Below are 142,402 nucleotides of genomic sequence, written 5' to 3'. Positions count from 1 at the left end.
GTTTCTTACTTTGCCAGGCAGAGGAGGCTGCAGCCAAACAGTGCCCCCAGGACTGCAAGCACCCCCCCCCCCAGGGTAAAGGGCTGAGGAGTTTGAGAGGAAAATATAGGACCTGTATTTTCTGAGAGACATTTTACTCACTAGATTACCTCTATATTCTAAAAGGATAGAACTCGGGGCGCCTGGGTGGCTCAGTTAAGCATCCAACTTCCGGCCCGGGTCATGATCTCATGGTTCGTGGGTTCGAGCCCCTCCGTGCTGATAGCTCAGAGCCCGGAGCCTGCTTCAGATTCTGTGTCTCCCTCTCTCTGTGCCCCTGCCCTGCTCATGCTCTCTCTCTCTCTCTCAAAAATAAACAAACATTTAAAAAAAAAAAATAAAAGATACACTCAGGAGCAGCTGGACGGAAGCGATGCGTAGGGCAAGGTACGGGCACAGAGCTCCCATGCCTCTCCAAACGCCTCTCTCCGCAGATCTCTGTGTGCTCCCAACCTGCAAGATCTCCCGAACCCTGTTTTCACGGAGGCTTCTTTACGTAGGATAATTGACTAAATCATTAGCAATTAGTAACAATTCAATCTGCATCCCCTTTCCTCTCCTGGGAGTCTGGAGGGAAGTGGAAAGTTCCAACCACGTAATCGTAATCTTCGGGCAACCTGCCCAAAACCTCAGGTTACCTGGGGGGCTTCCTCATTAGCATAACAAAAGACACCTTGCCTGCTCTCCAGATTCCAGAAGGCGGGGCACCTGGGTGGCTCAGTCGGTAGAGCGGCTGACCGTTGCTTTTGGCTCAGGTCATGATCTCACGTTTCGTGGGTTCAAGCCCCGCGCCTGGCTCCGCGCTGACTGTGCAGAGCCTGCTTGGGATTCATTCTCTCGCTTCCTCTCTCTGTCAAAATGAATAAATAAACTTAAAAAAAAAAATTCCAGAAGGGTTTTAGGAGCTTGTGTCCAGAACAAGGACTAAGACCAACTATAGATTTATTATAAATCACCGCATTACAGGAAGGTAAAGAGAACCGGAGTGGTTCTGGGTAGGGGAGCCCTCGGATCATCAGGCGGTTCGGAGGTCATGTGTGGCAACCTGCTGTTGGGCATAAAGCAAAGCTGGAAGTGGGGGACCTTGATGTCTTCAGCCACTTCCAAATCACCCTGCTGTGCCTCTGCCCAGCACATGCTCTTTGTCAGACAGCCTCCAAGTGACATGTGTCACCAGGAAGCACCCAGAAGCAACACTGGAGCTCAGGCCTCCTGTGCCTTCCCTGGGTCCTCCTGGGCATGGCGGTGCCCTCAGCAGAAGATGGCCATGGGGCTGGGAGAGCCTCACAGGAGTTTTAGACTCAGGCAGCTGCTGTTTTGGAGTTTGTACCTACGATGTCTTCCTGCCCCCAACCCCCGCTCCTGACTCTGCAGGACTGACCAACTGAAATTAACTTTGTGACGCCATCCCCCCCCCCAAAATGTTTTGAAAACTGTATAGATCTTCCTGCAAATTAACTTTAAAATACAAATGATGTTCAGAATTAAAGGGGTCAAATGCCCTCCGCATCTTGGAAGGGATGTCTTTGAGAGATTCTGCGGTTTGGCCAAAAGCCTGAGAAAAACAATCTCAAACTCCCTCAACCGTTCATGGGAAACGTGGGAAAAAATCATAATATGTGGGATTTTTTTTTTTTTTTCCTCTTTAGGAGGCAAGGTTTTTGAACCAAACCACCCCCCCCCCGTGACCTTCATAGCCAAGGGGAAAGGAGGTATCCTCAGATTTTCTGGAAGGCTCAGGGCCAGAGCCCCCTAGGTTCGAGAGCCACAAAGGGCAGGGCCTGGAGGAGGAAGAAAGGGCAGAACAGAGATTTGGTTGCTGGACGCACTAGGCCCGATCTCCCCGGAGGGGGTGCCCAGCACCTTCCAGTCTGCACCATCTAGGACACAAATTAGGGTCAGAACTCAACACCTCCAGGGCTGGCTCTGCTGGTTTTTGTTTTTTTTGGTTTCTTTACAGGCGTTTCTCAGGTGATTTGCTTGCATAACCTGTAGACAAGGCTGTAAACAAGTGCGGCTGGTTCAAAGTTTACACAGAAATGAGAGCGAAAGTGCAGAGGGAACTAAGAACAAACCCTTCCTTTAATTCCAGAGCAAAGGCCTTCTGCCCAGACCTGCTTTCCTCATTCAAAATGGAGGGAAGTCATCTGGTTTTGTTTCCCTCCCTACGAGAGAGAGAGAGAGAGAGAGAGAGAGAGACGTTTGGAATCGCTGCAGAAGTAAAAAGGGGTGAGCTAACACCTTTTTGGGCTGCTTTGCAAGGGACTCACCTGCTGGAAAAAACACTGTCGGGGTTTATCTGACTCCGTTGTTGAAAGAGCCCGGAGTTGGGTATTCTTACCATGCCCACACTCGGAGCCAGGAATCAGGGGCACTCTCCGCTGTGAATGATGGGCTGTGTATTTTGAGATCTTGAGCATTAAGGAGAAAAAGAGCATGGAAGTTATTTACGAACTTCCTTCATTGCCGCTATTTTTCCATGCCAAAGCCAGTCTGAATTTCACTTTCGGCGCTTTCATTTCAGGAAGTCAGGGAGCCATGTCCCGTTCCCACAAGCCCGGGATTCCACGTGCTCCCCGGGATTCCACGTGCTCCCCGGGATCCCTCGTGCTCGCACAGGTTTCACGTGCTCCCCAGCACACTGCCTGCTCCACGGGTCTCAGCTCTGCGGCCCCACGGCGGCATCGGAGAGGAGGACCAGGACGCGGTCGACCAGCGATGAGGCGCTGTGCCGGCCAGGTTAACCCCATCCTTATGTTTGATTCTGGGGCCAGGAGGCCGTGAAACCGGGTCCCACGCTGTGCTCTTTCAGCCACTTGGAGCTGCCCCTCACTCGCGTTTCTCTCCGACTCCTTCACCGCGAGTGACCGCGAGGAAGAGGGAACTTCCACCGCAATCACATCCAGCTCGCGTTCCTGGTCCCAATAACGTGATCCAAGAAGGCAGTGAGAAACTGCAACACGAGACTTGAGGTATTCACCAGCCCGTCATACCACGGATGTCTGAGATGCTGAGATTGCTTGGATGCTGCTTTACCAAAGGCAGGGCACAGAGTGTAGAGGCTGCTTTTAGGCAACAGGCTTCAGCGATGCAAACTCCAGTGATGGAATCTTGAGCGAGGCCAAAGGGCCCCCAGCGACCAGAGAGCGGCACGCAAACAGGCTCACTAAGCGCACCCACCCCAGAATGGCCACAGGCCCTAACTGGCCAAAAAAGGGAAAATTACATAGGTCCCCATACTCGCTCACTCAGTCCTGTGACTATAGCCCCGCCTCCCCACCACTGCTTGCAGACCGACAGTCTCTCCTTTGCTGCCCTGCCGGCTGCTCCCATGAGGTGTGGGCAATGAACTCTTTTGTTCTGCTTCGGGTGAATTCTTTCACCACTAGCTGCAGCCGCCCCTACCCAACTGGGATGTCCCACATTTTGTGGCACCTCATCCAATCGCAGCGCCCCACACAGAGGGCAGGACGGGGCTGGGCCGGGGAAGGGGTCTGTGACCCCAAGTCAGTGTGGTTGCATTTACCATATTTGCCACACTTCCTTGGTGTGGTTTCTGCAGCCACAGTTACTGTTCCCTGGAGCCAGACCCCCATGGGGCCAGGGGCCAGGTGCCCAAGCCCAAGCCCCGAGGCTAGCAGGAAGCTGCCCAGCATAACGGAAAAAGCACTGGAATCAGACAACCCGGCTTCCAATCCTCTAGCCGTGTAACCTTGGACAAGTTCCACAACGCCTTGGAATTTCAGGCTTCGGTTTGGTTTCTTTTGTAAAGTAGAGGAAGTAATACCTGCTTCAGAGGCATATTTAGAAGATCAAATATGGAGTGTATTGAGAACTGAGCGTGCAGGATGTTGAGTGCAGGATGTTGAGCGTGCAGGAAGGAGTGCACCTCCTTCCCCAGGTGCCCCTAGCTGAAAGTCAGCCGGCTGTCTGTGACCCATGGACATGTGCCGGGAGGGAAAGAAAACCTAGGCGAGTTGGGGTGGGGATGAAAGAGGACAGGGGTCAGAGGACATCTAACCTCTGAGCCACCCAGGCACCCCAAGGCTGCCTTCATTTTGACCTCGAACGTTTTAGTTGAGCTCTTCTTCCCAGCTTGTCTCTCAACTCAAGCCAAAGACCCTGTGGGCGAAGCATCCCAGGACGAGACAATGACTGACTTAACCTTAACTGCCTACCTGCCCGTCTCCACCCACCTTCGCCTCACATTTTCCTTGTATAAACCTGGAACCATTTTTGGCATTTTGGAGATACCCTGGGAGGTCCTAGTCCACTCTTTTCCCCGCGGTGGCCTCCCTGAAATAAATTCCTTTCTCATTTCACCCCTACTTGCTTCTCCACCTCTGGATTTTGTCGATGGCAGGTGGCCCAACCTGGTCTGTTTGGATGCCCCCCTTTCCCAGCCAGGTGCTCTTGTACTCCAACCGGCTATGGGGGGGGGGGGTGAGGAGGGAACTGGTGGGAGACGGGGAGACACAGCTGCCTCCTCATCCACTGTTAGCGTTTTCCTCTCTTCCCCCTAAACTCATCCTTTATCCACTGGGAATGGCTTCCAGGTTCCTGATGGGAGCAGAGCCCCCTTTACTTCAAACAAACCCAGTTGGAGCTGCCCAAGAGCTGGGGTGGGAGCAGGGGCTCCAGAGCAGCTTATCTGAGGCAGGTGGCTCCGAGGTGGCAGGAAACGGTTTGTTTGTAGCTTTCTTTTTCCTGCCATTCCAGACGAGGAGGACTTTGCACTTTCACCCTGAACTCCGTCAAGTTTGCCCCGTGGCCTCATTTCCCAATATCCAGCCTGGTCTGATTTGTCACCTGGGGTTGCAGAGGAAGTCCCGTCAACTCCTCTGTGCACAGTGTTCAAAGGACGAACCGGCAGCTTGAAGACCCCTGGGAAAGCTCAGGGCTCTCAGGAGGGTGGCCGGGGGGGACACCGTCATGGCTCACGGCAAACACGCAGCGGACCTACCAACTCAGTAATAACAGTTATGAGGACCAGGACAGCAAATACGCACTTTCAGTAATCACCCGAGGTGGCTCTACACCCCAATGTGGTCACTCACTTATTCAGCAAATAAGCTTTGTGCACCTGCCATATGCTGGCACATGCTAGGTGGCCGGGCTGCTCCATGGGGAGGCAGCGGGAGGGGGCGGTTGTAGCTATGTGTCCTGGGTTCACGCTGCCCCAGTTGGAGGGTAGCGCGCGGGTCGGGTCGTTGTTAGGAGTGTGCGGAGAGCATAACGGAGTCCCTCTGATTAGGGAAAGGGTTAACATCAGGCGGGGAGAGAGAAGGGACTTTCAGGGAGGCAGACTGCAGCTGCAGGTGGGAGGCTGAAGAAGCAGATGGGGTTCTCCCCGTATAAAATCCTTTATGGGCACCCTCCCCCCATTATCCAGGGCATAAGCAGGGGGGATCTAAATAAGACAGGCAATCTAACCCTAAGGCGAGAGATGCGGGCTCTTGGCTGTCCCCTAACCACCTTACACCTGGGTTAGGGAGTGATGACCTGTGAGTCTGACCACAGATGCTCACCCCTTTAAACCGGGAGACGCTGTATGGCCGAAGGAGTGGAATGTCCAACCCCTAAGGCCCCTCTGGAGGGGCCTGTTCACCGTCTACCCCCACTGCCGTAGAGGTAGCCGAGGCGGGTCCCTGGATTCACTACAGCAGAGTGAAGCCGGCATCTCGAAACCGGGAGTGCGTTCCTGATCCCGCAACACCGTGCAAGCTCACCACACTGAGAAGCAGTCTGCGACCCCAGAGGCCCTGGACGCCGCAGCCCGGCTTTAGTCACTCCGGAAGCTGACTTACCTATGCCCGGCAGAAGCTTGAGGAATCGTGGTCCGGTGGAACAGACAGACTGTTCTTATTTCCTATATCTGGTCCCTTACTGTGATGCACTGTCACCCTTGTTTCTTGCTGTTACTGTGACTCTTGCTCTACTCTTCACCATAGACTCGGCAGAGGCCGCCTCCACCGGCTGGGAATATGGTGAGAGGTTTCTGTCAGCACTCACCCGCCTTTTGGGGATGGGATGCTTCGTTGGCATCAGCATGGGGGATCAGCGGCCATGGGAGGCTAGAGAATTAGATCCCCGTGAGCCTTATAATGGGACAGAATACCCCAGCCCTACTACCGGGGTTTGACTCCTCAAAGCTTCAATTATTGGGGAAAAAAAAAAAAACTGTCTTGCCCAGTGGGGAAGGAAGTTCACTGCTTCTGTTGGAAGCTGAAGATGCCTAGGCCAAAGATTTTATAACTCAACTTCCTGGGAAACCCAATGGTGGGGGGACCCCAGACCACCTTGAGCCACATCCCCACCCCTTGTCTAACTTCTCATCTCCAAAAGCCTGGGACAATGTCAATGGAGCCATCGAATGGCGGGCCCCAGGGGGACTAGACTGCGTATGTGGAAGCACAGCCTGTACCGTACTTCCCTCAGGGTGGTCAAGGTCATGTGTGCTGGGAACTATTTGTCCATCTTTCTTCCTGATCCCACTTGCCAGAGGGGGACATTTGGGAGTCCAAGTGTAGGGAGACAGGGAGACTCAAAGGAAATGACATGTCCTACAAACTGGCAGTTGGAAAGATGACGAATGGCCTCCCGAGTATGTAATTCAATATTTGGCCCTTCTGCCTGGGCAGAGGACGGGTCCTGGGGCTACCGCACTCCCATTTACGCGCCAAACTGCATAATCAGACAGCAAGTAGCTGTAGAAATTATAACCAATGAAACTGCCAGAGCTCTTAACTTACTAGCCAAGCAGAAAACCAAAATGCACAATGCCTTCTATCAAAATCGCTTAGCCTTCGATTTCCCACTTGCTTCCGAGGGAGGAGTTTGCAGAAAGTTTAACCTGAGCAACTGCTGCCTGCAGATGGTTGCTGATGGAAAAGTCAGAGAGGAGACCACAGATCGAATGAGAAAGGCTGCTTGAGTCCCAGTCCAGACCTGGAAAGGTTGGGACCCCAGGGAGTTATTCGGAGGATGGTTTTCAACCCTTGGGGGATTCAAATCCCTCCTGGAATTATCCTCTTGATTTGGAGAGCTTGCTTAATCCTACCTTGCCTAGCTCCCCTGGCTATATGGTCGGCCTCCAGCCTCACTGAGGCAAAGGTCGAAAGAAAAACAGCCGTGCATGTGATGATGTTATGAAAATATCAACCTCTAAATCAAGATGATGCTCTTTGACTCAAAACGGGGGTGGGGACCGAGCATCAAAGGGAGGGAATGTGGTAGGGTCCCCTCCCTAAGGAATGTGGTGAGCAAAGACCTCAAGATAAAGGAAGACAACCTGGCTAAGTGCATAGGTGACATCCCTCACGACCCTGTAACAGGAGACCACCCGATCAGACTGTACGTCTCATACGTTACCCATATATAGGAGACAGGGAAGCAGAAAGAGCGGAAAAGTTTACACCACGTGGTGTTCGGGGCTCGGTTTTTCGGATACAAACCCTCTGAGCCCGTGTCGGCACCAATAAAGCTGCTTCCCGGAAAGAGAAGTCTCGGTGTCACGACTCTCTGGGTGAGAATCCTGCTACAACTCACGTCAAGCACTGATGCAAACTGTAAAAGGTACCCAGCTACGAGATCTCACCAAGACCAGCACCAGCGGACAACACCCCAGAACTCGTAACAAGCAGAAGCAGAGGAGGTCCGCAGGGGCAGTGACTGATAAATCCCTCTAAAAAAGAAGGATTAAAGAAAAAAAATTTTTTTTAATGTTTATGTGTTTTTGAGAGAGGGAGAGACAGAGCGCAAGTGGGGGAGGGGCAGAGAGGGAGGGAAGCAGGCTCCAGGCTCTGAGCTGTCAGCACAGAGCCTGACTTGAGGCTCGAACCCACAAGCGGTAAGATCCTGACCTGAGCTGAGGTCGGACGCTCCACCGGCTGAGACCCCCAGGCGTCCCTAAAAAGGGAGGATTTTTGCAGCAAACTGTCAGCCTCCTCAGACACGACCCTCTCTGACCATTTCGGAAAGGCAGCTGCCGCCGAAGGCTCTGAACAGAACTGAGATCCTTCCCTGCTTGAACATAGCAAGCACGGGTGCCGAGAGCTGACCTGGACCGGACTGAGGCCTGATCTCAACTGCGAACCCACGGGCTGACTTCGAGTCTGGTTCCTTAACTTCCCACTCTCTGGGTTATCTCGTTGTGTGATTCTTATGTTCTGCTCTGTGCACCGTGTAAGAAGCCGAGTTAGTCACGTGGCGAAATGTCATTGAGTCTGGAATCCTGAACCTGCTTCTGATCACATCCACCTTGCTTTATGACTGAATACGGCGGACGCTGTGGAAAGACCCAATCTGTGTGCGCGCCTTCATAGCTTGCTCGTGACAGAGGTGCCGTGGGATCAACCCCCAAGAGAAGGAGGCAGGACTGGGCAGAAGGAGCTGAGGCCCAACACGGGCCTCAGCCCGCCCATAGGAACGCTGAAGCTAGAATGGCCTTACAGGGTTGACCTGACTTGCTCCACGATGGCCAGGCCTTAATGCCCCATGCTGGGCAGTCCCCGGATGGGGGCTACCCTCTGGCTCTCCAGAGCTGAGGCAATCTTAAAAGCACTCTTAGCTGAGAAGCTGGCTGCAGACCTTCCCAGGAGCGGGGGCAGAGTCCTTCCTCGAAGGCCGATCTGGGTAGCACATCTGGGCGTCGACCAAGCGGGCTTTGCAATCTGACTCCACAACTCACTCCCTGTGTGACCGCGGGCAAGGGGCTCAACCTCTCTGAGTCACGGTTTGCCCATCTGGCGAAAGGGGGTGATAACTGTACCCACTTTGTAGTTATCGGGAGGATATTAATTCTCACAACAGGGAAACCCACAGAAAGAGCTCTCAATGTCACCGTGATTGTTATTATTTCTGGAAATTAAAAAAAAAAGAAAAAGTAAGGTCTGGCCTTGAGGGAACTTTTATTTGATTATTTGGTTTCAATTATAGTCCAGCGTGAAGAGTGCCTTCCTGAGGAGATCAGAAATGGCCCCAGACCCTCTCTTGGGAAGGCTCCCCAAAAGGCAGGGATGTCAAAGCTGGGACCTGCGAGTCGAGCACGAGCTGTCCAGGCAGAGGGGGGAGAAGGGGTGGGGAGGAAAGAGGGTTTCGGGCAATGGGAGTAACATCTGCAAAAGCCCAAAGGGGAGAGAAAAGAGCATGACGGCGTGGCTGCAGAGGGGCATCCAGGGGGTGGCGGGGAGGGGACAGCAGCCCCTCCCTGAGTCATGAACACTGACCTTGGCAAAGGGAGGCCTTTACAGAGGAGATGCTTTCAGCCGTGAGCATGGCCTGTCCCAGTCTGGTTAGCTGGGGCTGGAACCAGGCAGCGAGGATGTTCCGGGCCTTGGAGGTGAAGGCTGCTGGGCAGAGACTTGCCTTGACCTCCAAGGCCGGGAGTGTGGGCCGGTGGCCCCTGCCTTGGAGCCCTGCTGAGGCCCTGGGCTGTGAGGTCCTTATGGGCACTTGGCAGGGAACGTCCTGCCCGGCTGGGGACTGGCAAGCATCCGCTGCTAACACAGAACTCTAGAGGGAGAAGGGGTCTAGGTGTTTCCTTCCACTGGCTTCCAGCCCGGGGAAGTAATCTGAGCACTGTACAAGGAGTTAGGAAACCCTTGAACCAGTCACTTTACCTCTCTGGGTCTGGGTATGGTTGAAGCGGATGGTGCATTATTAGCAACCTGTTGCCCTGGTATCCTGAGTCTGAGGGATTTTCTTGCAGCTTCTTCCCTCTTACAAAATCCCATCTTGTTTACTTTGATCCTTGCTTATCTTTTCTTTCTTCAAGGGGGCCATTTCCTATTCCTCCTTCCTCTTGACCTCTTAAGGAGCTCTCAAGGCCACTTCGACAATCAGCCGCCTCCTCTCCTCCGCCCCCTGAGAAGGAATCAGAAACAATAGGCATCATTTCCCCAGCAGCCTCTGTCCCATGTCAAGAAGAGCTATCAAGTTGTTTTCTGGCACCGTTGCTGTTTTCCCCAAGCTCACCACACCCTCTGCCCTGCTGTCCCTCGTGACCTGGCTTCCCCACGACGGGCCAGCAGAGGCCTAGCCCTGGCCTTTGCCCCAGCCCTTCTGTCAGCGGCCTCCCAGCCCTGACCTGGGAACTTTGCTCCTCTCGGGAGGCTCAGCTCAATGCCGCCTCCTCCATGAAACCTTCCCTGATCTCAGCTGCTGGAATGAATCAGTTCTTCCTGCATGTCCTGGGTCTAAGCCTTCCTTTTATTCTGCTCTATATTGGCATCAATTGATAATACCTGTGATTCTCCGTGCTGTCCCCGGCCTGAGGTTTGCATACAGCAGGTGCTGGATGAGTGATGGGGGGGGGGGGTGCAGAAAACCAAGGAAGAAAAGAAATGACGCAGATCTTTATAGAAAGTTTTGTGGTGCATCTAGAGAAAAACTGATCCCTACTTACGGCTTTATGTACAACATAAAACACAAAATCTGTGGAGTGTGCGTGAGCCCCAACAATTCCACGGGACAGCTCTGCTTAGGCACAAGGAAGTAGGCTATTAACAAGGTATCCCTGTGTGATCGCTGGCAGCACTAGAAAAGTCATCTGGGAGGAACCTGCTGCTGCACTCAGCTGCCCCTTGTCCTGAGTATGTGTGGGTGGCGGGGACACTGACCAGGCCGTTCACGGGTCTGGTCACGGGGGCTGCCCTAGGTATGATCGGGAAGTGAGTGGAGTTTGGCCTGACTGAGGCACAGCAGGACGGCCAGAGGGAGTGGAGGGTTCAGGGTAGCCTGGGAGGGGACGAGCTCGGGGAGCTGGGAACAGGCCATCGTGCAGGCCACGGGGGTCATGGTGGTGACAAGGCTCTTGTTCAGAGTGAGGCAAGGCGCCACTGCTTGTCTGCTTTGAGCAGACAAGGGCAGGGCCTGACTTCTGGGATAACGGCGCCTTATGGTGAGGGACTGTCGTCAGCCCATTTCACAGATGAGAAAGCTGAAGCAGAGGAAGCGAGTGGCCCGATCCCCGCCCACCCCACTGGGGGATGTGATTCTCCGTCCTAGCGCCCTGCTTCCCGGCATCCCACTGTGCGGTTACCGGTCCCTCTTATTGGTCGCTTGCTTGTCTGAGGCCTCACTCCCACCACTGGAATGTAGGCTCCGTGACAGCTGGGACAGTGTGGTTTACTGCTGCATCCTGGGTGCCTTGGACAATGCCTGTTACATAGCAGGAGCTCAGCGAGCGTTTGCTGATGTGTGGACAAAGACAGACAGCCCAGGGTGGTGGGGGGGGGGGGGGGCTGGTGTTCTGGGTGATGTTCTCTGGAGAGCTGAGCACTCGAGGTTCCCTGGGGAATTCCTGGGGCTCTGAGCCAGCCTGAGGCCACATATGCGGGTTTCCGCCTGGGACCTCTCCCTGCCCCACTATGGCGCCGTATCTTGGAGAGTCAGAGAAGGGTGCCTGGCTGTGTGACACCCTTCATTCATTCTTCCTTCTTTCTCGTGCTCAGTCACTCGCGGTTGTCCAACCAGTGTTCCTTGAGCACTCCTCTGTATACTGGACTGGAGTGGCTCACCAGTGACCAACACTGTGGCTGGTGCCTGCCCCCTTGGACTTTGGCAGCGAGGGTAAAGGAAGAGGAAGCTTTTATGGGTTCTTAGAATAGGGTGAGGGAAAGGTGATGGAGCCCACTCCATGGTGAAAAGCCACCCCTAGCTGCGGCGGGGACAGGGCGGGCCTAGGGTGGGCATCCGGAGGGGGGCAGGGGGGCGGAGGCTCTGGGTTGCTCGGGAGACGGAGTAGCCTGGGCGAGGAGAGGGTGAGGGCTCCCTGGAGCCCCGCTGGGGACACAGAAGGGACAGGATTTGCCAAGGTGGGTGTAGGGATGAAGGAAAGAGAGGAATCAAAGAACTCACTTGGATTCTGGCCTGAGCCACAGGGAAGGCACCGGCTGGGGGGTGGGGGGGGGGGAGAAGTACAAGAATGCCAAGAGTCTTTTGAGTTCAAGGCCAAGACTGCTGTTTATTTGTTTAATTTCTACAATGCCTCTTCTCTGGGCCAGAAAATACAATGTGCAAGGCCAGGCCCCAGGGTTTTCTGCTGCAGCCATGGTATTTCCTGTGCCCTTGTTGTTACTTTTACGCTGGAACCTGGGGGAGTCACGTGAGCAGCCCGGTCCCTGACCTTGGCCTCCTGCGGCAGAAAGGGGACTCAATGTACACACTCTCCCCGCTGGTGTCTCCTGGCACTGGGGTCTGCTGAAGGGCACATCCCAGGCCCTCTGGGCAGGAGGAAGGGAGATGCCTTAGGTACATGCGCTCGAGGCGGGGCTGGGCGGGGAGAAGTACACGCGTGCCTGGGTGGGATGCACGCCCTGCTAGGTGTTTAATGTCACATGGGATTTAATCCTCTTAACAACCCAACCACACAGGTATTATCCTCACTATTTAAACAGGAAAACCGAGGCGGAGAGGCCTCACCAAGTGCATCAAGCCTTACAGGAGATTGCTCAGGCCAGGCGGATCCCAAACCCCACTCCCGCAGTCATGCTTTTCCTTCTCCGGGAATGTGAGACACTTTTTCTGCTCTGGTCCCCCTCTCACCCCAAACCCCCAGCCCCACATATCCTATTCTGGTAGACTGTACTCCAGATGGCTCTCCAGTAGTACCTGTCTTCCCACTCGAGGGTCTGTGGGTCCTCCGTGTTGTTTTTGACCCAAACTCAACACAGAAGCTTCCAGAGTGACAAGTGGCTCTTTTGCCTGAACAAAGAGATCTCTGTGCTGTGGCTAACATCACCTGCTGTATCTGGATTAACATGTGCGGGGAAGCTGAAACTCATTTTTGCTTGATGTTAGGTCACTAAGCAAGCCACTTGGCTTAAAGGGGTGTGACTCTTTCTTGGGCACCGGGGTGGCTCAGTGAGTTAAAGCATCTGACTTCAGCTCAAGTCGTGACCTCACGGTTTGTGAGTTTGAGCCCCACATCGGGCTCTCTGCTGTCAGTGCAGGGCCCACTTTGGATCCTCTGTCCCCGTCTCTGTCTGCCACTCCCCTGCTCGTTCTCTCTCTCCCTCTCTTAAAAATAAATAAAACATTAATAAATATATATATTTTTAAAGGGTGCGACTCGGGGCACCCGAGTGGCTCAGTCGGTTGGACATTCAACTTCGGCTCGGGTCATGATCTCACAGTTGATGAGTTCAAGCCCCACATCAGGCTCTGTGCTGACAGCTCAGAGCCTGGATCCTGCTTCAGATTCTGTGTCTCCCTGTCTCTCTGTCCCTCTCCCGCTTGCTGGCACTCTGTCTCTGTCTCTCTCTCTCTCAAAAATAAATAAATAAACATGAAAAAAAAAGGTGTGACCCTTTCAATGGAGTCTTTGATTGGTGTGGGTCTTGGAGACCATGGCTCTGAATTCACTCCAACTATTGGGAATCACCTTGCTTATAGTTATCATCATAACCTCCCTGGTGCAGTGTATCCTCACAAAAGCTTTCAATGCCTATTTGCAGCCAGTAAGTACCAAGCGGATGATCTCCCTGAGCCTGGAAGAGAAGTGAAGGTAACGGCTGACTTGGGGTTTGCAAACCTGAAGTTGCAGCCTGTGAATATCACAAAGAATCGGCAAGAAACATCACGACCTGTGAATACCACGCAGATGATCCATACACGCTGTGGGAGCGGAGCCGAGAGTGGCTCCAGTGCCTCCAATTCTGATCACCTCTCTCGGTTAAGAGCATCTGATCAAAGGGGGCAAATTGCTAAAAAGAAAACCACAGGCCTCAAATGGCATCACTTGGGCCAAGTCACCAAACCGGGGCTTGGTACCTAATCTAATTGCAGCTTCAACCTTCCCCAGAAATTTAAGTCTTAACACTCAGTGGGGGATTTTCTGATCAGTGCCCCAGGGAATCTGTCACACGGGTCTTCTCCACCGCCCACCCCCCAAAGGAAGATGAGGTCATCTGCATGATAAGACCCCCTTCACTTTCCCCAGCAGAAAGTGATCTTGCCTGGGATAATCCTTTTCCTTTGCGAATATAACTCCTTGCGCCACCCTCTGGAATTCCTATAAAAACCTTCCATTTTGTACACCTGCTCCGAGCCCCCTTCTACTTGCTAGATGGTATGCTGTCCAATTCAAGAATCGGGCCAATTAGATGTTAACATTTACTTGGCTGAATTTTGTTTTTTGACAAAGGACAGCAGAGGACTTTCTCCCTCTTTTACTTGAACTGATAGGATCTTGTTTGTGAATTAAGGTTTAAGAAATCTACTAGGGGTTTACTCAAAATAAATAAATAAACTTAAAAAAAAGAGTAGGGGAATGTCTGGATGGCTCAGTCAGTTGAGCGTCTGACTCTTGATTTCAGCTCAGGTCGTGATCTCACAGTTCGTGGGATCGAGGCCCTAGCGGGGCTCTGTGCTGACAGCATGGGGCCTGCTTGGGATTCTCTCTCTCCCTCTCTCTCTGCCCTTCCCCACTCTCTCTCTCTCTCTCTCTCCCTCCCTCTCTCTCAAAATAAATAAATACACTTTAAAATCTACTATGAGTTTCATGAGATCTCAAAAAAGACAATGGTTGGTTGGAAAAGCATCCCACTCATAGAAATCACTTAGTGTTTGCAGCATACATTTTAAAATTTCTCTTCTATGATCTAATCACAGTATGTGCATAATAAGTTTGATGATTGATGAATGTATTCTTGTTTTTCTTAAACCCTTAGTAACTAATGTTGAGAAATAGATAAAGGGGAAGAGAGGTGGAGTAAATTTTGACACTTCTTTTGTGAGTCCTTATGGGTTTTTAGAGTTTTCTCGTGAATCGTCTTAATGAGGTGGAATTGTTCAGCACAAGAATTCAAGAAAGAATTCTTGGGGCGCCTGGGTGGCGCAGTCGGTTAAGCGTCCGACTTCAGCCAGGTCACGATCTCGCGGTCCGTGAGTTCGAGCCCCGCGTCAGGCTCTGGGCTGATGGCTCAGAGCCTGGAGCCTGCTTCCGATTCTGTGTCTCCCTCTCTCTCTGCCCCTCGCCCGTTCATGCTCTGTCCCAAAAATAAATAAACGTTGAAAAAAAAAAATTAAAAAAAAAAAAAAAAGAATTCTTGAGACGTTTTATGGTGCAAAAAGGGACCTTTGTCATAATACAGGGACAGGACCCATGGGCAGAAAGAGGTGCACTTGGGTTGTAAGGAGTGACTAATTTTATATGTATATATAAATATAAATATATTTTATTTTATAAATATATAAATATATTTTATAAATATAAATATATTTTAATTTTTTAATGTTTATTTTTGAGAGGAAGACACACAGAGAGAGAGAGAGAGAGAGAGAGAGAGATGGTAAGTGGGGGAGGGGCAGAGAGAAACAGAGACACAGAATCCAAAGCAGGCTCCAGACTCTGAGCTGTCAGCACAGAACCCGATGAGGGGCTCGAACTCAAGGACCATGAGATCATGACTTGAGCTCAAGTCAGATGCCCAACTGACTGAGCCACTCAGGCGCCCCAAAGAATCTTTCTTTTGGCTCAAGGCAAAAGTTATTTCTCTTCTTTGTATCTTTATATATCGCTAGACTCCCTTCCCACAGGACCTTACTTACTTTCTACCTTATATTTATTTACTTGTAGATTTATTTATACTGTAAAAAGAAAACAAAACAAACAAACAAGAAAAACCACATAGGCTCAAGATGGAGTCACTTATGCCAAGCCAAGTCACCAAACGGAGGCTTAGTGTTGCAGGATTTTTTACCTCAATACCTGGGGTTCGTTGTCTCACTCCTTCGAAGAATGAACAGGTGGATACAAAATGAGCAGCCAGGAAAAGTTTATTAGCGTATAAGATCAGAAAGAAAGAAAAGTAGGGGCGCCTGGGTGGCTCAGTTGGTTAAGCATCCGACTTCGGCTCAGCTCATGGTCTCGAGGTTCGTGAGTTCAAGCCCCGCGTCGGGCTCTGTGCTGACAGCTCAGAGCCTGGCATCTGCTTCAGGTTCTGTGACTCCCCCTCTCTCTGCCCTTCCTCTGCTCACAGTCTGTCTCTCTCTGTCTCTCAATAATAAATAAACGTTAAAAATAAAATAAAATAAAAGAATAATGTCATAAAAAAAAGAAAAGTATGACACCTCTCTTTACAGAGAGGAGACATTCAGAAGTGAATGTTTGCGACTCTGGGCAAGAATCTTTATTTTATAAGGTTCTGGTCAGTCCCCTCCCCCTTCCATTGCCCTTTGTCCCTTCTCAGGTCCTACCCTTACTGGCTGGGTACCTTTAGGTGCTGGGTGGTCCACTCCTGATTGGCTCGTCCACTGTGTGAGGAGTCAGACCAAGGTCATATTGTCCCTCGTGTGATAAAAGTTTTACGGTTTTTTTAGTTATGTATTTTGATTGTGAAATTCCTGAGAGGAACCGGAGGGGGAGTATGTAGGGTCTTTTACATCCTTAAGAGGCACTTTACACCTGAGGGGTTTGCTGTGGTCAGACCTTCCCAGCATGGTTCCAAAATATGTGTTTTTCCCCCACCCAGGGACCTCAGGTCCTAAACTGTCCCTCTCTGCCTATTTTGCCCTATCTTTTCCCTCTCATATTCTTACCGAACCTAATTGCAATTTTAACTTTTCCCAGAAATGTAGTCTTAATCAGTCCGTTAGGAATTTTCTGGTCAGCACCAATCCTTATTCCGTCCCGTGGGCTCTCTCCACTCCCCACAGGAAGATGAGGTAATCCACCTAATAACGCCCCCTGTTCTTCCCCTAAGGGAGGGTGACCTTGCCTGAAGCAATCCTTTCTTTGGCTAATTGTCCTGTCCCTTCTGCCTATAAAATCCTTCCATTTTGTACAACTGCTAGATAGAGATGCTGTCTTCCACCCCTTCTTTTTCTTTTATTTATTTATTAATGTTTATTTATTTTTGAGAGAGACAGAGACAATGAGAGTGAGTTAGGGGCAGAGGGAGAGGGAGACACAGAATCTGAAGCGGGCTCCAGGCTCCGAGCCATCAGCACAGAGCCCCATGTGGGGCTCGAACTCACGAGCTGTGAGATCATGACCTGAGCCGAAGTCAGACGCTCAACCGACTGAGCCACCCGGGCGCCCCTAGGAATCTCTTAATAAAACCAATTAGATCTTCGGGTAAATTTTGTTTTTAACAACACGTATATTTTACATACCGGTTTGTAAGTTTCTAGCGGGAAGAATGCCTCCAAATTTGTTTTGTAAACCTAGGGAGTCTTGCATATAATAAGTGCTCGGTCGTAATCCATACGTATCAATATTATGGTTCGTGGTAAGCAAACAACACCATGAGCAGTAAGTGCAGGCAAGGTAGTGAGGCGTAGGGTGGGGCGGGCATTACTAAGTCTACTTCCTCCCCATTCTGATTATTGAAGGGGAGACAGAGAAAGAAAAACATTTTTCACACTCTCAAAGGCCCCAGTGGTTTATCCAAAGCGAGAGAGTTTATTTGGTTTTCCGTTGGTGGTGAAAAACTTTAAATAGTAGCAATCGTGGAGTTTGGTTATAAAGAAGTGTTCTCCGCCCAAGAACATTCCTTCCCCGAAGCATCTTTGCCAGAAGTTGTAATCTAACATCAGCCAGGGTTCCTTGTGTTTGTGTCAAGGACTCGGTTAGCACATCATCCAGATGAATTTATTTCCTGTTGTGACGATCAAGGATAGTGCTTATAGGGGCGCCCGGGTGGCTCGGTCGGTTAAGCGGCCGACTTCAGCTCGGGTCATGATCTCGCGGTCCGTGAGTTAGAGCCCCGTGTCGGCTCTGTGCTGACAGCTCAGAGCCTGGAGCCTGCTTCTGTTTCTGTGTCTCCCTCTCTCTCTGTCCCTCCCCCATTCGCGCTCTGTCTCTGCCTTTCAAAAATGAATAAATGTTGGGGCGCCTGTGTGGCGCAGTCGGTTAAGCGTCCGACTTCAGCCAGGTCACGATCTCGCGGTCCGTGAGTTGGAGCCCCGCGTCAGGCTCTGGGCTCATGGCTCAGAGCCTGGAGCCTGTTTCCGATTCTGTGTCTCCCTCTCTCTCTGCCCCTCCCCCGTTCATGCTCTGTCTCTCTCTGTCCCAAAAATAAATAAACGTTGAAAAAAAAATTAAAAAAAAATGAATAAATGTTAAAAAAAAAAAAGGATAGTGCTTATAAAGATTTGAGTTCTGGGTTCCTACTCAGTATCCATGAAAACGTACAACTCTGGCCCCATTTCCATAGGCAAGCGGTGCTACATGTGAGTTCTCTGTTATGTTGATGGAATTTCTACAGCAGGATGCATTGAACCCAATTTTCTTATAAATTAGTTGATGATATCGGTGTTGTGTTTCATTGTGATATTTGGACAGACAGAAACATAAAAAAAGGGAAAGTTCTAGAGAAAGACCCCCCCCCCCCATAGTTCCTCATTCTATCTTTGCCCCCAGCTTCCTCTGACTTGATTAGCCTCGATCTTGGCCTATAAAGACTTTAACAAACACTAACCTAGTTTGCAACAGCTCAAAGCTACATCCCTGGGATGAACCCTGCTCCCTTTAGAGTGCCTGCGCGAGAAAGCTCAAAACTGCCCCAAGAATTAGCTGTTCCAGCCAACGTGTGAAGACGGGGCAGCATTTGTGGGACCGCAGGAGGCTTACTCAGACAAGCTCCAGGTAGGGAACTCAGTGGCTTTCACACGGACCCACCCCCTTTCCCACTTTGTCATTTTTCACTTCCCCCGACCAGCGCTCCATTGTTCTCCCCTTAAAAGGCCCAGTCACCTCCTTACAAATTGAAGCGGAGGCCGGTTTATGCTGGACTCTTTTCCTTATTGCAGGAGCTGTTGTTGGAAAAATGAATAAAGTTTTACGCCATAAGATGGCCCAGGGGACTGAGACAAGCTCTGGTCTCCGGCTTGGAGACCCCTCTTCCGGGTTCTTCCTGCCCTGTTTGCCACTGGAGGGAAAACCCGCCACAGATATGGAAGCTGACAACTCTTAATTCATTACCCTTCCCCCTTCATTCGGGGCTCAGATCTTTGGGGAAACGTCTCCTCTGAGCCTGCCGGTGTTAAATAAATCTCCGATCCACCAAGATCTCCGAGTACTGTTTGGTTTTTCCGCCAGCGTTCCAGCCTGTTTCCATAACATATTTTGTTCCCTGACCGAGAAACCCAACTGCGCTGGCCCATTGTTGCCACCGGTTGGGAGAAGGGCGAGGCAGCGGTGGAACTAGGGATCGCAAGGGAGAAGGCGCGCCCTGCCTGAATTTCGCAGTCTCCCGCTCGGCCGCCTTAGGCCAGCCCCGGTCCGTTGTTCCCGCCAGACTGGAGGAGACTTGGCAGGTGAGGACCTCGACCCGATGTCAGAACTGGTAAGGCTGGGGCCCAATCTAGTCGGGCCCACTGGCAAGAGTGGAAGGGGGACCTGATCCCTCCCCGGAGACCTCAGAGGTCTCACAGGTAGACATTCTGTGGGAGGGAATGTAATAACCTCTGGTGTGTATGTGAGTATGAATGTGCGACTCCGTCTAGCTTGCCTGCTGAGTTCGATTCTGTGGCTCCAGGGGCGGGCACCCTTAAGGCCCCCAAAAGCCCAGTCTGAGTGGGCCCGTCTGCGATTCCGGGGTGAATGGCACACAGCCTACGGTGGCATCAGAATAGTTTCTGATCCTAAGTCGCAAAGCGGAGACCGCTTCGGCTAAGCGTCACCTAAGTTCCTTCGGGACACAGCCAGATGGGCATCTGACTGGTCCCGTTAGAGGGGACACCCCTATCCCTCTGTCTTTGCGACTCTGCCTCACGGGAACCTTATGGGGTCGAGACAGAGCAAAGAAGGGGTTTTTGGGAGACTGTGGAATTAAGATAACCCCCGGCATGTTAAGGACCCTATGTGAGTTAGAATGGCCCACTTTTGGTGTAGGAGGGCCCTCTGAGGAAACCTTGGATGTCCCAATGGTCCGCTGCATCTGGCATGTTGTCTCCAGAGACCCAGGTCACCCTGATCAATTTCCGTACATCGACTCCTGGCTTGAAATTGCCCGAAATCCTCTGCCTTGGGTGTCATCCATCCATAGCAAGCAGAGCCAGGCAAAGGTTTCAGCCACTTTATCTGGAGACTCACCCAGGGAGCCAAAGAAGCAACCCACCGCTCCCCTAGTGTTTGCAGGAGACCGGGAGGAAGATCCCATCTTTCTGCCACCTTATGACCGGACTCCCCTCCCTGCTGCCCCTGAGCTTGAAACTCCTCCCCTGACTTTCTCTCCTCAGCCACCACCCCTCCCCTCCCGACCCGGAGAACCCTCCCCCACAAGGACAAGTGGCCAGATTGCGCCCTTAGCCAGGTGCAGACGCTCTCCAGATGCCGGTCCACATCTGCTGGTACCAAGAGGCTCTCCTCCGGGGGATCAGAGCAGGGGCTGAGAAGTGCATGAATATGCCCAGCAGCAAGGGGATTCCCCCAGAGATTATTATAAGAGACTATGGGAGGCTTATACCCTGTTTGCTCCAGAGGCACAAAAGAGCCACAACAACGGGAAAGGTCTAGCTGCCAAAAGGGGGAGGCCCAGAACCTTCTTAGCAAGGGGTCAATGAGCCTACTGCAAGCAAAAAGGACATTAAAAGAATAAATGTCCCAACCAGGGAAAGTCCCAGAAACCCAGCTGATATCAGGAGGAACCTCGAGAAGGGGACCTTATTGGTCTGGCCGAGATAGAATCAGACTGAAGGGGACTCTGATTCCCTATCCCTGTTCCTCTCCTTAATAGATGTGAGGGATTCTCCCTCATTTCCCAAGTTAACAGCTATAATTGGAGCCAACTGTAGCTAGTCTACCTCAGGATGGGAACTTTAAAGAATGTTCCCAAGCAGTTCTTGAAACTCCGTTTGTTTTGGGGAAATTCCCAGTCTTCTCTGGCATGATGTGGACTCCATATTTCCACTTTGATGAAAAAAAAAACCATGAAAAAAAAAAAAACATGGCGTCTGCTCCTCTGTCTGAGTTAAGGTTTTGAATTAGGTTTTCCTTCACCTTCTGCCGGCACCTTGCCTCTTCTGCCTTCCCCTCCCCCTGCTGTTTATGCACCAACTTGGGTGTGGTCTACATAACAGTTCCTTATACCTTCCTCGTTGCCTCAGGCACCATTGGCTCCTCCTCTCATCCTCAAGGTCAAGGAGTAAAATGCACCCCCTTCCTTGGACATCAAGGTCTTTTCCAAGTAGAATGAATTGCTACAGCTTTGATTACTGAACATAGGCTTGTGTTTTTAACTTATTGCAGAGAAATTAAGGCTATTTGGACCTACTGGAAAGCATGCTTTGTACTTAATTGGTTCATGAATTTACCATCTAAAAATTCTGGTGTAAACACCTCCCAGTTGGTTAATAAGTCCTCAATTGGAGACTAAGATTTCCTAAGAGTTAAAATTCTGCTAAGTGTGCTTAAGACTGATGGAAATGAGGAAAGCAACCCTGTATATAGGAAAGTAGGAGGTATGTAAGAAAGATACAAGGAATGGAAATACATTTTTGTTGAGGGTAGAAGAAAGTAATTTTGTCCTAAACGAGACTGGTTATTTGGAGAGAAATGGCTTTGGGACAAAGTTTGAAGACAAAAGAAAGTTGCAGAAAGTTCATGAAGGGAAATCTTTGGAAAGGAATTTTATGTATGCTCAGGATGGGCTAAGGTTGAGATGAATGGCATTGTAAAAGTTTACTGGTATAAGGTTGAAATTCTTCTTTTCTCTCTGCTCAAATGACAAAGTTTTCTTGGACTGTTGATCTGCTCTTGAATGCTGTAACTGTCCAAATATATATGCAATTTCTAAGGTTTTAATGTTTTGGGATAAGGTCATCACTTAATATTCTGATTACTTGAAGTGTTATGTGTCACAGAAATAACCGAATTTCTTTGTCAGTTGCATCATAATGTACTCTCGTCAGATCCTTAACAATGTCTATTTCTGAGATTTTGTCATTTATAATTGTTCTTATTCTCTCACAAAACGTGTTTCTTCTTCAAGAAGATTTATAAAAAGGGCTTTGGGGACAAATACAGGTATTCGACATCTTTAAGATTAGTACTAAAATGGGTAAGAATTTCCAGAACTAAAGAGTGCATTCAAATTGAACAAGAATTAGGAACATGGGATTAAATGAACTGAGGAAGATTATAGTTTTGTGATTCTTGCTGAAAATAATGCTGGTTCTTTAATGCTTGCTCTTCCAAATTAAGGAAACTTTCTCTTAAGATATCTATGATAAACAGAAATGTCATAAAGTATCCATTTGTAAACTGAAGCATTTAACTTTTCTCTCTGCATAACTCCCCCGAAATTCAAAAACTCTCAGTGAGTATTCTTTCTTTCATGGCAATTACAATTGTTTGCATAAGTTCAATAAGAATCTGCTCATCTTGTAACAGGTTACCGTTGGAAATACTGGTTATTTTACCAAGGCTTTGACTGGAATGTCATATTTGAGAGTGACATTCATAGACTCAGTTATGACCACACAGCTTTAAGGAACTAAGGTTGGCTTTATGAAACGTGGAGCCATAAAGCCCCTTGGAAATGTTGGCCTGGTGCCTTACTTAACAGAGTTCCCAGCAGCCTCCCCAGGTGAGTAAAGAAGGCCACTTCCTGGCAGGTGCAGGAACCTCAGGCTATCTCGGGGACCTCATGAAGAGGAATTCGCCCAATTCTACAGGTATTGCAGGCCTGTCTGATAACAAGTATCTGGCTTGACTTCTGGCCTGGAGAGGCTGCTAAAAGTTCAACTTTGGAGATTCCTTCTAAAAGGTTCCAGCAAAGCAAACTTTATTTATTTATTTTTTTTTTTCGAATTTAAATTTTATTTTATTATTTTTTTATATGAAGTTTATTGACAAATTGGTTTCCATACAACACCCAGTGCTCATCCCAAAAGGTGCCCTCCTCAATACCCATCACCCACCCGCCCCTCCCTCCCACCCCCCATCAACCCTCAGTTTGTTCTCAGTTTTTAACAGTCTCTTATAAAAATATGGAACGCTTCACGAATTTGCGTGTCATCCTTGCGCAGGGGCCATGCTAATCTTCTCTGTATCGTTCCAATTTTAGTATATGTGCTGCCGAAGCGAGCACCAGCAAAGCAAACTTTAAAAGATCCTCATGATCAATCGCTATTCCTGCTGAGCGTATGTAAATAATTAAGCCAGGTTTGTTAAGACTGGATTTGTTCTACAAATGCGTTGGTCTCAGTTTGGCTATCTCTGGAAAGGGGGGTTTTTAGAGAGAAAAACTGATTCAACAATGCACCATTATGGACGTTAAATTCTAGTTCTGATTGTCTTTAAATGTTTGTTGTTGACCTAAACTAGACAACTTGAGGTAAACTTCAGAAAAATTGTCACGGTATTTCACATATAGACAATCTTCTGGGCTTGTTATTCTGTGGGGATAATAATAAGACCCCACGGGCATAAGATTATTTAAACAACTGGAAAACAGGATGGACCTCTAAATATGCAAACCATATCTTCCCTAAACCTGATCTGACAGTTACCAGAAAATCACCCTTTTCGAAGACTTGGAGGTGAACTTTACAGACATACAACCAAACAGAGGATTCAGTTTCAGGTATCACCCCATGGCTCCATCACTCCAGAGCTAAGAAGGCCAACTCAGAGGAACCCTCAACCTGGCGCAGTGATCCAGATCTAGTCAACCCGCTTAAACTGACCCTCAACAAGACACTGGCCCCTGAGATCTCCAGCCCTGCTCCAGCCACACCCCGGAAGCCGGCTGGCCTGTGCATGGCAGAAGCTTGAGGAATCAACGTGTGGACCGAGCCCAAGGGGGTTCGGATGCAACTCAGCCAGCCCTTGCCCCTTACTGGTGTCATAGCCCGGATCTTGCTTCTTGCTGTTGGGCTAACAGAGACTGCACCAACAAGCTGGACATGGGACAGCTGGCAGAATCCCCGGTAATCTTACAAAGCCAGATAAACTCCCTGGCAGCAGTGACCCTCCAAAATAGGCCAGCCCTCGACCTCCTCACTTCAGAAAAAGGAGGGACTTGTATCTTTCTGGGGGAGGGATGTTGCTCTTTCATAAACCAGTCGGGAATAGTTAATACTAAGGTGAAGGAACTCAAGGAAAGAATTCAACGTAGACAACAGGAAAGTATCAATCAATGGAAAGGATGGGATCTCACAGACTGGGCATCCTGGCTCCCTGCCCTGGCAGGGCCCCTCCTTTCCATAATTTTACTTGTGACTGTCGGCCCCCGTATACTAAATGCCTTGGTACATTTTATTGAAAACACTGTTGCTCGCCAAACTGCAGCAGGCATCTTAGCTCTCTGAGGGTACCAACCCCTAGAGCTAAAAAGGGATGCCTAAAAAAAGATTTTTTAAAAAGGCATCAAAGGGGGGGAATGTTGGGAAAATGAATAAAGTTTTACACCATAAGATGGCCCAGGGGACTAAAACAAGCTCTGGTCTCCGGCTTGGAGACCCCTCTTCCGGGTTCTTCTTGCCCTGTTTGCCGCTCGAGGGAAAACCCGCCACAGATATGGAAGCTGACAACTCTTAATTACCCTTCCCCCTTCATTCGGAGCTCAGATCTTTGGAGAAATGTCTCCTCTGAGCCCGCCGGTGTTAAATAAATCTCCGATCCACCGAGATCTCTGAGTGCCGCTTGGTTTTTCCGCCAACATTCCGGCCTGGTTCCGTAACACTATTACTGATGGAAATCTGTCCTTACCACTTTCGTGTGTCTGATTTTGTGTTACATCTTTAACCATGTAAGTTCAGCTAAGCCCATCTAAACAATCCCTGATTGCTTGGGTTATGAACGCATAAAAGAGGGGCGTCTGGGTGGCTCAGTCAGTTGAGTGCCCGGCTTCGGCTCAGGTCGTGATCTCACAGTTTGTGGGTTCGAGCCCTGCATCGGGCTTTGTGCTAACAGCTTGGAGCCTGGAGCCTGCTTCTGATTCTGTGTCTCCCTCTCTCCCTGCTCCTCCCCTGCTCATGCTCTGTCTCTCTCCTTCAAAAATAAATAAAAACATTAAAAATTTTTTTTAAAGAATGCATGAAAGAGACATTGAATGATAAGGGATAAGAAAGAAAAGGGGTCAGAAGGTATAAACTTTCGGGCTTAGGGTAAATAAGTCGTGGGGATTGATGTGGGAAACAAAGGCAGAAGGAAATGGCAGATAAAATTGAATTTCCTTATAACCTGCAGCCCATCAACAACTACTTGAGGCCAGCAGAGTAAAACATTTCCCCAGGAACTCCCTACTGTCTTAATGCTAATGCTTTGCTGGAGGGAAAAACAACCTTAGCTTGACAATAGCTAGGCCTCCTGTATCCTGTGGTCTTCTTTAGCGTAAGAAAATCTCACTGGAAACTTCCCCTGGACTTTACTCCCCGCCCCCCCCAACCCCAACTCCATAGTATATAACCAGTCTCTCCTGGTCCCAGGGCAGCTCCTTCTGCCCACGGGTCCTGTCCCCGAGCTTTAATAAAGTCACCTTTTTGCACCAAAGATGTCTTCAAGAATTCTTTCTTGGCGGTCGGCTCCGGACCCCACAAACCCACCATCACCCCCAAAAACCTCATCAGGGATGTCACATACAGCATGCTGACTGTAGTTAACAAAACTGTATTGTATATTTGAAAGTTGCTGAGAGGGGCGCCTGGGTGGCGCAGTCGGTTAAGCGTCCGACTTCAGCCAGGTCACGATCTCGCGGTCCGTGAGTTCGAGCCCCGCGTCGGGCTCTGGGCTGATGGCTCAGAGCCTGGAGCCTGTTTCCGGTTCTGTGTCTCCCTCTCTCTCTGCCCCTCCCCCGTTCATGCTCTGTCTCTCTCTGTCCCAAAAATAAATAAACATTGAAAAAAAAATTTAATAAAAAAAAAAAAGAAAGTTGCTGAGAGAGTAGATCTTTAAAAAAAAAAAAGTTTATTTATTTTGAGGAGGGGAATGGCAGAGAGAGAATCCTAAGCAGTCTCTGAGTGAGTTTCCATCTCACCAACCATGAGATCATGACCTGAGCTGAAATCAACAGGTAAATGCTCAATCAACTGAGCCACCCAGGCGCCCCATTAAGAGAGCAGATCTTTTTTTTTTAAATGTTAATTCATTTTTGAGAGATAGAATGCAAGCAGGGGAGAGGGGCAGAGAGAGAGGGAGACACACAATCCGAAGCAGGGTCCAGGCTTCCGTCCAGAGCTGTCAGCACAGAGCCCAACGTGGAGCTGGAACCAAAGAACGTTGAGATCATGACCTGAGCCAAAGTCGGACGCTTAACCAACTGAGCCACCTGGCGTCCCAAGAGAATAGATCTTAAACGTGCTCATCACAAGAAAGAAAAAAATTGTAACTATGTGAGGTGATTTTTTCAACAGTGTTTTTTAGGGGGAAGGGGGCACCTGACTTCAGCTCAGGTCATGATCTCACAGTTGGTGAGTTCAAACCCCACTTTGGGCTCTGTGCTGTTGGTGCGGAGCCTGCTTCAGATTGTCTCCCTCTCTCTGTCCCTCCCCACTCGCTCTCTGTCTCCCTCAAAAAAAAAAAAAAACAAAACTATTTGTTAAAGTTTACTTATTTTGGGAGAGACAAAGACAGCGTGAGTGGGGGAGGGACAGAGAGAGAGTGAGAGAGACAGAGAATCCCAAGCAGATTCTACACCATCAGCTTGGAGCCCGATGCAGGGCTTGAACCCACGAAACCGAAACCGTGAGGTCATGACCTGAGCCAAAACACAAGAGCTCGAGAGTCAGATGCTTAAACGACTGAGCCACCCAGGCGCCCCTGAGGTGATTTTTTAAATGTGAGGTGACTGATGTTAATTGTGATCTTTTCACAATACATACATGTATCAAATCATTATATTGTATACCTTAAGTGAACACAACGTTATACATTAATTATTCCTTGATAAAACTGGGGGAAAATGGAAGGGAACTTCACACACAGCTGGTGAGAATGTAAAATGGGGCAACCACAGTGGAAAACCTTGGCATTTCCTCAAAAAGTTAAATGTCGAGTGACCATAGGACCCACCAATTCCAGTCCAGAATATATCCAAAAGAATCAAACACATATGTTCCCACAACATTTATACACAAATATTCACAACATCATTATTTATAATACCCCAGTGTGGAAACCGATGAATGGATAGACAAAATGTGGTATATCCATTCAATGAAATATTACTCCTCCACAGGAAGGAAGGAAGTGCTGACACATGGTACAACAGAGACGGACCCTGGAAACATTCTACTAAATGAAAAAACCAAACACAGAAGCCACATGTTGTAGGATTCCATTAACATGGGATGTCCAGAATAGCAAAATCCACAAAGACAGAGAGCCAGGTGGTTGCTGGAGAAAGGAGGTGGAGGAGAGGTACGGGGCTTCTTTTTCGTGGTGATGGAAATGTTCTGGAATGGGATAGAGGTAATGATACTAAAACCCCCTGGATTATACACTTTATTCAATTTTTTTTTTTTTTTTAAATTTTTTTTTTCAACGTTTATTTATCTTTGGGACAGAGAGAGACAGAGCATGAACGGGGGAGGGGCAGAGAGAGAGGGAGACACAGAATCGGAAACAGGCTCCAGGCTCCGAGCCATCAGCCCAGAGCCCGACGCGGGGCTCGAACTCACGGACCGCGAGATCGTGACCTGGCTGAAGTCGGACGCTTAACCGACTGCGCCACCCAGGCGCCCCTATTCAATTTTTTTAAATTAACTAATTTATTTTAGTTAACATACAATGCAATATTGGTTTCTAGATCGTACATTTTATCAATTTTTAAAACATTTTTAAAAATGTTTTTACTTATTTTTGAAGGAGAGAGAGACAGGGCATGAGAGGGGGAGGGCCAGAGAGAGAGGGAGATACAGAACCGGAAGCAGGCTCCAGGCTCCGAGCTGTCAGCAAAGAGCCCGATGCGGGGCTCAAACTCACAAACTGTGAGATCATGACCTGAGCTGAAGTCAGACACTTAACAGACTGAGCCACCCAGGCGCCCCTAGATTGTACACTTTAGAACAGTCAACTCTATGTTATATGAATTGCATCTCAAAATTGTTTTTTTTCATTTTGAAGTTTATTTATTTATTTATTTTGGGAGAGAGAGTGCACACATGTGCATGCATGCAAACAGGAGAGGGGCAGAGAGGGAGGGAGAGAGAAAATCCCAAGCAGGCTCTACGCTGTCAGCACAAAGCCCAACATGGGGCTCGATTTCACGAACTGAACCATGAGATCATGACCTGAGCCAAGATCAAGAGTTGGACTCATTACAGTCTGAGCCGCCCAGGCACCCTGGTGAATTGCATCTCAATTAAGAAAAAGAACACGACTGTGCTTGCAACCCAAGTGTCCTAGAGTAGATTGTACCTGTGTCATTAGTTTTTGGTCATAGTGACTGATAGGGGAAAGGAAAGCCAAAGATAAAATTTAAATTTCCTAACAACTTACAGCCCATTAACAAGTCCTTGAGACAGGCAGAGTGGCATTCCCCTAGGAGCTTAGCTGCCTTGGACACTTTGCTAAGGGCAAAAGGCCCCAGGATCCTATAAGTCTACTTGAACATATAAAAGTTCCTTTGGAAATGTCCTTTATCTCTACCCCCCAAATACGTTAGCAATTATCCTCTGAGTATATGGCCCACTGGTACACATCTGAAGGGTCTCATGACTAAGGTTTTACTGAGCAGTAATAAATGACCCTTTTTTAACGATAGCTACCCGCCCCCAACCTCCCTTCCCTCCCCCGGCCCTGGAAACCTTGTTTCCAAAATACCTTGGAGGTCTGTGCTGTGCCAAACTCCCTCCCAGCTTGAAAGTACAGAATATAATCAATCATCCGTCACCGGCCCATTGCGGCTCTTTCTGTCCACCGTCCTGTCCCCGTGCTTTAATAAAACCACCTTTTGGCTCCAAAGACATGTCAAGAATTCTTTCTTGCCTGTCAGCTCCAAGCCCCAATATTTCCACATCAATTACTAAAGACGTTCAAGACTTTTGCAGCTTAAATAAATAAATAGAGTGGAAGGGAGCCTGGGAAACAGAGGTTATTTTGAGGCTAACCTTGGGTGAGGAGGCACTCTGCCCGATGTTTTCTTGGGGAAGTGAGTGGAGAGAGAGAGGTTGGAAGGCCATTACTTTACAAGGGCCGTGGCTGTGTTTGGAAAGGAAGCCCCAAGCAGGGAGATTCTCTTCCCTTCCCAGATGACTGTATCCTGTTGTAGCCTTCGTCCTTCGCTCTGACCAGTGCACATGCTGCTCAGATGAAAAGCAAATCTTCCCGCAGCTGCCAAAGAAAACAGACACAGAGAAAAAGCAACTGAAAACGGAGAGGAAGTAGGATTCTGCATCCTGGCTGATAACATCCTCAAAATCCAAGCTGCAAGGACATTTGGCTGTGGCCACTGGGAAGCTTGGGGGACACCCAGGACCAGACTGGCCACATGTGAGGGGGGCCTCAGCGTCATTGGTGCAACCCCACAACTTTGCCTTTGACATCAAAGGGACATCAGTGTCCTTCCTGTATACAGGTAGAGGCCAACGAACCCCTTGCATCATCTCTCTATAAAATGTAAACTGATGGGTGCCTGGGTGGCTCAGTCGATTGAGCGTCCGACTTCGGCTGAGGTCATGATCTCGCAGTTTGCAAATTCAAGCCCCACGTTGGGCTAGCTGCTTTCACTGCAGAGCCTGCTTTGGATCTTCTGTCCCTTTTTCTGTCTCTCCTTTGCTCATGAGTGCACGCACGCTCTCTCTCTCTTAAAAAATCATATTTCAAATACAAATTGAGATTTCGTCGTGCCTGAGATACACAGGCTGACCTCCCAGCAGGTTGAAGGCAGTCTTACTTGGAGGATGTTTGCTGGGACAGACACATGTCCACTTCTTTCTCGTGGCCCATCCATTCCTTGCTCCCTTTTTCTAGCCACGTGTTCTTGACTCCCTATCCTCATTCGGGGCTTTGTCTCTCCCCCTCCTTCTCCCCACCAAGGGACATGTGAGGAAGCCACCACCGAGGGGACCTGCCTCTTCTTGCTGGGTGGGTACTCTTAGGAAGCGAGCCGAGGGTCCAAGGGTCTTGGCTAAAGCAAGTATAACACCTTTTGACCCAGGATTGCCGGAAGGACCAGACAACATTCTGTCTCTGACAAACGTTTATTGACTCCAAAGCATTATTCCAATGTCAGGGGTAATATAAAGTGTAGGTTTGTTTCTCCCCTTCTATTTCAAAATACTTGGCCTGCGACTGGTTTTTACTCCCTGACCCTTCACTGTGTTGGGCCACAGGAAGCTGTGCCTTAGGACTCACTCTCCAGGAAGGAAAGGAGGGCCTCCTTTCTCCCCTGTGGAACCGGCTCCGGGCACTTCCTCCCCGCCTTTCTCTCCAAAACGCTGATCACAGCGCCCCCTGGTGGAACCCCTCGCAGACCCAGGACAAACCCAAAGGCCGTAGGGTTGAACTTGGAGGTCAAGGTCATGTTGTCTGAAGGGACAGGTTCCAGTCAGGTCCCGCTGATTGCTGACACGCAGAACACAGACGTCGCATTATGTGGTATTAATTTTTCAAGACCAGCTAGAAACTTCCCGATTGAAAAACCAAAACCAAAACCAAAAACCAACTGTAAAAGCCAAAGAAAACAAGCGGTGGAGGAGAGTTTGGGCTGCAGACCAACAGGAAGCCTTGATTTTTGTGGAAGAGACCAAACATTGATAACAGTTAATTCCAACACATAAACAAAGAACATCTTGGTAATGGAAATCTTTTCAATGACATATAAAAATCACAACTATGAACATATTTGACAAGGAGAAAAAAAGAGCAATTACTTGCTTTGGAACTTTCCCATATTTGCTTGTTATACTGATTTTTTTTTAACCTCTTATATTAATCAACAGAAACTGGGAGGTTTCAGTAACAATTATGGGAAGAAAAATACAAAATACAAAAATTGTTTTCGTAAGTTATTTTTTCCCCTGCTATTTGGGAAAAATATAAATCTATCCTAAATTTGCTACATAGTCACCAGCTGCCAGAATACCACCATCCGTGGAGGTGTATTTGAACTTTCTAGGAGAGAAAGTCATCCACCTTTAGGAAAGAAATTCCTCCAACATGCGAAGCCTGCACAATTTGGCATCATCTTGCCTGATAGCCTCACCTCCTACTATCTCCAAAAGTATTTTCCTCCAAAAACATTTCAGTCCTTTTCGGGAAGTTCTAGTCCTCTTTGAGGTCGTCCTCTCTTTTCCAGTTCTTAATGCTCTTAAAGCTCTTAAAGTTCTTAAAGCATTCTTCAAAACCCAGTTTACGTGTGACCTTTCACCAAAATCCGGATTACGTGATACTTCCCCAAGCCTTCGGGCTAGTAAACTGCCCACCACCAACCTGTGCTTTCAAAGTTCTAAGCCCAAATCTCTAGTATAACGATCACTTTGCTTATGTTATAATGATTTGTTTATATATCTCTTGACATTGGCTGTACCCAATGGTAGGCTGTGTCTCTGATGAGATATATTGCTTTGAAAAACACCTCCTAGGTTGGAAGCTGGTGGGGTAGGTTTGCTGTCTGTTCTGCTCACCCAGAGCTTAGTACACAGCTAGGCTCATGTAAGTAGTATAATTAAAAAATATACTGTAAAAATACTTTTAAAAAACGTTTATTTAGGGGTGCCTGGGCGGCCCTGTTGGTTGGGTGTCCAACTTTGGCTCAAGTCATGATCTCACCGCTCGTGAGTTTGAGCCCCACGTCCGGCTCTGTGCTGACAGCTCGGAGTCTGGAGCCTGCTTTGGATTCTGTGTCTCCCTCTCTCTCTCTGCCCCTCCCCTGCTCACATTCTCTCAAAAATAAATAAACATTTAAAAAAGTGTTTTTTTTTAAATGTTTATTTAAAAATTGGAAACAAAATTTAAAAAAATTTTTAACGTTTTTATTTATTTTTGAGACAGAGAGAGACAGAGCATGAAGGGGGGAGGGTCAGAGAGAGAGGGAGACACAGAATCGGAAGCAGGCCCCGGGCTCTGAGCTGTCAGCACAGAGCCCGACGCGGGGCTCGAACTCACAGACTGTGAGATCATGACCCAGCCGAAGTCGGACGCTCAACCGACTGAGCCACCCCGACACCCCCAAAATACTTTATTTTGGAATTTGTGGAATTTTTTTGAATAAGTCATGATTTTCATGGCTCAAAATGCAAAAGGTATCCATGTGTACAAATGAAAAGTGTCCACCTGTCCCTTGTTTCCAGCCACTCCGTTTCTCTTATCAGTAACTAGTTACTCATTTTCACACATCCTCTGGATGAAGGTCATATTCTTTTACACACAGTGGAATTCTTCCTGCCACCTGGGTTTGTTTCTCTTCCCAGCCCACTCCCTCAACCCCGCCTTTGCCCCCTACTTTCCAGCCTGTACTAAATTTAGCTGCTCAAAACGTTCTCTGTCAGACTCTCCCGCGACCCTTGCATCAATTAGCAGTATGTTTCCCATGAGCCTGGCCTCAGTTTTTCTGTCGCAGTGGGGACCCGTTGTGCGTGAGGCTCCAGGAGCTCCCATTCCTCCCTTCCTCCAGTTCTCTTGATTGTCTGTTTACTGATGTGGATCCCAGGCAGGCTTCTGGCTCCTTGAGATCTGAAACTCTTTAGTCATTATTAAAGACCAAAGACCAAAGTCTAGCCCACGACAGGGGCAACAGTGAACGTTGCTGTCTCCGGACGATGATTGGCCATTGTACTTGTTCTAGAAACCTGAGTTCTCCGCCTCAGGGAGTTTTGACACTGACGTTTGGCAGCTAAGGCATGACCTCCGTGGTGTCCCCACCCAAACTCCCCCTGTAACAATCTGGACGCGTCTCCTCCTGGCAGCCTGCAGGGGGCGCCCGCTTAACACGCAAGGCGGTCGTTCTCCCTGTTCGATCCTCATTGGGAGGAAGAGGCATTATTGGTCACACTGATGTGCAAGCGTGAGGACATATTTCTTATTATGAATGAGTAAAATGGCGCGGATGTTTTCATCATCAGTCTCCTGTGAGTCTTTTCAGCAAGGGTTCGTGTCCCTGAGTCCACGTCAACCCCCGGATACTGAAAAGTTTGACTTTCTACTTTAAAAGGCTAAAAGGCAGATTCTGAACCGCGATGAATTTGCCTGGATTAATCCTCCCAGTGGGAACTTTCGAGATGGACACCCCACTGTCTCTAGTCTTTGCCGTGCCCCCAACCTTCCCAGGGCAACGTGCAAGCTTTCTCTCAGACTTCAGCCCCGACCTCTCTGCATGCCAAATTAGTCCATGAATTGTAAAGCAAGGTGTTTTGATGATACCATTACTATTATATGAATACAGATTCTCACACAAAATTTACGTATGGTAACTCTGGGGTGTCACGAAAGCCCAGCTATGTATATATTTTGTGCAAGGACCCTAAAGCCCTAAAAAAAGCTACTTTTTTTTTTTTGTTATTTTATTTCCTTAAGTTTCAAGTTCAAAAATCTCCTTCAAGCAAGGGAAATGCGGTATGATTTCACTAATATGTGGAATTTAAGAAACAAAACAGATGAACAGATGAACACTGAATTTTACTCCTGAAACCAATATTGCACTACCTGTTAACTAAATACAATTTTTGAAAAAACTCCTTCAACGTTTCTTCAAGATTTTTATTTTTAAGTAATCTCTATGCCCAATGTGGGGCAAAACTCACAACCCTGAGGTCAAGAGTCACATGCTCTACCTACTGAGCCAGCCAGGGAGGGGGCCCCCAAAATCTCCTTAAATTTTTCTTGGCCCTCCTTTTTCCTTAAGATGTTTTATTTATTTTTTTTTTCAACGTTTATTTATTTTTGGGACAGAGAGAGACAGAGCATGAACGGGGGAGGGGCAGAGAGAGAGGGAGACACAGAATCGGAAACAGGCTCCAGGCTCCGAGCCATCAGCCCAGAGCCTGACGCGGGGCTTGAACCCACAGACCGCGAGATCGTGACCTGGCTGAAGTCGGACGCTTAACCGACTGCGCCACCCAGGCGCCCCAGATGTTTTATTTTTATTTATTTTGAGGAGAGAGAGAGAGCACTCACATGCGCCCAAGGGTGGGGGGAGGGGCAGAGAGAGAGGGAGAGAGAGATTCCCAAGCAGGCTCCAGGCTGACGAACTGTGAGATCATGACCTAAGCTGAAAACAAGAGTTGTTTGTTTGACCCATTGAGCCACCCAGGTGCCCCCAAAATTTCCTTAAACTTTTTTTTTTGAAGTTTATGTATCTGTTTGAGAGAGACAGACACAGTGTGAGTGGAGGAGGGGCGGAGAGAGAGGGAGGGAGGACTGTGAGATCAGGACCCGAGCTGAAACCAAGAGTTGGATGCTTAAGGGACTGAGCCATGCAGGCTCCCCAATCTCCTTAAATTTTAAACTCACTTTACATAGCTTATTCTTCTTCTTTTATCATTCATTCTTTTTTTTTTTTTAACAATCACTTTTAAAGGGGCTTTTGATTCATGTTTGGCATTAAAGACTTTTGAATTGCATTTGTAAATTTAATGTTTTTCTTTCTAAGTACTTCAACTGTTTGACTAATAAACAGAGATTTCCAAGTATTTCAATAGTTCTTACAATCTAATAAATGAAACGTATCAATATTGGAATTCTTTAAAAAAATTTTTTTTAACTTTTAATTTTTTTAAGTTTAGTGAGAGAGTGAGAGAGAGAGAGAGAGAGAGAGAGAGAGAGAAAGAGAATGAGTGGAGGAGGGGCAGAGAGCGGGAGAGAGAATCCCAAGCAGGCTCAACACCGTTGGTGCAGATCCCCATGTGGGGCTTGATCCCACAGACTATGAGAGCGTGACCTGAGCTGAAATCTGGAGTCAGCCGTTCAACCAAGAGAGCCACCCAGATGCCCCTAGGACATTTTTTAGTTATGATATTTAGTCACCAAAAAAAATCTAAATCAAGCAAGCAAGTGCACAACTTAAATTGGAATCTCAAGGTTAATCCTTTAGATATTCTTTTTCTCCCCCCAAGTTTTTATCTGCCTTCCAGTTAGTTAACATACAATGTCATATTAGTTTCAGGTGTAGAATTTGGTGGTTCATCACTTCCATACAATGCTGGATGCTCATCACAGCAAGTGCCCTCCTCAGTACCCATGACCTATCTCACCCATCGCCCCAGCGCCCCACCCACTTCCCTAATCTTTTAGATATTCTAACATTCCTCACTCTTCTCTTGTATATTAAACTCACTTAAGTATTAAAATACTTGAGCTACCAAAGCTGCAAAGATTATTCCTATGTTTAACACTATTGTAATAACTTTTACTGCTGCATTATGTCTCAAGTAACTTCTAAATCTTCCTGTTATTTTATTAAGTTTGAATTTTGGACATCTTATTGCAGGTGAATGAGATTTTAAGTTGAGTAAATATTTTGGCTGAGACAGGGGACTCTAGAGCTATAGACACCCCAAAAGATTTTTCTGATCCCCAGGCTAGCAGGTGGAGCCCTTTTACCAGCTATTATGCCAATAAACAACTTCAAGCTCATGTCCTATTAACGGGGTAGCCGCTCTCCTATGCCGCTGATCCTCACTACTGATGATTTTGCAATGTCAGCCAGGTTGCCACAGCACTTGACTGAGCTCAATCAGCGTACTGCTACGTCCATTCCGTTTTGTATTCTTTTAAAATTCTTACTCATTAGCAAGGCCACACCTTTTGCAGATATTTAAATGCACCCGTCTTCATGTAATTTATATATGTGGCTCATGCTGTGGTTACAGTTTTAATGTCGTTACGTCATTCTATGAGGAGCAAGAGGCAAACTCCACACCAGTACCCTCCCTCCAAACTCAAATAGAAGATGTCATTGTTCTTTGGGAGCAGGTGTTACCTGAAGTCCGGAAACTCACTTGCGATTAACATGAAAACAGAGCCATTGGTGGGGGGCAAACATATGCCTTTCTCTAGAAGAAAACTGTACGAGCATTCGATAAATGAAATACTTATCAAATGAAATGAAATCAATTATACATCTGCAGACGGCCTGACCTAGAATGAAGCAAAGCATTCCTAAGCTTATTCTTATATGGAAAAGCAAAGGACTGTCCATAGGAACGTTGAAGTGGCAAAAAATACGTAGTGCCAGTTGTGGGCACCTATTTCTGCCAAACACCGTGGCCTGAGACCGAGCATCTGAGCATGGGAGACGATCGCCCACAATCCCACAGCGAGATCTCTCTCTCTCTGTCTCTCATTGGCTCAGTTGGAACCAATCTCATTGGAATCATTGGTTCAGTCGTGATCATGTGCCATTTGACATCACATACTACTCATATCACAAGACATCGCTTGTTTATCAAGTTAAAATTGGTTAGAAATGTGTCCTCATGTAGTGGACCACTCGCAGAACAAGCTACTCGCAATCCAAGGCTTTATTTTATTTTCTTATTTTTAGAAGATGCTCAAATACTTATAAATAAATATCATGATGTCTGCAACCCATTTTGAAATGTTTTAGGAAATATATATATATATATTTATATATATATAAATATATATATTTCTTTCCATATATATACATGGAAAGAAAGAGAGACAAAGAGAAATGCGGCAAGTTAACTACATATAATGTATACATTTGTTTTGTTTTATTTATTTTTCAGAGAAAGAGAGACAGAGGATGATGGGGGAGGGGCAGAGAGAGACTGGGGAACACAGAATCTGAAGCAGGCTCCAGGCTCCGAGCCGTCAGCACAGAGCTCAACGTGGGGGCTTGAACCTGTGAACCACGAGATCATGACCTGAGCCGCAGTCAGATGCTTAACTGTCTGAGCCACCCAGGCACCCCTAATCATGTATAATTTAGATGAAGGATTTATGTAATTTAGATGAAGAATTTCGATGAAGGTAGTTTTACCATACTTCTAATTTTTCTGTAGGTTTTTTTTTAAGGCATCTCTACACCCAAAGTGGGACTCGAACTCATGACCCAGAGATCAAGAGTTGCACCCTTCACTGACTGAGTCAGCCAGGCGCCCTTTTTCTGTAGGTTTGAAATATTTATAAATTGTAAGTTGGGATGAAAGAGAGACAGTGATCATCGGGGCAAAAAACAACTACCAGGTCCTATAAAAGCAGAACAGGGGAGAGAGGGACATGTACGTTGGCTTGGGAAGGAGCAGTTCAAGACGTTGTGAGGATGGAAGCCAGATTGTATGGAGTAGCAGGTGAGGGGTGAGAAAGACAGGGTCTGTAGACAATCCATTCAAAAGTGTGATTGTAAACAGGAGGGGAAGGGGATAGATCAGGGAGTGTTTGTAAATGATGGAAAATCCTTCTGTGTGTTTAAGTCAATGAGAGAAAGCTCCTGAAGGCTCAGGAGAGAAAGGTGATGCTGAGTCAGTAGATCCCAGGGCAGGCACAGGATCCCAGGCGCCAAGGCTGAGTGAGCCTCAGGCAGCAGAAAGCACATCAGACCCACCGAACAGGAGAAAGGGGAGAAGGGGCGCACAAAAGGGGTGAATGAGAATGTGTACATTTAGGGGCACGGAGGGGGGGAGGGAGGAAGCCTTTTCTGATGATGCCTTCTGTTGCTCCAAATCTGGAAGCAAGGTCGTCTACTTAGAGTGAGACAGGGAGGAAGACAGAAAAGGATTTGAGCAGAGTGGAGCATAGTGGGCCCAAGAAATCACTGCTCAGAAACATGGGGCTGCTGGAGATTTGTTCACTGACCCTCCTTTCCTGCGTGCACCTCCCATTTATAATTTCTTAGAGCTCTAATTGGGCCACTTTGTGCTATCCAATAAGGACTTTTCTTGCCACATAAGGTCTTGGATCAAATCACTTCATAGATGGTTGGTTGCCTTACTGTTACTTCTGGTTTCATGGTCCGCGTGGTAAAGATGGATTCCTTCAACACAGGAGGCCCATGTAATAGCACGTTTGTATAGAAATAATCCCGAGGGGGCTATTTTCCGAAAGAGGCTCTGGGCGCTGCACCAGCACGGGTAGAGAGTGCTCGTGTTATCAGTTCCAGATTCACCTCTTCTGGCTGGGAACAGATAGACTAGATTTCGTATCCCCTCCTCCCTCTCTTATCCAGCTATACGACATCTGCGTGAACAGCCCTGAACACCGTCGAGCCTCTCGGCCTCTCTACCGATGTGGCTGTGTGCTTGGATGGGGGTAAGCAGAAGAGTCGTGCACTACTTCTAGGACCACCCCGTATAAAACCTGTCTCGCAGGGGCGCCTGGGGGGCTCAGCTGGTTAAGTGTCTGACTTTGGCTCGGGTCACCATCTCACAGTTCGTGGGTTTGAGCCCTGCTTCAGATTCTGTGTCTCCTCTGCCCCTCCCCCACTTGTGCTCTGTCTCTGTCTCTCAAAAAAAAAAAAAAGTGTTAAAACCTCCGACTCCAGAGCCTTGTTTTCTTTCTCCTTTCACTGGCTGAATGCGGAGGTCGTCCAGGGTCTAGATGAAGGGAGAGCAACAACCCAGAAGGTGCTTGGGTCCTTGAATGGCTGCATTGACTAGGGCTCCAGTGCTGGCCTGAAGCGAACTGGGATCTAAGCGAGAAATAAATTTGTACTTTATTAGACTGTTGAGATTTTTTGAAGTTGCTACACTATTTTAGCTTGTCTCACCCATAAGACCTGTTATAGGAGTTGAAGGTTGATTATCACCACACTCGATCATCTGATTTGCACATCTCCCCAGGAGAGATGTACTACTGGGTGGCCCTAATTAAGATTTCTGTTGGTTGCTCTGTTGGCTGCCGGGAACCCATCTTCCCTTCGAGGGGCTGGCTGGACAAGGGGAATATTCACCTTTTAGACTCTTTTTTCCCCCTCTAAAACTGTGTTTTAGATATAGATATATCTATAGGTATAGATTTAGATATATATTTGGAGAGGGGGAAGTTCAGGTGGGGTTTGACTTTCACTTTCACAAGGAACAGTGAGAGGGAGCCTTTCTCCTCCAGCTCCCTTCCCTTCTCCAGCCTCTTCCCGCCGTGGAAGGTGGCCCTCTTCCCCGGAGGGTGACTGATGCAGATTTGGGAGGTGGTTCATGGTTGCCTTCTTAAATGTTCCCAGAACTGTGCCACAATTTAAGAACCTTTTTTTTAACCTTTTTTTTTTTTTTTTTTTTTGAGACAGAGACAGACAGAGCATGAACAGGGGAGGGTCAGAGAGTAAGGGAGACACAGAATCCGAAACAGGCTGCAGGCTCTGAGCTGTTGGCACAGAGCCTGACACGGGGCTCGAACTCATGGACCGAGAGATCATGACCTGAGCCAAAGTCGGACACTCAACGGACTGAGCCACCCAGGCGCCCCCCTCCCCCCGCCTTTTTTTTTTTTTTTTTTTTTTTTTATAATAAACAGCCTCAAACCTGAACTAGTCTAAGAAAATCCCCTGTTCACTAAATAGCCTGCATGAAGGGAGCTGGTCAAGATGAACTACAGCCAGACATTAAAGCAGGGAAAACAAATCTTATTCAGTAACTAGTGACAGGAGGGTAAAGAGCTGAGATCTAGTGCCATTTGGGCAGAGGCGACTGGGCAGGTTAAAGGGAGAAGGGGGGGTGTGTGGCGCTCAAGTGAAAAATGACAAAAGGCTGTGTCTGCCAGCTGGCAATTATTGAAGACAGGATTCCGTCCTCCCACAGAGACCGGAGACAAGCCCTGTCCTTCTCGACGACTCTCTTTCAAAAGAAAGGCTCTCAGGTCCCTGAGAAAGACATTTCTGAGTTGCAGAAGATACATGCGCATCTCAGAGGGACAGAGGAAGGATTCCCACCTGTGAGCCCTTCTGAGAGAATGTTCTAGGACCTGGAGGTCAGGGGTGTGTCCTCAGATGTGGGCCGGAACAAGCAGTGAAGCGTCCTTGCAGCAGGGAGCTCTGTCTCGGGCAGGCATTTTATTGGAGGTGGGGGGCCGGGGTCACCCCGGGGACCGGGCCTCACCCTGCCAGAGGCCACGCTGGCCTTGGGTCCGCTGTCGGTGCAGAGGTTTCCGGGGAGCGGGTGGGGGGGGGGGTCCAAGTCCCGCAGTCCCCGGAGGGATCCGCCAGAGCAAGTAGTTGCTAAACGTTTCACAACCTCGCGCTCCTCCGCCCGCGGTTTTGCTTCCCGGGTTCAGTTGGGAGCGCGCGACCTGGCCGCCGACGGGCGCGCGCGAAAAGGGGCGTGGAGAGCGCGGGGGCGGCCCGAGGGGTGGTCCTGCGCGGGGACCGTCGCGGCGCAGGCAGGGGGCGCGCGCAGCGCGGGGAGAGCTGCGGCCTGACGTCCGGTTACCGCGCGGCCGCCCGCCACCTGGGCGCGTGCTGCAGGGACTAGAGGGCCGGCGACCCGGCGACCGCGGCTCGTCCCGCGCGCCCCGAACCTCCAGCGCCCCGGCCCCCCCCCCCCCCCCGCCCGCTCCCGCTCCGCCATGGGCGCCGCCGGCTCGTCGGCCCTGGGCCGCCTCGGCCTCCCCGCGTCGCGCCTCCCCGCGCAGCCCCGGCCCGGCTGGCTCGCGGTGACCGCGCTGGGACTGGCCGCCGTGGCGCTGGGGACCGTCGCCTGGCGCCGCGCGCGGTCCAGGCGGCGCCGGCGGCTGCAGCAGGTGGGCACCGTGGCGCAGCTCTGGATCTACCCGGTCAAGTCCTGCAAGGGGGTGGCGGTGAGCGCGGCGGAGTGCACGGCCCTGGGGCTGCGCTGCGGCCACCTGCGGGACAGGTAAGGCCGAGCCGGGCCGAACCGGGCCGGGGCTGCGCGATACCTGCCGGGGATCGGGTGGGGGCCCGCTCGCGGGAGGGAGAGTAGAGGTTTGCCTCCGGCGTTTCCTGGGCTGCCTGTTGGACGCCTTGCCTTTGATCCTTTACCCGGGAAGGTTGGTTCCTGTCTTGTTCAGATTTGGAAAGGTAGGTAGGTAGGTAGGGGCAAACCCCTGCCCCTCTCTGGATGAGAGGTTCCTCCTTTGTAGAAGGACGGGGCTGACCTGGTCGTCTCCCAAGTCTCTTGCTAGTTCTGAACTTTCTGATTCTATCTTAGGTCTGTAGCACAGTGGTAGAAAATAAAATGCTATGAGCACTCGTGGGCGGACCGCAGCAACGCTGAAACCAAGTCTTGTTCAAGGACACTGGCTTTGGGCTTGCTGGAGTTTGTTCCTCACACGTCTCTAGTCCTGGGGAAGGTGCCTAGGAGACCCAGGAGGTGGGGAGACTTGACCCGCTTTCATAGGTAATGAGCAGAGTGAAGTTTTGTGTTGGGGAGATGGCGTATGGGGGGCTGCAAACGTAATATTTGCCATTAAGGGAAGAGTGTGTCCCCTCTCTCCAGAGGCAGAGTGGTCCTCAAGGAAGAACTTTGGGTAAAGTTTCCACCCACATAAGGTCTGGCGCATAGAAATTTCATTTCTCCTCTCTCAGAAAAGAAAAAGGTATCCTGTCATTTAACTCATCCCAAAGGTGAGGCTACAGAAACATACTCCTTGACACAGAATTATGCAGGCTATCTGGAAGGCTCGCTCGATATGGTGAAGGATGCTAAACTCTAGAAAGAGTGAACAAGGAAGAACAGAATCCCCGTCTTTTGTTCATTTCAGTTAAGATGCCTTCCTATCTGGGATGGTTTTGCTGTGGTCCTCTCTGTATAGGGAGGAGGAGGTTTGCGAGGTGATTGTTCAAGGAATCTTCTAGCAGCGGCCGTCTGCTGCCCTGAAGTCCCTCTACGACACGTGGATTCACTCTTCTCCGAAGACAGCTGTCTTTAACAAATGTGGACGCTCACAGCTTTGAAAAACTCCACACCCTGTCCTAGAGAAATATCGTGTATGCCGACCGTGTAACTCTTGGGGAGTTTCCGTCCACCTCCTTCCGGATTTCTAATCCTGGAGAGATTTTTAAAACTTTAATGTCCTGGGAGTCCCATCCCAGACCTATGGGATCAGAATCACCAAGAGTGAAGCCGTCTCAAGTCGTGTCTAGATCTCCCCTGGGGAATCTGATTCTGTGATGAGAGGGTGGTGTCTGGGGGCCAGTAAGGAGAAGAGCTTGGTCGCAGCTTGTTCAAGTGTGACCGATTAGAAGAGCCTTCTTACTGCTGGGAAGACCACTTCACTTTAGTGATACTGGACACACTCCAAAAACAGCGAGGAGCGAATTCTCATGATGCACATCCAGAGAAAGTGGCTGTGCTACTTCCTTCCCCGCTTGAAGGACCGAAGTGATTTCTCAAGAGGGATTTCCGGTTCCTATCCGTGTCTCTTTTGATCGTCTAATGACTGTTTTCCCACTTCTGGATGTCACTGCTTTGCTGTGATTATTGCACTTTCAAAACAGCCCCTTTCATCCGCAAATGAAAAAGAAACAACAACTTTGTTTTGAACAACAAATGCATGGGGTTGGGTGCGGTGGTGGGGTGTGGAGACTGGGATGAGACAGGGCAAGGCAGGGGAACATTGACTCAGTGCATCGGATGCCTCAGACCCCGAGCTGAATCCTGTCACGTAGATGATCTTATGCAAGCCTCATCACAGTCTTGTGGGCTAGATATTATCTCCACTCTGCAAAACAAACAAACAAGCAAACAAAAACAAAACACAGTATCAGAAAGGATGAGCATCTCACCCAAGATCACAAAACAGTTATGTGCTGGAGGGATTTGAACTCGGAGCTCTGTGGGTGCAGCAATCACGTGCTTTTTTCTGAAGGCAGTGTGATTTAAAAAAGCAAAGGTTGTACTGAGCCTCAGGAGACCCGGGCCCAGTCGTCTAACCTCCCTGCACCTCATTTTTGTTTTTCATTCACAAAAGAGAGGGGTTGGACTTGATGGTCTCAAAGAGACTATTTAATCTAGGTTTCATTTATTGAAGGATAATCGAAAGCAAGCTGGAAAGAACTCTGCTAAGTGACTGCTGTTCTCTCAACCTAAGACTTTCATAACGAAACTACTACTAGCCTTTAATGCAGGAAAAGACCTCTCGTATTTAATTCCATTTTGAACCTGTGTCTTTGGAACCCTTCTGAGAAGCTGGGTGGGTTCTTCCTCTCTAAAGGGCTCTGTGTCTCCGATTTCTAGAACTGTTTTGTTCAGAGCTCTGAACAGATCTGTGAATGTTTGGCTTGGGCAGCCTGAACTTTGAGCCGGTTTAGAGGCCGCCTAGCAGAATGCTGGCCTTGCCTGATTGGCACAGACAGGGGGAGGGTTGGCTGCCCTCCTTGACCTTGTAAATCCGGCTCTCTTTAGTGGGCATATATGACTCAGTCTTTTGTGCATCTGCCGTACCCCTGCTGAAGCCAGCCCTTTATGTTTTGTGCACAGACTGTGATCTCCTGGAGAAATGAGATTTCTAATTTATTATCCTGAGTGTCATTTCCTCCTGACTTTACCCTCCTGCTGTCACCGGGTCCCTGCTCCCCCCGCCCCCCCCCCCTTTTTCAGGCTCAGGCACTTCCACTTCCCAGGCCAATTTCTAAGTTTAGAAATAAGGTTTTCCAGCTGTCCTGGGCTCCGCTCTCCCACCTCTGTGGCTGTTCAGGGCACCGCTGGGTTTTTTTTTTTTTTGGAGAATATGAGCTGCAGCCTCTGATTGATTCTTACACCACACACCCATGCTTTATGCGTAAAGGAAGGTGTTCGTTTTGGGACAACTTGGTCATGAAGAATCCACAATCCAGACTTAACGTTCTTTCAGATCTGGCAGAACAGAGATGATTGTTCATTCACTGGGCATCGTTTGTGTGCAAGAGATGACAAATGGCATTACCCCAGTGGACAGGGTAATGAGGGTGGTCGCGGTATGTTACAGGCAGCAGCGTTTTATCTTGGGTCGGTGTCTCTGTCCCGTCCCGGTGTTAGACTTCCTGCAAGCTGCCACTTGCCTTTCGGGTTGCAGCAGGTGGCGTAAAACGTCCAGCGCCGCCCCGCCCCCTTCTCACTGTGAACACCCAGGGGTGACCTCCTGTGCTGCAATACCACCGGCTGGAGCGCAGGGCGGCGCCTGTGAGCCCGAGGGAAGGGCTAAAGTGGAGGTGGATGGGGAAGGGGGGGCGGGATGAGAAAACTCAGCCCAGCGAGGGACTCGCTGTCAGAAATAACCTGCAGACACCTGTTGGGACATGGGTCTGGCTTGTGTGCAGATCTCAGAGGGAGTCTTGTTTGGTGCTAAGACTTGTGGCCAGTTCGGAGTGCCTGCGGTGGTGGGGTTGACCAGAGCAGGGTCACCCAGAACTCTGCACCCACGGATGAGGCTGGAAATAGGAACAGGGCCCAGCCCAGAGGGGAATGGAGCTGTAACGGAGGAGCAGGGATTCCCTTGGCCACAGAACCCCATAGGTGAGTAGGCCAGACAACCCTGGGAACCTTCTTTACCTAGAAGGAAGGAGGCGGCTTCTCAGAGGGACAGAGCCTGCTACTGCCCAGCGTCACCAGCTCCGGGATGGGAACAGCCGAGACAGTTCCTAAGATGCCTTTGCACGGTCCTACCTCCCCTGCCATACCTGGACACCAACACGCATGCTGGTTAACAGGGCACAGGTGCCAGCGAGGGGGGAAGGGACACCACTAGGGTCCGGTGAGGGCAGGGACTGAGCTGTCTGCACTCTGAGATCAGACATCCTCATCAGGTTCTTGCAGGCGTTGCCACTTGGTTCCAGTCATATTTGGAAATGTCTCTCTTGGAGGAGCTGCCCCTCATTCTGGAAGGCGCTGTCCTTTTTGTCCTACTCACGTTTGGAAAGCCCCAGCTTTCAGCTGCTGCTTGTACATCAATGCCCGCAGAGTTCCTCACCCGCTGCACTTGTGTTCTGTCTAAAATGGGTATTGAGGGGCGCCTGGATGGCTCAGTCGGTTAAGCATCTGACTTTGGCTCAGGTCATGATCTCGCAGTTTGTGGGTTCGGGCCCCACATCAGGCTCTGTGCTGACAGCTCAGAGCCTGGAGCCTGCTTTGCATTCTGTGTCTCCCTCTCTCTCTGCCCCTCCCCGGCTCACACTCTGTTTCTCTCTCTCTCAAAACAAGTAAACATTAAAAAATGTTGAAAAAAAAGGATATTGAAACTTACTCTCTAGAGGGCAGAACGCTTTTTAAATTTTTTTCTTTTTCTTTTTTAGTAATCAAAGAGTGTGTGTGGAATAACCCAAAACATATGCACTCTGCTGAAGATCAAAGCTTAGGCGACCTCCCCGGACCAGCCTCCCTTCCCCTTTCCAGCTTACCCATCCCCCTCACCCCCACCCCAGATAGGATGCAGTGTGAAAACCGAGGCCGGAATAGCAGCTCTCTAGAGATGAGTCGAGTTCTGATCTAACTTGTGGTTTGTGAGAATTTTCATTCTCTGAATCAGAACATGTGCACAAGGAAGAAAGGCTAATTGGGGGTCTCCTGATGACAGATCTGAGGGCCATGGGAGGTTAAACAGAGCGGAGGCCCGTTTGCATCCTTCGGAATCATGAACATAACAAGAATCTGTCTAGGGTTCTAGATGACTTGGGCCAGCAGTTTTGGCCCCATCTGGTTCCACAGTGAAAAGACCTAGAAGACATTTCGCTTCGACCAGGGGCTCGGGGGAGTGTTGAACAGACACAGAGAAGTTTCTGACCAAAGCAAAGCCCCAAATTGAGCACCATAATTACTTAAGCGGTGAAGGGAAGGTCCCTAAATCAGCCTCATTTTCTGGATTTTTGGAACTGGGGATTTTCTTTTCTTCAAAAAAAAAGTTTTTTTTTAACATTTTAAAATTTATTTTTGGGGGGCATCTGGGTGGCTCAGTCGGTTAAGCGCCCGACTTCAGCTCAGGTCACGATCTCGCGGTCTGTGAGTTCGAGCCCCTCGTCGGGTTCTGGGCTGATGGCTCGGAGCCTGGAGCCTGCTTCCGATTCTGTGTTTCCCTCTCTCTCTGCCCCTCCCCCGTTCATGCTCTGTCTGTCTCTGTCTCAAAAATAAATAAACGTTAAAAAAAAATTAAAAAAAAAATAATAAAATTTATTTTTGGGAGACAGAGACAGAGTGCCAGCAAGGGAGGGACAGAGAGAGAGGGAGACACAGAATCCAAAGCAGGCTCCAGGCACTGAGCTGTTCAGTACAGAGCCCGATGTGGGGCTCAAAGCCATGAACCGTGAGATCATGGCCTGAGCCAAAAGTTGGACACTTAACTGATTGAGTCACCCAGGTGCCCCTTTTTATTTATTTATTTTTTTGATGTTTATTTTTCGGAGAGAAAGAGAGAGAGAGAGAGAGAGACAATGTGAGTGCACAAGCAGGGGAGGGGCAGAAAGAGGGGACAGGGGATCCGAAGTGGGCTCCATGCTGACAATAGCTTCAGTGCAACAAGCCTGATGTGGGGTTCGAACTCCTGAACCACGAGATCATGATCTGAGCCACCAAAGTGCCCCAAGAACTGGGGATTTTCACACATTGGCCACATGTTCTCTCCCAGGGCTGTTTCTTGTAAAGAAGCTCCTTTTGGGGGCACCATGTTTTGGACCCAAAGAATTTGGCCAGGTCTGGATAATTGTCTGGGAAAAAATGGTTGGATCCTGAGTGCGGGCAGGGGGAGGGTTTTGGTGAAATAGAAAGCTAGACGGAAACCACTGAGAAGGGGGAAGAGGCTTTTCTGAGTGTGTTCTCATCTGTTCCTTGGCAGGTTTTGGCTGGTGATTAAGGAAGATGGGCACATGGTCACTGCCCGGCAGGAGCCTCGCCTGGTGCTGGTGTCCATCACCTATGAGGGTGACCGCCTGATCCTCAGGGCTCCGGGCATGGACCAGCTGGTTTTGCCGGGCAAGCTGCCTTCTTCAAACAAGCTGCATGATTGCAGGTGCGCTGCCTGGGGCCCCCGGGGACCTGCAGGGGACTTGATTTTCCTGCGGGCTTCTCCCTGCACCCTGTCTTGTTACAGTGTCTATAGTAGCTGATGAGTTTGGTCAAGAAAATATTTTTTAAAGATGTTTGGTTATTTTGACAGCAAGAGAAAGAGAGAGAGGGGTGGGGGAGGATTCCAAGCAGGTTCCATGCTATCAGCATGGAGCCCGACTCGGGGCTCAATCCCATGAGCCCTGAGATCATGACTGAGCCGAAATCAAGAGTCTAATGCTTAACCAACTAAGCCACCCAGGCAGGTGCCCCGGTAAAGGAAATATTTAAGAGGTTTGTCCTGGGCTGGGATCAATCCTGTGGTCAGGTGCGAGTGGATGAGGCAGAGAGCTGTATCCAGGGTCCCTGGGATTTGTCTTAATCAGGTATGCTAAGGAGCGCAGATGTGGAAATGACCGTGATGTGTAAGGACATACAGATCCCTGGAAACAGGCGGCTTGGCATGTCATAGAGGGCCACATAGGGGGACCCCAGGGTTGGTCAGGAGGTGGGGGCTGAGGTAGGGTGGGAGGTCAGGGGGAACGCAAGCAAGAGCCTTTATTGTGGTTTCCACAGGAGGTACCGGGCACGGCAGGATAAACAGCTTTAGGATTGGCTAGTTTGAGTAATTCCAGTGGGCTCTGGGGCATAGAGGTCCTGTCCCTGTTTGTCTGGTACCTGGCCCTGAGTATTCAGGCAGGGTGACAGTGGCCTGGAACGTAAAAGCAGACAGGGGAGGAGGCTGGGGTGGGGGCTCTGGATGGATTGTCATGCACACGAAAGGCACCCTTGCAGGTGGGTCGTTTACTACCCGTAGGAACTGACCAGACTCGGGAAGGACAGTTCCTTCCACGTCGGCAAGATCCCAGGATGTCAAAGCATCAAAAAGACAGGAAATACGAAAGCGTGATTGATACATATGGGGGGGGGCGGACACAGGGCCAGTCTTTAGAGTTTGTCTCTGTTTATTCAAGTCGGAGGGGCTTCGCTTCAGCAGTGGCAGCCTGCCCCCAGCCAGGCAGACGAGGCGGTGAGTGGAGACTATACCAGCCGAATCTCAGGGTTGGGTGAGAGGGGTGCAGGAGCTTCTCGAGGTGATGTTGCAGCCTCTCAGGTCTGGGATTGAGACTGAGGCACCTGTTGCACCAGTCAGATGTGGGAGATTCCCACCTCTGGCCTCCTAGACAGTCTCCAGCCCTGGGCTTCCTTCCAGTCTGTAGGACCCCTGCAGGGCTGTCAAATGCCACGGCTCATGGGGGCCTTGTCCGGTGCTGCCCGGAAGTCCTAGAGGCTGGGGCACTTGTCATTTTCAGCATGTGGAAATTGAGGTTGTCCATGGGTTCCCAAGGCTCAGAGGACGGCCACAGAGTGCTCCCTGTGCCCTGATTGTATACTTTTTCAAGCAAAGTGTCTGAGCTTAAAACTACCCTTCGGGGCGCCTGGGTGGCTCAGTCAGTGAAGCGTCCAGCTTCAGCTCAGGTCATGATCTCGCGGTCCGTGGGTTCCAGCCCCGCGTCGGGCTCTGTGCTAACAGCTCGGAGCCTGGAGCCCGCTTCGGATTCTGTGTCTCCCTCTCTCTCTGCCCCCCTCCTGTGTGTGCTCTGTCTCTCTCTCTCTCAAAAATGGATAAACATTAAAAAAATTAAAAAGGATGATGGAACATTTTGTGTCAAATGTGGAAGAGCGTGGATTTTGCATAACATTCTGGAAGAATAGGAGAAGCCGAGGGGTTACCCCTCGAATGGCTGAGGGGTAGGTACCGTCTGCTGCAGGGATGGGGGAGAAGGGACCAGTGGAAGGGCAGCGTTCGGGAATGAGAAAGAGGTTTCGCTGTTAGTATTCTCTTACCCACCGGCTGCTTTCTACTTTTCAAAGTGCCCACAGTAGGCTCACCTGGGGGACGGAAGCTGGGGGGCAGAAGCGTGTGCTCATCCACGGGTGTTGCTGTGAGGGGTTGAGGAATGTGCTGGATCCAGGAGCAGGTGCTCTGGGAACTGATGAACAGCGGGGTCGAGTCTGTTCCAAGTAATTTGTTGTTTGAGGAGACTTTTAGGGGCAAGGCTGAAGGCCAGGAGGGGACCTTGAGAAGGCTTTGGGACTGAATTAAGAATTAATCAGAGGTCAAGCAATGGCTCCCTGAAGAGGGGTTAGAGAGAGAGAGAGAGAGGAAAAAAAAAAAAAAAAGACCAGGAAACTTGAGAGCAGCATGGAGATTCGACAGGGGGCTGGAGAGGCCATTTGAAAAGAAAGTGAGTCTAAGGGTCAGAGTGGGACTGGGGACATCGGAGAGCACAGGGCTTTTTTTAAAAAAAAATTATTTTTTTAATGTTTATTTACTTTTCATAGAGACAGAGTGCGAGTTGGGTGGGGGATTGCAGAGAGAGAGGGAGACACAGAATCTGAAGCAGGTTCCAGGCTCTGAGCTGTCAGCACAGAGCCCGATGTGGGGCTCAAACCCACAAACCATGAGATCATGACTGAGCTGAAGTCAAATGCCCAACCAGCTGAGCCACCCAGGCACTCCAAGCATCTGACTCTTGATCTCAGCTCAGGTTTTGATCTCCAGGTCGTGAGTTTGGGTCCCGTGTTGGGCTCTGTGCTGGGCTTGAAGCCTATTTGAAAACAAAAAGTAGGGTGCCTGGGTGGCTCAGTCAGTTAAGCATCTGACTTGATTTGGGCTCAGGTCGTGATCTCACAGTTCATGAGTTCGAGCCCCATGTTGGGCTCTGTGCTGAGTGTGGAGCCTGCTTAAAATTCTCTCCCTCTCTCTCCCTCCCTACTCCCTGCCCCGCCACTTTTTCTCTAATCATGAGTATACTCTTTTTCTCTCTAAAACTGTGTCTGGCGGTCTAGTGGTTAAGATTCGGCACTCTTATCTCTAAAAAAAAAATGTGGACTATTAAAGAAGACCTTAACCGTATGTTTTTAAAATGGATGGGAGTGGGTGTCAAACCACCATGGCATTTGGATTCCATTGCATGCTTTCAGGGCATAATTTTATATATTTGTATATTAGTATACATAATACACTTTATAATAATTTTATTTTTATTTTTTTAAGTATTTATTTTGAGAAACAGCACAAGTAGGGGAGGGGTGGGGAGGGAGAGAGAGAGAGAGAGAGAGAGAGAGAGATTGAGAGAGAGAGAGAATCTCAAGCAGCGCACAGCTTGATGCGGGACTCGAACCCAAGAACCTCGAGACCATGACCTGAGCCAGAGTCAGATGCTTAACGGTTTGAGCACTCAGGCAGCCCTGCAATAATTTTATTTTAAATGTCAATATTTATAACTCAATGGAACTTATATCTTCCACAACAGATTAAACTTACCATAAAAATAGTTTACACGTCCACTTGCAATTCTGTGAGGGGTGCGTAGCTTTTAAACATTTTTTTTTTAGTAGTGCTCAAGCAGAAAAAGCACTGTGTTATCTAATGGAATCTGTGCCCGCCTTGTGGGTAAGTACTGTATTATTATCTCCAGTTTACAACCGGAGACACAGCATCAGGGGAGTTGAGTGCTTGGCGTGAAATCACAGAGTGGAGCACGGTGGAGTTTCAGGTGCTGCCAGACTCCAAGCTCAGGCTGCATCTGCCACACCAGAGTCCCTTCTGAGAGCATCCTGCATCCTTGCTCCTCAAAGTGTGGTCCGTGGACCAGCAGCTTAGCCGCCCCGAAGCCTGTCAGGCATGCACAGGCTCAGGCTCCAGTCAGACCTTCTGGATCAGCGTGTGCATTTTCACACGATCCCACTGATGTGCAGGCATATTAGGCTTTGAGAAGCTCTTCCCTGGAGCGCATTCTGCAGATTCCCCTCCTGCTTCTGTTCAGCTTTGGCCGTTGGCCTGAAGACGTGCGGTCCAGCTGCTCTGTCTTTACAAATTTTTTTTGAATGTTTATGTATTTTTGAGAGAGATTGAGACCGAGCACGAGCGGGGGAGGGGCAGAGAGAGAGAGAGGGAGACACAGAATCACAGAATCGGAAGCAGGCTCCAGGCTCTGAGCCGGCGGCACAGAGCCCGACGCGGGGCTCGAACTCACGGACCGCGAGATAGTGACCTGAGCCGAAGTCGGACGCTCAGCCGACTGAGCCACCCAGGTGCCCCCAAGCTGTTCTGTCTTTAGCGCTAATCTCTCAGGGTGTTGAGGCAGGAGAATAACTCTGGTGTTCTCTTGTGACCCTTCCAGGCTGTTTGGGATGGACATCAAGGGCAGGGACTGTGGCGACCAGGCAGCTAAGTGGTTCACCAGCTTCTTGAAAACAGAAGCTTTCAGGTTGGTTCAGTTTGAAGATCACATGAAGGGAAGGTCATCGAAGAAAATTTTCTCTACCCTTGTACCGAATTACCAGGTGAGCTTACAGAGAGCTGCCCTTGGCTTCTGCCAGTCACCCCTCTGTGTCGGGCTTCCTTCTTGGGATCCCAGTTAGGAGAGTGTAGTCATGGCCCAGGGGAGGAGGACGGAGGGTGCGTTCTGGGCAGGTGTTGGGGACGGAGAGGGAAGGGCCTCCAGGTGGAGCGTGGAGGATAGATTGCGGCAGGTACCGTGGAGGGAGAAGCTAGGGGTGACCCCCAGGGAGGTGGGGGCTCAGGAGAAAACAGGTTGGGAAGGTGAAGTGAGAGGTTCGTTTGGGACTGAACCAGGTTTCCTAAAATTACGGAAGCGGGCTTTCTCCCGGGGCTCCCTTGGCCATCAGTGTGGTGTGGTTATTTCGGGCACTGAAAGGGTATCTTCTGAAGGAGGCCACCTCTGGGCCAGCCGTAGCCCAGAGACCACAGCCTTTGATTTTGCAGTGAGAGAAGGTTTAAAATGCTAGCCGCTTAGGCAGCCCTCCCCTTCCTCCCTGAACTACAGGCTTTTTGAGTGCTTTGTTCACCGCTGTTTCGCCACCTAGAACAGTGCTCGGTACAGAGCAGGTGCTTAATAAATGCACGTGGAGTGAATGGGTGCCACCTGAAGAAATTATGGGGACAGTGTGGTGGATTGGCAGCCTGTTTTACAGCAGTGCTGTGGGAAGGGGGTCACTGCTGGGCGCTGGAGTGAGGAGCAGGGGGAGTCCTGGAAGATGACGCTGCCCTGAGCCCTGGCTGTTGCCTTGTGTGTGTGTGAGGGGAGCCCCTGCGAGGCCCCACGGCAGGAACCGGCCTGGCACTGACTTTGGCTGTTTCCAAGACCACGGGGTCTTCTCCCCTCATTGAACACCACTGTCCCTCTGCATTGTGCCCCCTGTACACACCACTTCCAGACTTTGCTTAGCTTTCTGTTGGGCTGAGGCATTTCACGGGCCAGTGAGGCCTGATGGTGCCATGTTCTTGGCTCAGGTGGCCTACCCAGACTGCAGCCCGATCATGCTCCTCTCGGAAGCCTCCCTGGTGGATCTGAATACCAGGCTGGAGAAGAAACTGAAAATGGACCAGTTCAGACCCAGCATTGTGGTTACAGGCTGCGATGCCTTTGAGGAGGTAAGAGTCTCCTAGCTTCTGTGCATTAAGCTCTAACGTGCTGATCAAGACGCTAACGGAACTGCTGTTCCCTTTACCCAGCGCCAACTCAGACCCTCCATGGGGTCTCTTCTTCCCCGAGACTTACCTTAACCTTGTGGAGTTGTGTCCCTATTGCTGCCACCATCACCTTGCTGGCCTCAGGGGTGCGCTGCTCACCCTTTCATGCCTGGGCCCCAAAGTGAGCAATCAGATCTCCACATTGCATTAAGTCTGAAATGAGGCTAGGCTGTATCATTATAGCTCAGAGATCACTAAAAGGAAATGAAGATGAAGAGAACAGCCAGGAGTGCCCAAGGATTTGAGATTCCTGGAAGGCCCAGACCCCAGAGTGGAGGCCAAGAGGATACAGGAGATCTGCCTTGTGAACAGGGCCCTGGAGACATTGTATGCCATGGCCTGAGTTCTCTCCCAGAGGACCCACATGCTCTCCTGCATGGCTGATGGCAGAAATTTCCACCCTCTCCAGACACAGCCCCTTGTAGCCCTAAGGGGACAAGCACATCAGAGCCCAGCTGTCCTGCAGTCTGTATGGAAATACATAACTGGGTGTTGCTCTGTGCTAAGAAATGTTGGCAGTCCTGTTAAACATTGGGGGTGGGCTAAGCTTTATGGACCCTGGAAGTAATGACAACAAATCCATTTATTGGGTGTTTTCTGGGTACCAGGCACCGAACTAATGTATTACTTCATATCATTTACTCATTTGATCCCAACGACAACCCTGTGAGGTCTGTACTATTGTCTCCTTTCTATAAGGAAATTGAAGCTGGGAGGTATTACCTACTTGTTGGTCATGTAATGGATGGTTCTGGCATTAGCACCTCAGACTTGTAACTCCAGTTTCTGAGGTGTAGGAGTCGTGGTTCCAATTTAGAAATCCCAAATAGCTGACTCTGAGGGGAGAGGCTCTCCATTCATTGCCCCCTCGGGTGGCCACATTTCCCTTTGTGTGAGTAAAATGTGCCCCTATTTGCTGATAAGTGTTGTCCTTTAGAATAAACCTTTGTATTGAGGGGCCCTTGGGTGGTTCAATCCGTTGATATCAGCTCAGGTCATGATCCCAGGGTTATGGGCTCCATGCTGAGCGTGGAGCCTGCTTAAGATTCTCTGTCTCCCTCTGCTTCTCTCCCTGGCTTGTGTTTGCTCTTTCTCTAGAAAAAAGAAAAAAAAAAAAAAAAGAATAAATCTTTGCATCCAGTGTAGTATAAATTCTTTCATACGTAGGCACTTTATTGTTTGGTAATTTAAAAAATAGCAGTATATACAGAAGTTTTCTACTTGTTGATGTTATCCTGTCATATGTTATCTATTTCCTATAATTTCTCTTTACATTCATTAAAATGTTTTTCTTTTAAAGTGTATTTTTTGAGAGAGAGAGAGAGAGAGGGCACAAGCAGGTGATGGGCAGAGAGAGGAGGAGAGACAGAATCCCAAGCAGAATCCCAGACAGAATCCAAAGCAGGCTCCAGGCTCTGAGCAGATAGCACAGAGCCCTATGTGGGGCTTGAACTCATGAACTGTGAGACCATGACCTGAGCCAAGGTCAAGAGTCAGATGCCCGGGGCATCTGTTGGTTAAGCATCCTACTTCAGCTCAGGTCATGATCTCACGGTTCATGGGTTTGAGCCCCGTGTCATGCTCTGTGCTGACAGCGCAGAGCCTGGAGCCTGCTTCAGATTCTGTGTCTCCCTCTTTCTCTCTCTGCCCCTCCCCCACTTGTGCTCTCCCTTTCTCTCAAAAATAAATAAATAGACATTAAAAAAAAAAGTCAGATGCTCAACCAACTGAGCCATCCAGCTGTCCCCAAAATGTTTTTTTTTTTTCCCCCAAATTGATAATCTATAATGGGCCAGGCCCTGTGGCTGGGAGCCCTGGATACAGAGGTGAAAAGATACAGATCCTACCCTTCAGAATTCCCTGATATGAGCAGAAGAGCCTCAAGGCAATGACAGCTTGGTGTGAGAAGAACTGTAATGCACATGCTTAGCCGGTGCCTAGGATGTTTAGAAGTAGAACTGCCTAAGTCTGCCTGTCGAAGGGGAGTGTGGGGGTGGGTCAGATCAAGCCACCTCGAAGCCATGCTGTGTATGTGTATAGCTGTGTGTGCTCTGTGTGCCTGCAAGGGTGAGCGAGGGTCGTTGTGGGTATCAGAGGCAGCCAGTTGAAGACCTAAAAGCACGCGAGGCCATGGCATTGAGGGGTGCCCGGGAGCATTTCAGAAGCACAGAACTCTGGGGGCGAGAGAGAAGTGGCGGGAGGAGGCCGGACCCAGAGCTGGCCGGAGCCCGCCAGGCCAAGGGCTTTGCATTTTATATTGTGGGTCTTGAAAGCAGGTGATGGTTTTGAACAAGGAAGCAGTTCGTATTTATAGCCCTCAAGCAGATGTTACTGAGGGGAGCGCCGTGTGCCAGGCCTGCTGTTACTCCTGCAGCTCTCTAGAATGTGCCCGGAAGGCAGGGAGACCCAAGACTGGAACACCAGTGCGGTGCTTAATCGCCAGAGGGTCTTTTTGAAAAGCTGTAGATTAGTGGGCCTTCCCTGGAGCCCGCATGAAATTCGTGATAAGGCCCATGACCGTGCTGGAGGCCCCAGCCCTCGGGAGTCTCATGCCTGCGGCTACAGATGAGGCAGGACAGGAAGGGACCTTGATGCTCTTGGGCTGTCGGCACCTTGAGGGAAGAGTCTCGATTTTTCTCCCCAGGAATAAATCCAGATTTTGTGGGGCTTGGAGTTGATACAATCTGGGGGGCTTCCTTCAGAAAAGAAAATAGCCGTTAGGTACAGGGCCTAGAAGGGGTCTGGTGCGAGAGAGGGGCCTAGCCTGCCTGTTTCTCCCCCGTGGTCTAGTAGTGTGCACGAGGGTGGAGCCCTTCGACGCTGCATGCTCTGCGGTAATGCAAGTGGCCGGGAATTGGATTAGAAATTAGTCCGTGGGGACGCCCGGGGGGCTCAGTCGAAGTGTCCGAAGTAAGACACGATCTTACGGATCGGGAGTGCGAGCCCCACATCGGGCTGTGTGCTGTCTGCGCGGAGCCTGCTTTGGATCCTCTGTCCCCCTCTCTGCCCCTTCTCCGCGCTTTCTCTCTCTCTCAAAAAAAGAAAAAACAAAAAAGAAATCAGTACATGAAGCAAAAATTCTGTCACAGGAATCCTATAATTGCTCCATCGTTTTCTGAGGAATTTTATTTTAGGGAATACAATTTTTCTTGATTTATCTCTACTGAAGATATGAATTCAAAAAAATTTTTTTTTTAATGTTTATTAATTTTTGAGAGACAGAGACAGAGTGCAAGCAGGGAAGGGACAGAGAGAGAGGGAGACACAGAATTGGAAACAGGCTCCAGGCTCCGAGCTGTCAGCACAGAGCCTGACTCGGGGCTCGAACTCAAGAGCTGTGAGATCATGACCTGAGCCGAAGTCGGACGCTTAACCAGCTGAGCCACCCAGGTGCCCCTGAAGATACTAATTTTAGTAAGATTTTGAGCCAGGGGAATAAGAAGAAAAGATACTTTTTTTTTTAAGTTTATTTATTTTGAGACAGAGAGTGAAAATCCCAAGCAGGCTCTGCGCGGTCAGCACTGAGCCCAACGTGTGGCTCAGGGCTCGAACTAATGAACCGTGAGATCATGGCCTGAGCAGAAACCGAGAGCTGGATGCTTAGTCGACTGAGCCACCCAGGCGCCCCAAAAAGATCCCCTATGGCCAGATTCCTGGCTAAAGATTTTTGCTTTCCTGGAATTTGCTAAGAATTTTTGTTCTCCTATAACTTGTCAAAGTGAACCTAAGGCTAATGTGAGCCTAATCTCATCCTCCTAGGCAATTTGAGTAGGTGGAGCTTTATTTTTTTTAATTAAAATAATGTTAAGTGACCTTGTGTTCTCTGTTTTATTCCTGCATGGTGATGGGCTTTCTGACATAATACCTAAGGCAGAATACTCTTTTTTTCTTTATTTTCAAATGTTTATTTATATTTGAAAGAGAGACACAGTGCAAGCAGGGGAGGTGCAGAGAGAGGGAGACACAGAATCTGAAGCAGGCTCCAGGCTCTGAGCTGTCAGCGCAGAGCCTGTGACGCAGGGCTCGAACCCACAGACCACGAGATCATGACCTGAGCCGGAGTTGGACGCTTAACCGAGTGAGCCACCCAGGCACCCCAGGCAGAATACTCTTCTTTTTCTAGAAAAGTCCTCTGATGGTACACATTTTAAAAAACCTTTGGTATAAAATGATGCTAATGTTGCCAGTTTATTCTGCCTGAAATTAAGAAGCCCAATAATTAAGGGCCTGATGCATTAACCTGTCTACCCGGTGCAGTTATACAACCATAACCTTTCAATTAGTGGGACTGTATGAAATATTAATGATAATATTCATAAATATTTAATAGAGCAACTAATAATAAAAAAATAGCAAATCTAAGCATGGTGCAAAAAGTCAGGCCATTATTTATCGCAAAAATCCAGAGCAATAGTAGAATGCATTGTGCAACATTTACTCTTTGTGACCCGAAAAGTACTTTGTACTTTTTTCTACGTAACTCTGAATAGTAAGCACATTTTCAAAGGTGGTGTCTCTTGGGCCAGTGCAGTGCGTGAGGGTTCTGGGAAGGCAGAGCAGTGGAATTTAAAAAGAGGACAATTGACTAATGCTTCTTATCTGTGTGGTTGGCCATTGCAGGGGTCAGTGTTTCCCGAACTTTGCTCACTATTCTGGTGAACAGGACTTGGCTTTTTTTTTTTTTTTTCCCCGGAATATGTTGTTCATATCCTTTCTCCGCAGTATGGAAGGACTGGGGAGAGCCTGCCAGAGATTTGGTGTGTTCCCTGTCACTGTCACTCTGTCACTTCTGTTCTTCCAGAAGCTTCCAGAGAGGTGGTAGGTCTTGAAGCCAGGCGGCTGTGGTTGGGTCCTGACCCTCATCACTCCCAGGTTGGCCGCCCAACCTACTGAGCCAGCCCAAGAGCATGTGACTCTTGATCTCAGGGTTGTGAGTTCAAGTCCCACGTTGGGTATGAAGCCTACTTAAAAAAAATGGTTTTGCAAAAATTTTGTTTAAGTTATATCCGGGGTGTGCATGCATGTGTGTGTGAAAGAACATTAAGAAACAGTGTGAAATGTGATTTTTATTTTATTTATTTTAATGTAATTTTTTTTTAATTTTTTTTTCAATGTTTTTATTTATTTTGGGGACAGAGAGAGACAGAGCATGAACGGGGGAGGGGCAGAGAGAGAGGGAGACACAGAATCGGAAACAGGCTCCAGGCTCCGAGCCATCAGCCCAGAGCCCGACGTGGGGCTCGAACTCACGGACCGCGAGATCGTGACCTGGCTGAAGTCGGACGCTTAACCGACTGTACCACCCAGGCGCCCCTTAATGTAATTTTTTTAAAAACACTTTTATTTTTCTTTCTTTAAAAATTTTTTTTTAAATTACATTTATTTTTGAGAGATGGAGTGAGACAGAGCGTGAGCAGGGGAGGGGCAGAGAGAGAGGGAGACACAGAATCCAAGGCAGGCTCCAGGCCCCGAGCTGCCAGCACAGAGCCTGACTCGGGGCTCGAACCCACAAACCGTGAGATCATGACCTGAGCCGAAGTCGGACACCCAACCGACTGAGCCACCCAGGTGCCCCTATTTTTATTTCTTAAATATTTATTTATTTTAAAGGCGAGAGAGCACACACATGCACTAGTGGGGGAGGGGCAGAGAGAGAGAGGGAGACAGAGAATCCCGAGCAGGCCCCACAGTACTGCCAGCCCGGAGCCGGACGTGGGGCTGGAACTCACGAACCGGGAGATCACAGTCTGAGCCGAAATCAAGAATTGGACGCTTTACCAACTGAGCCACCCAGGCACCCCAAGACTTTTTTTTTTTTAGAGCAGTTATAGGTTAACAATAAAATTGAGAGGAAATTGTGAAGGTTTCCCATAGACTCCCTGCCCCCACATATGCACAGCCTCCTTCATTAGCAAAGTTGCTCACCAGAATGATACATTTTTTTTTTACTAAGGATGCACCTACACTGACACATCATGGTCACACAAAGTCCACAGTTCACCTGAAGGTTCTCTTTTGCTGTGGTACATCCTGCGGGTCGGGACAAATGTATAATGACACCCCCAACACTGTAAAACTTGCAAGTGTTTTCACTGCCCTAAAAATCCTTTGTGTTCTGCCTGTTCACCTTCTCCCCGCCCCACCCCCACACCTCTGGCAACCACTGAGCTTTTTATAGTCTCTGCAGTTTGCCTTTTCTCCAATGTCCCATGTTTGGAATCCTACAGTATGTAGATTTCTCATATTGGCTTGTTTCGCTTGGTAATACGCATTTAAGATTCCTCCGTGTCTTTTCATGGTTTAATAGCTCATTTCTTTTTAGCGCTGAATAATTTTCTGTTGTCAGAACGTACCGCAGTGTGACGTATCCATTCACCTACTGAAGGATATCTTGGTTCCTTCCGAGTTTCGGCAGTTATGAGATGTCATGTTTCACGTTGGTTCAGGGTGAAAAATGTTCGGTAGTCATCAAAGAAGGTAGTGTTTTCACCTCTCTCTTTTTTTTTTTTTTTAAACTTTTAACTTTTATTTATTTTTGAGACAGAGAGAGACAGAGCATGAACGGGGGAGGGTCAGAGAGAGAGGGAGACACAGAATCTGAAACAGGCTCCAGGCTCTGAGCTGTCAGCACAGAGCCCGACGTGGGGCTCAAACTCACGGACCGTGAGATCATGACCTGAGCCGAAGTCAGCCGCTTAACTGACTGAGCTACCAGGTGCCCCTTCACCTCTCTTATGGAGCTGTGGAAGCTGAGACTCGGAGAAGTTGAGTTACTTGCCTCACGTCGCCTAACTGACCTGTGGCCGGTGACGATTTGTGCTGTGGCATAATGTTCTTTGGCAGAAAGAAGTTAAGCCCAAATCTCATGTTCATGGACTTTGCTAGAAGCAAGCTGAAAGCCCCAAACAGTCATTTTTCTTTCTGAATGAATGAAAAGCACCAAGACGAGGCCTGAGGAATGTGGGTGCGGATTCAGGGGCCACACTCAGCCCCCCTTAGGCGATTCCTGCTTGCCTTTCAAGTGAGGGGACCCATGCCCTCGTCTGGGCTGCTTTCCTGACCTGTCCATTTTGTTAGGAGCCTCAAGCAAGGCCCTTGCACAAGCCTGTCCTTATTTACAAAAGCCAAAATGATGAAAAGGGAGACAGGACTCCTGGGTAGGGGGCAGAGTAACCCACGTTTCTAAAGGATTTGCTAGTGGAGTCGGTACCTTTACTTAAGGAGAGCTCCTTGTGCATTTGCCTTTTTGTTTACATCTCAGTAACTTGAGGCGTTTACTCTAGAGACGTTTAGGGTCCGGAAAAGGGGGAGCTGAAGAATGGAAAGCCAAATCCTAGGGCTTCAGCTCCTTTCTGATCTCGAGGAAGTGAGAATACCTCTGTGGGATTCCGCATGGCCCCACGCTGCTTCGTCCTCCCCTGCACCCACCGGGCAAATGAAACACCCCCTGGGAAGCCCATGGCCGGGAAGATGAGCGGGAAGATGAGCGGATGTTGGCTAAGAAGGAATGTGTTGAGGTCTTCCTGGGCAGCTGTTTCCAAACTGGCTACACATCACATTGGAGGGGTTTACACAGGCCTGATGCTGGGTCCCTGGGGCGGCCTGGGCAGAGGAGCCTTTAAGGCCGCCCTGATGATTGCAGCGAGCAGCCAGGCTGCAGAGCCCCTGGCCTGGGGTCTTCCCGGGAGCAAGGTAATTACAGGAGCTGCAAGTGGATGTGCAGACCACGGGGGCCACTCTGTGAGCTTGACCTTACTCCTCTCTGAGCACTCTTTTCTGATTTTATTAAGAGGTTTTTTTTTTTTAACGTGTGTTTATTTTTTTAACAATTTTTTTTCAACGTTTATTTATTTTTGGGACAGAGAGAGACAGAGCATGAACGGGGGAGGGGCAGAGAGAGAGGGAGACACAGAATCGGAAACAGGCTCCAGGCTCTGAGCCATCAGCCCAGAGCCTGACGCGGAGCTCGAACTCATGGACCGCGAGATCGTGACCTGGCTGAAGTCGGACGCTTAACCGACTGCGCCACCCAGGTGCCCCTAACGTGTGTTTATTTTTGAGAGAGAGAGAGACAGAGCATGAGCGGGGAAGGGGCAGAGAGAGAGGGAGACACAGAATCCAAAGCAGGCTCCAGGCTCCGAGCTGTCAGCACAGAGCCCGACGCGGGGCTCGAACCCACGAACCTCGAGATCTTGACCCTAGCCGAAGTTGGACGCTCAACCGACTGAACCACCCAGGCACCCTTTCTAGTTTTAATTTTTTTTTTTTTTAATTTTTTTTTCAACGTTTTTATTTATTTTTGGGACAGAGAGAGACAGAGCATGAACGGGGGAGGGGCAGAGAGAGAGGGAGACACAGAATCGGAAGCAGGCTCCAGGCTCCGAGCCATCAGCCCAGAGCCTGACGCGGGGCTCGAACTCACGGACCGCGAGATCGTGACCTGGCTGATGTCGGACGCTTAACCGACTGCGCCACCCAGGCGCCCCTCTAGTTTTAATTTTTTAAGGAACCTCCACACTGCTTTCCACAGTGTCTGCACCAATTTGCGTTCCCTCCAACAGTGCACGGGGGTTCCTTTTTCTCTGTATCCTCGAAGAGTGGCCATTTGCTTTAAAAGCTACCCTAGAGAATAGCCCACAAATACAGATGGTGAGGTAGTGATGATGGAAGAATAGTGGAGGTAGGAGTCATCTGGGGGACTCCCCCCCTCCCCACTCATCCCCCTCTCTCGTCTGCTGGAGGATTGTGAGTCTCAGTGTGGGCCGTGGGTGCTGAAGAGCAGTTCAAAGCCCCCAGGCTGCTGCCTTTGGGAATGGAACCGGTGGCTGCTTCTCCCCGACTCTGCTGTTGGTGGGTGTGGGGCCCCTTAGCATCCGTCAGGAGCTGAGCCTGAGGGGAGACTGGGGTCTCTCACGTCCACGAGGCACTGGAAACCTCGTGGTTCTCACCTCCCTGAGAGGAGCCTGGGACAGGTTCAGCCACATCAGCCCCGAAGAGTATCCAACCCAGTGCGTGCACCTCAGAGATGCACAGACAGCCAGGATTCAGGGTCTCCCCTCTCCACTTTCGTAGCTTGTGGCTGCCGTTGCTTCCGTTCGGCGGCCTCCAGGGAATGGAAGCTAGCTTGGCAGAAAGGCTGAGGCTTCCGTCCTGCCCTTCTGCCTGGATTTCCCCAAACAACAAATTCCTCCTGGCACATTTATTATGCATGGAGGTTTACAGGAGTGTGTCTCCTTTGATTCTGTAGGAACATACACCAGCCAGCGTGTAACAGGAGGAGACTTACACTTTCAGGATAAAACGCACTGCTTCTCCACCCAGTGTTCTGCAGCATACACGAGAAAGCCTCGGAGAGAATCTGGAACCCGGGCTGCAGAGATGGGGAAAGCTTTTCAATGATTCAATTCAAGAATCTTTTTCAGATAAAGTTAATTTTTTTTTTTTTTTGGCACAAAGGTAATTTCTTAAGTGTGGCTTACTCTGGGGACGCCTGGGTGGCTCAGTCGATTAAGTGTCTGACGTAAGCCCAGGTCATGATCTCACAGTTTGTGGGTTCAGGCCCTGCATCGGGCTCTGTGCTGACAGCTCAGAGCCTGGAGCCTGCTTCGGATCCTGTGTCTCCCTCTCTCTCTGCCCCTCCCCTGCTTGCACTCTGTCTCTCTCTCTCTCTCAAAAATAAATAAACATTAAAAAAAATTAAAAAAAAAAAGAACCACTTCCTCTGTGGTTCTGTATTAGTGTATCTTTGAACTCTGCAATGACTCACTTAGCCATTTCTTTGTGATTGAGCCTGTAGGTGGTTTTCCATTTCCCCTTACATAATTAATAAGCAGCTTTGTAAAACAGTCTTTGTCTACATTTCTCAACTGATTCTTAAGAAAGGCTGAGTCAGAATTTTATTATTTATTTGTTAAAAATACCGTTTAATGTTTATTTTTGAGAGAGAGCAAGTAGGGGAGGAACAGACAGAGGGAGACACAGAATCCGAAGCAGGCTCCGGGCTCCGAGCTGTCAGCACAGAGCCCGGCAAGGGGTTGGAACTCACGAACCATGAGATTGTGACCTCAGTTGAAGTTGGACACTTAACTGACTGAGCCACCCGGGCGCCCTTAAGTCAGAACTTTCAAGGCTTTCCGTATATATTGCCAAATTGCTTTGCAGAAGCATACTGATCATACCAATTTATGTTCCCACAAGCTGAGCAGAAGAGCGCCTTTTTTCTTATGCCCCTGCCAGCATCGATGCCTGTAATCCTTACTAAATCTGCAAAGTGAAAAGTCGCATCTCATGTAAATTGCTAATTCCTAGTGTATGGCATCTTGTGTTAGTCGGTGAAGGAAGTTTGGCTGTGAGGTGGAGTTTTACTTCAGCTAAGGAAACTTGTTCCCTGCAAGTTTACACATTGGCCTAGATTCTGGAACACTCATGCTTGCAACACGTTTATCGAGAGTTTACTGGGTGCTCGTCTCTAAGATAGATGCTGAAATTACAGAAATGAAGTTACTGTGTCTGACTGCAGGGGTCTCAGGACAAAGCAGGATCAAGGGCTCAGTAGCTGGATGGTTGAGGTACAGATAAGGGCTGAGATGTGTAACCACACTCGAGGGAGCCCAGAGAAAGGGACACTCCGTGCGTGGTGTGTGTGTGTGTGTGTGTGTGTGTATGTGTGTGTAGGAAGAATGCCACAGGGTTTCTTTTAAAAAAATTTTTTTTAATGCTTATTTATTTATTAAAAATTTTTTTTAATGTTTTTATTTATTTTTGAGATAGAGACAGAGCATGAGCAGGGGAGGGGCAGAGAGAGACACAGAATCTGAAACAGGCTCCGGGCTCTGAGCTGTCAGCACTGAGTCTGTTGCAGGGCTCGAACTCACAGACCATGATGAGGTCATGACCTGAGCTGAAGTCAGATGCTTAACCGACTGAGCCACCCAGGTGCTCCAATGCTTATTTTATTTATTTATTTATTTATTTATTTATTTATTTATTTATTTATTTTTTGTTTTGTTTTTAATGCTTATTTATTTTTGAGAGAGAGAGAGAGAGAGAAGAAAGTCTGTGAGGGGGGGAGGGGCAGAGAGAGACACACACACACACAGAATCCTAAGCAGGCTCCAGGCTCTAGGCTCTGACCTTTCAGCACAAAGCCTGACACAGGGCTCAAACTCACAAACCATTAGATCATAACCCGAGACAAAGTTGCACGCTTAACCGACTGAGCCACCCAGGCACCCCTAATTTTATGCATTCTCAATTCACACTAATTTTAATAAGGGGGTCTTATTATTTTCATCTAAGAAGTGAGTTACTAATTACATTTAAACTTGCTTACTGTTTTTTTACTGTAAGTAACCCTTTGCACCCAAAATGCCAGCCATGATCAGATTAGGATGAGAGTGATGTTATTATATAAAGTCATTAATATTTTCATAGGTGATTAGAACTGGGGAGCCTCAGACAACTTCTGTGAATGCAGACAATATGTTATTCTAAACTGGGTCCTGCAGTTCTCTAAGAGTGAAAGAGCAAGATTGAATCTGTTTTACTAAGCTAGGAACCCCAGCTGAACTTTCAGACTTTCCTGCCTCATATCATAGTCATGAGGTAGAGTTTCCACAGATCTGTGGCTTAAAATATGAAATTCACCATCCCTTGTACGAAGGCATTGGAAGGGAGGTACTTGAGGGCGAGCAACCCGCTGGGAACCCATGGGCTCACATTCTTTGGGCCACAGCACCCTCGTGTGGCCAGGTGTGGCCAAATCCACCCTTTTGGGCTGCCCCCAGGCCAGGGTAGCACTGCGCCCGTCACTTACCTGTGCAGAGGCCATATTACTGGTCACGCTCCTGGTGGGGGATGGTGGTGGAAGGTGGGGGGAGTGGGGGAGGTAAGGGGGGGGGGTGGGGGTCACATTCTGCCAGGTGAGCCACCTGTTCTGATTGTCTTGCAGTTTTGCTGTTCGCATAGGGCGCATAATAGGGTACAGAGATTCTGTTTGTTACCTGGTGATCCTTGCCTTTTACGAGGAATGTGTAGTTCATCCGTCGACTGCTGGTTTGGAACACAGACTTCATTTTTAAAAATTTTTTTTAACGTTTTATTTATTTTTGAGACAGGGAGAGACAGCATGAACAGGGGAGGGTCAGAGAGAGGGAGACACAGAATCTGAAACAGGCTCCAGGCTCTGAGCTGTCAGCACAGAGCCCGACGCGGGGCTCGAACTCACGGACCGCGAGATCATGACCTGAGCCGAAGTCGGCCGCTTAACCTACTGAGCTATCCAGGCGCCCCGGGAACACAGACTCTATTTCCTCACAGCACTGCTTTCATAAATGGTGGTTGGGAACCCAGGGCATCCACAGAGACCGCTTTACGTCAGCTGTGCTCGTATCCTGTAGGAGATTTGTGAGGTGGAAAGACCCCATTAGGTACTGGAGTGCCTTTCCTGTGTTTGCTAAGTCACCCCGCTAGGCCTGGGCGGTTAATGCACCCCTGCAAGAGCGCCAGAGCATGACTGGAACCTGGTTATCGGGGTGGAAGAGGAAACATTACGTGTTAGTCCCTCCCCACTGCTCTGCCCTGCCTCCAGCAGAAACTCTCATGTCCCCTGAGGGGGAGTAAAGGACCAGATGAGACGAAATGATGCCTCATTTCCTTACCTGGAGACTGACTTCTCACCAAATCCCTTGGACCTATGGCTTCCAAACCTCACTTAGGTTGAGAGCAGGAAACAAGTTCTCAAGGGACATTCTTATCGCATGTGATGCAATAACAGATGGCTCCCTGTTAGCAAGAGAGTCCTATAACATGCCCCCGTTATACGTGTGTGCTGTGTGTGTGTGTGTGTGTGTGTATGAGTATATATATCTATGTATATATAATGTCATCTGTATGATCTCCATCTGTGTGTATATACATGTACATATGTGTATGTGTAGACGGATGAATAGAGACAGAGATTGATTCACAGGCTGGGTGGTTAGAAGCCCTGCTCTCAGAATCTGAAGTTTTCAAACCTAGAGAACATTTTGCAATCTCTGCAGGTCTGTGTTTCTTTGTGCAAAATGGGGATCATAATAGTTCCTTCTTTAAAGTTGTGAGGATTTACTAAAGCCCTGAGGCAGATGTCGGCACTACCCACTGTTCAAGGGCGGGAAAGCAAGGCAGGGCCCGTGACTGTGGACTCTGCCCACACTCCCCGCCCCCAGCGCAGGCTGCCTCTCCGTGGATGTGGAAGTGTTGAATGTGTGAATCTCATAACTGACTTCCCCTGGGTGATGTCCCACTTGTCAAAGAACCATCAGATTTTTTTAAATGTTTAATGTTTATTTATTTTTGAGAGAGAGAGAGAGAGAGAGAGGCGGAGGGGCAGAGAGGGGAGGGGCAGAGAGAGAGGGAGACACAGAATCCGAAACGGGCTCCAAGCTCTGAGCTGTCAGCACAGAGCCCGATGTGGGCTCGAACTCACAAACCGTGAGATCATGGCCTGAGCCGAAGTCGCATACTTAACCAACTGAGCCACCCAGGTGCCCCCAAAGAACCATCAGATTTTAACTTGGCTTCCACTGTAGCTTAGCTATTAAGGACAAAGTGGGATTGTCTTGCAAGTTATACGTTTCTCATTATATATCAATAAGTTGCCCTTCTAGTTCACTTATGAATCTCATGGCCAACTGTCCCCCAAATAAGGTCTGTTCTTGCCGTACTGATAGAGTCCGGTTTCTGAGACCGGGAGTGAGGAGCTGGATCCTGGACTCACCGATGTGCTGTGTTCCCTTGTGTCCCTTTGGGACATGTTTCTTGGTGTCTTGCTCGCTGCCTTCTTCTTGTTTCATAGTTGGTAGCAGCCAAAGAATAAACTGCTTTGAAGACTAATGAAATCACAAGATGACCTATCCTTTCCTCTTAGGATACCTGGGATGAGCTCCTCATTGGCAGCGTAGAGATGAAAAAGGTTTTGGCTTGCCCCAGGTAAGCGTTCTCTTGAGAGTCAACCTCTGGGGTGTGGCACGTTCATTGGCTTGTGGCTCTACCTAGCTCTTGGTTTTTGAATGACAGGTGCATTTTGACCACTGTAGACCCAGATACCGGAGTGATAGACAGGAAGGAGCCACTGGAAACCCTGAAGAGGTAAACAGCAATGTGTCCAATGTACTTTTAATATTATCCCCATCCTAGAATTACCTGTGGGTGTAGGTGCCCTGTGTGAGCACCTTTCACTCCACCTTCTGGTTGGTATGTGTCTGTTAGTGGAAGTTGCCTCCTCTTTTTTTTTTTTTAATTTTTTTTTTTTAACGTTTATTTATTTTTGAGACAGAGAGAGACAGAGCGTGAACAGGGGAGGGGCAGAGAGAGAGGGAGACACAGAATCTGAAACAGGCTCCAGGCTCTGAGCTGTTAGCACAGAGCCCGACACGGGGCTCGAACTCACAGACCGTGAGATCATGACCTGAGACGCTTAACCGACCGAGCCACCCAGGCGCCCCGTGCCTCCTCTTTTTTTATGGACTAATCTTCTAGTACTTTTGGCAATTTTTTTTTAAGTTTATTTATTTATTTTGATAGAGCGCACAAGCAGGGGAAGGGCAGAAAGAGAGAGGGGGAGAGAGAATCCCAAGCAGGCTCCGCACTGTCAGGACACAGCCCGATTCGGGGCTCAATCTCACAAACCGTGAGATCATGACCTGAGCCGCTATCAAGTTTATATATTTATTTTGAGAGAGAGAAAGCCAGCAGGGGAGGGGTAAAGAGAGAGGGAGAGAGAGAATGCCAAGCAGGTTCCAAGCTGCCGGCACAGAGCCTGACGTGGGGTTTGAACTCACAAAACCGTGAGATCATGACCTGAGCAGAAACCAGAGTCAGACGCTTAACCGACTGAGCCACCCGGGTGCCCCTCTCACATCAATTTTTAATAACATTCAATATGTATTTCTAAATTAAGACCTCAAATACTGTAATTATTTTTGTTTATTAGACTCAACATCAAGGAATGTGAGACTAATTGAAGTTGTATAATGAAATATTAGAAATACTGGAACACAATGAGTTGTCCGTTTGTTTATTGAGGAACTTCTCTTATGGCAGGGTGTTTTGTTTTGATATTTAAGGAATTTGGGTTGACTTTAGTTATAAATGCAGAACGTGTTTTTAAAACTAAGTTAACAGTTTTTGGGGAGGTGTATTCTATTTTGTTTCCCTTTGGTCTGTTTTATTATTTGTTTTCAATGGGTTTAAGTTAGAAGAAGAGGCTAATGATAGACTCCCACTCTTTGGGGTCTATTATTCAAATATACAGTTGTTTTGTTTTTTGATTTTTGAGATTCAGTTAGTTTTCTTTAGATAGGGCTTTAAAAAAAAAGACTTTGCCAATAGTCAAGCCCCATGCCATTTTTTTTTATTAAAAAATTTTTTAATGTTTATTTGTTTTTGAGAGAGAAAGAGAGTGAGTGGGGAAGGGGCAGAGAGAGAGAGGGAGACGCAGAATTGGAAGCAGGCTCCAGGTTCCAAGCTGTCAGCACAGAGCCCAATGTGGGGCTCGAACCTATGAACTGTGAGATCATGACCTGAGCTGAAGTCGGACGCTTCACCGACTGAGCCACCCAGCCACCCCGTTTATTTATTTTTGAATGTACTACTTATTTTGAGTTACACATACAAGTTTTTTCTTTTTGGCCTCAAGCTGAAGCCAGTGAAAAATCGGTTAGACTCTGAGGATGCTTCTTGAAAAACCAGGATTATGTGCGGTTTGACTAATTGCCCCCAGACTTCTCTGTCCAAGGAGCAGAAAAGGCTTGCTATTTATTTATAGGTCACCTGAGGATAAAAACCCGAATTCTGTTGAGAGCACTTAGATTCCTATTTCCCTTTTGTGCCTGACGGTGAATTTTTGCTTCTTTCAGCTACCGCCTGTGTGATCCTTCTGAGAAGCAGATCTACAAGTCGTCCCCACTTTTTGGGGTCTATTACTCAGTGGAGAAAGTCGGCAGCTTGAACGTTGGTGACCCCGTGTATCGGATGGTACCGTGACATGGTATGGGGAAGGGCCGGCTTTGCTGCTGGAACGCAGCGCCTCAAAGCCATGGCCACGTTCTCCAGTGTTGACATGTTTTTCTGTTTTGCTGCTTTAACTCTTAGCAGAATGAGCGGTCTGGGTCCTGCTCTTGGGAGTTGGAAAAGTGCCTTTTCTTTTTCTTCCCTCAGCAATCTGCTTTAGTCCAACTGGGCTTCTCTCATACTTCCCATTCGCTTATAAAATGCTGACACAGGAGCCCCAGCAGAAGACAGGTAGATGTTCTCAGTTCATTGAGGAATAAGGAAATAAAGGTGAGCAGGTCACCAGACTTCTGTATTGATTTTTTTTTCTGTCTCTGTTAGTGAAAGGAAGGGAAGTGCTTCATTATTCAATATCAACTTGGAGAAAAACATTGAATACTTTTTGTAAAATTTACTAAAAATTTTTTTTAAATTTATTTTTGAGAGAGAGAGGGAGAGAGGGAGAGAGAGAGAGAGGCAGAGTGCAAGTATGGGAGGGGCAGAGAGAGAGGGAGACACAAAGCCTGAAGCAGGCTCCAGGCTCTGAGCTGTCAGCACAGAGCCTGATGTGGGGCTTGAACTCACGAACTGTGAGATCATGACCTGAGCTGAAGTCAGACACTTAACCAACTGAGTCACCCAGCCCCTAAAAAATTTATTTTTAAAATATGATTTAAAGTTTGAAAAGTATCAGTGCATCAAGGTGCCTGGATTCTGAATCGTGAGGCATAAAATAATGTTCTCACACTGATTTCATCAGGCCAAATAAAACCTTGATGCCTGGAGCATAATGCCTGACCCCCAAATTATAGAAATAAAGTCATTTGGAAGACTTTCTCAAATGACTCTTCTCAAAAAACCAAACTGAGTTTTGAAAGTTACCTCATGTCTGAAACTCTTGACCATCCTTCTTTCTAATTCTGGCCTGACCTTCTCACCTTCTCGCTTGACAATCATTTTTTTTTTTTAATGTTTATTTTTGATAGAGCATGAGCAGGGAGGGGCAGAGAGCGATGGAGACACAGAATCTGAAATAGGCCCCAGGCCCTGAGCTGTCAGCACAGAGCCCGATGCGGGGCTTGAACTTACGAACCATGAGATCATGACCTGAGCTGAAGTCAGACCCTTAACCGACTGAGCCACCCAGGTGCCCCTCACTTGACAATCCTTGAGGACAATGTGGGGCAACAGTCCAGACAGTCTAGATCCAGCAGCGGGTAGACTTGGGTTCATGATCCTAGCAGCTCCATTTCCTAACTTGGTTGAGTTATTTAACCTTTTAGCCTCAGTACCCTTATCTGCAAAGTGGGAATACAGATAGTTCTCCCTAAAACAATCAAAGTGATTTTGAGGATTAATTTACATAAAGTTGCAGCATTGCAACAGAAATGTGGGGCATCTCAGGTGGGGGCAGCTAGCATGGGCCAGGAAGGAATTTACCCAGGGAAGAACAAAGGAGGTAGAAGTTTATTGAATACACAGCAAGGGAGCAGGGGCGAGATCCCAAAAGAGGGACTGTCTGCCACGAGGTGGTGGTGGTGGTGGTGGGGCTATAGTTATAGAGCAGAGTGATGGAGTGTGGGGACATGTGGAATTTCCCCCTTTTTGGCAGTGTTAGGAACTGTGCCCAATTTTAAGTAGATAGTTAGGGCTTAAAGCTTAACAAGCCTGTTTGCATCCAGCTCCGTGTTCGCTGGGGGCCCTTTTGCCTTGTTCAAGTTTCCATAGCTCAAGCCTGTTGCCTAAAAGCAGGCTCTACAAGAAACATAAGAAATGCTCAGTAAATATTAGCCATGATTTTTATTGTCATCATTGCAAAGGGCCTCCTAGGAAGACTGGCAGAAGTCAGCAAAGGGTAAACATTCTTACCAGAATCAGCTCTTCTGAATCTGTCTGTAGTGCCCAGCTGAGAGAGAAAAATACAATTTCACGTTGCCCCTTCCTTTCCAAATCCAAACCTGTTGTTTATAGATCCTTTCTCTCCCAGGGGTAACCATTGCCTTTCTGCTTGTCTTGTTTTGTTTAACTGGTCTTGGCTTTCTGCCTGTCTGGAATTTGGGGTTGTTGGTTCTTTCTTTTAGCTGTCCCTGAGACTGACTCTAGCTTTGGGGAAGGTAATATCCATTGCCCCCTCATTGAGGACCATCTTTTATCCAAGGGGGGTTATTCAGTACTGCCAGAAATACTTCATGTTTATTTATTTTTGAGAGAGAGAGAGCAAGAGAGCGTGGGGTGTGGGGAGGAGCAGAAGGGAGAGGGAGACAGAGAATCGGAAGCAGTCTCCAGGCTCCGAGCTGTCAGCGCAGAGCCTGACACAGAGCTGGAACTCACAATACGCGAGATCATGACCTGAGCTGAAGTTGGATGCTTAACCAACTGAGCCACCCAGGCGCTCCTGCCAGAAATATTTAAAATTCAAACTATAAACCAAGAGGGAGAAAAGCAAATTGGGGATAATGTAGTTGGATGCATGGATCAACCCCCACTATCATTTAAGTTGCAATCCAGATTTTTTAAGGAATTGAAAACAGCTGTCCTTATCTGACAGATCTTTTGCAAAATACAAGTCAGCTCTAGAGGCAATTCAAAATTCACCTGTTCCTTTACCAATCCCAAAGCTGTTCCTGTCTATTTCAAAAAGCCTATAAATTATTGGCCTAAGGAAACAAAAGTCCTTGGCAGACCTTCCATTCTTTCTGTGTTCCTTAAAGTTGTACACATCTTATCATGTCTTTGAAATTTAAGCATAGCCCACAATCAGGTACCTGAGACTAAGGGGAGAAAAGAAAAAAGAAGAGAGGCCTTTTTGAAAATATAAACTACTCTAAGGGCACTTGTGCCCAAACTCTAGCAGGCCTCCTTAATTCCAGACACAGATACAAATCTTAAAGCTCTTCGTCAGCAATACTAGTAACTCTAAGGTTTTTACATCTGTGTGTTTTGTGTGTATGTTATGAATGTGACATATTTTCCTACCTCTGGATGGTAGTGCTAAAATTAATTTGTAAAAGAGCTCCATTTGGTTGGTGTGAAGGCAAGCATTTGTAAGGATTGGACATTCTAGAACTCTCAAAAAGATAGAAACTAACCCAAATGTTTTCCAGCTTCACGTGATCTGAGGAAATATTTGGTATTAAAGCTAACCCGAGGTTGTTGGTCTATTGAAATAGACATGTCTTTTAGAGTTATCAATATTAAATATAAAACTTTTGTCCTACTTGAGTTTACTAGCTAAATAAGTACTTGTTATCACTTAGAGGATTTGTAAACAAAAGCATAATAGCTTGGGAGAATGAATGAGTTCTCCTCATGTCTCATAGTTTTTGTGGTTAATCTTTTTCTTTTTTCTGTTTATTAATTTATTTTGAGAGGGAGAGAGCATGAGTGGGGGTGGGGCAGAGAGAGAGAGAGGGAGAGAGAGAAACCCAAGCAGGCTCCACAGCCGTCAGCATAGAGCCTGATTAGGGGCTCATCCCATGAACCATGAGATCATGACCAGAGCTGAAACCAAGAATTGGACACTTAATTCTACTCAGCCACCCAGACACCCCTTCGCGGCTAATCTATACATAATTGTTGGGAGCTGTTAAAAAACAAAGTTCAACCAAATAAATTTGAAGATCTAACTAGCTTTATCAGGCAGCAGCCCATCTAGCAAGTAGTGGGGAGCTCCGAGGAGTTGTTCAAAATGGAGGGTTTTTATAGAAATGGTGGGGGTGGGGGGTGGGCAAGAAAGTTATTAGCAAAAGAAAAGGATAGTTCCAGGCAGGAACAGGAGGTCTTGACATGCAGATCACTTCAGCTTCCTTTGGGGGATGGAGAGGGCCTAGGTGGTGATTCCTTGGTCCCCATCAGAAAATTCCTGACTGATTCATTAAGACTACATTTCTGGGGCAATTAGATTAGGTTTTAAGCCTCAGTCTACTGACTTGAGGCCTTACCCCACGTGATACCATTTTGGGCCTGTGGTTTTCTTTGTAACAGAGCAAATGACTTAGATATAAATTTGATTTATATATAAATTTAGATATAAATTTGAAATAAGAGCCTGTAGATGCAATTTTTCACAACAGTTCTATATTATGGTGTGTGTACTTACAATTAGTCTCCCCAAATCTTTTTGTAAACTGAAACAAGTTTTGCCAAGTTAAATTTCTTGAGTATCTAGATTATTTCCAAATGAGATAAAATACTGGAACATTAATGATTAAATCTAGGTTTATCTACTTTGGCTTTCTTATTACAGAGAAACTAAAAATAAATTTGGGTCTGTTAATAAGCATGTTTGTGCTTCATTGGAAGGCTGTACTTTGAAAAAGCACATCATGGTGTCTGTTGTCAATCGGAGGGGGGCCCCCAAATGCGGAACGAATGATTAGGTGGAAGCTGGTGGAAAGGGCCATGATCAAGAATTCACCTGAGGCAAACAAACAAACAAACAAAACAAAACAAACAAAAAAAGAGTTCACCTGAGGCAGAACAAAGGTACAAGTTTACTGAATACATTTCAAGGGGGTAGCAGGAAGGACAGCTGAGGAGAGATTGTCTGCAATGAAGCAGTGGGCTGGGGCTGTTTTTATTTATTTATTTATTTATTTATTTATATTTTTTTATTTTATTTTATTTTTTTGCTGGGGCTGTTTTTATTTATTTATTTATTTTTATTTTTTTATTTTATTTTTTTTTTGCTGGGGCTGTTTTTATTTATTTAAAAAAAATTTTTTTTTTCAACGTTTATTTATTTTTGGGACAGAGAGAGAGACAGAGCATGAACGGGGGAGGGCCAGAGAGAGAGGGAGACACAGAATGGGAAACAGGCTCCAGGCTCTGAGCCATCAGCCCAGAGCCTGACGTGGGGCTCGAACTCACGGACCGCGAGATCGTGACCTGCCTGAAGTCGGACGCTTAACCAACTGCGCCACCCAGGCGCCCCTGCTGGGGCTGTTTTTAAAGGGGGAAGAGGAAGAGGTGTGGCGACATGGAATTTTTCCTTTTTCCCTTTTTTGGTACCTGTGCCTGGTTGTAAGTAGCCTATTGGTCAGTTAGGGCTTATGGATATTTCGAGGTGGGTCACCTGATGGGCCTGTCTGTATTCAGCCAGGTGGTCGCTGGGGACCCTTTTGTCTTGCTCTCTCATTCCTGAAAGTGGCCTCTAGGGGCACTTGGGTGGCTCAGTTGGTTAAGCGTCTGACTTTGGCTCAGGTCATGATCTCATGGTTCGTGAGTTCAAGCCCCGTATGGGGCTCTCTGCTGTCAGCACGGAGCCCACTTTGGATTCTCTGTCCCCTCTCTCTCTGCCCCTGCCCTGCTCATTTTCTCTCTCTCAAAAATAAATACACATTAAAATAATAATAATAATAATAATAAAAGGGGCCTCTACTCCCATGTGTCTAGAAATTAAAAAATGTATTGGTAAATTTACATATCTAAAGAACACTGGTGTAACAGTTCATAATTGCTTACTGCTTAATTTTAGTTAACGTTTCTAAAGGTTAAAAATTTGAGTTCATATGTATAATTAAAGTTACTAAAATTAATAGGAGAACATCTCCATATGCCAGGAATGTAGGATGTGTTTTCAGTAACAGAAGGTATAAGAAATAGAAATCTATGTTTTTTGTTGAGGGAAAAGAAAATAATTTTGTCCTAAGGCGAGGCTCATTGTTTAAAGAAGAAAAACATAGCACAAAATCAAAATGTAAAAAATAATGGTAACGATAAAGTTGTAGAAGGTTTGTGGAAAAGGAGTCCTTGGAAAGGAATTTTAATGTGGTCAACCTGGCTAACATTAAAATTAATTTATTTACAAATAAGTTTTATTTATTTATTTAAAACATTTTTTTTAACGTTTATTTATTTTTGAGACAGAGACAGAGCATGAACAGGGGAGGGGCAGAGAGAGAGGGAGACACAGAATCCGAAGCGGGCTCCAGGCTCCGAGCTGTCAGCACAGAGCCCAACGCGGGGCTTGAACTCACGGACCGTGAGATCATGACCTGAGCCGAAGTCGGACGCTTAACCGACTGAGCCACCCAGGCGCCCCTACAAATAAGTTTTAATATCAAAACTAAGTTGGTGCAAAATTAGAATTTGGGGTTCTGTCTGTTAAAAAGACAAAGTTTTTCTTTTTTCCCCCTGGACTTTTGGTTTGCTTAAGTCTTTTTGAGCTGGAACATTCCTAACAGATTTTCTAATAAACTAATTGGACTTATCTGATACGTCACATTACATGAGAAGCATTGTCAAATAAGCAGTAATACTAAGCCTTCTTTATGTTGCATTGTAAAATTGTGGCAAGTGGATGAGGTCCATTGTTCTTCTGGAAAAAAACAAAAAGGCCCCTCATTGCCAGGCTTTTGCCACCTTGACGTCCTTACAACATGGCAGCGGTCTGCTCCTGACGTAGGAAAATGAAGGCGGGCAGACAGTGGCTGTAGACAAAATGAACAGTCGGAATTATGGGAAACCCAAGAAGGCCGCTTGGTTCTCCCTGGCTCCCTGACCAGCCCCATGTTTCAGCTTTTGCGTTCTTTCACCCACCATAGTACATTTAAGATGACTCCAATTACACACAGACGTTGGTGGAGAGACATCTATAAAACTGCAAAAGTCTGAAATAAAACAAAACAAAATGAAACCGTTTTCATTCCCAGTGACCCCAGGCCTCCCTCTCTCTAGACCCTCTGCGCACCTGTACCTTGGAATCATTCGACGGCCAGTCGGTGTGGGTTATCAGTATGCCCCTTCAGAAAAGGACCAAAGAGGATGATAGACTTGAAGTATGTAAACCTCGAGCGTGTGACTATCACAGAGAAAAAGCAAAAACAGCGGACCCGTGAATGCCGCACAGAGGGTCAACAGAAGGTTCGAGAACTACAGAGCACAGCTGACAGTGGTGCAAATTCCTTAAATTTTGAGCACAACTCTGTTAAGCTGAGGGTCTGATCAAGAAGGGGGAATTGTAGGGGCGCCTGGGTGGCTCAGTTGGTTAAGTGTCTGACTTCGGCTCAGGTCACGATCTCACCGTCCGTGAGTTCAAGCCCCACGTCCGGCTCTGGGCTGATGGCTCAGAGCCTGGAGCCTGCTTCCGATTCTGTGTCTCCCTCTCTCTCTGCGCTTCCCCCGTTCATGCTCTGTCTCTCTCTGTCTCAAAAATAAATACACGTTAAAAAAAAAAATTAAAAAAAGAAGGGGGAATTGTTAACAAGAAAACCACAGCCCCACAATGGCTTCACTTAGGTTAAGGTTTCAAGTCAGTAAACCAAGACTTACTGTATAACCTGACTGCAGTTTCAACCCCCCAGGAATGTAATTTTTAACCAGGCAACGTGGAATTTCCTGGTCAGTAGCAGCAAATTGCTGGATAGACCCCTTGCCTAAACAGGCGCACCCTTGCCTAAACAGCACATTCCTTGCTAATAAAGTCCTTCCCTCCCCTCCCCTTTCCTCCCCTCCCCTCCCTTTCCCTCCCTGTCCGTTCGTTTGTTCTTTCTTTCTTTCTTTCTTTCTCTCTCTCTCTCTCTCTCTCTCTCTCTCTCATCTTCTCTCTGCCTTTAAAAACCTTCCTTTTGTTTAGCACAAGTCCCCTCTACTTGCTAGATGTGATGTTGCCTGATTTATGAATCATTTAATAAAGTCGATTAGATCTTCCAGTTCACTCAGTTAAATTTTGCTCTTTAACACATGCGTGGGGTGGACTGGAGCCAAGAGGGGATGTGAAGGGCCAAGCAGGGGTGACAGCGTAAGACGTACGCAGGGTGCACGCTGTGGGTGTGGTGAGGGATGTGTGAGTGCCCAGACCCTTCACGTGACAGAGATGCTGTTGGCCACTGGGCCCCAAGCTCCCTTTCAGCTTTATTATCCAGCACTGCCCCCCGCCCCCCGCCCCTACACACCGCAGGCACTTGTCCTGCCGTCCATGCCCCGGAAGCATAGAGAACTTTCTTCTCTGCTGGGCATTTCTGTTTGGCTTTAAAAATAATGGTAACGTTACTTATCTACTTTGTGAGCCTACTATGGTTTTTGCATTCTGAATCCTTAATATGACAGGTTGATTAAAGCTTTACAAAAATAGCAGTTAATATTTGCACTGGGGTTACTTATCCATTTAAAATTTAAAACTTAATTATATAAGAGTTTACCTGTTCCATTATGAATGCAATATATGTTCCTCATGGTGGATTTAGAAAATACCAGCAAAGTTGAGGAAAGAAATCACCCCGTGTCACTGTTTAAAAATTTTATTCTGGAGGCGCCCGGGTGGCTCAGTTGGTTAAGAGTCCGACTCTTGATCTTGGCTCAGGTCATGATCTCATGGTTTGTGGGATCGAGCCCCATGTTGGGCTCTGTGCTGACAGTGTGGATTCTGCTTGGGATTCTCTCTCTGTCTACCCCTGCCCCACTCTCTCTCTCATAAAAATTTTTTTTTTAATTCTGGTTTTTTTTTGTTTGTTTAATGTAGCCATAATTTGTGTGTGTGTGTGTGTATATATATGTAATATGTACATATAATTCATAATATATGCACGTATAATATATATCATACAGATATATATTGTATATCATATATGTATGCAGATATATATCATACATATATGATAAATATATGCAGAAGTATGTATTATACACATTTCCAGAGACCTCCAGCCTTTTCAAAGGTCATTCTGATGGCTTCATAGCATTACGTTGTAGAAATAAATAAGCACCATTTTAGAGTATTTGACACTGGGACTACATCCAATTTTGTTGTAAATAATATTATATATCTTTGTACGCAGAGTCACTTTCAAATCAAGTTTTCTGTAAGGTAGATTGCTAAAGTGGAATTATTGACTTGTGGGAAACAGACATATTCTTTAACATCTTGACTAATGGCTTTCTTTTTAATGTTTTTAAAATTGTTCTCTTAATGTTTATTTATTTTTTGAGAGAGAGAGAGAGACAGAGTGCAAGCTGGGGAGGGGCGGAGAGAGAGGGAGTCACAGAATCTGAAGCAGGCTCCAGGCTCCGAGCTGTCAGCACAGAGCCCAACGCAGGGCTCGAACCCACGGAGTGTAAGATCATGACCTGAGCTGAAGTCAGACACTTAACCGACCGAGCCACCCAGGCGCCCTTTGACTAATGGCTTTCAAAAGTGTTCTTCCCTCGTGTGCCACCTCATGTCATGTGAGAGAAATTCGGGCTCTGGGCCCTTGCCAGAACTGGGCGGGCCACTCAGTCTTAATAGGCTGCTCTTTTCCATTAAGGTAATTTGGCCCGGGACAAACGGGTTCACGTTTCCTGCATTTTAACTATATTGAGTGACTGTTCTGTGAGTGTGTGAGTTATTTATGACCTGTAGGAGAAAAAACCAAATAATCAGAGGTCCTTGTCATTTATTCAGGTTTCCACGTCCCGGAGGCTTTGATGAGGACTTTACCGACAGCCGCCAACACCACCTCGGCACGTCCTGTGCTACCCAGCCCTTGACCGTCTTCACCCTGGAGCCGAATCTCTTTGTAACTTTTTGAAGTTACGCATGCTCCACGTTAATGCAGGAAAAGTATTAGAGGTGATTCAGCAATAAGGAGGTATATAGATTGGACGTAATGAGGACTCTTTAAATAAATAAAATTGTCTATGAAATTATTTGGAATGTTGCTCTAGCGATGACACTTTTCAACCCCTGACGTTACTGTTGGTGAGTAAAGAAAGTCTAAAGAATCAGTCAAAACGCCGCAGATTTCTTTTTCCCACGTGTTTACATCCTCTCCCGTCGTTCGTGTTTTTAGGAGAAATGGGAAACAAGATCATTGTTTTCTGATGTGCCTTATACGTGTTCCCACAAATCCTTGATGTTGGCCTTCACACGGCGGTTGAATCCTGTCAACATTTGCTCATGTGTTCTGGACCCCAAATTAGGGAATCGGGTTGTACTTGAGTATGGAAGTTATTTTGTAGATCTTGTTTTCATTTTCGATTAGGCCCTATATAAAAGCAATTTGTCTGTAACCACCAGGTCCACTGCCTGGAATTTCAAGTATGACAAAGAAAACATGGGCTTTTAAAACGAATGGAATGTTGAGAGCAGGCGTGAGGAGCACGAGCGCATTTTTTTAGGTGCAGATAATTTTTAGGTACAAATAATCCGGTGCAAAAAAAAAAAAAAAAAAGAAGTGAACTATTTTGGTATGACTAAACAAAAATCCTCACTGAAGTAATGTGTGGATGCGTTAACCCACTTACAGTGTTGGGGCTTATTATTAATAAATGTGAATCTCAGTTGTACTTTCCCTTTGGTATTTCTGCTTCCGTGGCTTTTTTCATTCTATATTAGAATTTCAGTCACTGTCATGCATTTTTCTTGACCCTTTTCTGAGTAGCGTGGCAGAGAGCTTCCTTGCAAAGGAATGAGCGGACTCCACGGACGTTTACCTCCTGTGGTTGGTGGGGGTCGGGGTGCATCGTGAACGACACGATCCACCTGAGGCATGACGGCCAGTGACGGCGAGGAGACTGGCCAGCGGCCAGTGAAGAGCAGCTCTTCCTTGTCTGGGTTCTGGGACTGAAATGAACCTCCATTCCCAGCACCCTGTGAGGAGAAAGGGTTAAGTTAGCTCTGTCCCCGGCTAAGGTTTGGAAATGATGACGTTGAAAAATCGTGCCAACTGTAAAGTCGGCCATTGAAATGGAGAAGCAGATTTTTCCTTTTAAAGTTCTGGAGAGGGGCGCCTGGGTGGCTCAGTCAGTGAAGTGACTTTGGCTCAGGTCATGATCTCGTGGTCTGTGAGTTCAAGCCCCGCGTCGGGCTCTGTGCTGACAGCTCGGAGCCTGGAGCCTGCTTCAGATTCTGTGCCTCCTTCTCTCTCTGCCCCTCCCCCACTCATGCTCGCTCGCGCTCTCTCTCTCTCTCTCTCTCTCTCTCTGTCAAAAATAAGTAAACATTAAAAAAATTTTTTTTTTAAAGTTCTGAAGAGAAAAAAATTTTAGAAGAGAGGTGCTTGGTTGGCTCAGTCAGAAAAATATGTGACTCTTGATCTTGCAGTCGTGAATGCAGGCCCCACATTGGGTGTGGAGATTATTTAAATGAATAAATAAATACAAATTAAAAAAAATTATGTTTATTTTTGAGAGAAAGAGCATGGGCAGGGGAGGGGCGAGAGGGAGGGAGACCCAGAATCCCAAGCAGGCTCCGGGCTCCGAGCTATCAGCACAGAGCCTGATGCAGAGCTCTAACCCATGAACTGTGAGATCATGACCCGAGCTGAAGTCGGATGTTTAACCAACTGAGCCACCTAGACGCCCCAATAAATACAAATTTAAAAAATAAATTTCTGAATAGAAATCAGGGAGGGGGATAAACAGAAATACACAAAATTAGTGCCCATGAGCTCTCTCGTCTGTGGAGAACGTGGAGGATAGGGGTGAGTCCTGTGTCATGCCGGGGAGTGTTGCCCTTCACTCTATTCTCATGGCACACTTCACCATCAATCAACATTTCTTCGTACGAAGCTAGATTTACTGAATCCCTTTCTTCTTCCAGCTCATTCCTAGAAGGAGCAAGGTCATTGATGTACCGTTAACAGTTGAAGCAATTCTGACCTCTGTACTCTGAACACAGTTCCTGGCTTTCACTGGAGTCAGGGAGGGAGAGGGTGACTTGGGATTGGAAGAGAGACTAGGACACATCGAATCTGTTTAGGCCTAAATAACTATGGTGAAGAACAACGTTCAAGGACAGATCTTCCCAGAGTACTAAAGGGCCCCCAGTGTGTATTGTCAACTGGGAAAAAGGATCCGCTGTGCTTTGGGGACTCTCCCTTTATCGATTTAAGATAATCTCCATTCGTGTGGGCAGTTTTCTCTCCTTCTCTCTCTCTCTCTCTCTCTCTTTTTTTTAATGTTTACTTATTTTTGAGAGAGCACTAGCAGGGGAGGGGCAGAGAGGGGGTGACAGGATCCGAAGCAGGCTCTGCGTTGTCAGCACAGAGCCTGACACGGGGCTCAAACGCACAAACCGTGAGATCGTGACCTGAGTGGAGTTTGGACGCTTAACCGACTGAGCCACCCAGGCGTTTCTTTCCTCTTCACTTCTCTTTTCTTTTTTTTCCCCCTAATCTTTGACAATTCTGGTGGATCTTGAATTGTACCGTCCTAACCTGACAGTGCCTCTCTCCTTGACCAAACTAGTCAGGTTCCTCTGAAGCCCCTTCTCCACTAGGCCTCAACCTTGACCCTGGCCAGGACTGCATAGCCCAGTTTAGCAAGAATCCTGCTAAATCAGTTGAGAGAGCACCTTCACCCTTGATCTCTGATCACTTTCATTATTGGATTGAGTTCCTCATCCACCGTTGCTGTGGAAGACCTCGGCCTGCCTTCAGCAAGAATCCTGCGAACTCAGTTTATCAAGAATCCTCCTACCCTTGATGGTCCCTGTTAAGTAATTTTCCATCCACTGATCCCCGCTCTCTGCACGTTGGCTGTAAATCCCCACTTGTCTTTGCTGTGTTCAGAGTTGAGACCTATTGTAATATCTCTATTGCAATTGCCTTATTTTCAAAAAAATTTTTCTGTTTATTCATTTTTGAAAGACAGAGACAGAGCACAAGCAGGGGTGGGGTGGAGAGAGAGGGGGGGACACAGAATCTGAAGCAGGCCTCAGGCTCTGAGCTGTCAGCGCAGAGCCCTACGCGGGGCTCGAACTCACGAACCGCGAGATCATGACCTGAGCCGAAGTCGGATGCTCAATTGACTGAGCCACCCAGGTGCCCCCTTTTTGTTTTTATGTCTTAATTTTTTTTATGTTTTAATTTTTTACGTTTACTCATTTTTGAAAGAGAGAGAGCACAAATGGGTGGGGCAGAGAGAGGGGGTAATTGCCTTATTTTTTCTTATTGACATACAACATTGTATGTAAGGTGTGCAGCATAATGATGTGTGTGTGCGTTATGAAATGATCACAGTTAAGTGTCGTTAACACCCATTACCTCACACAGTTACAAGTTCTTTTCTGGTGTTGAGAACTTTTAAGATTTAATCTCTCAACAACTTTTACCTTCACAACACAGCATTGTCAACCATAGTCAATAGACTGTATGTTACATCCCCAGAAACCCATTTATCTTACGACAGGAAGTTTGGGTCTTTTGACACCTTCACTTGTTTTGCCCACCTCCCCACCTCCTGCCTTTGGCAAACCAGTCTTTCCTCAGTATCAGTGCGTTGTTTATGTTTTTGTTTTGTTTTAGGTTCCACATGTAAATGAGATCATTTGGTATTTGTCATTCTCTGACTTATTTCACTTAGCGTAATAGCCTCAAGGTCTATGCACTTTGTCCTGAATGGCATGATTTCATTTGTTTTTAATAAGGCTGAATAATATTCCACTGTATACACACACCGCATTTTCTGTATCTGTTCATCTGTCCAGTGGATCTTTATGTTGTTTCCATGTCCTGGCTATTGGAAATAATGCTGCAGTGAACATGTGGGTGCATAAATCTTTTCAAATTCGTGTTTTCACTCTCTTTGGATAAATACCCAGAAGTGGAATTGTTGGAATCTATGGTGGTCCTGTTTTTATTTATTATTAGTGAATTCTTTTTTAAATGTTTATTTTATTTTTGAGAGACAGAGTGCGAGAGGGGGAGGGGCAGAGAGAGAAGGAGACAGAACCCGAAGCAGGCTCCAGGCTCCGAGCTGTCAGCACAGAGCCCGACACAGGGCTCGAACTCACCAACCTTGAGATCGTGACCTGTGCCGAAGTCAGATGCTTAACTGGCCGAGCCACCCAGGCGCCCTGGCAGCTCTGTTTTTAAATTTAAGGATCCTCCATACTGTTTTCCATGGTGGCTGCACCAATTTGCATTGCCACCAACAGTGTACAAGTCTTCCCTTTTCTCCACATCCTCCTCCCCAACACTTACCTCTTTTTGATAATAGCCATTCCAACACATGTGAGGTGATACCTCACTGTGGTTCTGATTTCCATTTCCCTGCTGAGTGATGTCAAGTACCTGTTTGCGATTGTATGTCTTATGTAGAAAAATGTCTAGGGGCGCCTGGGTGGCGCAGTCGGTTAAGCGTCCGACTTCAGCCAGGTCACGATCTCGCGGTCCGTGAGTTCGAGCCCCGCGTCAGGCTCTGGGCTGATGGCTCAGAGCCTGGAGCCTGTTTCCGATTCTGTGTCTCTCTCTCTCTCTGCCCCTCCCCCGTTCATGCTCTGTCTCTCTCTGTCCCCAAAAATAAATAAACGTTGAAAAAAAAAATTAAAAAAAAAAGAAAAATGTCTATTAAGTTTTCATTTTTTAAAAGATTTCATTTTTTAATTTTTACTAAAAATTTTTTGATGTTTATTTTGAGAGAGAGAGAGAGAGCAGGCGTGCAAGTGGGGGAGGGGCAGAGAGAGGGAGACACAGAATCCAAAGCAGGCTCCAGGTTCCGAGCTGTCAGCACAGAGCCCCGTGTGGGGCTCGAACTCATAAACCTGGAGATCATGACCTGAGCCAAAGTCAATAGTTTGATTTAGCCACCCAGGCGCCCCTTTAAAATATTATTTTTAGGGGCCCCTGGGTGGCTCAGTCGGTGGAGCGTCAGACTTCGGCTCAGGTCATGATCTCGCGGTCTGAGTTCGAGCCCCGCGTCAGGCCATGTGCGGACAGCCTGTGTCTCCCTCGCTGCCCCTCCCCCACTCATGCCATGTCTCTCTCTCTGTCAAAAATAAATAAACATTAAAAAATTTTTTTTAAAGTTTTATTTTTAAGTAATCTCTACACCCAATGTGGGGCTCGAACCCGAGATGGAGTTGCATGCTCTACTAACCGAGCCAGCCAAGTGCCCAATGCTGCTCATATTTAAATTGGATTTTTTTCTTTTGCAATTTAATTGTAGTTCTTCATAATTTTTGGATATTAATCCATGTATCAGATACATGATTTGTAAATAATTTTTCCCATTCTGTAGGTTGTCTTTTCATTTTGTTGATGGTTTCTTTTGCCAGACACCAGCATTTTAGGTTGACTAGTCCCACTTGTTTTTCTTTTGCTTTTGGTGTCTTGTCACGTATTTTGGTGATTCTTGTGTCTGATGTAAGGTAAAGGTGCAGTTTCGTTCTTTTTCAAGTGTCAGGATAATTAAACTTTTTTTTAATGTTTGTTTATTTTTGAGAGAGAGGTAGAGTATGAGTGGGGAGGGGCAGAGAGAGAGAGACAGAATCCAAAGCAGGCTCCAGGCTCTGAGCGGTCAGCACAGAGCCCAACGCGGGGCTCGAGCTCACAGACTGAGAGATCATGACCTGAGCTGAAGTCGGACGCTTAACCGACTGAGCCACCCAGGTGCCCCAGGAGCCCCAGGAGCCTAATACTCTTAAATCACCTTGACCCTGATGACTGACCTTGTGGTTTGAAACATGACCTGATTTGAAAGAGACAAGTCAGTGCCTGCAGCGCCAGTTGGACGTTCCCTTCTGCCCTGAAGCCTCCGGATCTTGTGCCGGTACCAACCTTCCAAACCGTCGCCCCGGGGAAGGCTGCCGGGAGGAGCGCACCGCGCCCTAAGCCCTGCAGAGGGCGCTCTCCGCCGCCCAGTGCAACTCCGACCTGCGGCTCGGAGAGCCCGGGCGCACCGCCAGCTCCCCGCTAGCCCCTCTGTTCTCAGGCCCTGCGCGCCTGGTCGCATCCGGCCGCCCTGATTCCGGCTCCCGCAAGCTCCCTGGTCCTGCTTGGCAGGCGGGGAGGGTGGTGGAGGTCAGCGGATACTCCGTGCCAGCCCTCCATTATCCCCAAGACAGGGATCTCCCCGCTGCCTGCTTTCTTTTTTTTTTTTTTTAATTTTTTTTTTCAACGTTTATTTATTTTTGGGACAGAGAGAGACAGAGCATGAACGGGGGAGGGGCAGAGAGAGAGGAAGACACAGCATCGGAAACAGGCTCCAGGCTCTGAGCCATCAGCCCAGAGCCCGACGCGGGGCTCGAACCCACGGACCGCGAGATCGTGACCTGGCTGAAGTCGGACGCTTAACCGACTGCGCCACCCAGGCGCCCCTGCCTGCTTTCTAATTTAGAAATCACGCTTTGTCCTGCAAACTTGGTATCTGACCATTTTACGTTTAATAAAAACCCATAAATATGTAAATAAAGAGGTCACTTGTAGCGGTAGCGGTCGTGGGGGAAGGCGCACCGCCTTGCAGCCGCAGGCGGCGGAAGGCGGAGGAGGCCGTGGGGCGAGGACCCTGCAGCAGCGGGGCCACCCCCTCCCACCGCAGCGCCCCAGGGGCCACCCCTCGGTAGAAGGTCGTGCGATACTGCGAGCGGCCCGGAAGGGGTTCGGGAGCGGCCCTTCCTTTGGGCTCCGGGCCAAGGGCCGCACCAGGCGGCGACCGCTCTCTGGACCGGTGGCGGCTGGGCGTCCGCGGAGGGCCCGCAGGAGCTGTCGCCGCCCGCGCCCGCGCCCGCTCCGCCATGGGCGCCGCCGGCTCGTCGGCCCTGGGCCGCCTCGGCCTCCCCGCGTCGCGCCTCCCCGCGCAGCCCCGGCCCGGCTGGCTCGCGGTGACCGCGCTGGGACTGGCCGCCGTGGCGCTGGGGACCGTCGCCTGGCGCCGCGCGCGGTCCAGGCGGCGCCGGCGGCTGCAGCAGGTGGGCACCGTGGCGCAGCTCTGGATCTACCCGGTCAAGTCCTGCAAGGGGGTGGCGGTGAGCGCGGCGGAGTGCACGGCCCTGGGGCTGCGCTGCGGCCACCTGCGGGACAGGTAGGGCCGAGCCGGGCGGGGATGCGCGGGGAGGGCTTCGGGCGGGGGCGGGGGCGGTCTGCAGAGTCCGCCAGCAGGTCCTTCCTTCCCTTTCGATGGGGCAAGGACAAAGAGAACGAGGGGCAACTACGTCCCAACAGCCGACCCCAGGGGCCCGAGACCCAGGGCCCAAGTGTCCCGACCCGCTTCCCCGAGACCGCTGCATTTCCACCTCCCACGGGCGCTTTCACGTCTGCGCTCCTGCCGGGCAGTGGTCGGGGCGCCCAGGTGTCTGTCGCGTGCCCGCCAACTTCTTCAACCCCATCTAGCAGAGGCGGCGAGCTTCCAGGGATTGGTCCCCGCCACATTAGTTTCATTAAACTGTCTCTGGAGAACTTGGGGGAAACTTGGGGCGGCGGAGCGCGGCCCTCAAAGGGCGCACCCAGGCGGACCGCCCCTAAGGACAGCTGTTGAAGCTTAAGCTTCTTGCGGCCGGAGAAGTGCTATTGCCTCTGTTTCCCTAATGCGCGCAAGCACTCTTTTTATGAACAAAGGAACTGGGGTTCCGCGCCACCCAGCGGGGGAGCCAGGACTCTTGTTTTGTTTAGCACGTGGGTGCTTTGTGAAGGGTCGTTTTATTAATGGCCTATCAGGGTAGTCACGATCTGCGTGCATTCCTGGGGTTCAGCGAAGGTTGCAACGGCCCGGAGCGAGCGGCTTTGTTCTCTTCCGGGTCTGGCGTCAGGCCAGCCCGGGGCCTCTCTAAGGCTGCGCATCAAGCTCTTTCCTTCCAGACGAGCCCTCAGCTCCTGCAAGTAACCCAGAACTGGGCAGGGGGGAGGGCTGTGGCCCGCCCCCGCCCCTCCCCCCGCCTTGCAGCAGAGAGGCGGAGGGCCATTCACGACATACGTGAGTGGTGAGCTCTGCATCTTTGCTTCTGGAAGCAAAGCGAGAATCCTAGATATTTCATGGTTTGTACAGAGGTCACCAACTCCGAAAGACGGTCCAATGTATTGAATTTGTTTTGTAGGCCCCGGAGGCAAAGGGTGTTGTGCTGTACCGACTGAGAGTATTTTCTGAGCTCATACGATAATAAATAATTACAAGAGCTGGCATTTGTGGCAGGCGCTATTTTTGTCATCATGGTACCGGCAAGCCTGAAGGAGAAGTGAGGGGCATAGAGGACTCCGTGTGACCAGTGCCAGGGAGCACAGAGAAGGAGCCCCAGAAACTCTCTGGGGTGGCCAGGAGGGTAAAAACCCCAGACTTGGGGGGAAGGTATACTGGGGGAAAGGCTAGTGCCCTCTGAGGGAATGACCGAAAGGGACTGAAAACGGAGATACAAGTACACCAGCGTTCACTGCAGCATCACCCACAGTAGCCCAAGGGTGAAATCAACCCACATATCCATCCACAGATGACTGGATAAACAACATGTGGTATAGACGCACCCGGGAATAGTGTTTAGCCACAAAAAGGAACGAAGTTCTGATTCACACTGCAGCATAGATCTTACAAGCATTATGTTAGGTGAAATAAGCCAGACACAAAAGGGCGAATAGTATATGATTCTAATGATATGAAATATCTGCAGTAGGCAAATTCATAGAGACAGGATGTGGATTGAAGTTTCCCAGGGGGTCAGGGGAGAGGAGAGAGAAGGGGGAGTTATTGCTTAATGGGTTCAAAGTTTCTATTTGGGGTGACGACAAAGTTTTGGAAATAGATAGTGGTGATGGTTGCATAACATTGTGAAGGTGCCCAGGGTCATAGAATTGTGCACCTAAGATAGTTAAGAACACATTTAAGAAAACAAATCTGTTTTCTGTTGATGGACACTGGGTTGTTTCCTCCATCTTTCGGCGTTGTGAGCATTGCTTCTGTGAACATCACGGTATGCGTATCTCCCCTGTTTTCAATCCTTTTGGATGTACCGAGGAGCATGCCAGACATTTAATGTTACATATATTTTACCACAATGAAAAACATTTAAAAAGCTGGCCTGCGTGAGGGCGCAGGGGGTTGTGAATGGCTGGTGAGCAGCTGGTTATGAAGGGCCTTGCCTGCCTTGCTGAAGATTCAGGGTTTTATCCTGTAAGCAGGAACCATGGAGGGATTTGTCATGGGGGGGGGGTGGTGGTGGTGGAATTTTCTAGATTTGTAGTTTATTTTTTTTTTTTTTTAATTTTTTTTTTTCAACGTTTATTTATTTTTGGGACAGAGAGAGACAGAGCATGAACGGGGGAGGGGCAGAGAGAGAGGGAGACACAGAATGGGAAACAGGCTCCAGGCCCTGAGCCATCAGCCCAGAGCCTGACGCGGGGCTCGAACTCACGGACCGCGAGATCGTGACCTGGCTGAAGTCGGATGCTTAACCGACTGCGCCACCCAGGCGCCCCTAGATTTGTAGTTTAGAAAGATCAGACCGCCATCATCACCTGGAAGAATTTTTACACGAAGAAGACTATTCATGTGCTGGGAGCAAGGATCTGGGGCAGGGCAGAGCTCTGACTGGGTCCAGGATGAGGGCCGATAGGCAGGCGGTTCAGGGAAGGGCTTCCATTAACCTTATTTTTCTCGTGTAGCTGAAACATCTCAACCATGATGACCCACTGGGGGTGGCGCACAGGAGCTTTAATGCCCTAATGTATTTGCCGTCTTTTAATCTTATGTCTGTGGATTCCAAGAGCTCGAGCTCACTTCTATAACTGTAGTCACTCGACCCAGTGAGAAATGATCAAAATGTCAATATATTCAGCTTCCTAGGCAGCTGAGAAATAACCCGTACGAATGGCTCCCCTCCCCCCCCCCCCCGCCCCGCCCCGCACCCCCAGACAGTTTACTGTTGCTCTGATCTCTCCATGTATCTTTTTTTTTCTTGGAAGTACCTCTAGGTCAGGAGTATTGGGTTAGAAGAAACATCGTCCGTGGTGACAATAGACCTTTGAGCAAATTGCAGCATCCACAGCCCTGAATATTGAAACATTAATGTTTTAAAAGGCGGGGGTGGATTTGGCAAGGTAGAAGTGGCCTCGTGTGCTTCTCTGCGGAAGTCCACGCTCTGAGAACAATAGAGCCACAATCTCGTTATTGTGCTTCCTTCCGTGTGCCCTTCAAGTCTTTCCGGGAAATCGTTTCCTGTCGTCTCTCGGGGCACGTTTAACGAAAGTGGTCAGACCTTCTCGCAGTTGAGATGAAAGTATGATAACGTCTTTGATTTCTGTGCCATCAAGGAGCTCCGCAGGTTCTGAAGAGATTATATACATTGGATGCTTGAGTGGTTACCAAACCCTTTGAAATAAAGGGACAGACTCAGCCTTGCTGTGCTGTTGAGTTGATGTTTAGGACAGACAGACAGACACGCGCACACACACACACACACACACACACACTAGGCTTACGGGGAGGAAATGAAAGAGGACTGTGCATGACCGGAGCTCCCGCAGTGACTGGATGCCTTTCACAGTGGGCCACGCATCTCTTGGGTTTTGAACATGGCAGGTTTTGGCTTGTGGTCAACGAGAAGGGGAACATGGTCACTGCTCGGCAGGAACCCCGTCTGGTCCTGATTTCCCTGACTTGCGAGGGCGATGCCCTGACCCTCAGTGCAGCCTACACGAAGGACCTGCTGTTGCCCATCAAGACACCTGCCACAAATGCCGTGTACAAGTGCAGGTAAGGGAAAGGTGTGTCGTACTCCTTGCGTGAGTATTTATTCACGCAGTTTTAAGGGAGCGTGAACTAGGAGGAGTCCTGAGAAAAAGACACTGGTGATAATTAACCATTGATTGAGAACATACTGTATGTAGGGCCAAGTCCTCAACATCATGATGATGTAAAACAAAGAGGAACAAGGAAGCAGCTTCAAAAAAAAAAAAAAAAGAAAAGAAAGAAAGAAAGAAAGAGAAAGAAAGAAAGAAAAAGAAAGAAGGAAAAGGGGCAGCTGGGTATCTCAGTCTGTTCAGCATCTGACTCTTGATTTTGGCTCAGGTTGTGATCTCACGGTTCTTGGGATCGAGCCCCACATCAGGCTCTGTGCTGCTTGGCACAGAGTGTGCTTGGGATTCTCTCTCTCTCTCCCTCTCTCTCTCTCTCTCTCTGCCTCTCCCCTGCTTGTGTGTGCACATGCACTCTCTCCCACTCTCTCTCTCTCTCTCAAAATAAGTAAATAAACTTAAAAATAAAAGGAAGCAGCTTCAGAAATGTGTGTTAGTGTGGGGCTGAGAGACAGAGAAGTCCTATGTAGAAGTCCTATGTAGAAAACCATGGGAAAAAAGCGTATTCACATGTCAGCGAGAGAGAAATAAGGATAAAGGACAAAAATGGGGTGGGAGTGACAGTGGAAAATGTCCAGGAAGAGTTGAGATTAGATCTACCATTACCGTAGGACTTGCCCTATTTTGCCTGGAAAGACTGGGAACCTTCCACACCTAGGAAAGAAGTCGCAAATGTTTTTGTGAACTATGACATTTGGTACTAATGAAAGGAAGTTCTAGACAGAAAAGACACCTACGTCCAGAAGAGTGATCTGAGCCACACGTGCTCAGGGGTCTGCATGTAGTGAGGGCACAGACTCAGCCAGGAGGTCGCTCTGTACAGAGGCTCGTTCCCCAACATTAGAAGGACTGCCAGGAAGCGATTAGTGTAGGAAAACTAGCTTCGCTTCTGAGAGCTCATGTCTAGAGTTGACTTTTTGTCCCATTATGGGAAAATTAGAATTTGGTCTAATTCTACTCTTGCCACAGTGTCTGCATGTTGAATTAAAATGCATTGTGGGGCGCCTGGGTGGCTCAGTCAGTTAAGCGTCTGACTTCAGCTCAGGTCACGATCTCGTGTTCCGTGAGTTCGAGCCCCGCATCGGGTTCTGGGCTCATGGCTCAGAGCCTGGAGCCTGCTTCCGATTCTGTGTCTCTCTCTTTCTCTGTCCCTCCCCCGTTCATGCTCTGTCTCTCTCTGTCTCAAAAATAAATAAACGTTAAAAAATAAAATAAAATAAAATAAAATAAAATAAAATAAAATAAAATGCATTGTGAATGCATTTTGTTTTTATGTAGGCCAAGCCTATCATAGAAAGTAACATCACAGCAAAAAAATATAGATCTGAGTTAGCTGAAAAGTATCTGAAGACCCCAAGAAGCTTATAAGATGCAATACGAGTATAGTTTCGACACTGTCTTAGAGTTTTAGACCTGATACGTTCTTATTTTAATTTTGATGATTTTTTTATTATAAACATAATACATATTCATAGTTGAAAAATTGCAAAATGCTAAACTAAAAAAAGGGAGTCAACAAAAACCTGTGAGGTAACTATAAATAATATTCCGTTGTTTTCTTTCTGTCTTCGTAGCTCATACTTGGAAAGAAACAATGTAAAAATAATATAAAAATATAAAAATACACAATTAATGTCATATTCTTAAGTTGATATGTTGAGTACCTTTTCATATTATTAAAAATCTTCAAAATAACAGTTTTCATGTTAGCATACTGTTTCATCCTGAGGGTGTCCTAATATGCATTTTTTTCATTTTTTATTTAAAAAAAATTTTTTTAAAGTTTATTTATTTTTGAGACAGAGGGAGACAGAGCATGAATGGGGGAGGGTCAGAGAGAGAGGGAGACACAGAATCTGAAGCAGGCTCCAGGCTCTGAACTGTCAGCACAGAGCCTGAGGCGGGGCTGGAACTCACGGACCGTAAGATCACGACCTGAGCCGAAGTCGGCCGCTTAACCGACTGAGCCACCCAGGCGCCCCTAATATGCATTTTAACATTTTAAAATGAGAGCAGACTCAGATGATATCAGAAATGAAAGAGGAGACACTACAACTGACACCACAGAAGTACGAAGGATCGTAAGAGACTGCAATGAAGAAAGCTCACCTGAAATAACTGGACAAAACAAAACAATAAAACAAAACCAGAGTGATTACTACCATCTACTGAGCACACCCGAAACCTGAGAATTGCTTTGGGGGATTTGTATCTATTTGTATAGATTATCCCTGACCCTCAGAAGAAGGTTGTGATTTTATCCCCATTTTACTATTTTTTTTGTTTTTGTTTTTGTTTTATTTTTATTATTTTTTAATTTTATTTTTTATTTTTTAAAATTTACATCCAAATGAGTTAGCATCTAGTGCAACAATGATTTCAGGAGTAGCTGCCTTAGTGCCCCTTCCCCATGTAGCCCATGTCCCTCCCACCACCCCTCCAGTAACCCTCTGTTTATTCTCTATATTTGAGTCTCTTATGTTTTTCCCCCTCCCTGTTATTATATTAATTTTTTTTCCCTTTTCTTATGTTCATCTGTTTTGTCTCTTAAAGTCCTCGTATGAGTGAAGTCATATGATTTTTGTCTTTCTCTAATTTCACTTAGAGTAATATCACCCTCCAGTTCCATCCATGTAGTCGCAAATGGCAAGATTTCATTCTTTTTGATTGCCGAGTAATACTCCATTGCATATATATACCACATTTACTTTATCCATTCATCCATCGATGGACATTTGGGCTCTTTCCATACTTTGGCTATTGTTGATAGTACTGCTATAAACATGGGGGTGCATGCGTCCCTTCAAAACAGCACACCTGTATCCCTTGGATAAATGCCTAGTAGTGCAATTGCTGGGTCGTAGGGTAGTTCTATTTTTCGGAACCTCCATATTTTTTGAGGAACCTCTGTACTGTTTTCCAGAGTGGCTGCACCAGCTTGCATTCCCATATCCCCATTTTATAGATGAAGAAACTAAGGCACAGTAAGAAATATCCTCCAAGGTCACTGGGCTTGTCATTTGTGGGAACAGGATTCACACCCAAGTAGGTCTACCTGACTCCTCTTTCTCAAACGTCGGGCATTTGCACAACACAACCGTGATTCATGCTGGTCACAGACCACCTCTCTCACGGTTGAACCTTGAATAATACAGGTTTGAACTCTCCATGTCCACTTACATGCAGATTGTTTTCAATACATACAGTACAGCACTATAAATGCATTTCCTCTTTAAGATTTTCTTAGTAACATTTTCTTTTCTCTACTGTATTGAAGGAATATGGTATGTAATACATAGAGCACACAAAATATGTGTCCATCAACTGTTTACGTTACTGTGGAACTTCTAGTCAACAGTTGGCTCTGCGTAGTTACATTTTGGAGGAGTCATCAGTTCTAGGTGGGTTTTTGACTGCGTGGGGGGTTGGCACCTCTAACCTCCATGTTGTTCAAGGGTCAACTGTATTTACGTAATGTTTTTCTTCCAATTGATTCAGCTTAAAAACAAACAAACAAACAAACCTTAAATGCATTTATTTAAAAAGGGAACAGTATAGGGATACCTAGACAACTTTCCAGGTGGAGGAGTTAACTGAAATAATAAATATGCTATAAATGGAATGTTACCTAATTCTAGCTAGAAATTATTGCCCGTAGAGGTTTCTGGACCTGAGGTCTGTTTTTCCTTTTTAGAAAGAGATTATTATCATGTGTTGCTGGACATTCGGGACTTCCTATCATGAAACTGAGTAGAATTACTTTCTCTCTGTGCAGTTCACCATTCTTTCCTGTTGTACCCAAGTACTACCATTGTCTTGAATACCCACAGTAGCAGTGGTCCTACACTTTAGAAACACTGGCCTATCCGAAGTGTTTCTTTCCTCTCTGCAGCTGTGAGATACGTATAACTCCCATACTGTCCTGCATGCTGTATATCAGGGAGAGCGGGGAAGACTTCAAATCCTATGCTTATTAGTAGGAATCAAATCAAATTAGATTATTATTATTATATTTATGTATTTATTTAAGTTAATTTATTTTTGAGAGACAGAGAGAGACAGAATGCAAGTAGGGGAGGAGCAGACAGAGAGGGAGACACAAAATCTGAAGTGGGCCCCAGGCTCTGAGCTGTCAGCATAGAGAGAGCCCGACTCGGGGCTCGAACCCACGAACTGTGAGATCACGACCTGAGCTAAAGTTGGACGCTTAACCAACTGAGCCACCCAGGGGTCCCTATTATTGTTATTATTAAAAAAATTTTTTTTTAATGTTTATTTATTTTTGAGAGACAGAGTGAGAGCAGGGGAGGGACAGAGAGAGAGGGAGATGTGGAATCCAAAGCAGGCTCCAGGCTCTGGGCTGTCAGCACAGAGTCCGACATGGGCTCAAACCCACAAACTGTGAGATCACGACCTGAGCTGAAGTCGGACACCCAACCGGCTGAGCCACCCAGGTGTCCCCTGTTTTTATTTTATAATGGGACATGTTTTGATGCAAATTTTATCTTTTTAGTTTAATTAAATTAATTTAATTAATTAATTTGATTTTATTATTTTTAAGCTTATTTATTTTGAGAGAGAGAGAGCCCGCAAGTAGGGACGGGGCAGAGACAGAGGGAGAGGGAGAACCCCAAGCAGGCTCCACGCTATCATCACAGAGCCCCACGCAGGGCCTGATCCCCTGAACTGTGAGATCATGACTCAAGCTGAAACCAAGGTGCTTAACTGACTGAGTCACCCAAGGCGCTCCCAAATTAGATTATGAGTATTATCTATACTGTTTTAGATTTCATAGAACATTTTCACATACATTGCTGAGTCTAGTTGTATTATCATCATACCGGTAAAATATAGCCGGACCCTATTAATAAAGACTTCTGGCTGCTATCCAGCTGCGTGAGCCAGATTTTGTAGTAATTTTGAGTTTACTTGATACTGATGCATTTGTTTTCCTCTGGAGAACTCAGTAGCTTTTCAAACATCCGATCTGATTTTATTCTCCCGTGCATTCCTTCCAGATAGGGAGGCACAGGCATGTATCATTCTATTGTAAACCTGGATAAAGCAAGGCTGGAAACTGTGACTTCATTTGTGTTTACACAGTGGTTCAGAGGCAGGACCAGGCTAAAATCATGTTTCCTGATAATTAAAGAATCACAGTGACATCACAGCTTTTCTTTCTTCTTCTTCTCTTTCTTCTTCTTCTTCTTTCTTTTAAATTTTTAATTTGAGAGAGAGAGAGCATGAGTAGGTGAAGGGCAGAGGGAGAGAGAGAGAGAGAATGAGAGAGAGAGAGAGAGAGAGAATCTTAAGCAGGCTGCATTCTCAGCATGGAGTCCGACATGGAACTTGATCCCACCACCTTAGCATCATGACCTGAGCTGAAATCAAGAGTCGGATGCTCAACTGACTGAGCCACCCAGCTGCCCCAAGACATCACAGCTTTTTGATATGTGTAGGCCATGGTAGGGTGTCCCATGTTTTCAGAGCCATGACCAGTCTTTACTCCTGCCACTCCCTGCAGAGTGCACGGCCTGGAGATCGAGGGCAGGGACTGTGGGGAGGCTGCGGCCCAGTGGATTACTAGCTTCCTGAAGACACAGCCCTACCGCCTGGTGCACTATGAGCCTCACATGCGACCGAGAAGTTCTCACCAAATAATGGATGTGTTCCAGCCCACAGACCAGGTCAGAGGAGCATTCCTTGGCTTTGGCCTTCGGTGTGCCCTGTGGAAGGCAGGCTTCCTCAGGAGTGCACAGCAGTCATGTGCAGCCCATCGGGCAGGGCAGCATATCGCCGAGCTCTGCTCTGTCATTTTGCCAGGCAAGTCCCAGGAAGCTTGGCCTGAACAGCAGCTGGGGATTCTAAGGAACAGGCAAAATTAAAGCCCTTCCTTTGGGAACTTCCTCTGTGTTTCTTGATTTGGGGGACTCTTGCATTTTCCTGATGGCCATCTACCTTCCTATTTATGTAAGCCTTCCAGTGCCAACAGGGTTTCAAAACTTTTCCATTCTATTCTGTAATTGTATATGGAGCTCAACCTTTTTACGGTGTGATTGCAATGGTCAGATCACGGTTGGGCAAAAGAGTGTGGGCATGGAGATCCACAGACTTAAAGTGACTAAGTTGACCCTTATAGGAATGTAAGGATTCATGGTAAAAGGAGGGGTTGGTAGCACAATTCCTATGGCCGTTAAAAAAAAATTACATATATGGTCAGTAAAAGTACTTGATGTTGATATGCAGGAGGCATCAAAATAGGTATCCGTGGAATCAGGGAATATTTTTATCATCCATAATGAGGTCATGAAGCTCATCAGCACCGGAGAAGTTGAGCCTTAGAAAGGTGGAGTGACTTCCTCAAGGGGACTTGGCCAGTGGCAGCTTTAGGATCCCAAGGCCACGTTTTTTTTTCATTCCATCATGTAATTCCTATTATCTGCAAGGCTCTTTAAGACTTCTGAACCGCTGTGACTTTTCTATATAAAGAACTAAAGAAATACTTAGAAATACTGTGTGTGTGTGTGTGTGTGTGTGTGTGTGTGTGTGTGTTCCCCTGGGAACTGGGGAGGGGAGGGTTCCAGGAACTAACCACATATGACCTCTGTGTGCCACGTTCTAACCACTTCTGTTTCCTTCCCAGATTGCATACTCAGATGCCAGCCCCTTCTTGATTCTCTCTGAGGCATCTTTGGCAGATCTCAACTCCAGGCTGGAGAAGAAAGTTAAAGTGGCTAACTTCAGGCCCAATATCGTCATTTCCGGGTGTGGTGTCTATGCAGAGGTAACAGGATGCCTTCCTTTGCCCTTTCCTTGGATTTAACTTTTTGTTTTTTTTTTTTAAGGTATGAAATTCTTTGATGTTGCTTTAGATTATTCCAAAGGATTCATGCGTTATTGGTGGTATGCTGGTCCATTCAGTTTTTCGAGTTCTTGAGCGCCTTATTAGTTCAGACATCAGCACGGAGGACACAGATATAGATGAAGTGGAGGTGCTGGTGTACAGGGAGCAGTTCAGGGTCTGAGACTTCTCAGCATAATTCCCAGTAGGTAGATTGGTTTTTGAGCCAAATTTATGTAGCATAAAATACGTGATGTGTGTGGGCCATGGAACAAAGGCAGGGTATACTCATGTCTTGTTGAAGTTAGCTTTCCTGTTCAACTGATGGTCCCTGGGGAAAGATAGGCATTTACAGTATGGCTGCTGCAGCGTCGGGGGTGGGGTTCCCCAGCTGGATGGCCTATAAAAGTCTTCCAGTGCACCCTCAATCTGCCCTCAGATGCCTGCACTGTGGCTTAGCATGAAGGGCTTCCACGGTGTCACATGATTCTGGCAGCAGATTTACCTTTGTCATTGTCTTTGGATATTTCATTGGTTCTTTCCCTTGTTGACCATGAAGGCAGAGGTCGGTGGCCTAGAGGCTTGGTGAGTGGCAACCATCCAGATGTGGGTACTTGACAGAGGCACCAGCTCCCAGATGGGAATTCCGGAGTTCTGGTGGTGGGTGTTTGTAGATGGAAAGTGGAGGTAAAGGGCAGGGGAAGAACTGAGTCCAAGTGACTGAGTCTTACTCCCTTATACTCAGGGAGACGGATTCTGCCTTTCCGTCTTACTGTGAGGACGGAGCTAGGTGTGCTGAAAGAAGCAATCTAGGAAACGGAAGCCCACACTCAAACCCGAGGCTCTGAGGTCCGCCTCCAGCTTCCTTGCTGGCCTCTACATGACTCTGTGCAGGCTTGTGTACCTGCCTGGAGAATGGAGTGATCCTTTCTGCCTAGGATTACCTTACAGGTTTGTCAAAGGGTCAGGTTGGCTAAGGTAACTCGTAAAAAGTATAAGTGCAGTATCAGTCAGTGACGGGCAGTAAAAGTACCTCCAAATCCACTTCTGATGTTTTACGTCAAACGCTCTAAACATGCCACGCTTTCCAAAGATGGCAGGTCAGCTTCTAGTATGAGGCGGGAAACGTGCGCTGTCCCCGAGAGCCTGCCCTGGGCTGTCCCTCCACGTTCCACTGTGACAAGGGAGCTCATCTGTCCTTGTTCACATCCAGCACAGTTCAGCTGGACTCAGACAAGAGGGGAAAATCAGTGTTGGTTGCTTTTGATCGTCTCCTTGATATTTGTCTTGTACCAGTTGAGGCCAGGAAAGCAGTTTCTCCTGAGGGTTTTCCTTCTCAGAAAAAGGAAAAGGGTGGTGGCTTCCACCTAATGCTCACACTGTGCTTTGCAGCCTGGGGAGGTGAAGGTCATTATTCCCTTTTTATAAGGAGGAAGGGAGAGGCCTGGGGAGGTGACCTGGCTCGCCTGAGGCTATCCCGTGGCACAAAGTGGAGGAGCTGGGTCTTGAACCCAGACAGTACCATGTGCCAAAGGAACTCTGAGCATTCTAAGGGGCATACGTGAGGTTAGGACACCTGGGTTTGAATCCACCTGCTTCAATAAGTGGCTGTTTGACCCTGGACAAGTCCTTGAACCCCTCAAGGCCTTTGCTTCTTGCAGTTGTAAAAGGCAGATGATTTCAGCTCCCCTGATGGCAGCTGTAAGAATCAAGGTCTATACCAATCTGTGGAAAAGCTCTTAGAAAGTGTCATAGAGAGGTGGGGGATGGTCTCTTTCCTATAATCAGAGTGAAGGAGCCTGACTGAGGCATTCCCCCAACTGTGACCAACTTTAAGCTTCCTTCCCCTTTGCGATCCTTGTGCCCTGGGTCATGTTGATGACGTTTCCTGCCCCAAAGTTCTGAGATGGTCAGATGTAGATAAAATGAGCGGAGACAGCTCTCTCAGAGTAGGACCTCAGATTTACATTTGTTTGAACTGAATCTTGTTTTAGAGGCCCTCATTTCTTTATAACTCTGAGTGTTTCCTAGCTGGGAACATTTCACATTTTAAATTGGATGTTAATACAACACTGTGGCTGAGCTCATTTTATAATAACATGTCACTCTTTTTTTTTTTTTTTAAGTTTATTTATCTATTTTGAGAGAGACCGAGACAGCCGAGTGGGGGAGGGGCAGAGAGAGAGGAAGAAGGAGAGTCCCAAACAGGCTCCACGCTGTCAGGGTGGTGCCCCATGCAGGGCTCGAACTCACCAAACCATGAGATCGTGACCTGAACTGAAACCAAGAGTTGGACACTTAACTGACTACAGTCGTATGTCACTCATTGCACGATGAGTTAGTCCCACTGGGTCCCCTGCACTGTGGAAAACAGGATTGAAGAAACATGGTTGTTTCTCCTAAGGCGATCAGATTGTGAACAGGCCAGCAAGATAGGCAACGAAGGTGGTGAATGCAGGGTGTTAGGTGACCACAAGGATGTTGTTAGCACCGACGGATTGGGAGATGACAGGGCCGCTAGGGGTCTGCTCAAGGCCCGAGTATCACAGGGCTCAGGGCTTGGACCCGCTTACATCTCTGGCTTTCCTTATTATGGAATTTTTTACCTTATTTATCTGTGACTCGATCCCCAACAGTTTCTAGTGCACATAAATTAATTAGTAATTAATTAATTTCCTAACAGAGCCCACATTTCTCTTCTCTTGGATCTTTTATGTTTTTTATGACCATGGTGCCCCCTGGTGGACAAACACACACAGAACAGGCTGGGGCTTCTCTAACCCCAGGGGCCCAGCTTTTGTGGACCTGCGGTTAAGAGACCCATTTTATGCTTAAAAGCTGCAATACCTCCCTCTCTCTCTCTGCCCCTCCCCCACTTGTGCGCGCGCGCACGCGCGCGCGCGCGCTCTTTCTCTCTCTCTCTCTCTCAAAAATAAGAACATTAAAAAACCAGTTGCAATACATATAGCAAGAATGATATGCACTCTGAGAGTTAAATTTCTGAGTCTCCAGGTCTCTGGCTTGTGATCACACCGGACAGGGCAGGTTGGTTTTAGCTCATGAATTTTTGTCTTCAGCCCTGAGGCAGCTGGCACTTCTCCCAGGGTAAGAAGTTCAGGACTATGATTAGATGTTCTATGTCTCTTCAGTGTCTTCCTTCTAATTATTTCCCCAGTCTCCTCACCCTTCTTTTGTGCCTTCCAAAGTCTCTGTTCTGGAAGGTTCCATTCAAATCCTATCTTTTCCTTAAAACCTCCCCTGACCAGAGCAGCCTGAGGGCTTGTTCTTCTAGAACCTCCAGGTCAATTCTTGCCTGTGTAGTGGGTTTCTCTCCAATTTTTGCTTTCTCTCGAATTTTCTGGAACCCTCAAGAATATATTGATCATTAACTTTTCCTGTGTGTATGCCCTGTCTCCCCTGCTGGATTCGAGGGGGTGCTAGTCCATTGATTTTATTTGTCCTGAAAAGTAGGCACCAGTGACCCAGGCTGTGGGCAAATGCCTGAGAAGCTCCCTGCGGTGGAGCACATAAGGGTGTGGGGAGTACTCTTGATTTGTTCGTATCTGCAAGGGGAGATCCAAGGTGAAAGTATCAGTGTCCTAAGGATCTAGGTCCAGCAGAGGCATGCATAGTTTAGAGTGACCCCCTGTCCGTATCCTTTCTGTCACCCACACCCTCTGTCAATCCCAACCCCTCCATTCGCTCCTCCTTGAGTCCAATGGGATCAGTCAGGAAGGTGAGTTTCTTTTTTTTTTTTTTTAAGTGTATTTATTTATTTTTTAGAGAGAGCACAAGTGGCAGGGGGGCAGAGAGATAGAGGGAGACACAGAATCCGATGCAGGCTCCAGGCTCTGTGCTGACAGCACAGAGCCCGACGCGGGGCTTGAACTCATGAACCACGAGATCATGATCTGAGCTGCAGTTGGACGCTTAACCGGCTGAGTCACCCAGGCGCTCAGGGAGATGAATTTCAACTGCAGTTTTATCAGTGAGAGCAGAGGGAGCATTTCACTATAGGGGCACAAACTGTCACAGGCAGAGAGAGGACAGGAGGGTGTGTGGCTTCTCGGGGCTGGTGTAAAAGTCTCCCATCTATGGTATAAGTGGCTTCATTAGGTGTCAGCTCATGCGAAGTCCCTACACAGATGTGTCACAGCTAAGGCTCGGAAGTGCCCCTATGAATTTTGTGCTTTGTCCCCGTAGGATTCTTGGGATGAGCTTCTTATTGGTGACGTCATACTGAAAAGAGTAACGGCTTGTTCCAGGTAAGGCACTTCCTTCCACCCCCGGAGTGGAGACGGTGGGAGGGCCGAGGTCAGCCTGCTTTGTCCCTTGTATGATGCTGTGTGTGTGTGTGTGTGTGTGTGTGTGTCCAGGTGCATTTTAACCACGGTGGACCCAGACACTGGCGTCATGAGCAGGAAGGAGCCGCTGGAGACCCTGAAGAGGTAGGAGCAGGCACCTTAATGTCTCTGGGAAGCAGAGAAAATAGCACGAACACATAGTCTTGAAGCCGAGGGGGGTCCTAGTGACTGGGTAATTGGGGAGATATTCCTGGGTGCCATGGTTCCCAGAATGTCTCCTTGCATAAATAATTATATTTCTCATTTAGAATTCATGATTCAAAGGAACCGATTTAAGAAGTGCACTGTTTAGATATTTTGGCGAATTTGGAACTGAGTATTTGATGATACCAAATGTTTATTAGGTGTGATAATGGCACTGTGATATAAGATAGATACATATATTTTGGAGAAGGGTGTTGAAGTAATTAGGGGAAATGACATGATGTCTGGGATGTGCTGTGTATTACTACAGCACACACACACAAAAAATGTCACATGGAAAATTGTGTCAAAACTTTGATAAATAGAATCTGGGTGATAATTATATGGGCATTCATAGCAGCATTTCTTTTTTTTTAATGTGTATTTATTTTTGACACACACACACACACACACACACACACACACACAGAGTGGGGTAGGGGCAGAGAGAGGGGAACAGAAGATTTGAAGCAGGCTCTGGGCTGACAGCAGTGAGTGTGATGTGGGGCTGGAACTCACGAACCGTGAGATCATGACCAGAGCCAAAGTCAGACGCTCAACCAACTGAGCCACCCAGGTGCCCCATCAGCATTTCTACTTTTATGTTAACTTTAAAGTATTCATAATAAAACATTTTAAGTGAAAGATACAGTTACAGAGATAAGTTTAAATGGCATCGAAAGAGAGTTAAAATAACACTGAGTTTTAAAAGCTGATAACGAAATAGTATGTATTTTTCTTTTTTTATTTGATTTTACTTTTTAAAATATATAAAGGCACATGAGTAAATAAAGGGCTGGAAGGTTTTGTTTTGTTTTTTGTTTCCTTTAGAGAGACAGAGAGTGAGTGGGGGAGAGGGGCAGAGGGAGGGAGAGAGAGAGAGAGGGAGAGAGAGAGAGAGAGAGAGAGAGAGAGAGAGAGAGAAAATTCCAAGCAGGCTCCATGCTTAACCTGGAGCCTGACATGGGGCTTAATCCCATGACCCTGGGATTGTGACCTGAGTTGACATTGAGAGTTGGACACTCAACCAAGCGAGCTACCCAGGCGCCCCCAGGACTAGAAATTTATAAACAAAAACATGAATGGAGGTGCTCTTGTGGTGATGGAATTATGAGAAAAAAATATTTTTATATGCAGTCTTTAAAATTCTTTTTAAATGTTTATTCATTTTTGAGGGAGAGGGACACAGAGTGTGAGTGGGGGAAGGGCAGAGAGAGAGGGAGACACAGAGTCTGAAGCAGGCTCCAGGCTCTGAGCTGTCAGCACAGTGCCCGACGCGGGGCTTGAACTCACGAACCACGACATGACCTGAGCCGAAGTCGGACGCTTCGGCTGAGCCACCCAGGCGCCCCGGGAGAGGTATTCTTGAAGTGAATAGCAAATGGCTGCTTTTCACCTGGGTTCCCACTGCTGGGTGTAGAGTTGCAGGAACATTCCAAGAGAGGTACAGACAGCCCAAGGCAGCTCTCATCATTTTGAGGGGCACTGTGGATTCCTCAGTGCTCAAAACAACATTAATTAACTTTCTCACTTTAACTTAATATTTATTACCTAATATTAAGAACTTAATATGATAGAGGCATCTGAGTGGCTCAGTTGGTTAGCGTCCAGCTCTTGATTTTGGCTCAGGTAATGGTCTCAGGGTTCGTGAGATCGAGCCCCGTGGGGGGCTCTGGACTGTGAGCACGGAGTCTGCTTGGGATTCTCTCTCTCTGCCCCTCTCCCACTTGTGCGCTGTCTCTCTCCCTCTCAAAAATAAAATAAACTTTAAAGAAGAACGTAATATCATAGCATACTTGAGAGTTGTATATTTCACTGCATGTACATTTCCCCCCCCACCCCAGAAAAAGTAACGAAAATTTTAACTCTAGGACATGATATGCCAGCTGAACTGTGTAGAGGTGAAGTTCACTGATGTCCGGGAATTATTTGCAAATGCAAAAATGTACATATAATGAATTGAGGGATGGATACAATGGGATGAAGGAAATACAGTAAAGTGTTACATGTAGTGTCCAGGTGGTAAGTGGGTGTTCGCTATAAAATTCTTTTAACTTGTGTGCATGTTTGGGAGCTGTAATAATAAATACTATGTGTGTTGGAATATTAGTAAGGGGGGTGGGGTTTTGAGAAGCAGCAACGACAGACCAGCTATGCCTCCAAACGCACTCACTCATTCAGCGGCAGAACAAAGCAGAACTTGGTCTTCCTACTTCCTGTGGCCGTAAAGGAGCTGCCGGGAGAGGGGCAGGTGGCCGGGGAAAGAGCCCTGTCCAGGGAGCCAGGGTTCCCGAGCGCCGGCCGGTCCCCCTCTCGTGCAGGCCATGGGTGTTCTTCCCTCTGAAACAAGCCGTGTAGGACAGTTCTGGATGATTCTGTGTGCAGACCGGCTGAGCGATTGTAGGAATTGACCCTCACCCTTTTTCTGTGCATCCTGTTCTCTCTCCCCCCCCATCACGTGACTTGGTGTCTGTCACCCCCTCCCTCTGGATTTAGGAAGTGTCTCTGTTGGTGGGAACAGCCTCCTGCATCGGGAATCTGTGTTTAGAGAAGGAGGATAATTGACCCCCACACGGAGTGAGGACAAGCAGGCGGGGGTCGCGGGAACCAGCACAGCTCTCCCAATGGTCTGCAGGCTTTCTGCAGCCCAGCACCCCCCAACCCCCCTCATGGCTCCTAATCCCCCCGGAGAGGGAGCAGCCCACCTAGGTGTCTTTCCCTGTCTCTGACGGGGATTGGAGCTGCCATAGAGGTAGTAATTTATGCTCTCCCCGGGACAGGTGGCCATAAATCTGGAAGAGAGAGGCCCGGCCTTGGGACGTAAATCACGGGAAGCGAAGCAAAGCAAACAGTAGCGTCCAGAACACCTTCCCCGCTCTCGGGCACGTCGCTCCGACGCCAGACTGCTTTGCGTTTTGCCGTGTCCTCAGGTGCCCTGGGGTGTGATGCCTGCTGGTCCCCAGCGGGGAGACCTGTCTGCCAGCCTCACCCGCGGAGGCCTGGCGCCCGCTGGCAGAATGCAGGTGGCAGAGCCACGAGAGAAGAAATAGGTCAGGCGCTGCGGACCATCCGTGGGCCAAACCCAGGGGAGCCTTTGCCTGCGAAAAGTTCACAGCGGGAGGCACAGAGGAGGAGGGGAGGTGGGAAAATACGGAGATGGAACTATTCTTTTCTTTAAGAAAAAAGATTTCTTTAAACATTTATTTATATTTTGAGAGAGAGAGAGAGAGAGTGGGGGAGGGGCAGAGAGAGAGAGGGAGACACAGAATCCGAAGCAGGCTCCAGGCTCTGAGCTGTCAGCCCAGAGCCTGATGTGGGGCTCGAACTCAGGAACCGTGAGATCATGACCTGAGCTGAAGTCGGGAGACTTGACCGACCGAGCCCCCCAGGTGCCCCCCAGTGCTCTTTAATTCTTACCCTGGCCATTGAGGTAGTGGATTGTGAGGTATCAGAAGTGGCCTGTGCCCCAAGGTGGGGACCCAGAGGTGACCAGAGACCATGCTTGTAGCCACGGCCTGGGCATTGACCAGTAAACGAGCAGACTGGGCCAGTGATAATGGGCAGCAGCCGGCACCGGTGCACGTACTTTACAGGTGGCAGCGTTTCCAGTCACACTTACCCTTGCAGTTTGGAGACCTCTGTTGAAGTTAAACACGGGGGCTTGGACCTCCTGCTCGTTCGAGAAGTTGTAGGTTCCCTACTCATGAAAAAAGGAAAATGCATTAAGAAAGGAACCTTTAAATGCGTTTGCAATTTATTCATCCCCACCAAAAATTACATATGCGGGGAAGAAAAATCGTAGGCGATCCCCACAAGATACAGCACTCTGTTTGCCGTCTGTTGAACAAAGCTCGGTGTGCACATGAATTTGCAGACCGCTTGCAGTACCCACTCATGCCCACAAGGGGTCGCCGATAAACTCGTTTATGGGGTCTTCCCGCGTCCCTGCGGGGAGGGGAGGGGGGACCGTGTTAAAGGGACCGGAAGGTGGGACAAGAGTGGGGGAGGGTTGTAGGGGAGCCCTGGAGGGCTCGACCCGCTGCCACAGCGCTTCCTGTTTCGATTCCGAGGCCCCGAAATGGACTGCCGCCTGCGAACCAGGTGACCAAACCTGCGCTTGTACAAACCAACCTTCTTGCCCCGTTTTGCGCTGTTTGAGGGGGCCAGGCTGCAAGGGGCCCTGCGCTCTAAGTTACCTGGTGGGGGGAGTGAGTGTATATGTGAGTGGTTGATGGGAGAAGGCAGGTGAAACCCATGAATGGCCAAACCTTTGTGTAGAAGACTTAATAGCAACCCACTCAGTTTTTCCAGGCCTGTGTCCACACTCGCAAGGAATATAGATGACCATGGGTAGGAAGCCTAGTGACTGTGGGTGGAGGGGCCAGACCTCGGTTCTCAGGCGCCCTTGGCAGTGAGCCGGTCAGGCAAGGTGCCTGCAGCCTGGCGAGGAGCCTCTGAATTTGACCCTGTCCAGTGGCTCATCTGCCCCCTCTGATCCGATGAACGAAATTAGGACCGGGTTGCCACAAACGTTTTTTTTTTTTTTTTCTTTTCTTTTTAAAGCACTGTAGAATAAAATTAATGTTTTCTATCAGAATGTTTTGGAGCGCCTGGGTGGCTCAGTCGATTGTTGAGCATCCGACTCTCGATTTCGGCTCAGGTCATGATCCCGGGGTCGTGGGATCGAGCCCCACACCGGGCTCTGCACTGAGTGGGGAGCCTGCTTGAGATTCTCTCTCTCTCCTTCTGCCCCTCTCCCCTGCTCCCGTCCTTCCTCCCTCTCTCCCTCTCTCTAAAAAAATGTTTTAAATAAGAAGGTGATGTAAAATTGGAGTTAGCTTAAGTACGAAACTGGAGGAAAACTTTCTCCCGGTTCAGGGGGGTAAGAGGAGAATCTCACCACGTTCTTCCCACACATCTGCCCCTGTGCCCTCCTGTGCTGCTCGTGTTTTCGGCCTGACGAAGATGTTCATACTGATTCGACTAGAGGGTTTTGCTCACCAACACGTTCATCCATTCAACGAATGATTGTGGGTCACGGGTGACCTGTGAGCAGTACAAGGGAGTTTGCCACAGTCCCTGCTCTCCGGGGACCCCCCCCCCCCCCACCAATCTTGCAGACAGATAGACGTGTGCCTTGACTATAGGACAAGGCATGTGAATGTTCCAGGAGCCGGCAGGGAAAATCGGGGGTGGGAAAGATACTCCTGGCTGGGGGATCCTGGGCTTCCTTCTTAGGAGATGTGGCATTTGAGTTAGGCCTTGAGGAAAAGGTAGAATTATAACGCACGGGGAGGTGGACGAGGGGTGGTGTCCCACAGGAGTCTCTGAGCCAGTAAAATGCAAAGCAAGATGAAAAGACATGGAGAAAGGACACCTGAGTGGCTCAGTCAGTTAAGCCTCCGACTCTTGATTTCGGCTCAGGTCATGATCCCAGGGCCGTGGGATCACGCCCCGCCGCCCGAGTCAGGCTCTGTGCTGAGCATGGGCCCTGCTTAAGAGTCTCTCTCTCCCTCTGTCTCTCTGCCCCTCCCCCCCCATTAAAAAAAAAGGACATTTAGTAGTCCATTGGAGAGCTACACAGGTTCATGTAAAGGGCAGAGGGGTGACAGGCTTGGAGAAGCTGCTGGGGCCAGGTAGAGAGCCTTGCACGCCCCGCTGAAGAGTTGGAATGCTATCTTTAGGCATCGGGGAGCCACTGACAGTTTCTGGGCCTGGGAACGACAAGACCAGAGCAAAAGGAAGGAAGTGGCATAGCTTCGTCCCAACCATGAATTGGAAGCCCCGCTCGGGGGGGGGGGGGGTGGCGGTCGGAGAACGAGGAAAAGAGATGGGTTGGGAAGTTGTCACAATGGTCTGAGCATGCCGAGGGCAGGCCGGAGAAGCAGTGAGCCAAGGCGAGGCCGTGGCACAGGAAGAAGCTCAGGACTTGGCAGCTAGGGACAAGCGGAAGGTGAGGGGCAAGGTGGACTAGATGACCCCGGGGCTCCACGCCCAGGGGCTGGTAGGACAGGTGGTTCTAGTGACAGACACGGGGGAGCCGGGAGGAGAGCCGCCTGGGGCAAAGGAAGCTGGTAAAGGGTGTCTGAACGTCCCGAGTGCCTCATCTCGTAAGGCCGTCAGAGGGAACATTCCATGGAGAAAAGATGTGGGGGGCTGGGTGCCTGTCAGAGTTTGTGCTCCGGGTGGGCTGCTGCCCGCACGACTCCAGGAGGCGCCGTCCTGTCAGACTTTGATGGGGTTGGTGCTGTCTGGAGCCGGGCCCCGGTGGCTGTGGGTTGGGGACAGGGTGGGGGAGGGGGGTGGGCATTGACTTCAGCTGAGAAGAACCAAGAGGCCATTTGAGCTCTTGCTTCTTCGGCCAAGACTCATCATGCTCTTTCTCCCATTGCAGTTATCGCCTGTGTGACCCTTCTGAGCAAAAGCTATACGGAAAATCGCCTCTCTTTGGGCAGTATTTTGTTCTGGAAAACCCAGGGACAGTCAGAGTGGGAGATCCTGTGTACCTGCTGGGCCAGTGACAGGAATCCTGTCCTGGAATATCAGATACCTTGAAAAAAGATATCGTCAGAGACGCTGGGAAGCACGCCTGTGGAACCGATACCTCAGCATTTTCTTTGGGTCTGTGACTTCCGGGGTTTTTTTTCTTTTTTTTTTTTTTTGCCTTTTAGACTTCTTTGTGCCTCAGTCCTTCCCAGGGTCCCAGTGCACAAGGCAAAGAAATAAGTCCTTGAGAGCTTAGTAGGACATCTGCAAGGCACTTAAATGACAAGGCAGAACACCGAAAATCCCTTGTTTAACTGTGATTGTGGAATCTGTTCCCCTTTTCCATTCACCTATCCAGAGGGCTAACCTCCATCGTCTCATTACCACTCCGGAGGAAAGAGAAGAGAAAGAGGAAGAGTGGGGAAGTGTGAAGAATGTTCTGGAAGAATGCAATGGAAATGACATAGCTCCCTAGATAAGGCTGGAGTGTCACATCCCTTTTCTCCCCAAGCCCTGGACTACGTTTTGAGGAGGCATAAAGACCCTGATCTTCAGGAAACACTTAAGATGTCAACCTCTTATAGATCATCATGGAACTGGCACTTCTTCTCAGACAACGTCCACAGGATTGGATGGATCCTTCAATAGCACGCAGTGCTTCTGGGCTGTAGAACAGCAGAAATGTCATGGTGCAAAGTCAACCACTGAGAACAGCCATTGCTGGCAGACGCCCACAGGCAACACGTGGAAAGCAAGACAGACACAGACTTCCTTGTCTTGAGACAAATGTCAAGTACATCTCATTAGTGATCCAAACGTTTTTCCCAACATAGAAGAGTGGGCGGTAGCCCCAGAGAGGGGAAGACCGCCGGTTTGCTGTTGTCTGAGACGCTGTGAAATGTTGCCCAGTGAAATAGTGGCGCCCCTCTTGGCGGATGAGCAAAAAGAAGCGGAAAGATTTCGCCCCCTGGTGGTGGCGAATGATAGCTTAGCCCATGCTGTGGAAAAGATTGGGAAAAAAAAAAATACCTGTGATTGGGTTTTAATTTTCTATCCCTGATTTTTTTTTTTTTTTAAGGAAGTGGGGACACCCTCCAGGTACTCTCTGCTTCTCAGCTGTAAGTATTTGATTTCCTAAAAGCTCTCAGGAGGGTGGCTCTGTTGTCACAAAGCCCCCTGGGATCCTTGCTGGTCTCATCAACTCATGGCTGGGTCCTCCTCCTCAAATTCAGGGTGAGAAAGTTCTGGAGTCCGTGGATGAGAAGAAGCGTGATTTTGTGATTTGGAATGGGCCGCTGAAAACCTTTCGAAGGAGAAGAGGAAATCATGTCAGTTCATTAAAAACCGCTATCTAATCTTTCTACTTTCTAATGATTTAGCTCTAAGAGCTGAGGAACCATATCCTTCACTGCTGTTTTGTCCTTAGGAAGCTGACTAAATCGTGAAAAAATGTTCCCAAACTGTAAATAAACGGAAGCTACTCTAACTCGCTTCAGGTCTTACTAACTTCTTGGCACAAAAAATCGGACTTTGAAGCCTGACTGATGTGAGTGGGCGAAGCCGGTAATTGTGCCGCCCGACCGGAGCTGGGTCTCTTACAGATGGAGCTGCTCACACACAGCTTCCCCAGGCGAACACCCATCTCCGATGGGCTGTCAAGCAAACGCGCTTTTCACCAAAAGCTGTGCGTTCTCCACGTCGGTTTTATAAAAGAGGTTAGTAATCGCTGGAATCTGGCCCAGCTCCGAGGTAACCTTGGAAGTCAACAGGTGCATCTATGTGTGTTTTCTGGTTGGTGATTCGCTGCAATTTGTTTTCTGCACCCTTGGCACGGAGCAGAGAGCGAAAGCGATCGGTCAGGTCACCTGGCCCGTCACCTTCCCCTGATAAATCCACTTTGTGCTGAAACTACAGGTAGACTGAGGCAAAAATAAGAGTTCGGCAAGTAACGTTACGAACGGGACCTTGGGAACCCGTGGTGCAATGCAGCCGGGAGTTCAGGAACCATGTGAAGATTGACTCTGAGAACAGCCAATAGTTACGCACCAGTGACAAACTCAAGGTTGGTTCGGTAGCTGTTCCTAGGGATTTGTGATCGGTGGCAAGCCGAATGCCTTCGCCTGAATTTCTAGCCCTTTGTAAATAGTAACATCCACTTCCCCAGCGACCCATTCTGTGTCAAAGGCCACACTTCCTGCAGACCCTGTCGTTGTCTGTGGTGCAGAGCAGCCCTCGAATGGAGGGGGCATGCGGACACCGTCGTTTGTCGGGGGTCCCCTTCTGCCCCTCAGGGTGGGAGGAAGATTCCTGTCTGGAGAGAGAAGTTCCAATGACCCCTAGAATCTCAGAGGACCTGCCAAGCTTTGTGTCAGTGAGATTTAAGAGCCATTTACTTGTGTTGATTTTATATTTAATGAGTTGGTTCATGCCAAAGGCTGGGCTGATGCCTCGTTTGTGTTGGATACCGACCATTTGCACACAATTCCACTTGAAATATAGGATCAGGATTAGAGACCGTCACAGACCCTCAGAACGGTCTTACCGCCGTGGGCGATGGACATTCGAGGTCAGGCCAGAACGTCTACTCCTGCTGGGTGTTGTGTTTCATTCTAGGTGGCAATTTATGCTTTCATCGCAGCAGAGAATTAGCAGCCAAGAGCTGGAGATGCTGAGAAGGAGAGTTAGAGAGAGGCCCCGGGCAGGCTGCTCAAAGGCTCACGTTCATGGTTGTTCCACAGAAAAAGTGGGAGCTGCACGCCCAGGAGACAGGAGCAGCGACGTGTACACGCAAGGGCAGACAGAAATCAGGCTAGGCACGCTGGAAATCGGGCAGTGGTCCGGCACCGAGAGATCCCCTCCTCCTCTCTTTCTGCCCTTAGGGATGCAGGGGCTGGGTGAGGAGGTGCGCTCGGGGATCGCGGCCAGTTCGGTGAGACCGTGCGGAGGCCGGCCCAGCTTGTGACTTCGGGAAGCCGTCTGTGAGGCTGTGACCCACAGTAATGGCAGGCTGGAGCACCAGGCACGCGACCCCAGGACTCTGATAGGGTGACAAGTTGGAGCGGCCCATGACGGCGGAGAGTCCCTCAGATGTGCCGGAGAGGCTCTCACACCAGGCCGCGACTGTAGGTCTAGCCAGGGTGCTGGTGCCACCCCCGAACACGACGCTGCCCTAGGTCTTGTTGGTCCGTGAAACCCTGAAAGTTTGCCTGCAGGGACGCTCCTGAAAAGGCATTTCTTGGACCGGTGACTCTGGGAAGTCCCGCATACCTCCCTTCGGGCTTTCTTCACAGGCCCAGCAGCTCATGGGTCGTGCGGGACCTAAAATGAAGGATTCTGCTCGACACTGCCCTCCCCTACACTCTATACCTGACCCCCTCTCAAGAAATCTGCTCTGACCTCTAGATCTCTAGAGGGAGCACCAGCCAGGGGCAAGGAATCATGATTAGCAGGAATGGTGCCCTCCCGAGAAGGCCCAGCCACATGGAGGAGGCCTCTCTTGGGATGCTTCCTCCTGTCTTTTCTCTCATCCCTCTGACTGGGGCTGAAGGGTGGGACTGAGGCTTAAAGGTGAAAGGAGGTGTGGAGAGAGCGTCTTAGGCCAGCTTCGCTATTGTGGCAGACCTTGGGGAGAAGCCTTCCTTCCCTCTGGACTCATTTTCCAAACCTGCATTCATGGATGGATGGCGGGGATCAGGGTTGGCGGGGCGGACGCAGACTCTAGTCCTGGCCTTACGACACCACACAAGTGCTCCAGGATGCCCTCCGCACCAGCGAGGGGCACGATCTTTCCATCTGTTAGCTTTACCTTTCCCTGCAACCTCTCAGCTAGAGCTGCCTCCTTCTACTTTATTTGTATTATTATTATTATTTTTTAAATGTTTATTTATTTTTGACAGAGAGAGGGAGACAGGGCATGAGCGGGGGAGGGGCAGAGAGAGAGGGAGACCCAGAATCGGAAGCAGACTCCAGGCTCCGAGCTGTCGGCACAGAGCCCGACGTGGGGCTCGAACTCCCAGACTGTGAGATCCTGACCTGAGCCAAAGTCGGACGCTCAACCGACTGAGCCACCCAGGCGCCCCACCTCCTACTGCTTTAAGCAGAACTACCCCAGGGTCTTAGTGCTTCTGACCATGCACATATACTCCCTTTATACCATGATGTTTAAAAAAAAGTTTTTTTTGGCACAAAAACAGACACACAGACCAATGGAATAGAATAGAAACCCCAGAACTAGACCCACAAACATATGGCCAACTCATCTTTGACAAAGCAGGAAAGAACATCCAATGGAAAAAAGACAGCCTCTTTAACAAATGGTGCTGGGAGAACTGGACAGCAACATGCAGAAGGTTGAAACTAGACCACTTTCTCACACCATTTACAAAAATAAACTCAAAATGGATAAAGGACCTAAATGTGAGACAGGAAACCATCAGAACCTTAGAGGAGAAAGCAGGAAAAGACCTCTCTGACCTCAGCCGTAGCAATCTCTTACTCGACACATCCCCAAAGGCAAGGGAATTAAAAGCAAAAGTGAATTACTGGGACCTTATGAAGATAAAAAGCTTCTGCACAGCAAAGGAAACAACCAACAAAACTAAAAGACAACCAACGGAATGGGAAAAGATATTTGCAAATGACATATCGGACAAAGGGCTAGTATCTAAAATCTATAAAGAGCTCACCAAACTCCACACCCGAAAAACAAATAACCCAGTGAAGAAATGGGCAGAAAACATGAATAGACACTTCTCTAAAGAAGACATCCAGATGGCCAACAGGCACATGAAAAGATGTTCAGCGTCGCTCCTTATCAGGGAAATACAAATCAAAACCACACTCAGGTATCACCTCACGCCAGTCAGAGTGGCCAAAATGAACAAATCAGGAGACTATAGATGCTGGAGAGGATGTGGAGAAACGGGAACCCTCTTGCACTGTTGGTGGGAATGCAAATTGGTGCAGCCGCTCTGGAAAACAGTGTGGAGGTTCCTCAGAAAATTAAAAATAGACCTACCCTATGACCCAGCAATAGCACTGCTAGGAATCTACCCAAGGGATACAGGAGTACTGATGCATAGGGGCACTTGTACCCCAATGTTCATAGCAGCACTCTCAACAATAGCCAAATTATGGAAAGAGCCTAAATGTCCATCAACTGATGAATGGATAAAGAAATTGTGGTTTATATACACAATGGAATACTACGTGGCAATGAGAAAAAATGAAATATGGCCTTTTGTAGCAACGTGGATGGAACTGGAGAGTGTGATGCTAAGTGAAATAAGCCATACAGAGAAAGACAGATACCATATGGTTTCACTCTTATGTGGATCCTGAGAAACTCAACAGGAACCCATGGGGGAGGGGAAGGGAGAAAAAAAAAAAGACGTTAGAGTGGGAGAGAGCCAAAGCATAAGAGACTGTTAAAAACTGAGAACAAACTGAGGGTTGATGGGGGGTGGGAGGGAGGGGCGGGTGGGTGATGGGTATTGAGGAGGGCACCTTTTGGGATGAGCACTGGGTGTTGTATGGAAACCAATTTGTCAATAAACTTCATAAAAAAAATAAATAAATAAAAAATAAAAAAAAGTTTTTTTGATGTTTATTGATTTTTGAGAGATAGGGAGACAGAGCATGCGTGATGGAGGGGCAGAGAGAAAGGGAGATACACACTCTGAAGCAGGCTGCGGGCTCCGAGCTGTCAGCCCAGAGCCCGATGTGGGGCTCGAACTCACAGACCATGAGATCATGACCTGAGCCGAAGTCAGACGCTTCACTGACTGAGCCACCCAGGCGCCCCCCTTTACACCATGATCTTATACCAGTAAGAGCACCGTTTGGTTCTACCACTTTCTTAGAAATGGACAAGTGAGTTTTGATAGTGCCTGAATTTGCCCAGTTTCAAGCAAGGGGAAGAATCTGGTTGAAGGATTCAACAAATGCTCTTGGAATTGGGATAATAGAAATGTGCCTGAGGTATCCCTTTGTCTGCTTTGACTGCAGCGTCTTCAGAGGAAGAGGCCCAGGCAACAGCTTTGGCCATGATCCTGGTCTCCCTCAAAACACAGCTGATAGGGGACTGGTGGGGCCATCTGGTCCCATCCTCTTGGGCCGAGCTCAGAAAGAGGAGTTGCCCTAATCACATTATTAGTCTTCCCGGACAGGCTGTAGTAACAAAAGGGGCTGAGAAGTGCCTTCTGATTTAACTTGTTCCAAGGCCAATTTTGATGGGTGGGTCAAGTTCAATCACGTTTGGATATTGACCAACCTAATCTATTCGCCCTTGGTGGTCGTCAGTCGGGCCCCCATACCTTTACAGGGCATTCTAGACTGCACTTCCTCCCACTTCCCTCATGAAGCCCACAGACCCTGATTCTTTCCCTTCCTTTCCTTCTCCGTACCTTCTACCAATCCCTGACCTGTATCTTCCGTAGTCCAGACTCCAGTATTGGCGGAGCCCAGTGGGACCTAAGTTAAGGCTAACTTCTAGCTCTGTCTTTGGGATTTGCTGGGAGTAAGGTAAAGAAAGTATTGCCATAATTATTTCTGATTAATATTTTTACACCTAATAAAGTCTCAAAGGGATTGTGGTCTAGGGGAGGGGCACCTTCCAGATGACCTTGCCAGCAATTAAATCGGCTTGTTAGTTGGAGCCCCAGGATGGCCGAGGACAGCTGGAGAACTCTTCTTTGCAAGCAGCTCTGGTTAACATCAACCGGGAAAGCTCTCTGTAAACACATGAATAATTGATCGTCCAGCGCTCACATAGCTACTGAGGATCTGAGCCTGTATGACTCATTTGCAAGCCATTCCTGTCGTCTGGATGCCATAACATTGGAGGAATGATGATCGTTTCTTGGAGATTCTTCTGTGGCCAGAGTTGCCAAGACCAAGGCTGTAATGGTTTGTTATGATGACCTTTGTTATTCCATTAGGCTCAATTGCTTTAAAAAATGATGTGTGCATACTTTAGGAACGTTTTTACCCTTTACGTTGACCTGACATCATAGTTTATATTACAAAATGTATTAATGACAGAGGAGTGTTTTCATGTCCCAAGGACAAATTTTAACAACCATAATCTGCCCTTAGTCACCATAAATATAAATGTATTGGTCAAACAGATCTCGTTAATGTGGCCAAGATAAATGCAAGTCTATATTTTAAGGCAGTTGAAGTTCTAGAGAATATTTGGAGCTTTTTGTGGGGCTAAGAGATCTTGTGTATGTGCTATCAAAAGGCTGAGAAAATTAACATGTTCCCCCCTCTGGTTTTCTCTTTGGACTGATATAACGTCTTGGGATGTCAAGTAAGATTGTTCACATAGTTTCTGGACTCCATTAATGCCTGATGGGGTGAAGCTTAGTTCTTAAAGCTGTATTCTTTTCATTGTGCTCACAGTGCTTTTGAAAAGAAACAACGTATTTCAAGTCTTTAAAAAAAATTTTTTTTCTAAATGTTTATTTATTGTTGAGAGAGAGACAGAGGGTGAGCAGGGGAGGGGCAGAGGGAGAGGGAGACACAGAATCTGTGGTAGGCTCCAGGCTCTGAGCTGTCAGCACAGAGCCCGACGTGGGGCTCGAACTTACAGACCGTGAGGATCATGACCTGAGCTGAAGCCAGACGCTTGACCGACTGAGCCACCCAGGTGCCCCTAAAGATTTCAAGTCTTAGCGATGTGTTGCTCAACGACATTTTCCTGTATTACACTGTGCCTTCAAGTTTTAATTATATTAGTGCCCCCTGCCCCACCATCTTGCTTCCTGTAGGAGGAGCCCCTTTTCAACAGATGTGAGGCTGACATTTTGCATCATTTTAGTTGACAACGTCTATACACTGGCAGACGACCTTCTGGGCGCGGGCTGTAGGACTGGTCGAACGCTTCGTCTTCCTCTCTGTGACGCCACACTCAGAAGTGTTGGCCTTTGCTGGTGGTGTCCACATTTTAAGCTTCTCAGGCAGAAAATAAATCCTTGTTTAGAATCCTTTTTAATCGCGTTCTTATTTTGGACCATGAAAACGTGTTTAATACAGTAATGTCTCAAATGCTACTCTCTGAGAGAGCACACTGTTTACAGGGCTGAGTTCATCTCCCCTGGATATGGTAAACACGGAGCCACAATTGAATTCTGTGTGGATTATGGTCACCTGGCAATGACCGAGGAGTACTTCAGATAAAACCATTTCCCCTTCTTCCCTTAGAAGAATCTTCTCTTCTGAATCTGCTGTAGTACTCGTTAGCACCACACAATGGGCTTTTGAATCACGATTTTGCCTGGTTAACCTCCCTGGGATTGGGGATTGAATTCTTTTCTTTCTTTCTTTCTTTCTTTCTTCTTTCTTTCTTCCTTTTCTTTCTTTCTTTCTTTCTTTCTTTCTTTCTTTCTTTCTTTCTTCCTTTCCTTCCTTCCTTCCTTCTTTCTTTCCTTCCCTCTTCCTTTCTTTTCTTTCTTTCTTTCTTTCTTTCTTTTTTTCTTTCGGTTTATTTTTATGTATTGTGAGAGAGAGATAGAAAGCAGGGGAGGGGCAGAGACAGAGAGAGGGAGACAGAAACCCAAGCAGGCTCTGCATTGTCAGCACAGAGCCCAACTCGGGGTTTGAACTCACAAAAAACGTGAGGTCATGACGAGCCGAAGTCAAGAGTTGGATGCTTAACTGACTGAGCCACCCAGGCACCCGTGGGACTGAATTATTTTCTCAATTTCGTGGTGTGGAGATAGTTCTGTGATAACCTCCTGTGTGGCTTAAACCTTTGATTCATTTAGAAAGTGAGGCACGGATACCCATGTTCATAGCAACACTATTCACAATAGCCAACGGGTGGAAACCACCCAAGGGTCTGCCGATGGCTGAATGGGTAAATAAAATGTAGTGTATGTCCAGAGTGGAATGTTACGCAGCCTTAAAAAGGAAGGAAGTTCTGACAGGTGTCACAGCATGGACGAAGCTGGAAGACATTATGCTAAGTGAAATAAGTCACCAAGCCAGTCACCCAAGGGCCCAAACTGCATGATTCCGGTTGTAAGAGGTAGCTAGCGTCTCGGAAGCAGACAGTAGGACGGTGGCTTCCAGGAAGCAGGGGAGGGGGTGGGGGTGGAGACAGAGATTCAGTTTTGCAGGAGGAAAGAGTTCTGGGGATGGGAGTGGTGGTCGTTGTATAGTCGTGTGAACGTACTTCATACCACTGAACTGTATACCTCACAGTGGCTAAGAGAGTACATTTTAAGTTATGTGTATTGCGCCACAGTAAAAAAAAAAAAAAGAGTAATAGAAAAATTCGGGCTCATCAGAGAGTTGGAGCTGATTTAATCCAAACTGAAAGGCCTCTTTTCTCGAAACAGCCCAACGCTAGCCACTGAGGACCCCACCCTCATCCAGAACATCAGAACTCCCCTCGCTGAGACTAAGGAGAATAAGAAATTGACACATAATGGCTTTAACCTCAGTCTTGATGGAGGGTGACATAATTTAACTTTGGACTTTACTTTTTTGTCTTAATTTCTTTGGACCTTAACTTATAAGGGGATTTAATTTTGAGCTTCAGACTCTCTGGTAATTATATATATATATATACATATTTAAAGGTTTATTTATTTTTGAGAGAGAGAGAGGGAGCATGCATGCAAGTGAGTGGGGGAGGGTCAGAGAGAGAGGGAGACACAGAATCCGAAACAGGCTCCAGGCTCTGAGCTGTCAGCACAGAGCCCGATGCAGGGCTTGAACCCACAAGCTGTGAGATCATGACCTAAGCTCAAGTCGGACACTTAATGGACTGAGCCACCCAGCACCCAGTAATTTAATATTTTGAGAGAAGTTCAAATGCAGAACATCTTATTGTTGGCATTTTATTTTTGGGGTGCCTTCATGATGTCATTGGATTAAACTGCATCATTTCTAATAGGTTACGTTGGTCGAGGAGGCTGAAGATAAACTGAGATGGAAAATAGAAGAGAATCTATATTTTCTGTCTTGACTACAGAAAGGCCTTGAAGAACACAATGTCCTGTATTGACCCATCTCAGAATCTTATGGGGCAAAAACCCACACTGCTTGCCCAGGAAGATCTATGATGGAGCTGTGGCTGGTGTTAGGGGTGCTGAAGGGTACTGTCCCACTTCTGGACGGCCAGAGGCATTGTGGGTAGACACGGTGGGTCCAAAGAACAAAAAATGGAAGAATTTCGGGGCAGAGGTGGCAACCTCCCTGTAATAAACTGCTTCAGTATTACAATCACACTTACCCTTAATGTACCCCAAGGAAGGGATGTTAATTAGTCTTGGCCTCTCTCTGCCTCCTCACATCCCCTTACTCAGGAGAGATCTGATTGGGGGACCTGGGAGCCGCAGTTGAGCTCTGCCCCCCGCCCCCCTTCCACCTTGCTTCTTGGGCTCTGCTCATCTTCAAGGTGCGGGGTCCTGGGTGTCTTTGGGCCAGGTGGTGAGCTTGGCAGAAAAGCCCTGCCCTTATTGGAAGAAACCCTGTAGTTTTGTCTAGTGCTGCCTGAGGCTGGATGGATGAATTCAACCCCGGGACCCAGTGGGAGAAACTCCATTGCTTCTATAATTCTGAAGCACATCCTTGCCAAGCGAACTTTTGTCAGTAATAAAACAGACACTGTGATCTAAAACGAGAGGATTTTTAAAAATCTAACCCATGTCCACCTTCTCGTTATGCCTTCACGCCTGTAGCATGTCATGAAGTCTGCAGAGCCCTGTCACCCGTACATGCTGTTTGACCTTCTGACGATCCAGGAAGGTCGGATGGATGTGAAAGCTTTCTGTGAGCTCCTTCGGTATTGTAACCACACTTTCCCTACCCACGTCAGTCGTGTCTGTGAGGTTTGAAGACGTTAAGGGACTAGCCTATGTTGTAGGCGAGTACAATTAGATTACTAGAATTAGATTATTAGGTTGATAGAAGTCGATGATTAGCTATGATTATTCACGCCTTCTGGCTTCTGGAAGTGTGCTGCTAAAGAATCAGTTGGCAAGAATTATTTCAAAGAGTGGTAGTATCTTCAACTGGAAACTGGTTTAATCCTATAATCAATCTCGTTTTGAAACGTTTGCTTATGACTTAATGAAGGGACCTTTAAGATCAGTGTATGTAAGTCGCAGCGTGTCTGTGACTCACGTGGGAACCCTGGGTCAAGTGGATATTCCTGTATCTGACATGTAGGTGTCCTGATGTGGGTCTGCAGCGGGACTTAGGAAGTCCCATTTTTATGAAAACCCAACTGTCCTCAACTCTTACCTGATTTTCTGTAGACCAAGTTCTTACAATCCTCACCCTACTTTAGTGCTGATGTTCTCCTTAATGGTGGCTAAGGAAACACTGGAGTAACAGATCCCAGCTTTCTTTGAAACATGGAACTCACTAAATACGTATAGTGCAACATGGACGCACACAGTTTGGATGATGGGTTTATACTCATCCAAACACACGGAGGCGCCTCCAGCCCTCAGGGGGCCAGAGTCCCCCTTCTGGAGGCAGTGGAGGACCATCTGTGCCCTGACAGAGAGTAGAGCTCTGAAGCCACCAAACCTCTGACCCAAGCCTCCAGCAGTTGAGTTCACTGCTATGTCATTAACTACTCCTGAATTAATTTGCCAGGAAGGGGCAATGCTTGGGGTTTAAGAGTTGTTTACAAGTTGGGCAACAAACGCCATGTGCATGTGTGGGGGGGATGGGGGAAGAAATGAGAACGTATGCTTTGTAAGAATATTTGCTTCTTTTTTAAATCAATTAATGCCTTTCAATGAATCAACACATAAGAAGGAGGACCAAAATGCTAATAACATAAAGAGTATGGGAGCCGGTGGTATGGGTTTAAAAAATGTTTAAAGACAAGGTAAGGATGGGGCGCCTGGGTGGCTCAATCGGTTAAGCGTCCGACTTCAGCTCAGGTCGTGATCTCACAGTTTGTGAGCCCGAGCCCTGTGTCGGGCTCTGTGTTGACAGCTCAGAGCCTGGAGCCTGCTTGGGGTTCTGTGTCTTCCTCTCTCTCTGCCCCTTCCCCCCTCAAAAAAAAATAAACGTTAAAAAAAAAAAAAGACAAGGTAAGGATTAGTAATGGATGGGTAATTGCTACATTCTCGAAGGGCACAGGGAGATGCTGTGTGCCTACTGGTTTTTCTCTTTCTACCTCCCAGCCAAGCTTTGGAGGAAACCCTTTCCATGTGAACTGGAAAAGATGAATTTCAAGCTTCATTGAGAGCTCTAAAACCTTAAATCCTTCTTGAAAATAACCTGCCTCTCAGGAATTTTTGGTCCCCTCAAATTATAAAGCTTTTCCTTGGGCTGTGGAATGGCTGCATTATTAACTGTGATTACTTAAGTCTCTGAATAGAAGGATGTAATAAATCTGAAAGTATTTGTTCTGGTTTGTGACTAAGCAAAACTGTATAATATTAAATCAGATGTTGTTATAAACATATGAAATGGCACATTTTTTTCCAACTTGGGGCATTGTGGTACAAAGCTTCTGAGAACCTAAAAAAAAAAAAAAAAGAAAGAAATGTTTTTACATTCTTGGGTACTGAGACTGGTTTTTGCTGGGTTTTCTTCCTTCTGAGCATGAATGCTAAATACGAGTGCTTCTGTTTAGATCTCTGTGTTTTTCCAGTGAGTTAGCGAGGTTGAGTCGAGGTGTTCTTCCTTCTTTGCAAGCTCTTCTCTGGGGCGGAACCGGTGACCCAGATCGTGTGTGTGTGATCGTGTGAGTCTGTTTGTGTGTCCATGTGTGCCTGTCGGGTGGAGAAATGAATGCAGCCGAGTACCTTGGAATGTTCGGGTTGGAAGGGCTCTTAGGCACGAGCTAGATCACCAGCCTCCTCATTACCCAGGACATGTTTTCAAACTTAGGTTCAAATGCGTGTGGGAGAGAAAGCCATACGAATCTGGGGGTGGGGAGGAATTTTGAAATCCAAGGCCAGGTTTCTAGGTTAGGCTCGGTGGCCTCTAGCTTTGTTAGGGAACAAGAGGTGTGTCAGCTACATGACGAAACTGCAGCCGTCTCTGGGGGTCATCCTGGGCAATGACAGAGAATCGTGACCCTGGGGAAAGCTCCACGTTTGCCTCTGGACAGCGGTCATGCTGGCCTTCAGTTTCCACTGCAAAGTAGTGGTGCCCGTGTGTGGCATTCACCATCATGAGAAAAGAACCACAAAGAAGTCAACATATGGAGCGTTAAAAAGTGATCACGAGGGGCGCCTGGGTGGCTCAGTCGGTAACGCGTCTGACTTTGGCTCAGGTCATGATCTCACGGTCCGTGAGTTCGAGCCCCGCGTCGGGCTCCGTGCTGTCAGCACAGAGTCGTCTTCAGACCCTCTGTCTCCCTCTCTCTCTGCCCCTCCCCTGCTCGTGCTCTCTCTCTCTCTCTCTCTCAAAAATAAATAAACATTTAAAAAAGTTTTTCAGTTATTACAGTTTTTCTTGTGTTGGCACCTATGGGTAATTTTTCTATTATTTTTCACAATTAGGATAATACATTTACATTAAAAATAGAACTATAGCCTCAGAATACTTGTGTACTTAATAATCACCTTTTACAAAGATGATTTAGGATATTAATAGCGTTCTACAAATTATTTAGAGCTGCACTGGTAGCCATTAGGGGCTGTTGACATGTGGCTGGTCCAAACTGAGATACGTTGTACATGTAACGTACATACAGGATTTCAAAGACTTCGTAAAAATGAAGGAGTATAAGGTATCTCGGCAATCGTTCTTAAAATGATTACATGTTGAAGTGATAACAATTTGGATAAATTAGATTAAGTAAATTATTGGAATTCATTTCATCTGTTTTTTTCTTTATTTATTTATTTATTTATTTTTTCAACGTTTATTTATTTTTGGGACAGAGAGAGACAGAGCATGAACGGGGGAGGGGCAGAGAGAGAGGGAGACACAGAATCGGAAACAGGCTCCAGGCTCCGAGCCATCAGCCCAGAGCCCGACGCGGGGCTCGAACTCACGGACCGCGAGATCGTGACCTGGCTGAAGTCGGACGCTTAACCGACTGCGCCACCCAGGCGCCCCTGTTTTTTTCTTTTTTTAATTAAAAAAATTTATTTGTTTTATAAAATAAAATATTTTCTAATGTTTATTTGTTTTTGAGAGAGACTGAGTGCGAGTGGGGGAGGGGCAGAGAGAGAATCACAGAATCCGGAGCAGGCCTCAGGCTCCGAGCTGTCAGCACAGAGACCGATGTGGGTCTCGAACTCACAAACCTCGAGATTGTGACCTGAGCCACAGTCGGATGTTTAACTGAATGAACCATCCAGATGCCCCTAATTTTTTTTTTTGATGTTTACTTATTTTTGAGAGAGAGAGAGAGAGAGAGAGAGAGCATGAGCGGGGGAGGGGCAGAGAGAGAGACACACACACACAGAATCCAAAGCAGGCTCCAGGCTCTGAGCTGTCAGCACAGAGCCTGATGCGGGGCTTGAACTCACAGACTGCGAGATCATGACCTGAGCCGAAGTCGGACACCTTACCGACTGAGCCACCCAGGCGCCCCTCATCTGTTTCTTTTTAATGTGGCTACTAGAAAATCTATTTATTTACTTATTTATCCTTAAGTAATCTCTACGCCCAACTTGGGGCTTGAACTTACAGCCCTGAGATCGAGAGTTGAATGCTCTACCGAGGGAGCCAGCCAAGCTCCCTGCTACTAGGAAATTTAAAATGACATATGTAGATGTTGCATGGAGGAGAGAAGCTTAGCATCCCCTTTGACAAGGATAGAAGAGGGGGCCTGTGCAGCACACATATAGTTACTGCCACCTACTTGGTGGCATCTAAATGTGGTTTTGAGAAAAGGAGAGTGACCCCTGAGTGGGTACCAGGTATCTATCCTTTTGGGGTAACAAACATGTTCTGAATAAACAGTGGCGTTGGTTGCATAATAGTGTGAATGTCCTAAGTGTCACTAATGATAAATTTTATGCTCGGTGTATTTTACCAACATAAAAAATCGCATATGTGTCTCCCGTTACACTTCTGTTTTCAACGTTTGCTTCAGGCGGAGAGGTGGGGGTGTGGCTTTGCTGAAAACAGCGTCTCTAGAAATAGAGAAAAAGGTGGAGAGAGGCAAGGACGGGCTGACGTCTGGTGGGAGCGGTTGGAACGCTTTTCTTCCGGGGCCCCTATCTCCTCATACTGCCTTCCTCTTATCTCACTCCATGTCCCTCCCCACTTGGCCTTCTGCCCGCTGCGGGGGGTTTCTCCCTGAGATGACTCTTTCCCTAAAATTCCTCGCAGTTTATGTGGCGTTAAGGAGTTAGGAATCTTGATGGTTGGAAATAGAAGACAGCACCCAGCTCGGGCTCAGCCCCCGCCTCCCAGATATTGCTGATGAAGAGAAAAAATAAAATCTTTTCTGTGCACTTCTGGGATCCAGCTTCTTCAGAGGGAATCCCATGAGGCGAACTGAGTGTGGTGTTGGAAGCCGGGACAGTGGTTGAGGGGGGTGGGGGCTCGGGGTCGGGAGGGGGTGGGTGGTGGTGAGGTTGGGGCCTAATAAAGGGCTGTGGGACATACTCTGTTATGGGTCTGGTCGCTGATGATCTCAGTGTCTCCATTTTGTGAAACTCTGTGGGGCTTGGGGCTGGGGTACTTTTCCGAACGCCCCGAATGCACATCCATAAAAGGTTAAAAAGCCAACAACACATCACCCTGTGAGGTGCACGCTCTTTTGAGTGGAAAGCTGACAGCTCTGGAGAGGGTGAATGCATGTTTCGTGAACATGGCCACCAGGGACCTGGCTTGACAAGGGCCGTCGGCAGAGGCCCAGAAGAGGGGGCCTTTGGAGGTCCTTCCCCGGTCTAGAGACCTGTGAGTGACCTCAGAAAATTCACCTTGGTACTTTATCTCCTGTCTCTCCATCTGGGGCATCCACGCCCTCAGAGACCAGGGCGGAGGGGTGTCAAGGGTGAGGTGTCGCTGACCAAGACGTGGGCTGAGCTGTTGGTGTAGGTGAGAACTCTGAGGACGGTCGCGTTCGGAGGGACAGTCCCGGGGTGAGCGGGGCCCTGGCTGCAGTATCACCCACGGAAATCCTGGGTGGTGGTAAATCCCGCCCTCAGCCAAGTCTGGAGAAGAGATGCCGGGGAGCAGGGGGGGCCGGGAGTTCTAATGGGGGAGCTCGTTAGCCAGATAGCGGCTGGGGAGAGGCACCGGGGACGTGGGTTGGAGGAGAATAAGCGGAAGCGGGGAAGGAAAAATAAATAAATGAGATAAGCAGCTTCATCTGCTTTCTCCCTTATTACTCTTTGATTCTGTGCTGGGGACTGCAGTTCCCCCCCCCCGCTGCCCCCCCCCCCATCTCCTCTCCTGGAGAAAACAGCCTGGAGACTGATTTTGCAAACCAGGCCCAGCTCCTCCCTCCTTGCCCTGCACCCACCCCGCCGCAGTGAACTTCCCGGGCTGGACGGGCTTCCCAGAGCCACCCCCCTCCCCGGGGCAGGGGGTTCACAAACTCGGACCCCGGCCTCCCACCTCTGAAATGCAAAGAACACAAGGCTATACGCGCAGGGGGACTCCCTCCCCACTCTCCCCTGCACCAGGGACACCAAATGCTGGGGTCACCACGAGGTAGCCAGGTCAAGAGAGCTTAGTAACAAGGTCGTTGGCCTGTGGGGAGGTTTCCCTTGCGTTGGAGCACAGCCAAAAGTGGTCCGACTGGACCCCTGCTGAAGCGCTCACCTCCAGGGGTCCGCCTGCCTGCTGGAACAGAAGGCTCCAGGTCCCAACATCATCATCGTCCACTTTCCCTGGAAGAAACTCTGGCCCTCATGTGACAGGCAAGAGGGAACGGGCAAGTGGCCGGGAGAGCAGCCCGACCACGCTCCAGCTCTGGTTCCACTGAATGTGTGACCAGGGCTTTGCCGACCTCTGTGCAGACATCCATAGTAGAGGCATGATGTTGAGGGGAGGAACAGAGAGAGAAGGAGACGCGGAATCTGAAGCAGGCTCCAGGCTCCGAGCTGTCAGCACAGAGCCTGACGTAGGGCTCGAACTCGTGGACCGTGAGATCACGACCCGAGCTGAGGTCGACGCTTGACCAACTGAGCCACCCAGGCACCCCGAGACTCACTTCTTCTACAGCAACTGACGCCTTTAGAAGTTTTTCTATGTTGCTTATTTGGACCCAGGCCAACGGACTCCCCCTCTTCTATACCCGCCTCCTCAAGCACACGCCTCGGTTTGGAGATGAGATGGGCCAGGGAACATTTGAGAGGGGAAGGGAGGCCAGGGGCAGCCATGTTGAACACCCGTTTACTGCTTCGCTGCCCTCTGAGTGTTGTCCATAAGATTGTGAGGTCCTAGAGGTGAGGATGAGATCTTGAAGCCATTCACTACTTATGGAGAACCTACTATGGGTGAGGCACCATTAGTCATGAGCAAGACAGACACAGGCATTGCAGTCATTAATGGAGCTGGCGGTACAGTAAGGGAGCCTGGCATTAACCAACGAATGACACAGGTAATTAATTGCAAGTGTGATGGGTGCTCTGAAGGGGGAAATGCAGGGTGCCAAGAGGGTGTTTTAGTTGAGTCCTGAAGAATAATGGCCTCAGCCCAGGGAAGGGTGTGGCGGAGGTTAGGGTCAGACGTCGGGAAAAGCATTCCCAGCAAACAGTGCATATGTCCACATTCCTCCATGAGAAGGGCGTAACGCCATAGTCTGCCTCTCCCCATCCGACCCCCAGCCTCTCATCTCGACACCTCCGGAAGTCTGCGAATGTAGTTTCTTGACTGGACACAGAGAGGCTGTGCTTTATTATGAAACCATCCCAATTTGTCCACTTTCCTATTATCCACGTAAAACTTGCATGTTCCATGGGGCACCTGGGTGGCTCGGTCGGTTGAGCGTCTGATTTTGGCTCAGGTCATGATCTCACGGTCCGTGAGTTCGAGCCCCGCATCGGGCTCGGAGCCTGGAGCCCGCTTCGGATTCTGTGTCTCCCTCTCTCTCTGCCCCTCTCCTGCTTGTGCACGCGCTCTCTCTCTCTCTCTCTCTCTCAAAAGTAAGTAATAAACATTAAAAAAAACCACTAAACTTGCCTGTTCCTTTTTGCTGTCCCCTCTCAACCCCTTACATAAGTGACCAAAAGAGAAACCCAAAGAAAACACACACTCCCGGAGTTTATTATAGTTATTATGACCCAGACAGACTTGAAGACTAGAATTTAATGGAGTTTTTTCTCACATTCCCTGGGGGATTTGAAGGGCTTCCCCTGCCCCCCTCCCCCCCTCCCCCTGCCACTGGCCATTGAAGTGGACGATAAAAACACATTCCTTTCTTAAAAGAAAAGAAAAGACCTTCTGAATTCAGAGTTGGTTATCCTAAAAGCAGAGGACTTGTTCCATATTTTCGTCTCTGTGAACCTATCTCTTCCCTCTCCTCCCCTTTTGATGTATTTCTCTGGTGGGGTAATAAGCAAAAGAGAGAAGTTTGGTTTTAGTCTCGGCTCTTAACCTTGCCGTGTGACCCTGGCTAACCCACTTTTCCTGTCTCAGCCTCAGTTTCTTTTTTTTTTTTTTCCAACGTTTATTTATTTTTGGGACAGAGAGAGACAGAGCATGAACAGGGGAGGGGCAGAGAGAGAGGGAGACACAGAATCGGAAACAGGCTCCAGGCTCTGAGCCATCAGCCCAGAGCCCGACGCGGGGCTCGAACTCCCGGACCGCGAGATCGTGACCTGGCTGAAGTCGGACGCTTAACCGACTGCGCCACCCAGGCGCCCCTCAGCCTCAGTTTCTTCAAAGGCAAAACGTGAGGACCGATCACAGGACTCCGGTTTCTTTGGAGCGCTAACACTCCTCGTCTCTCCTGGGAGAACCTCAACAGAGAAGCAATTCAACCAGCAGCTCCCAGCCCCATCCTGAGAAGTCAGCATCGACTGAAAATCTCCTTTCTCAGGAGGGAAACTGGAGGCGAGGCCTTCCTTGTCCTCAAAGGTCACTTAGGCGGAGCCAATGTAAGTGTTAGCAAAGGGTGAGCTGCCCTCTCTCCAGCTTGCCTTGTCCCCACATCCACCTGTCTGCACTTCTACGGGCCTTTGGGACTCCAGAAATCTTTCCTTAGTTCCCCCAGCTATGCCTACTGTTCCCCACATGCATTTCCACCGTTGTGACCGTCCAGACCAAGATTGAAACACCTCCAGGATCCTCGTCGGTGACACAAATGAGAGAAGACGTCTGGGTGAGGCGCGCAAGTTCACCCAGTATGACAGGTAGGGACACAATCACCTCTGGGCCTGCGCTCCATTGAAAGGGATCTAAGTTCCACGTAGCTCGGACCAGGTGGCATCATTCTGGAATAAGCATGCACTGTTTGCCAGAGAGTCCGCTGGTCTTTCAAGAGAATCGATATGTATATCTTTTTTAATTTTATTTTTTATTTTTTAAAATTCACATCCAAATTAGCATATCGTGCAACAATGATTTCGGGAGTAGATTCCTTACTGCCTCTTATCCATTTAGCCCCTCCCCCCCTCCCACAACCCCTCCCGCAGCCCTCAGTGGGTTCTCCATATTTATGAGTAAGAGAATGGATATTTTTAAAAATTTTTTTTTTTTTTCAACGTTTATTTATTTTTGGGACAGAGAGAGACAGAGCATGAACGGGGGAGGGGCAGAGAGAGAGGGAGACACAGAATCGGAAACAGGCTCCAGGCTCTGAGCCATCAGCCCAGAGCCCCACGCGGGGCTCGAACCCACGGACTGCGAGATCGTGACCTGGCTGAAGTCGGACGCTTAACCGACTGCGCCACCCAGGCGCCCCGAGAATGGATATTTTTAAGTCAAATGTGGCTCAGTTTCTAAAAATCACGACGTGGGCCAAAGACAAAAGTCCGTGGATCAGATTTAACCTGTGGCTGCTGGTTTTGTTACCTATGCGTGTAGACACAGTATTTGGTCCTTTACACATTCTACCTGGTGTTTGCAAAACCTGTAATGCTTCTCTGTGCACTCATTCGTTTAATAAGTAGTTGCCACCGACCGTGAGCTGGTCCTGTGGAGGACGCCGGGGAGAGTAGGTGACTAAAATGCAACTCACTGGAAGTTTGGGACAGCAGTGCGAGCTGGAGGGGGGCCCAAGCTGGTCCACCGATTATTGCATATCATTCGGGGCTGTGAGCAAGGGAGGGTCTTCTTGTGTTCTACTCCGTCTCTCTCAGCCACCGCTTTAGAAACACTTCTGTCCTGGGGCGCCCGGGAGGCTCAGTCGGTTAAGCGTCTGACTTCGACTCCGGTCACGATATCGCGGTCTGTGGGTTCGAGCCCCGCACGGGCTCTGTGCTCTCATTGCAGAGCCCTACTTCAGATCTTCTGTCTTCCTCTCTCTCTCTCTGCCCCTCCCTTGCTCTCTCGCTCTCTCGAAAAATAAATAAATGAACATTAAAAAAAAAAGAAGAAAGAAACACTTGGGTCCAAAAACAAACAAACCAAATGCAAGGACCAGTTGCGTGGATCAGTTGGCTAAGAGTCTGAGTCTTGATTTCAGCTCAGGTCAGGATCTCACGGTTTGCGACTTCCAGCCCAATGTCGGGCTCTGAGCGGGCAGTGCAGAACCTGCTTGGGATTCTCTCTCCCTCTCACTCTGCCTCTCCTTTCCCTCCCACCCCACCCCCCCACTGCTCTCAAAATAAATATAAATACACTGTAAAACCAAACCAAAACAAATTAACAACAACAAAAAGGCAAATGTGAATTGTTTCGAATTAGGCTACTTTATTTCTACCTTTTACCCATCACCCCCATTGCCTTCCCCCAAATGTGAAGAAGCAAAACCACGGAAACAAATGAGAAAAAAAAAATTTATCTCTGAAAACCAAGGTCAGCATTCATTCAGGATGAGAAACCTAATTCCATTTAACAGGTGAGAGCTTTATTTCTTATTTTTAAAAAAGTGTTTTATTTATTTATTTTGAGAGAGAGAGGGAGAGAGAGAGAGAGAGAGAGAGAATCCCAAGCAGGCTTTCTGCTCTCAGCACAGAGCCTGATGCAGGGCTCAATCTCACCAACTGTGAGCTCATGGCCTGAGCCAAGATCAAGGGTCTGGATGCTCAACCAACCAAGCCACCCAGGCACCCCGAACAGATGGGAGCTTTAAAAGGCAGATTTTAGGGGCGCCTGGATGGCTCAGTTGGTGAAGCATCCAACTTCGGCACAGGTCAGGATCTCGCGGTTCGTGGGTTAGAGCCCCACGTCGGGCTCTGTGCGAAAGGTGCTTCGGATCCCCTTTCCTCCTGTCTTTCTGCCCCTCCCTCACTCACACGCTCTTTCTCCCTCAAAAATAAATAAACATTTAAAATAAAATAAAGGGCAGATTTAAACAATCATTATTGGTAGAAAAACCATCGGTGAGGAGTCGGATCACCCGGCTTCCAGTCTACCTCTGCAACTGTGAGATCTTAAGCGAAATGACTGACTCCATCGAGGCCTCAGTCTCCCCCCACCCCTGTAAAATGAGTTCTTTCTGACTTTCACCACCTGAGTGAGTCCTGGCAACCTGGTGGAAGGAAAACCTAAAGAAGGTATGTGGCCAAACCTACGCCTGCCTCCTTCTACAAGAGTGACCAGAGCTCTGCTCTGCACAGAACAGAACGAGGGAAGGTGCAGTGGAAATCTCATGCCCTCCCCTCTTCCTCAAGAACGGAGAGACCGATTAACGCATATTGAAGTGCAACATAAAACGCAGACTGGGGGCGCCTGGGTGACTCAGTTGGCTGAGCATCTGATTCTTGATTGCGGCTCAGGTCACGGTCCCAGGGTCAAGCCCTGAGTCAGGCTCTGAGCTGAGCGTGGAGCCTGCTTAGGATTCTCTCTCTTCCTCTGTCCCTCTCCCCCACTCTCTTTAAAATAAAATTAAAAAAAAAATAAAAGAACAAACAGACCACACCAGAGTCCAGATGAAGCTCTTAATAGCACTTTGATACTTGGTATATTTGTTTTTTTTTTAAAAAAAATTATGTTTATTTATTTTGACGGACAGGAAGGGAGAGACAAAGTGCAAGCAGGGGAGGGGCAGAGAGAGAAGGAGACACAGAATCCGAAGCAGGCTCCAGGCTCCGAGCTGTCAGCACAGAGCACCATGTGGGTCTTGAACTCACAAACCGTGAGATCATGACCTGAGCTGAAGTCAGACGCTTAATTGACTGAGCCACCCAGGCGCCCCTTGGCATATTTATTTGGATTTTATTAGTTTTTTTCAGGCTGAAGCTCTGCACCTCTCCATTCATCCAGGAGCATTCTCTAACTGGGGCTTTGGGGATATCCATCAAGAAAAAGAGAGCAGGGGAGCAACGGGAAGTTTGGATGAAGAACTGAGAAACGCTTCCTTGGGGGAAGGGGAAATCTGGTGCCATCAATAATGCCGAGTCTATAAAATCATTTTCCTCTGGGGTTAAGAGCTTGCTGCATGTGCTATATTTATCAGTCAGTGAATCTCATTAGCTGCCTTGTTGAGAATTTCCACTTCCTATAGCTGACTATGTTTGGCCCATGACCTGTCATATTTCTCCTATGGCTACTATGTTGAGTTGCAACTATGAGAACTCATTTACCGAAAACAAAGCACAAATCCCCAACCAAACAAAACGTGGTAAATAACAAGTTTCTTAAACACCTGAAAAGGGTTAAGTGTTAAGAAAGTTGCTAATGAGGCTTTCACACCTTTTAAAGAAATCTCTCACCATCAGGGGTTTTCTAAAGAAGGTGGAAATTAAACACATTGAGAGCTTCCGGTTCCACAAAAGATGGTCACCTAGCACAGGGTGCTGGCTTCCTCCCAGAGCCCAGTCTTGGAGAAGTCAGAGGGAGTTGATGGATCCTGGAGCTTAAGAGAAGAGTCTAGGGATCATGGTGAGGGTGGGATACAGGAATGGAATGCAGAGTGGAAGGGGGCAAGGACAGGACATGGCGATTACCTCTAGGCGTCAACTTGACTGGGCCATGGGGTGCCCAGACACTTGGTCAAATGCTGTCCTGTGTCTGGATGAGACTAATATCTGAATCTGTAGATGACTAGGGAAGATTACCCTCCCCATTGTGGATGAATCAAAGACTTGAATGAAACAAAAAAGTCTGAGTTAGAGGACATCCCTTCTGCCTTACTGCTGAGTGGGGACATCAGTGTTTTCTGGCCTTCAGACTTGAACTGAAATGTCGTTCTTCTCAGGTCTCGAGCCTGCCCACTTTTGGACTGAAGCTTACACCATTGGCTCTCCTGATTCTTAGGCCTTCAGACTTGGGCTAGATCACCACATTGGCTCTCCTGGATCCCTATCTTGTTGACTATAGGTCCTGGGACTTATTAAGCTCCATAATTGCAGGAGCCAATTCCTTATAATCTATCTACTGATCGATTGATCACCTATTCATTCTGTTTCCCTGGAGAACCCTGACTAAGGCACAATAGTTGTGCCAGGAGAGTACTTTCCAGTTGCATTTTTTTCTCTCCTTCATATTAACTTAGATGAATCACGTCCACCACATGGACCTTACAGAACAACTAAAAAAATTGTGTATCTCAAAGGCAGCAGAATATGATCCTAGCTTTTGCTTAGAAATGTTAGTGGAGGCTAGCTAGCCCCCTCTGAGTACTCCCTCACTAAAACATCCCTGCTGATGGTTTTGGGTTTGGTGATGACCACAGAGAAAGATCGTCTCTGAAAAAGAGCAGGTCCAGGGTAGAGGTTCTAGGCATTTTCTGAAGGGGTAGTTACATAGGTAATGATTATAGTGAAATTGTAGCATGGAGAGACTCCCCATCTCCCAACTCACTTGGATGTCATGAAGTCTAGGGCTTTTGGAGTGTCCACTGGATTTAAATTCAGAAGAAAAAAAAGGGAGATCTCCAAGGAATACAAACATCATGAAAAAAAGGCCAAAAACTGAACAACATATACTAGAGGAAGCAGAATTAATGAAAAGGGAAGAATGGGAATGTAAAATAAACTTAATAAATATCTTCAAAGCCTTAATGAAGAATATTAAAAACATGAAGCAGGAATAATAACTTATGAATATGAGCCATATTTCCGTTTGGCAATCCTGAATATGAAAATAATAACAGTTGAAATAAAGAACTCAGTGGTTGAAAGTACTCCTTTTTTCTCCTTAATTTCTTGAAAACATATGACTGTTTAAAGCAAAAATAATAGTACTCTATTATTATACTATTATACTATACTATTATACTATTATACTATATATACTATATATATACTATTATACTATTATATATACTATATATACTATATATATACTATTATACTATATATACTATATATATATACTATTATACTATTATACTATATACTATATATGTATAGTATACTATATATATATATAGTATACTATATATATATAGTATACTATATATATATATAATATTATACTATATACTATATATATATAGCATACTATATATATAGTATATAGTATAATAGTATACTACATACTATATACTACTATACTATAGTACTACTATACTATACTATTATACTATACTATACTACTATAATATATTATACTATTATACTATACTATTATAATAGTACTTATATTTTCATATTAACTCTAATATGAAAGGACAGATCAAAAAAACAAATGGGAGAAACAAAAAACAAAGAGCAAATGGTAGACCTGCATCCAACACATCAGTAATTAAATCAAATGTAAATGGACCAATTTCATAAGGAGAATTTGTGGGAATGGACTAAAAAAGCAAGACCAAACTACCTGCTGTCTATAAGAGAAGTACCTTAAATATAAGAACACAGATAGTTTGAAAGTAAAGAGCAGATGGTGATATACAATACAAACAATTCACATAAGAAAGTTTGAAGGACTGGAGCACCTGCATGGCTCAGTCGGTTGAGCTTCTGACTTCAGTTCAGGTCATGATCTCTCAGCTGGTGAGTTCGAGCCCTGCGTCAGGCTTGCTGCTGTCAGTGCAGAGCTTGCTTTGTATCCTCTGTCTCCCTCTCTCTGTCCCTCCCTCACTTGCTCTCTCTCAACAAGAAATAAACATTTAAAAAATAAAAATAAAAATAAAAAAGAGGAAGTTTGAGTGACCATATTAATATCAGGCACAATAGACTTCAAAGCAAGGCATAGTGTCAGAGATAAGAGAGGCATTTCATAATCACAAATGGCGAATTCATCAGGAAAACCTAACATTACCCAAAAGATGTGTGTGTGTGTGTGTGTGTGTGTGTGTGTGTGTGATAACAGACCTACAAAATACATTGAGCAAAAATCAATTGAACTAAAGGGAGAAATAAACAATCCCACAATCATAAAGATACTTTTACCTCTCAGAAGTTGATAGAACAACTATACAAAAAAATAATTAGGGATATGGAAGATCTGAATAATATTATCAACATATCTTGATCTAAATGATTTTATAGAACATTATAACTAACACCTGCAGATTTTGCATTCTTGTCACATGCACATGGAACATTTACTAAGATAGACTACATGCTGGGCTGTATAATTAGTCTGAATACATTTCAAAAGATTGAAATCTTACAGAGTGTGTTTTCTATAATTAGATTACAAATCATTATATAATGTATGTTACATATATACACATATATATAATTATATATATACACACATATATAATTACATGTATATATACACGCACTCACATATAATTACAGATAGATAGATAGATAGATCCTCAAAGGAAAGGCTGATTCCAGGGCTAGGGGAGGAAATTTCTTTTTATTTTTAAAATTTTTTTAATGTTTATTCATTTTTGAGAGACAGAATGTGAGTGGGGGAGGGGCAGAGAGAGAGGGAGACACAGAATCCGAAGCACGCTCCAGGCTCCCAGCTGTCAGCACAGAGCCCGATGCGGGCTTGAACCCATGAACCTCGAGATCATGACCTGAGCCAAAGTCAGATGCTTAACCGACTGAGCTACCCAGAGCCCTGAGGGCAGGAATTTCTAAGGTGAGTCCAGAGCATCTTGTTGTGCCAGAAAGTCAGGAAGCGTTCAACCAATAATTGGGATATGTCAAAATGATATTGAAGCTAGTTTGAAGTGGCTATCACTAACGACATCTGTGACAATTATATAATCAAAATAAGGAAAAACAGTAAAGGATTGAGCTCATTAAATACATGAGAATCTACCAATCCATAGTGATACGAATAAACAAATGAATAATAAATAAATGTGGGTAAAAAGCAAGCTCTTTCTTATGATGGAAGGCACAGTGGAATTAGAAAATAATGGGGGCGCCTGTGTGGCTCAGTTGGTTCAGTGTCTGTCTCTTGGTTTTGGCTCAGGTCATGATCTCACGGTTTGTGGGATCGAGCCCTGCATAAGGTTCTGCACCGACAGTGTGGAGCCTGCTTGGGATTCTCTCTCCCTACCTCTCTTTCTCTGCTCCCCCCCTTCTCTTTCTCTCTCTTTCTCTCAAAATAAATAAATAAACTTAAAAAAAAATCTTAAAAAAAAAAAAAGAAAATACTCAATGAACGCTAAAACTAATGACTGAAAGTTTGGAGAGGAACAGAATATTTACATGGTGTCAAAGGATCTTCAAATATATTCCTTATTATTCAGGAAGGAAAAATGTGCTCCTGTTATAGTGGCACATTCCTTATATCAAGAAACCTTAGACAAGCCCAGATTGAAGAACATTCTACAAAAGAACTGTTCTGCACTTTTCAAAATGTGAAGCTTGAGAAAAGGGCTGAAGAAATATTCCAAATAAAAGGAGATTAAAGAGGGGGTGCCTGGCTGGCTCGGTCAGTGGAGCATGGGACTTTTGATCTCGGGGTTGTGAGGCCGAGTCCCATATTGGGTGTAGAGATTACATTAAAAAAAGGAGATTAAGGAGACGCAAAATGCATGACCCTGGGACTGGGAAAGCATAATAACTTTATACCATTAGTGGACAGCTGATGAAATTTGAATATGCACCCTGAATTATGCACTCAGTAACTAATATCCTGATTTTGATAATAAAACTGTGATACCTATGAGCAAGTTCTTGCTCTTAAGGAAAAAGGCACTAAAAATATTTAGGGAAGGGGCGCCTGGGTGGCTCAGTCGGTTGAGCTTCTGACTTCGGCTCAGGTCATGATCTCATCGCGAGATCATGACCTGAGCTGAAGTCGGCCGCTCAACCAACTGAGCCACCCAGGCGCCCCTCAAAATTAGAAATTCTTAACAAAATCTACGGAGAAAGAGTTGATTGTTTAGTAGGAGTAATTGAAATAGTGGAGAGCTCAAGGCAATCTCTGTCCATTCTTTTTTTTTTTTTTAACATTTATTTATTTTTGAGAGAGAGAGAGAGAGAGAGAGAGCTGTCAGCACAGAGCCCCGACATGGGGCTCGAACTCAGGAAAGGCGAGATCACGACCTGAGCCGAAGTCAGACATTTAACCAGCTGAGCCACCCGGGCGCCCCTCATCTGTCCCTTCTTAAGGGAACAGATAAGTCTAAGATGCTATGTATACACAAACGGTGGAAGACAATGTGGCTGTCAGAATTAAAAATAGGTATACACAGGATGCGTGGGTGGCTCAGTTGGTTGAGCATCCAACTCTCCATCTCGCCTGGGGTCATGGTCTTAGGGTGGTGGGATCGCGTCCCGAGTCGGGCTCTGCACTGAGTGTGGAGCCTGCTTAGGATTCTCTTTCGCTGCCCCTCCTCCGCTCTCTCTCTTTCAAATTAAAAAAAAACAAAAAACCAACATGTGTAGATGTACAGCAACATGACTAGATTTTTATCATATACCGTCTCCTGATGAGAAACAGACTGAGGTCCGCGGTGAATGTGAGAATCAAACACACATGCACAGCGATAATACCGCGGTATTTACAAGTGCGCCCGGAATTAAGAACATAAATTGGATACCCTGGGGCCGGTGAGGAGAGGGAGATGGGAGTCGGGCTGGAGGAGTAGGGGGAGGAGGTCACACAGTAAAAGGTAACTAAGGGAGGGGACTTGCAAGCACTGATGATGAGGGTGTGACACGGCCGAGAGAGATGTTTAGTTTCAATACCTGCCACTGTGTCCAACCAACTATCACGACAACAGCAAAACAAAGCAGAGGGTTGATGGAAGAAAGGAGAGGAAGTGCCGAGATGCTTCTTAGACACAGTTTTGCTTTTTTTTAAGTTTTTATTTATTTTGAGAGAGAAAGAGAGTGTGTGAGCATACAGGGGAGAGGCAGAGAGAGAGAGAGATGGAGAGAACCCCAAGCAGGCTCCGTGCTGTTACGGCAGAGCCCAACAAGGGGTTCCGTTTCACAGAACCATGAGACCATGACCTGAGCCAAAATCAAGAGTCTGTCGCTTCACCGACTGAACCACCCAGGCGCCCCTAGACTCAGGTTTTTATTTGTTATTTCGTTCATACAACACATACTTACTGAGCACCAAGCACCTTGCCAGACGCTGGGTGAACGGTCTGGGTAAAGTAGGAACATTCTGGACCCTCGCTTTCCCGTCCAGGACACTAAGCCGGAGGAGTGAGCATTCATCATGCGCCGCCGGGGAAGGCCCAGGGTGGCACTGGAGAGGAAGGGGTCCGAAGAACCGCTTTTGGCTGAGTCTACACTATTCCTTCTGCTTCTGGGACTGCATCACAGGAACCAACTTTCTCGTTCCCTCTCAGTTTATGCTTCCTTGCCCTCTGCGATATTTCCTCTTAGTTCCTGGTGTCTATAATGAAGCATCAGTTTTGTTTTGATAAATTTGATTGTGAAACGAGCCCCACGTCTGTTAAGAGCGATCTATAGAATCGCGAGGCCGGAGTTGGGTCTAAAATCTCCTGGAGGGGTGCCTGAGGGGCTCCGTCGGTTAAGCGTCCGACTTTGGCTCAGGTCATGATCATGCAGTTTGTGGGTTCGAGTCCCGCGTGGGGCTCTGTGCTGACAGCTGGGAGCCTAGCACCTGCTTCAGATGCTGTGTCTCCCTCTCTCTCTGCCCCTCCCCCACTCCCACCCTGTCTCTCTTTCTCTCTCAAAAATAAATAAACATTAAAAGAATTTAAAATCCGATGAGCCTCACGCTTTTTGTACGTACCATTCGTCTGCCCCCGTTACTGTCCTTTACTCTAGGGTCTGGGGGACCCATCAGGCCCTTTCTGTGAGAATCTAGGCTCTTTTCATTCTCCTCACCCCTAACACTCCGTTACAATGAGTTAATACTTAAACAAAGATGTTCTAACATGAAGTCTGGAATGATTTATGTGCGACCTCCGACCCTTGGTTTCTCCCGATGCCCGCAGTGACGTCTAATCGGCACCATTGTCCGTGTTTCAGTAGAAGAGAAAAGAACTGAAGCCTGTTTACAAATCTTAGCATGAATTACTATAGCGTTTTGTCACTCATAGCGGCTCAGGATGCAACGAATGAGAATTACATTTTCCCACAGACGGTCTAGGATGCAAAACACATTGTTCATACTTTTGAAAAAAAAATGAAGGAATAATAAAAATAAGATATTGTGAGAGCTTTGAAGTGCTTCGGGGCACAATGGCAGGTTCCTTTGTTGAACAGCGGATTTTCCTAATGCCACTCAGCTAGATTCTTATCAAACACTTCTGAGCAGGAGACAATGAAAATGAGCCCGCGTGAATAAAAGAGCAGATGAGGAATGTGCTGTGATAAAGTCTGAAAGGAGGCGGGCAAGTGCCTGGGTCCTCATTGAAAACAAAGACCTGGAGGTGGGGAGAGACGCAGACTTTATCTTCAACTTTCTTTTTATAGCTCCGATGCAGAGCTGTTTTCCCTCGAAAATGAATGGAGTGCTGGGGAAAGCCGCGCGGCCTTGTTCCTTGGCCTTTTCCTTGTACCACACAGCCATTTGAATGAGTTATTTCTGAGTCACCCCACCGGGCAGGTCGTCATCAATATCCCCGCTTTAGAAGCAGAGCTTAAGCGATGCAGGGGTTGAGGAGTGACCCGGTAATGGGCCTTAAATATGTGCGGGTCATGTGGCTGAGGATGGGGAACAGCTGTCTTGGGTTCAGGGGAGAGGATGTGAGCAGAGCCTCAACAGGGAGGGAGGGATATGGAAGGAAAAGAGTTCTGGGTCTAGGGGGGGGTCACGTTCCCTGTGAAATCGAGAAGCTTGGGGCGACTGGGTGGCTCAGTCGGTGGATGAAGCATCTGGGTCTGGCCCAGGTCATGATCTCACGGTTGGTTTGTGGGTTCAAACCCCGCGTTGGGTTCCACACTGACAGGGTGGAGACTGCTTGGGATTCTCTCTCTTTTGCTCTCCCTCTGCACCCCCCCCCATTCTCTCTCTCTCTTTCTCTCTCAAAATAAATAAACTTAAAAAAGAAAAAGAAGTCTTCTGGGGGCAAAGATCTGTCTCCCATCTCTTGGCTTGTACCGCCACAGCGCTTACTAGATATCTATTCTCAGAAACAGATGCCCGATTGGTTAATTAATGAATGGTATGGACAACTACTTATGTAGGGATCTTTCAACCAAGACTAGAGATGCATTGTTCTTGGCCGACTTGATCTACTGAGATGAAGGACCAAATGATCTTACAAAGTCACTACTGTTTCTTGGGTTCCATAGTTAGCTCTTATCTCATCCTGGCCTCTTTACTTCAATTGAAAATTTGATCAAGTCAATACTTCTTGGTCTTGTGCTATGTGGAAGGCAATGGGCAAAGCTTTGCGTGCACTGCGGAAATGAATTAGTCATGACTCGCGCCCTCAAAAAAGGAAAAGGTGGGATGGGAGAGAAAGAGATGTACATAACTTACTATATTACACCTGTTTCAGAATATGAGAAGTGGTATCTTAGCAATCAATCAAGGTTCATGAGATCATGGAATAGGAAATGATGCACTCAAGTCTGGGAACTGGGAAAGGAGTGACAATAATAACAAACTAACGGGACTATGTGCCGGGCAAGTGCTAAGTGCTTTACTTGGGTTATTTTCTATATTTTGTTCACATATTTGTTTGTGTGTTTATTCATTTAGACAGAGCACGCGTGCACACGTGGAGAGGGGCCCAGCAGGGAGCCCGATGTGGGGCTTGATCCCACAACCCTAGGATCACAACCTGAGGCAAAATCAGGCGTCGGATGCTCTACAGACTGATCCCCCTAGGCCCCCCAGGATGATTTTCTTGAATGCTTACAATAACGAAATATAGTAAGTACTAACGCTGTTTTCATTTCGTTCATGATGATACGGAAGCAGAAAGTGAAGTAACTTACCAGCAGGCAGCAGAGGCGGAGTCAAAGCTGGTGGTCCCACAGAGCTCAAGCGACGTCTTGAAGAAAACGAACATATGTAGCACGTGTGGTAGTCCAGTCTCCGGGCCAGGTGTTCATACGGATAATTCGCGTGCTTCTTGTGATAACCCTGGAAATTATATTGTTGTCTCCATTTACAAGTCTGAGACTCAGTGAGATTAAATGAACTGACCGAGTTACCTGGCTAACAAATATCATTTAAAAAAATCTTTTTGGGGGTGCGTCGGTGGCTCAGTCGATTGGGCGTCCAACTTTGGCTCAGGTCATGATCTCGCGGTTCTTGGGTTTGAGCCCCGCCTCGGGCTCTGGGCTGACAGCTGAAAGCCTGGAACCTACTTTGGATTCTCCCTCTCTCTCTGCCCCTCACCCACTCGTACTCTGTCTCTGTCTTTGTCTCTCTCTCTCTCTCAAAAATAAATAAACATTAAGAATTTTTAAAAATCTTTTTTTAATGTTTATTCTTGAGAGAGAGAGAGCGTGAGCAAGAGAGGGGCAGGGAGAGAGGGAGACATAGAATTCAAATCAGGCTTCAGGCTCTGAGCTGTCAGCACAGAGCCCCACATGGGACTCAGACTCACAAACTGTGAGATCATGACCTGAGCTGAGGTCTGATGCTTACCTGACTGAGCCAGCCAGGCGCCCCTGAAGGGGCATTTAAACCCAGGAGGATATGGTCTCAATATATGTCATGTCCCCCAACTATCCGCAATGCTGACTGAAGAAAAAAAAAAGTGGCCACTGGTCCCTGAGGGCCTCAGGAGCTCCAGGAAGGCAGTCATGTGTCACTGAAAGTCATCGAGAGATCTCAGGCACGGACCCTGCAATGTCTTCTGCCCACCATCGATCGGTGTATCCCCATAGATGAACCGCCATTGATTTACCTACAGCAATGGCGGACGTCAGGTAGAGCTCTACCATTTCCAAACTGGCCAAGTTGTCCATGGGGCACTTGTATCAGTCACCTATCGCTGCATAACAAATGATCATAAACGTAGTGGCTTACAGAAACACCTATTACTATCTCACAGCTGCTGTTGGACATGGGTTAGCTGGGTCCTCTGCTCAGCGTCTCACAAAGCTACAGACAGAGCTATTGGGCTGTTGTGGTATCATCTGGACCTCAGCCTCCCCTTCCAAGTTCATTCAGACTGTTGGCAGAATTCAGTTCCTGGCAGTTGTAGGACTCCTTGACTCCTAGATGTTGCCCCTCTCCACGGGCAGTTGACGGCATAGCTTTCTGCTTCTTCAAGGCCAGGAGGAGAATATCTCTCTTCTGAGGAAGGACTGAGGTTTCCTTTGAAAAGGCTGTTCACTTGATAAGTCAGATCCACTTAAGACAATCTCCCTTTTGCTTGAGACTGACTGATTTGAGATCTCAATTGCATTTGCAAAATCTCTCCATCTTTACCTTAGAATTACCTTAATCACAAGAGTGAAACTCCACCCTGCTTACAGGGCCTGTCCACACTCAAGGGGAGGGGATTACATTGGACATGTCCACCCAGGAGTGGTATTTGGGGGCCATCTTAGGAGTCCGCCTGCCATGTGGAACTCGTTCCTGGTGCCTGTGGACGTGTTGGCCTCCTTCAGGTGAAAACAGGACCCCATCCCATCATGTAGGCAGGGCCGGCGCAGATTCTGTTCGTGAGCTACGCGCACTTGGAATTCTGTGTGTCCATTTCCTCTCGTGCAGGGCTCACTTACCACCCATCAGTCAGTTTTGGTCACGGGTCAGCATTTCCAGTGCAAGATTTCATGGGAAAACGGCGACATTTATGTCTAAAGTTGATTTGGTGATTAGATTTGGCGATTATCTTTTAATTATCTCTGCTTCCCCTCTCCCCTATTGTTGTCGACAGTCAAGACTTAGTTGTACATATTATTTATTGAAAGAGCTAAAAAGGAAAAGGCCAAGGCTAACGCCAAATAATTGAAAGGAAGCAACATGTCTGAGGACATCTAAATGTCAATTGATGGAATCAGCTTCTAGACTTGAAGATTTTATCTTTAAACAGTCTTGGGAAACTGCTATTCAACCAAGGAACTCTTATAAATGGAATTTGATTGCCTTTTCAAGGGTTGTCTATTGAGACCCTATCTTAAGTTTTTTTGGTTTTATTTTGCTTTGTTCTGTTTACCATTTTCACATACATACACTTAGCCTAAGAAGGGTTGGACAATAAAAAAGGCCAGGACTGTGACACTAACCAACTATGTACGAAAGCGATTTAGGGATTTCAATATCATTTAAAAACATCCAAGGTTTCAATATCCTTAGACAGTTCATGCAATAGGGCTGCCAAAATAGAGACAACTTTTGCTCCAAAGTCAACTCTGATGGTGAGCCAGCTTTTACAGAACAAAACCAAAACCCAAAACCCCACCATTCTGCTCAAAAGCTGACCTTTACACTTTTTCCTCAAGAGTGAAGAGGGGTTAATGCCTACCATCTTCCCTGGCTTCAGAGCTAGCTCACAAAGGCTCGGTTCCTATAGCTGGGTGAGGAAGGTCTTGGCGAGACAGCAGGGCAGAGGGATTTTTGTGGACTTGACTTCTAGGCCCAGACTGGGACCAGGGTGAGCCTGGAATAGCTTTCGGTGCCCATCTCCTCCACATCACCCACCCGTTCCGAAGTCAGCCTTGAAGGCCTTGGTGACTTTAAATATCTTTCTGAGTCTGTAATGAAGCTGCTTATAAATATTACAAGAGATTTATCACCTCAGTGTGAAATTCTCTGATACCAGCAGGGAGTTTTTAAACACAACTGGCAACAAGAAGCATATGGTCAGAGATTCAAGTTACAGCTTTTTTTTTTTTTTTTTTATTGTTGTCTGCCAAGGACAATATATTTTTTTTCCTTCTTCAAAATAAACATTGTGCAGGAATGTGCCTCAGCAAATGGCTGGGGTTCTATTATATTTCATGCAGCTTTCTAAACAATTTCCAACCCTGGGCTGGCCTAGTGTCAAACAGAAGGCGACCAACAATAGCAAAATCCCATTAAAGCCGAGAAGGTTCCTTCCTGAGGTGAGCCTGGCCAGAAATAGTCATCTTGGCTCATTCTCCACTTTGGCACCGGGGACTAATAATGCACGGTCTCCTAATGGAAATTATCTAATTTCATCCAAAAGTTCCTCCAGAGAGAGCGGGGCTGACGCACTAACAGTCAATATAACAACATTCTTCTTGAAGCGCTGAACAATGGGCCTTTGGAGAGACTGTGATAAACCACGTCAGACTCCGGACAAACATGAGTGTAAAAATAGGCATCAGAGGCATTGACCCAGCCACCTAATTTCTCAGGAGGGAGGCCCACAGAGGACGGTTTGTTCAGAGTGCTTGCGGGGAATACATCAGACCTGGTAGGAGAAGGATAGTGGAGAACGAAAGGAGAAGGAGTGCGAGAGAGAAAGAAAGAAAAGATAGAACAAGGTTAAGAATGGGGAGAAAATTAAGGAAGTGGCAAATGAATGGGAGAAGAGTTAATTCTCCATCTGTGGCCCAAAGTATCAGCAACTATATATGGCCGGTTAATACAAATCGTGCTTTGGGTATGATTCCCATAAAAATCAGAAGGCTGTGTTTCAAATGCTTTGTGCAAGGAACAGCCAGCAGGAAACAATGCTCCATTTAAAGATATATATTGGAGTTCTGTGAAACACACACACACACACACACACACACACACGAGTTCTATAACACTATATAATATATATTATATATCAAATGTACCATAATCATGTGTAACTAACTCTATTATCTATCTATCATCTATCTATCTATCTATCTATCTATCATCTATCTATCATCTGCCTATTAGTTATGTAAACTATCCCAATAGCACTTTTCTCACACCAACAGGATCATCCTGAAGTATAGAGCTGATTTTATGTTTTTCATGTTATTACTTGTTTCATGAATATTTTTAGCTGCGTGTCAATTTTAAGCTTTCCAATGATAGGAACTAGCTTGTGTCTGTGATGGTTATCTACATTAAGACAATGAGCATCAATTGAAATTGCTGGTTGATTGATCAGTTAATTATTGAGGAACAAAGTTTTGAAATGCTAGAAAATCTCTCATGTGTGAGCATTTCAGGAAATAAAAATTGGAAAATTTCTTCAAGATGAGTTAAGTCAGGGCTCAAACCTATGTCAACATTTCCACACCCACTACCTTTTCCTCTCTCTCCTCCCACCAACAAACTAAAAAATAGTCTGGGTCCTGGAATACAGTAGGGCTTTCCTAGACCACAAAGCCCTGAGATGGAACGATCACAAGAAATTCTTCTAGGGTCTGATGTGAGAATTTACAGCTCTAGACTAATGCAAGATTATATATACTCTGGCTGCATTCACAACACTGGAAAATAATAGTCAGAGACTGAA

The 142,402-nt window shown here is 47.6% G+C and overlaps 2 protein-coding genes, 1 non-coding gene and 1 pseudogene across 3 annotated transcripts; 3 read left to right on the top strand and 1 right to left on the bottom strand.

The window, feature by feature from the left end:
- Positions 1-22,971: 22,971 nt before the first annotated feature.
- LOC124510535 (U6 spliceosomal RNA) lies at positions 22,972-23,078 on the bottom strand. Its single transcript, XR_006961734.1, has one exon. It is a non-coding gene; the product is annotated as a U6 spliceosomal RNA (small nuclear RNA).
- Positions 23,079-40,247: 17,169 nt separating this feature from the next.
- Positions 40,248-78,013, top strand: MTARC2 (mitochondrial amidoxime reducing component 2). Its single transcript, XM_047077223.1, has 8 exons — positions 40,248-40,674; positions 46,583-46,756; positions 50,982-51,144; positions 52,115-52,255; positions 66,264-66,325; positions 66,413-66,484; positions 68,254-68,384; positions 77,769-78,013. Exons 1-7 carry the CDS (start codon positions 40,388-40,390, stop codon positions 68,378-68,380), a joined length of 1,026 nt encoding a protein of 341 aa, XP_046933179.1. The 5' UTR covers positions 40,248-40,387; the 3' UTR covers positions 68,381-68,384; positions 77,769-78,013.
- A 6,808-nt stretch (positions 78,014-84,821) lies between these two features.
- Positions 84,822-110,644, top strand: MTARC1 (mitochondrial amidoxime reducing component 1). Its single transcript, XM_047076548.1, has 7 exons — positions 84,822-85,108; positions 88,589-88,762; positions 94,388-94,550; positions 95,507-95,647; positions 99,908-99,969; positions 100,081-100,152; positions 106,646-110,644. Exons 1-7 carry the CDS (start codon positions 84,822-84,824, stop codon positions 106,770-106,772), a joined length of 1,026 nt encoding a protein of 341 aa, XP_046932504.1. The 3' UTR covers positions 106,773-110,644.
- Positions 110,645-121,444: 10,800 nt separating this feature from the next.
- On the top strand, positions 121,445-121,560 carry LOC124510523 (uncharacterized; annotated as a pseudogene).
- The last annotated feature ends 20,842 nt before the right edge of the window (positions 121,561-142,402 follow it).

This window comes from Lynx rufus, unplaced genomic scaffold (genome assembly GCF_022079265.1).
Source record: "Lynx rufus isolate CCGP_SWC_20201006 ecotype Redwood Valley unplaced genomic scaffold, mLynRuf1.p SCAF_15, whole genome shotgun sequence".
Lineage (NCBI taxonomy): Eukaryota > Metazoa > Chordata > Mammalia > Carnivora > Felidae > Lynx > Lynx rufus.
This window is presented reverse-complemented; position numbering and strand designations above follow the sequence as displayed.

Bases quoted from the DNA above. Each gene is read 5' to 3' on its own strand.
- MTARC2 (XM_047077223.1), top strand. From the start codon at position 40,388: ATGGGCGCCGCCGGCTCGTCGGCCCTGGGCCGCCTCGGCCTCCCCGCG. The intron at 52,256-66,263 runs GTAAGAGTCTCC...CTTTCCTCTTAG, and splicing joins GCTGCGATGCCTTTGAGGAG to GATACCTGGGATGAGCTCCT. The intron at 66,485-68,253 runs GTAAACAGCAAT...TGCTTCTTTCAG, and splicing joins CCACTGGAAACCCTGAAGAG to CTACCGCCTGTGTGATCCTT.
- MTARC1 (XM_047076548.1), top strand. From the start codon at position 84,822: ATGGGCGCCGCCGGCTCGTCGGCCCTGGGCCGCCTCGGCCTCCCCGCG. The intron at 99,970-100,080 runs GTAAGGCACTTC...GTGTGTGTCCAG, and splicing joins AGAGTAACGGCTTGTTCCAG to GTGCATTTTAACCACGGTGG. The intron at 100,153-106,645 runs GTAGGAGCAGGC...CTCCCATTGCAG, and splicing joins CCGCTGGAGACCCTGAAGAG to TTATCGCCTGTGTGACCCTT.